Source organism: Gouania willdenowi, chromosome 3, assembly GCF_900634775.1.
Source record: "Gouania willdenowi chromosome 3, fGouWil2.1, whole genome shotgun sequence".
NCBI classification, from domain to species: Eukaryota; Metazoa; Chordata; class Actinopteri; order Blenniiformes; family Gobiesocidae; genus Gouania; species Gouania willdenowi.
The window spans coordinates 12,560,279-12,680,044 of NC_041046.1; the positions used below are offsets into that span (position 1 = coordinate 12,560,279).

General features: G+C 39.1%; 2 protein-coding genes and 1 pseudogene across 10 annotated transcripts; all 3 read left to right on the top strand.

The window, feature by feature from the left end:
- Positions 1–832: 832 nt before the first annotated feature.
- On the top strand, positions 833–36,050 carry lrrc49 (leucine rich repeat containing 49). 3 transcript variants are annotated; one of them, XM_028443243.1, is made up of 10 exons: positions 939–1,068; positions 6,770–6,917; positions 13,114–13,197; positions 18,341–18,516; positions 18,982–19,077; positions 29,326–29,560; positions 31,406–31,591; positions 32,272–32,381; positions 34,561–34,714; positions 35,333–36,050. In XM_028443243.1, exons 2-10 carry the CDS (start codon positions 6,903–6,905, stop codon positions 35,546–35,548), a joined length of 1,272 nt encoding a protein of 423 aa, XP_028299044.1. In that variant the 5' UTR covers positions 939–1,068; positions 6,770–6,902; the 3' UTR covers positions 35,549–36,050. The 3 variants fall into 3 exon arrangements, with proteins under 3 accessions (XP_028299042.1, XP_028299043.1, XP_028299044.1); XM_028443241.1 differs by lacking the exon at positions 6,770–6,917 and having other exon boundaries at positions 833–1,068; XM_028443242.1 differs by lacking the exons at positions 6,770–6,917; positions 18,982–19,077 and having other exon boundaries at positions 833–1,068.
- A 5,373-nt stretch (positions 36,051–41,423) lies between these two features.
- On the top strand, positions 41,424–118,383 carry thsd4 (thrombospondin type 1 domain containing 4). 7 transcript variants are annotated; one of them, XR_003672689.1, is made up of 19 exons: positions 41,424–41,636; positions 41,946–42,023; positions 42,112–42,181; positions 43,228–43,556; positions 50,953–51,352; positions 53,120–53,222; positions 58,645–58,775; positions 104,636–104,840; positions 106,375–106,550; positions 106,644–106,761; positions 106,926–107,120; positions 110,975–111,104; positions 111,430–111,634; positions 111,819–111,992; positions 114,427–114,600; positions 114,694–114,873; positions 116,824–116,968; positions 117,071–117,691; positions 117,807–118,382. XR_003672689.1 is itself a non-coding variant. In XM_028436808.1 (18 exons), exons 2-18 carry the CDS (start codon positions 41,980–41,982, stop codon positions 117,211–117,213), a joined length of 2,922 nt encoding a protein of 973 aa, XP_028292609.1. In that variant the 5' UTR covers positions 41,424–41,636; positions 41,950–41,979; the 3' UTR covers positions 117,214–118,383. The 7 variants fall into 7 exon arrangements, 5 of the variants coding, with proteins under 5 accessions (XP_028292609.1, XP_028292598.1, XP_028292619.1 ...); XR_003672690.1 differs by lacking the exon at positions 117,807–118,382 and having other exon boundaries at positions 114,694–114,728; positions 117,071–117,203; XM_028436808.1 differs by having other exon boundaries at positions 41,950–42,023; positions 117,071–118,383.
- On the top strand, positions 91,663–91,729 carry LOC114461344 (uncharacterized; annotated as a pseudogene).
- Positions 118,384–119,766: the final 1,383 nt, after the last annotated feature.

A 119,766-nucleotide genomic window follows, 5' to 3' on the forward strand; every position in this document is an offset into this window, starting at 1 on the left:
AGTTTGCAAAATAATATTCCTATTCTGTATTATCAATGCATCATGACTTGCATTCTGTAAAAAGAATATCACAGTTGTTGTAAGTCAATGAGTCTCTATTGTGTTGAAAGAAACGTTTCTGTCATCCCTATGTCTGTAGAAAGCTGAGAAAAGAAGTGTCAGCAGGGCTCTGATGTCTTCTGTTTTTTTAATACAGTCAATTCACTCTGACGCTGAGTTGTCAAAAATATGGTGTATGGAATGAAAATCAAATTGAGTTGTAATTCACTGACTTTAGTCATATTTGCACAACAATTGTATAAGAATTCTGCTGTGGTGTTGATTTCCACAGAGATGTCAGTGAAGACTGCATTCAAACCTTATTGAGATTGGCAGCAAAGCTGAGGTGTTGCCTGCTTGGCGTTGGGTGGATGCTGATGTAGCTCATTTACACTGCTGCTGGGAGTGCTCCTTTTTCTTTTAGCATCATATAAACACTGCCCACACACCCTCTGACCAACAGGAGCCCTGTTTAGCATCACTCTCATCCCCCACCCCCTTCAACACCCCTTTAGAAATGTATGCTGATCTTTCAGCTTTCAGTGAATTCACTCTGTTGTGATGTATTGAAACACTGTAGCTATGTGCTGCGAGCTAAAAACACAAGATTCTTATTCAGTGTGTGAAGTCAGCCTCCTGTAAGCATCTCTGCATTAGCGCACTGCACTCAGTGCTCTTTCCCCTTCCTATTTCTTCCTCCTTTGTTCTTCATGCTCTCTCTGTCACACTCTCTCTTTCCTGCCCCTCCCCTTCATGTGCAGACAAGGAAGCATGCTGTAAATGTGAATGTGCATGCGCAGAGTGGATGGGGATGCTGTGTGTTAGAGCCAGGAGCTGCAAGGTGACTGGGAGAATGGAGAGGGAGCTCTGACGGCGGGGAGGATGCAGTGTCCTGTCCCTGAACACCTTCTCCTCTTCACATCCCTCCTTCTCACTGCATCCCCTCTCCCTCTTGTACTTTCAAGGCTGAGGCAGGGCTGCCTCCTTACAGCTCCTCTTCCCCAGCTGCAGCAGCATCATCATCATCAGGTAAGAGCCCATGCCTCTTAACTCTCTCCTTCCCACAGGACAGGGACGGCTGATTGTGGCCTAACGGCTCCTCATCCTTAGCAGCTCTGACAATTGGACACAACATATTTGAACACACACAGCACATGTTCACCTGCTCATAGATGCTGTAGTAAACAGTTTGTGTAACCAAGAAAACAGCAGGAATATGTTCTTTATTTCATTCAGTTAACATCAAAATGGTACAATACTGAAGGCTGTGGATTCTTAAGAAATGTTTGGTAATCTAGAAGCAGAGTGAAAAAAAAAAAGTAATAAAGGTCAACATGACAGGCTCACGCTGACTTGATGGACAGTGCAGAATGAAAGATGTTACCTTTTTCTTTTGTGTTTTCCTAACATACCACCACAACATAGTTAATAAGCTTAAAGAGTGACCTCTTCATCAAATCAGAATTATTTATCAGTGTAGTATAGAGAACCAAATGTGAAACTTCATTAGCCTCCTTAACCTTGCACCATGATAGATATGACCTGACTTTTTATGCCAGCCCTGCTGGTGTGGTGCCTGTGTGATTCAGTGTCTGATACATTGTTACTGAATGAGACAGGACAAAGTAACAGGCATGTCCCAATGTTAGACCTTCCAAAGGGTAAATTACTTTGAAGAACATTTATTTGTAGATTTTTCTTCTTTAGTGTACATTATCACATTTTCTATAGCATTTTGCATACGTATGAAGTAACCCCAATTTATTTAAAATAAATAAATAAATAAATAAAATCAATGCATACCTTTGATAGAGTGTAGGACCATCCTTCTTCTGCCTTCTTGAACTGTCTCTTGAGGGACTTTAGTTCGTCCCTGACATACTGGATTTTCTTTGTTCTGTGGTTTGGAGCGTAGGGTGACATGTGGTCTTGGTGTCCTTTTCCAACGAATCACTCAGCTGCAATGGTAACTATGATGTTGAGCATAGTAAGTAAGTAAGTAATTTTATTTATTTTATTTCTATAGTGCTTTTCACAGATAAAATCACAAAGTGCTGTACAGGCAAAAATGAAAGTAAAACAATAGCAGCAACATCACAAAAGGATAATAAAACACAAGATAATTTAAAACAACAGTAGGAACATCATAAAAGGTTAATAAAAATGAAAAGCAATTCAATCAAAAGCCTTTCTGAGAAGCGCGGTCTTCAGTTGCTTTTTAAAAGAGTCCACACAGACAAGCTCACAGAGGGACTGGTGTAAGCTGTTCCAGAGTCTTGGTGCTACTGCCTGGAACGCCAGGTCACCCTGGGTTTTAAAATGCATTTTTGGGGACATGAGGAGACCCTGGCCTGATGACCGAAGGATGCGCCCTTAAGTGCCCTAAATTGCACAACAAGTCAGTAATGTATTGAGGGGCCTGACCATGCAGCGCACGGCAAGTAAGGACGAGGATTTTAAACTCACTACAAAAATTAACTGGGAGCCAATGAAGATTGGAAAGAATGGGGGTAATGTGGGCTGTTCTGGGAGCACCGGTCAAAAGTCTGGCAGCAGCATTCTGAACAGTCTGAAGTCTCTTTAGAGTCGACTTGTGAAAACAGGAGAAAACCGAATTACTGTAATCAACGTGTGACGAGATTAATGCGTGTATGATTATTTCGAGATCTGGTTTGGACAGCAGATTCCTCACTTTGGAGATATTTCTCAGATGATAAAAACAGTTTTTAGTCAGTTGATGACAGTGACCCTCCAAAGACATTGATTTATCAAAAACAACCCCAAGATTTCTGAGACTGTTTTTCACAGTTGTGCCCAAATCACCAAGGGAGTTCTTGATCAAAGGGATCTTTTTATCTGGAGTGATGATCAGAGTTTCTGTTGTGCCAGACTTAATCTGCAGATAATTCAAAGTCAACCAGTTTTTGATAGCAGATACACATTCCAGGAATTTAGTTAAGAAGTGAAACTCAGAATCATTGAAAGAGCAATACAGCTGAATATCATTTGCATAGAAATGATAGGACATATTTTTAAAACCACGGATCAAGCAACCAAGAGGCATCAGGTACAATAAAAACAAAACAGGCCATAGAACAGAGCCCTGGGCTACTCCACATGACAGGTCAGACACATTAGACATTACATCATTAAAAGCTCTTCCATTTATATAAGAAGTAAACCACTGTAGAACAGCTCCAGGAAACCCCATCTCAGATTTAGGTCGATCAACCTGTATACTGTGATCTACAGTGTCAAAGGCAGCTGTCAGATCAAGTAAAACTTAAACTGTGTAACGACCAGAGTCAGCGGCCATCATCACGTCACTAGAAACTTTCAGAAGAGCAGTTTCAGTGGAGTGAATTGACCTATAGCCAGATTGATATTTATCATAAAAATCATGTTGTACCATGAATGAGGTTAGCTGCTTAGCCACCACTTTCTCCATGATTTTTTAAATGAACTGAAGTTTAGATATGGGCCGGTAGTTTATAGGCTCCCCGGGATCCAGATTAGACTTTTTAAGAATGGGATTTATTACAGAATGTTTAAAAAATTTGGGGACTGAGCCAGATAAAAGTGAGAGATTAATCAGTTTTACCACCCAAGGGCCGACAACATCAAAAACGATTAAGAGCAGTGGAGTGGGAACAGTGTCCACTGGACTCGATGTGGGTTTCATTTTTCCCACTAAATCCTGAACATCCTGTAGGTTGACAGGAGTGAAGGAGGACCATGAGCACACAGGGGCTACTGTAGTGCACAAGCTGACCAAAGGAGGAGTGATACTGGCCCTGATGTTTTGAACTTTGTTTACAAAGAATTTCAAAAAAATTATTGCAGTCATCCTGCGTGTGCACTGACACATGGTGCATGACACAAGGTTTTCAATAGTTTCAAACAACACTTTGGGATTTTTCTTATTTCGTGAAACAAGATCTGAGAAATAGGCAGAGCGGGCGTTTTTTATTTTTTCATTAGGCTCCATTATCATGTCTTTAAGATGGAGTCTATGTACTTCGAAATTTGTGGCTTTCCACAAACGTTCCACTTTCCGGCAGCTTTTCCTGAAGTTAGAAATAGCTTCATTTATCCACGGACATGGTTTTTTTATGAGGGCCCAGAGTGCTTTCAGCTAGAGCTACTGTGTCCAAAACAGTCAAACAATGCTTATTGAAGTTTGACATAAACGAATCAACATCAACACAACTAGAAAAGGTAGTTGGATCAAACGAAGCAGAAAACCCACAGAGTGCAGCTTCATATGCGTTTCTGTTTTTTCACAGTGGTAGTAGTCCATGCCAGTGTAAACGGCAGATTGAATAAAATACAGCAGTGGTCGCTTATTTGTAAATCGTCAATACTTAGTTGGTCAATTTTTAAACCAAAAGAAAAAAACAAATCCAAAGTATGGCCTTTTGTGTCTGTTGAACCCGACACATGTTGTACAAAGTGAAAAGAATCCATAAGAGACACAAACTCGGCTGCCATAGCACAGGAAGAGTTACCAACATAGAGTTACCAATAATTAATACACTCTCCAGCTTAACAATAGATGACATGAACTCACTATATTCATCTAGCAATAAACGAGCAGGACCAGGCGGTCGGTAAACACAGTAAAAAGAGTGTTCGTTTCCAACCTTACACATCTGGAGTTCAAAGGAGGAGCACACGAGCGCCAAACCGCCACCATGACGCGTGACCCGAGGAGTCCCAAACACAAAGCAGTCCGGAGGGCACAGCTCATTCAGATGAACGAACTTGTTCTCCCGCTGCCAGGTCTCCAAGAGGCCCATCAAATCCAGCTTGCGGGACATAAAGAGGTCCTTCAGGAGATGAGCTTTGTTTGCTAGCAATCTAGCGTTCTGAAAGCACAGACGCAGAGTCACTTTGTCATTAACCTGTGGAGAGCTGCTGAGCAGCGGCCAGAGGCATCCGTGGTTCACGCCGCGGTGCCGGGAACAGCGTCTGTGCAACGGCGCTGTCAGCGGTAAATGACGCACGCCAGCATTCAGACTCACGGAAGCCACAGGTTGGATTCACCGTCGACTGCGAACTTCCTTGAGACCATGAGCAATCCCGAGATTGGACCTCCAAACCGCGTTTACCCCGTCTTTTGGCACGCTTCCTCCATGGGATAGGTGTGCGCAGCAGGTAAGCAGGAACTGAGGCCAAGTGAGGAGGAAGTCTAAATGCTTGGTCCTCAAAGTTGTGATAGAAACGTACCTTGTGTGATTGATTTAAGTCCATAAGTGCCTGACGGTCATAAAACAGCAACGCAGTGACATTCTGGTACAAAAATCCAAAGAAAACAGTAATAAGGAACTGCTCCAGCAGAGCTGAAACACACTGGCGCCATCTTGGAAGAGTAGTTTTCAGTCGAAGGTCCATGTCCCTTCCATAATGTGGTCTACGTCCTTTTCAAACTGCTGCCACTGCTGAGGATGGGGCTGTTGGATTATTGGTTGGAAGAGTCCATAGATAGCTGATGCTGATGCTTTTTGGGGGTTTCGCATGTTTGAGTCATCTGATTGTGTCTGTAGATTCTGTGCATCATTGAGCATAGAAGCAGCCAGTAGAGTGCTGGCAGTGGTTGTGTATGTCACTCGGAGGCTCTGGGGGCTGTGGGTTGCCTCCGGGCCTGGCTCCTCCTGTGTCTCACCAAAAGTTGCTGCTTCTGTGCACTGTGCCGCCACCTCAGCTGTCAAGCATTTTTTCTTGGCCAGGTGGATTTTTAAACCCCTTATCTGCTGAGTACCACAGTGCTTAATAACTGTAGACCCAATGCCCTGACCTCTGTGGTGATGAAGTCATTTGAGCACCTCATGATCTCACACATCAAAGACATTACTGACCCCCACCCGGACCCCTGCAGTTTGCCTACAGATCCAACAGGTCAGTAGATGATGCTGTAAACTTTGCCCCCCAGGACCTAAGGCGGGCAGGTAAGATTGCGGACGACCCCTCCCACCTTGGATACGTACTTTTTCAATCAGTTTGGACACAAAAATGCTTTATTCCCGTCTGCCACCGGCCTCATTAACATGGGCCAGGACCCGCATTGACCCTCACATCTCCCTTTCTACCTTGCACATCCATGTATATACTGTATGTACATTACCTTCCCTCCGAAAATGTCATTGTTGTTTTGCTCATGTTTTTCTTAACACTTTTTACATTTTATTATCATTATTTCATTTCCTTGCTCTTGTCTTTTTCCCTTTATTAATTATTGCACAATTCCATCAAAACAAATTTCTCATGTTGTGTAAAAACTACTGGCAATAAGACTGAATCTGATTCTAATATTCAACGAATACTATTTGTGAGCATCATGCTCATTGTAGTTCATGTGTAGTTTCATTGTTTAATCTGAGACAAATTATCCTTCAAGGGATAAACTTGAAATGATATGAGATAGAGTCACTGCCTTTCATAACATGACTCAAGTCTGCCTTTGCCATGAGGCATTTTAAACAGCGTATCAGATATTCCTTTCTTCATTGCCCTCTGAGTAAAGTCGGGCAGCCAACGTCCTTGCTAAATTACCAGTTTATCATTTCTAGTTTTTTTTCTTTAAACAAGGTTGGAAGTGGCTGATAAAAGCTTCCACTGATGACAACATCTTGTCTCTTGATGAGATTTGCCTGTTTTTGTGATAAAAAGATCTCCATAGAATAATCTAAGGACTTGATACAAGATATTGTTTTTCTTCCTTTGGTTCTAGTTTGGATTTGCTAGCCTGCCTTGGTGATTCACGACTCCATTCTAAACTCAAGCTGGATGGGAATCCTGTAGCCCTGGAGACATGGTACAAGCAGGCCATCCTGTGCTGTGTGCTTCATCTGAGACAGCTGGATATGAAGCGCATCGCAGTAAGCTTGACCAGTGAAAAATATAAACAGGCCACTTTCCAATTGTTGCTAAACGTATTTTTGCATGTGCTCCTTTTTTGGAAACATTCAAAACTTTTGCTTCATCTTCACACTGGCTCACACAACATCTGTGAATTAAATGTGAGACTGTTGTAATCTATATTTTCCAAATTAAAATGTTTCGAAATTACACTAATTGGTGCTAAAAGATGAAATCAAATGTTTTGTTTTTTATTGTCTCTACTGTGCATCCCTTTTTAAAATACACAGCCTGACAAAAAAGGTCACACAATGATATTTTCTTGGACTAAATTTAGTTCTATTACAGCATGCATTCGCTGTCGTCATTTCCACAATCTGCAATGTTACGACATTGATTTATGTGCATGAAACTTGACGTGTGCCATCTTTTTAATAGGGTTCAGGTCTGGAATCTATGGTGTTCATCCATGTCTCATGCTCCCTGAACTACTCTTTCACCATTTAAGCCCAGTTGTTTTTTGTTTATTAAAATAGGATCCCAGTAATTCTTCACCACGGTGAAGACTTTTCTTCCTGGGGTCCCCACAAAAGTTACGCGCAATGTGAAACAGTATTATTTACAAGATTAAAATCAAAATGGTGAGAGCATGTTGTACCAACAAAGAACCAGGTTTACCTGAAACAAAATTAGACGACATGCCAGTATTTCCTTTACCATCATCTATGTCCCTTTCATGCATGATCTCAACACTGCTTTGGATAGAAGGGAGTTAGGGATACCGCTCTGCCCTGACTGAGTTGAAGTTTTACAAGTTATTGTTTTGAGCGACAGGACTAATCTGTTGGGCAGTAGTCAAGATGAGACAAGACTAAGAATTTAATTGATTATTTGATAGTTGTTTCATTTAGCAAATAGGTACTTGTTCTAATATTGGAGATGCTACTACCCGTTTTAGACACAATAATTATAATATGAGAAGACCAAGATAATGTTTCATCTATAGTCACTCCCCACAGTTTGGATTTTCTGACCTGTTCTATGGCAACACCGTGCACAGAAAGACATTACATAGGATCAGACCTCAGGGCATGTTTAGAACTAAAAACAAGACACTTCATCTTCAAAACATTAAGCATATTCTCTACGACCCAGTTAGAAAGCAACATTAACTCTTCTTGAAGTAACCTAATAACAGACTCAATACTTTCCACATAGACATGCATTGTGGTATCATCCATGTAGATTGTCATATTTGCATTTTTTAGCACATATGGCATATTATTAACAAAGAGAGGTCCAAGGCAATTTCCTTGTAAAATACCACTTTCAAGCATCACAGTGTTGGAAAGTGTGCCACTTTGTTTTCTTTTTGACAGGTAACTTATCATGTGATCTACAGTTTTTAAACCTGTAAGCCAACAGCTTCCTAAGTAACAAATCATGATCATTGATATCAAAAGCTACACTGAAATCTAACAGTACAACTAATTTTCTGTCAATTTGTTTTGACCAGTCATCAGTGAGATATGTTAATGAGAGTTAATGCTGGTAAAATACTAATTAGTCTACTGTTTGGTCCTGAAAACAATTTTCTTCTGTGTTTAGGTAATGGAGTTATCCTTAATATCTTACATGTCTGACGAAAAACACACTCATATAAACACAGAAACATGAATACATAGAACATTGGATTCACCACAATTGTAGCTGCAACAATCTATTGTCTCTACCACAGGGTTTGTCACATTTAATTGTTAGAATCAAATGTTCAAGCTCACACTACGGATCATTTTGAAATGAAAGCTATATTTCTTGTCTAACATAACATCATTTTCAATGATGGAATCAGAAAGTTTGCTGTACCCAGGCAGCATACGATTTCATATACTATTAACTGTATTAATCATTAAAATAATTTACTATATCGAATTGTTTGGTTATATATGCACAGTCTAGTTCAGTGAATCCAGATCTTTTGTTTGCTTTATTTTTCCCGATAACTTCCTAATGTTCTCCATATTTTTTTTAACAATCATTATTAATTTTTTTTAATTTGTATTGATGATATTGTTTTATCTGTTCATTTTGGTGGTTTTGTTTTCTCAGTGATCAATAAGTTTTCCAATTCTCTACATTACTTGATGCAATAACTAACTTTTTCAACAAATCACTCTGCTTCATTCAGCATCTCAGTTCATTATCTATCAGGGAGCTTTAACTGATTTAACTGACTGCTTTTTAGTAAAAAAATATTTCTATAAAAGTAAATAATGCACCCTCAGCTTGTGAGCAATTCAGAACATTTTGCCAGTTTTAATTTGATTAAGTGATCTACAAATCCCTTCCAGAAAATGTATATTAATTATTTTAAATATAATCCTATAGCCAGATTTGGCAAGTATTGCATTTATTGCTAATGATATAATGTTGTGGTCACTAAATTCAACAGGCATAGATATTGCTTTTAAGGATTTAATCCTGCCATTGTCATCCAATGTGCCTTCCATTATGTGAAAAAAATAAAACCTGGTCCTTAGTAAAGTGATTTGGTCAGTTTTCCTCATTCTGTGGACAGATAACGATGCTGGACCAAAATCTAACCACCTGCAGCAACAGGCTTTTACAGTAGGCACTAATATGCATCACTTTAGCCTCACTTCTTACTCTGTTGGGACCTTCACTTAGAACAGGGTCAATCTGGACTCATCAGACCACATTACCTTCTTCCATTGCTCCAAAGTCAAATCTTTATGCAACTTAACATATTGATGCCACTTTTTCAGAACAGCCACACTGGTAAATGGTTTTCTTAAGGCTACGCAGCTGATTAAAGTCTCAAGCCTTTAGTTTCCTTCACGTTGTGCAAAGATTTATAGCCCTAAGTTCTATTGCTGTTTTTCATGATTTGATTTCGCCAAAAGTTTAAGTGATCATCAATTATGATCATTATTGGAGATTTAGGGTTCAACTGGCGCCACTCAGACCACACAGGAAAAAGGGTTTGCACTCAGTTCTGGTATTTATTTTCTTTGACATGAGTAAGAACTGAGTGCTGATGATGAATGCCGATGATTCTAAAAGATACTGTATAAACAAATTACAATTTTTTTTAAACAAAGTACAATAAAGTGTTTTAATAAAAACATAACTGTAGAGTTGCAATCAAAATGTATGTTATAAGTTAAATCTAGATAATTCAAATACTGCATCTCCCTCACCCATCCACATACCATCTTATTATAGGCCTCCAAACTTTAACAAGATTTAAGGTCTTCCGCTTTGTATGGGCTTGGTGAAATCCAGGTAGTTGACGATATCAGGATACATAATAGACGGAAGACTCTCCGGGTCGTCATTAATCCAAGAAGAAGAAGCCCTTTCTTACGGACCAAATCATTCCCTGTATGCCTTTGCATCTATAATGCATTTTGAGGAGCTTTTCTGTGGTTTATTCATTGCAAAGTTTACCTCTGTGTGCCTCCAGCATGTAGTGTTTAAGCCCACGTACCACCAACATGGCCCCGCATTCCGGGTTACTGCCCAGAACCTGATGACGGCGAAAAACCTTCTATTATCCTCACTTACTGATATATAAACTTTACTTACAATAAAGTAATTCAAAATACATATGGCACACACATCTAAGCAATTCCAGCAGCAGGTCTAGTGCTAGTCCTGCCTCTTCAGGGCTGTATTTATAATAGAATCATGATTGGCTGACCCAAGGAAGAAGGAAAAGCACTGGTTGCTCACTGCAGTCGCTCCACCGTGTGGAGCACAGGGGAAATTAAGTTTGTAGTTTTTAACAATCATTTTACATGTTTTTTTCCAACAGCATTCCTTCCTCAAAGATGATGTTTCCTAGTTGAGTTTAGTAGTTACAGCATTCTCCTTGGTATTTCCTCTGCTTGATACATGCCAATAAACTGCACCTTTTGAACCAGATTCAGGATGTGACTTTTGATATGGTTGTTTAACAAATGAGATGCTACACACTGTTAAATAACTTATTGCCAGCTGAAATACAATATTCACCCAGGTACAGTAGTAATTATGAGAGGCTCCTACATATTTGTTTAGTTAAATCCAGTTGATGACCTTTTTTTGCCAGCCATTACGTATAAGATCCTGCATATTTTTCTCTCTGAACATGTTTCTGCAGGTTATTTCTATGAATTGATGAACCCATGTAATTTGCTATTCATTTTTAAATGGGCATCTCCAGTCCAACATGCGCTGTTCCCGTTCAGTATATTTCTTTTATTTTATTTTTTTACATTTGAACTGTGAAGTATTCGTTCACACTTTATGAGGCAAAATAATTTGAGTGGCTGAATACAGTAATCAGCTATGCATTCAAGGCATTTCTTTTCTTTTTAAGTCTGACAAAATAATAATTACTTTCATGAAACATGAAGTCACTGAATAAATGTGGCGTGCCAACAATGTGCTGCAGCATAGCATCAGCATGCTTTCAGAAGCTGTCAAGCAGAGCGTATATGTGTCTGAGCTTGCACTTTGAAAGAATCTGTAACTATAGCACACCTTGCACTCAAAACTTTATGCTGATACAGTTAAAACTGGCAGCTCTGATTTCATGCTTTTATATGAATGTTTCAGAGGATGTGGTCCTGTTACACGTGTCACTTTGGTAATGTACTGTATAATAAGTCTTGCACAAACTACTGCCTGTAGCTGTTTGTCATAATACTGATGCAGTTTAAAAACATTATACAAATTCACAATTGAGAAACAAAAAGTGTTGACCTGTCAAAAGATGTGTCAGTGTGACCTTCTTTTCAAACTGTTCAAAAACTAAACAACATGCCCCCAATGCTAGGTGTAGTCCAAGTTTACACTTAACTACTGGTACATTGTAAACAACTTGCTTTAGGAGAGAGGGGAGTCAGCTCTTAATAAATGTTTGTCATTTGGTTTTGATAATAACATTATCTTGGTAAACTGTGTTAAGCTATCAGTGTTTGAATTACATCAGATTTTTCAATATGCTTTAGGACAAAACACAATTATTAAAAGTATTGGTAAAGTAAAGTAGATGTCTGAATATTAAAGGTATAAGCAGTATGTATTAGTTTAATAAGGCATTAAATACAAATGAGTCAATTTTCTTTAGTGTCCTTGGTTGACGTTAGCTAAACTAGCTTCATTTAGTGCTGTATCGTTGCAGAAAAAAAAAAAATTTCCTGAAATTCTTATTTTCCAAAAAAACTGCCATTAGTTAATTGTTCATTGCTACCTATGTTATTTCATTGTTAATTATGAACAGGTTGAGTCCACAGTGATTTCCAACTGGAGGTGCATCCACCCTCAGGGTTTAGCAAATGCACAGCTAGAATTTAGCGCATAGAAACATTATATAGAATAGAATATTTTTTTTTTTATTTTTCATTCATAAGCTACATTTTGAATTTGCGTTATGCCAGATCTCCTATAGTTACTCTGTAACCTATATTCACAATGTGTGTACACTGCCTTAGGTCTGACTTGGGCAACAATATGCTGTGGCACTCTGTGATGTCACATAAAGATAAAAAGGGCTGAAATATCAGAGAATCGTGGATAAATGTCTCAGACACATAAAATGGTCAAGAAAACCAACAAACAAAAAACTAATCTCAGAGCAAAAAGAAGGGAAACATCACAGGATCGGGAGGAAAAAACATTGGCAACCACTGATCTACAGGAACAGCTTGTGAAATATAGTCAGGCCAATGATGAAGTGCATGTGTTAACACTCTAGATCTAAACAGTAGCTTTCCACATGGTCTCATTAAGGTTTAAGCTATTTCTTCTTGCTGACATTACTGCTTTAACTGCACTGAGGCTAGCAGTTTAACCGGATCGATAAGACAAGCTGTATCTGTGCTACTTTTGCCACACACGGCTTCATATCCCTGCTTGTTTATTATTTTTTTGTTTTTGTTGGTACACTTTGATTGTGTCAGCTGCAATGCATTCTGGGAGTTCTGGCTTCCCCCAACAGCTGGCTTCAGTTTATCTGAGGGTTAAAAATCAGACAGATAATCCTTGTGATGCAACAGAGAGAGTTTCCCTTAGCCTCATGTACGGCACCGGCCCATGCTGCTCTGACCATTCACATCAAAGTGTCCTTTGTGGTTGTTTCAGCTCTGTTTAATAATTCACCAGCCATGAATGGAGCGGCGCTCTGATTGCACTGGCTATCTTTTTCAGGACGAGGATCGGCGCATGGCAGGTGTACAGACTCGAAAAGAGGAGGAGAAGAAGAAGGAGAGTCACAGACAGACCATTCATAAGGTACTTGTTACTCATGTTGCCTTCAAATGTTTGAATTTATTGTTTGATTATGTAGTAGATTCACAGGATAGCCTAGTGAATGTTTCATAAAGAGCTTATTATAGAGGTGGAGAGGTTTGCAATGAAGACTAAAACTAGTTATAAGGCTTGCCTCTATTACCGATGAACATTAATGGCTTGTGATAAGATTTGGTAATGCTCAAAGTTTGCATACTGTTATTTAGAAAAAAAAACATATATATATATATATATATATATAAATGTGATAATGTGTGAGTGCAGTGCTATCCACATCTGCTCTACACTACAACTCTTTACTGTGGTAAAACAAAGGTAAATGTGACCTTGAATTAGTTCTCAGACTTAAGCAATTTGCTAGGATCCAGTTGTATGTCTTTTACTAAGAGATGTGCACTCCTCACTCTAATTGTGACTCACATATACAGTAGATTAAAAAGTGGGGCATTGATCAACTGAGCTTATTAAAATAATATATTGGCCTATCTAAAAATGCCACCCAGAGCCACTTTAAACCGTTGGGTGTCTCTACAGAAAATGTATGCAACACTTAGAACATGGGTTCTAAATGCCATAAGAATGATCTATTCTTTGAATGTTTCAACTTAAATCTTTAGGTTTGTAGTAGAATTTGTAGTAGAAATTAACTTAAAAAGTAATGTGTTCAATGTAATACCAGTAAAAAATATTTATTTGAGAAATCACTTTTTTTGTACAATTTTATAGCCATTGAGACAGCCATCATATTTAAAGACACGCTGTAACTTTTGGCCACTAGGGGCGCTAGACCTGTAACTTTCACGTCAAGCGCCCCTAGTGGCCACAAGCGCCGCAGCACTGTCACAAAAATCAACAAGTCTGGCCAGCCTCCCTTGTCTTTTGATTGTGTATGCAGACAGTAGTTGACCTGTAACTTCGGGATTAGGATTGGCTCTAAGGACTGGGTCGGTCGGGGTGGGGTGCAAAACGGGGCTTGGCTGACGCCGCGGCTTGAGGAGCAATCGTCACCCTCCTCTCACCTCTGCTGGAGGCCCGGCGCTCGGCCTTCCTTGCCGTGTCGGTGGCGCTCCCCTTCCGTTTCCCTGGCCTTGCTGCCGTCGTCGGCCCCCTTTGCCGGGGTGACCCGCCATGTGTGAGGCGGTGTCCACCGCCAGGCGGGTCGGCGGAGAGGGCCGGGTCTCGACAGTGTCTTTTTAGCCTCCTCAGAAGCAGTTTTAAACTTTTTGCTTGCCTCGGCCATGACCTGGAGTCAAACAGGCGGTAAAATACAAGCAAAAGCCTTAGCCCAATGAGTATATCTGAGCCTGTGGTCATGTGACTGCCGTAAAGTGATACGTTCTCCAGGTATTCTCCAGTTCACATGACCTGGCCAAAGATGGTCCATCTCTCCAAACTTACATGGGCGATATTTCATGCGGGAAGCCCCGCTTGGAGCATTGATACTGTCAAGCGCTGTATATTAGCCTGATGAATCATTTATAATAACTCATATGGGTCAACTCTTTAGGTCAAAAAGTCAGCGATGTGCTTGTAACAGTGATACAGCAGTCAGTATCCATATAGTGTACAAATATGTTTGTTTTATTGGTGCATCGGCCCCCATATGTACACTTTTGTAATGATACAACATTAATTATATTTTTGTTTTGTTTTTAGAAACTATTCCACAGACCCCTGAGCTACTACTTACCAGTTTGAGAACCACTGATTTGGTCAATAAATACGATATAAAGGTTAATGAGCAAAGTGGCTCTGTAAGTCCGTGTACCCTTCGTTCTTTGGTTATTTTGTTTCATTAATTTAAAACCAGAAACAGGAAAACAGAAAAACCAAATACTAAAAGAACGGTGTATTTCTGATTGGTTTTAAAATCAAAATAACAATGGAATCATATTGTCTTTTTTGAAAAGTGTAGTTGATTCTATATCTAAACCGCAAAAAATCTGTGACTGCAGGTGGATACAGTTGCAAACACTGTGACTTCTCCGCAAACTTGTAATAGAGAATAAGAACGCTACATCAACTGCATAAACCTCTTTGTAGTGATTAAGGAGCCATTTACTCCCCCTAAACATGACGCACCAGTGGATGAAGTGAAGACAGACTGGAGAAGAATTACAAACGGTGGAAAATCAGGTAATTTCAGGTCAAAATAATGTGACCAGCTGATTTTCTGAGGGTGCACAGATCCAAGATGTCTAAGTGACTGAGTTTGTAAATGTGTAGACTGAAATAAAATAGAGTTCCAAATAAGTAGTTTAAAATTTGCAACCACTGTTTATTTGTTATAGCAAGGTCACAGAAAATTAATTAAATTCAAATGAACTTTGTTTATACAGGGACAATTACAACAATAGTCATCTGGCAGCACGAGATGACAGGCAAGAAACTGTGTGATCACTTGGTTTCTAGGGTTGACAGGGGCTGAATGGTAAAAAATGTTTGAAGGTGAAAAGGTCTATTATGGACAAGTGTGTGCAAATATACAAACCATTGTAATATACAATTTTGAATAGCAGACGTAATATTTACAGTAATCATTTATTGTGTAACCCTGTGCTTCCTGGAGTGCAAAGGTTACAGATGTGTTCGAATGAGTCAATATTCTTTTATAAAAATATTTTCTAATTCATATTTCATCCCAAGGTGCCTTTTTCAATGCAGGTATGGCAAACAACACTTTAGAATGCTCCCCCATGTGACCAAACTATAACACTGCATTTTCATTTTTTACTTAATGAAATGATGACATGTAGCTGATATTGTAAAGCGCTTTGAGACTACTTCAGTGTGAGGATAAAGCGTGATATAAATCAAGTCCATTTACCATTTACCATGTAGGGTTACCATACGTTTGGTTTTACCCAGACACGTCCTCTTTTCATGTGTTGTCGGGTGATATTTTACAAATTAATGAAATTGTCTGGGTTTCCCAGGGACCTTGAACACATCTCAAGGCACGCGTTAATATAAGGCAGTGGCTATTCGTATGGTTGCTGTATCAATATACCGACATTCTATCTGTATGCAGCGCCCCTATTTGGCCAGTTTAGGTCACGTGACTAAGACTAAACCTAACCCTAACCCTAAGAACTGTTGCGATATAGGTTTATAACCTAACCCTAACCCTAAACCTAAGACGCTACATACGTGTACTTCGGTAAACGTACCAATAGCACCGGGGATTGTCCATACAGCAACCGTATGAATAGACACTTTCTTAATTTAAATGACTAACTCTGCTCATATTTGCTCTATCTGAGAAACCAGTTTCCAAAAGATAAGGAATGGCTCTATAGAGCCAATATAGTGTCATTATGGTAATTTTACTCACACATGACAGAATCAATAAAGGTGCCGCTTTGTTTTGTTGAAATCGTCATACATATTTATTATTATGTATTTTGCCATTACAAAGTTGAGTGCTTTGAGTATGAAGGTGTTGGAATCAACTGCGCTTTTTTAAAAAGACAAACAAACAAAACAATATAATATGTTGCCATCGTTATTTTGATTTTAAAAATAACCAGAAATACACTGGTTTTTTAGTATTTGGTTTTCCCGTTTTCCTGTTACTGGTTTTAAAGGGCAGTATTCTGAAAAATTTGCTTTATAATGGTTTTGCTACAGTGATGTACTGTACATTCCTTTAGCCTCATTCAGAGGACCAAAGTTTCCTCTCTCCCTTGTTATTCCACATTTTGTAAAAAGTCAGCTGCAAATTGGCAAGTTTGATTTTTCTCCCAATAATTTGTCATAAGGTGGAAACTCCTCCTCCTGACAATCTTGGCTCCTCCTACCCTATGAGAATGTGAGCTACTCTCTCTCAAACTACCTCACAGGTTAAACAAACACTGCGGTTTAATATAGAATATACATTATACTTAATTGTCATATGTAAATACACAAAATGTGTTCTCTGCATTTAACCCCTCCCTGAGGAGCAGTGGGCAGCCACAGTGTAGTGCCCAGGGAGTGGTTAAGGTTATTATAAGGGACTGATCAACATCCCACAGTGATGTACCAGGGAGATTAGAACCAGTGAGCCTATGATTACAAGCATGCTCCCTTAACCACAGATAATATATTTACGTTAAATATATAGATAATCCAGTATATAAATTATCTGAAGTGCAGTGTGAGCGCTCACAATCAGTTACACTTTTAGTAGCTGTTATAGAATAGAATAGAATAGAATAGAATAGTCTTTATTGTCATTGTACTTGGTGGTACAGCGAAATTTGAGGGGTGCTCGCATAGAGCTACAGTACACCACAGAGCATAAATTAAGAGACAGGAGCAAAAACAAGGGCATTGAGTATGTACAAAGGTAATAAAAAACAACGCACAACATTTAAAAAGGTAAAAAAGGGGGTATTTTTTCTCTTAAAACAAGACATAAGACAGTTTAAGGTGCTATATTGCCTCGTATCGTCTTTGACGTGATCTGACAAAACAGTGGACTATCATCCTTAATGGACTATTCCTGTGGTTATAATAGGTTAGAATAACAAGAAAGTGACGTAGCTCCTCTGGTGAGTGAGTGAAACAGATGACAGACTCCGCTGCTGCTGTGATAAACACACCCTGAAGCAGCGTTTGTCAGACTCACAATCACAATAGCCGCCTAAATAGCCATGTGTTTTACTGTAATGTGCAGTTTTTAGGCTGAAAACAATAACAAGTGTGCGGATAGCAAAAGAAAATCGCTATGGTGATCAGCTGTGGCGTGGAGTCTGCGTCGAAAGACACGCCTACTCATGCATATGCATGAAGAACAGCCTGTTTTTAGAAGCGTCATGAAAATGACTTTTTAGAGGGCTAAAACTCCAGAAAACAGGCGAGTTTGGGAAAATAAACCTCAAATACTATGTTGTTGGGGTTCTTAAAACAAATGGAGATGGGTGAAAAATAGCATAATACTGGACCTTTAAATTAATGCAACAAAAAAAAACAATGTTTTTTCTATTTTCTTATTTGGTTTTGAACCGAAATAACTAAAAAACAAAGGCATTAGCATTTTGTCCAGTCAATGTATGAAATGTATACTTTTATTACTGTTACTGCTGTATTAAGCTCTGGCTGTGCGCTGACTTGTGAGTGTGTGCTTGTTCCTTTCATCCAGGAGAAGCGGCGACTGGCAATCCGTAATGCAGCTCAGCAGTGGGAGGGTGTCAGGACCAGCTTAGAGCTTCCATCAACCAACGGTGCAAAAGAAGAAGTGAGTCCAGAGAACAGTCCTGCTCACTGCCCTGCTCACACCAATGGCCTAGCACAGGACCCATCTCCAGATGAACCCAGGTAAAGAACACGTGGAATTCCTTACAAGTACCATTTGTTGGTGTGTCCCCAGTCTCGTGTCTGGACTTGTATTCCAGGCCAAAAGGAAATGATGGATGTGTTAGAGTATCTGTTGTGTGCTATGTGTATGTTCCTGCAGGAATATTTACCCACAAATGAGTTGAAACACATTCCCAGACAGGTAGAGAGCCATCTATTTGTTATTACTGGGCCACACATTGTTGTTTTATGAAAATCTTTAGAAATTTGATTGCCTGCCTCACGTAGGCAGGATGTGAGATCATCTTTCTACAATTTTTCTTTGAAATGTGCTTTTTTCCCCAGATTGCTGAATTGGTGTGTGTGTGTGTGTGTGTGAGTGCGCGTGCGTGCGTGTGTGTGTGTGTTTTGGAAAGACGAGGCAAAAGAGGATTTTCTGTGAGAATGTTTTGTCTCTGATCAGTGACCTTGTTTGCACTTTGTCAGGCGAGTGAGCCCTGGTTCTGAGCCAGAGCGACCGCCGGGGGTAACAGAGAGCAGGCTCAGAAACAACAGTCGACCCAACAGCCCACGAGATCCCAAGTGAGACAAAAATCTTCTTCTTTTTGCCTCAGCTGCAAAAACAGGCCAATAGCCCAAAAGGTGGCACTATAGAAATCATGGTCATTTAAAAATTCTGAACAAATCAACAATATGTGCTACAGATTAGCAACTTCCACCAAAATGTAGCCTCAATGTCAAAAAACATTTGTACATTTAAACTTATTGCAAATTATGAAGTCTATCATCACTCAAAATTGTAAAACTTATTAAACATATCGCCTCCCACAATTTTTGCTCAGTTCACACCAAACTTGCTACAGCACATCTTCAAACTGTCCTACATGAACAATCCACAAAGAATTAGAATGGATTCTGCTTTTCCCCGAGTCACTCGTCCAGTCGGCTCATTGAGCTGTGCAGCCTGTTTGCATGATAGCATCATCTGCAACTCCTGAGTGTAGCCAGGTCTCTGTTACAATGATGATGCAGCTCTTCCGCACGGTTTTCTGTGCCTCAATTGTGGCCGATAGTTCATCAAGCTTGTTATTCAGTGTCCTGACATTTGTGAGGAAGATGCTGGGTAACGCTGGTCTGTGCAGGTCCCTCCGTAGCCAGCACTGGACACAGGCTTGGCAGCCTCACTTCTTGCATCATCTTCCCCTTTGTTGGTATGGTGAACCACGGGGTGCCTGCCGGTGGGATGTTATGGTTAAAATTCCAGCTGGAGTCCAACTCACCAGAACACAATCCAGTCTGGATTAATTCTTCTCTACTGTATGTCTTAGTGCTCTTAGAAAAACATAGTCAGACAAGAAAGTAGTAGAAACATGTAAAACCACTGGGAGAGTTGTCTGACTGCTGCACTCCTGCACGCCACCATCTTATAATCATTGCTGCCAAGCCTCACGCTTTGAGTGTGACAGTCACTCAATTTGACGCATTCTCACACCACATGCCACACTTGACATTTCTCATGCTTATATTTCCCCAATTCAGTACTCTTTTTTTTTTTTTTCATGATAATGAACTTTGGTCCTCGCGGCCTGCCGTAGCTCGAGTAACTCTGAGTGACTGACCGAGATAACCAATCCCAGAACAATCCATGTCTCCTTGTGCCTAAATCTAACCGTGGCTCAGGTGGTAGTGGGTCGTCTTCTGATCGAGAGGTTGGGGGTTCGATCCCAGTACCTGACAATGTGTCGAAGTGTCCTTGGGCAAGACACTGAACCCTAAGTTGCTCCCAGTGGTCAACTAGCGCCTTGCATGGCAGTCCTGTCCCACTGGTGTGTGAATGTGAGAGTGACTGGGTGAATGAGCTGATATGTAAAGCTCTTTGAGACTGCTTCAGTGTGCTGATAAAGCGCTATATAAATCAAGTCCATTTACCATCTACCAACCACGGCAGGCATCACACAATAATAAACCAATCAGATGCAACGTAAGGCAGGTCTTGACGAGACATCACACAACAAGCACTGAGTTGTCGACATGCTTTCAGAAAATAAAGTGTTTCTAGAGGACAGACGCCGTCTGAGATGGTATGTAACTACCCAATTTTCTTCACTGTTTATATTGCTGCGTGTGTTATAGTGTTAGTTTACTCGTCTAAAAAACTAACCCTCCCTCCCCCCTAGTGCACGTACACACACAGTCAGCTGTGTTAGCGACTGACAGAGGCTCAGTGCAGATGTCTGTCTGTCTGTAAAACTATCAGTTCTGAGTGTTGAAGCACTGAGGGATGTTTGAGGAAACATTGCAGGTGTTTCTCTTCTCAGCAGAGATCTGGTGCTGTAGCTAACGGGGCTGTTTCCATTCTTAAAGAGAGAGTGTCCTGAAGGTGATTTACTTTAAAAACGACTTTCAACAACTCAGAGCTGCCCTGAAAAAAGCAACACTACATAACTTAATCACATTTCAGCCTTAATGAAGGAAAAAGTCAAAAGTGACACAAAATTTGTTATTGTGCTGCTAGTGATTAATAAAAGGGTCTTTGTGGCATTTTTCTCCACTGACATTGACCCATTATTGTTTTTCTTGTAAAACTATTGTTAAAAAAATAAATGGTTTGTATCGCCTATGGCCATTTTGAGGAAAAATATAGAGATATGAGTATTGGTCCATATCACCCAGGCCTAATGTAACCAAAGCAGTAACGTTTTATTTTATTGCCCATATCGTCCACTCCTAAGTGTGTCTGTGCTAGACATTAACTTAAATTAATTAAAACTCTTATTCAGCTACTGAATTGCACTTGTAGGTTATGTCAGCGTAAATACATAGTAAATGAAACAAATGCCTTGTCTAATCTAATGTTCATTTGAACTGTTATGATTATTTTTGTATGTAATAGTGTATTTCTATGGACCTTGAGTCTGCTGCTAAGACATTCATTCAATCAAACATCACTTGATGTTTTAATGTTTTTTACATGATTTTCTTTTTAATGACGTCCTTTCTGTTGCAGACAAGGAGAGCTGAGGTAAAGGTAGCACTGCCTTGGGCCACAGTGTTTTAAGTGGGAGCCCCCTGCCTCTGTTCAAGGCATCAAAAACTGTGACAAACACCTACAACATGAGACATGTCCCCAGCTAAATGATGGAGAGTTGGTTAAAATGAAATATTGACAAATAAATGTATTTTGTCAAAATTCTTGTTAGTTTTCATTTCTATTTTCTAGCATTAGGAGGCCACAGTGCAGGGAGTGCCGCTGGCATGGAGGTGAGGACATCAGTCTTAAAGTATAAATCAACGTTAAAACAGGCCAAAACCATGTTAAAAAAGGACACTGTTTTTTCGCCGGAACGCATCGGGTCACTAAAGTCTCACTCTTGTCATTTCTGAAACTTGGCAGCCCTGTTATAATAATAATCCTATTGGTTGCTCGGCTAATGCTAATGCTAGGCTAATAGTAATGCTATGTTAATGCTATTGCTATGTTAATGCTAATGTTAATGCTAGGCTTATGCTAAAGCTAGCTAATGCTAGTTCATCCTAATGCTGTTGCTAGCTAATGGTAATGCTAGTTAATGCTAACTCATATTAATGCTAACTCATGCTGATGTTAATGCTAGATAATGCTAAATTATGTTAATGCTAATGTTAGTTAATGCTAACTTATGCTAATGCTAATGCTGTTTGACACCTGTGTACCAAACCACTGGCTATTAAAGAAACTCTATTATCTTAACACCGAACTGCAATGGTTGCTTCAGTCACCCGTGATGAGTCGCTTGAACATTGTTGCACTTTTTGGTTGCTCCATCGCTCCAGTTACTTGAAGACTGGGGAATAGTATGTGAGGGCTGCTGCACTGAGAGGGCTGATCACTTTAATAGACAGCACCGCTTTGTACTTACAGTTTAAATGCTCAACTTACGGAGTTACTAATGGATGAGTTCACTGAAAATATACTTAGAATTGAAAAGACTAATTTAAGGAGTATTCCACTTTCATTTGGCCCCAGTAAGTTGAGGAAGTGCACAGCCCTCTCGCGGCAGCCTTCTCGCTGTAGCAGGAGGGAATGGAGTTGTCGCTTGAAAAGTTAAAATTTTTCAACTTTGAGCGACGAGTCGCTGGAATCAAAAATCGCTTGAAGGGAGGTTGCGTGACCGCGCATCATTTACATTGATTTTGAATGTAATCTAGTCGCCAGAGTCGCCAGTCGCATTAAGTGTGAACGCACCCTTTAAACCGTGTCTACTTTTGGTTTCTGGTTTCTGACAGACCTCACCGTGTGACACCCCCAACCCTTGCATGTTTATTATTGATTATGTCATTAATTGAGTGCTCTATTTATTTAGTCAATGTGTTTTCCCTACATTTACCAAACATTTTGCTTAGTTGTATGAGCAACCCTTTAAATAAATCATCTTACACTATCTCAGAGTCGGCTCCAGGCAGCATTAACTGGGGTGGCATTAAGAAAACTGCGGGGGGCACAAAAACACTCCTTTCCGAGTAGCATCTAACGCCCCCCCCGGAAAAAAAAAAAAAACGGGTTGGTTTAAAAACCAAACAAGCAGCGTTTTTCTGTTTTAAAATTAAATCTGGTTCTGTTTGTGTGATATTTGGATATTTAAGCGAAACTAGGACGACAGCTTGATGTTTTAATCTCACCACACAGAGATGACCCACAGACAAATTTTTACTCTGCTGCATTTGATAAAAAATTATCTTGTATCATGTTGTCCATCTCACACTGATGGCAGAGGTGTAATTTGTGTCGGTGACGTTTCGATAAAGAGTTATTGATGCTGGAAGTCTAAATCTGTGAATATCTGCCAACTTTACAGAACAGTGTTATGGTCCAAATAGTATCCAGATAAACTGGTGACTTTTGCTCCCGGTCTAGACATAAAAAGAAGCACCGCATGAGATACATTAATGGTGAATTGAAACGTTATTAATACATAAATCAAAACCAAATAATGGATGTTACGTAAAACATGCACATATGTGGTGTAATAAATTGGTTTAATAAATCTACTGGTGCGCCTCATTTCTTATGATCAACTTCTGTGTGTGTTGACGGCTGTTGTTAGCGGTATTTATAACTATTTCTGTTTTGGTTTTAAATCAGAAAAACAAAACAACCACACTGTTTATTTGTTATTTTGATTTGGTTTTAAAACAAAATAACCAAAGAATGTAGGGTAAACGGATTCCTAATGCTAAATAAACACAGCCACAAAAACAAAGTTAGCTCGCTAACATACCTTAGGAAGTGGTCGCTACAGCATCAACAGACTCTGCTCCTCCTGACCACAGACGTAGGTTTAAAATCCACTTTTTACGGCTTTGTTCTGTGAGCTTTTTACATTTCTCACCCTTGTGAATGACAATCTTCGGTACTCTATAAAATCTCTTTTCCTTTTCTCGGTTAGAACGACTGGAGCAGCCGTAAACTACACAAAATATGTGCATTTTGATGATTTCAGACGTCAGATTCTCAAGCTTCCTGCTCTCCATCTGGATTTAGCGCTCTAGCTTTGTTGCGATGCAGCAATTTGAGTGACTTCACGTGAATCAACAGAGCAGGCCATGGACATTACAACAGCTCTAGGGTACGTTCAATAGCACAAACGTGAAACAATTACACAACATATATTATATCTATGGTGCATATCGTCCGCTGTCAGTGAATAGACACAGTCAGTTGCTATAGCCAATCAGATATCTTTGATTAATAAAAAGCTCCCTTGTAGTGGCCGGGAAAATTGTGTGTGTGTGTGTGTGGGGGGGGGGGGGGGGGGGGGTGGGGGGGGGGACAGTAGGTCAGCCGGGGGGGCACTGCCTGCGAATGCCCCCCCATGATGCCGACACTGCACTATCTACACATTGTATATCCTCACATGACTCTGAATCATCAAAACAAAATCCTGAAAAATCTTATTCTTGCTTGGACAACTTAAACTATTTATTGAAATTTGATTGCTACAACAAAATATCAATACAAATGCTTCTGAAGGTTTTTTTTGCACGTCATGATTAATTGGCAATGAAGAAACCAATTGTCTTTGTGTAAAAAGCCAAAACATGTCTTCAAGTGTGAGATGAATGTTGCTGCCAGTTTAACAGTGATTGTATCAACCTGTCTGCAGAATTTACGAGACAATTGTTTCACTGCAGCTACTTAAATATGTTGCTGTACTGTGCTCCCAGTGATGTTTTAACCTGGTGCACAATATCAACCAAACAATAAGGAACAACTTGTACAACCCAGTCCAGAATAGCAGTAGTATTAAATCAAAAACAGTTCATAGTTAAAAATAATAATAATATATATTATTGATCACATCACAGTGAAATTATTTCCTCTGCATTTCACCTATTTGTAACAGCACACAACATTGCGGGCGCTCTGGTAAGCAATTTTGGGTGGAGGAGGGAGAGAGGCCTGCTGGATTCCCAGGGAGACGGCCAGGGCAAGACCGCCACGTCCGCTGGTGCAGAGTAGGGTTTCTGTTTCACGCTGCCTGCCGGCGCATCCCTTAAGAGCGCGCCCGTGGCGAGTCTGCCGTGGCCCTCAAAGTCGGCCACTTAGCTAGACTGGGAAGGCTGGCTGCCCGAGGGGATCGGAGCGGCCCCGAAGTGGTATCGGTATCGGCACAACCTTAATTAGTATTGATCTTCAACTTCAACTCGATTAGTGTGATGATAAGGAGAAGCAATTGGAACTGTTCCCGATTCATTATTGTTGTATTTTGACTTCAAACATATACTGTTAGCTCACTAGCCTCTTTGGGAATATTTTCCAGTGCTGTCAGACACCTGCAAAAACTGTAAATACATACAAAAAATTATTTTTTTGAATTATTTTTAACAGATTTAGTAAGATTTGGATTTTTACCCATTAGGCTTCGAAAGAGTTGCATACACCTTGTTTTTGTCTGTCAGAGGTATTTCAAAAGGATAGGATTGTTGACTTGGAGCCTCGGGGTGGGTGGTTGCAGTGGTGGCAGGGTGCGCTGGACCCTCGGTGCGGGGCGGGGGGGGGCTTCTGAACATCGGGCCATGGATGACTACATCAGCTCTTTTCTCAAGGCTGGCATCATCACCTGCCGGAGCAGGCTTCTTCTTTGTTGGAAAGAAGGATGGTTCACTGCATCCCTGCATTTATTTAATGACATCACCATAAAGAGCAGTTATTCAAATTCAATCTTTGATCAGTTACAGGGGGCCCTGATCTTCAGAACGCCTACGATCTGGTAGAGATCCGGGAGGGGGATGAATGGAAGACCGGTTTCAACACACCCACCGGTCACTATGAATATCTGGTAATGCCCTTCGGCCTCACTAACACTCCTGCGGTATTCCAGGCACTCACCACCAAGGCCCTGCGGGTTATGCTTAATCAGTTCATCTTTCTTTATCTTGATGATGTCTAGATTTTCTCTCCGGACTTGGAGACTTATCGCTCGCGTGAGACAGGTCCTTGTGAAGGCAGAGAGGTGTGTTTTTCATGCCACTACTACGTCTTTCCTGGGGCTTATCAATTTAACCAGGAGTAACCAAGATGGATCCTGCACTCCCAAGGTTAGTGCAGTCCAGAATGGGGTCAGATCTGCCACAAGCAAGTTTACAAACTTCTACTGCAGATTAATCCGGAATTACAGTTTTGGCCTCCCCTCTGCACGTACTAACCTCTTCCCTGGTCAATATCCATGGACCCCGGAAACTGAGACCTTCTTTGAGAAATTGAAGATGGCATTCACAACAGCAACCGTCCGAAGTGACAGCTCATTGTGGAGGTGGATGCTTTGGACATTGGTGTCAGGGCTGTTATCTCAGTGTTTGCTTAAGGATAAACTAGGTTTACCCATGCGCCTTCGAGTCTTGGAAGCTCTCTCCGGCAGAGAGGAACTACGACTTAGGAAACAAGGAGCTGTGAAGGTAGCCTCAGAGGAGTGGTGTCACTGGCTGGAGGTTGCTCAACATATGTTCTTTGTGAACTTGGAATATATCAGGATAGCTAAGAGGTTCAGCTCCCGTCTAGCCAGGTGGCCACTTTCCTTTTTTCGCTTCAATTTTAACCTGTCATACCAACCAGGTTCAAGAAATACCAAGCCCGACACCTTATCTCGGATTGGGGGAGCTTCCAGAGATCTCTTTTCAGCCGGCCAGTATCATTCCGTCCTCAATGGTGGTGGGCGCCATGCGATAGCCGATCGAGGCCAGGGTACGCCAGGCTGTCGACCAGGTGACAGTTCCAGTGTGCAACCAGCTCTACATCCTCACATTTCTCTTCTCTGATGTTATCCCATGGGTTCACACTGGAAGATTTGTTTGTCGCCCTGGAATTCGGAATACAGTTTTCATTATCAAGCAGCTCTTCTCGTGGCCCATCATGGAGAGAAAGGTGAGAGAATATGCTTCTGCATGCTCTGTTAGTGTGCAGAATAAGGACTACCGGTATCGCCTTGCTGGTTTACTAGACCCACTTACTGTGCCTCGGCTTCCCTGGTCTCCCTAGATTTGATCATTGGTCTGCCCACTTCTGGAGGTAACGCCAACATTCTTACACACATTTCATTCCCTTAATCATGCTAACCTCTGCCAATGAGTCTGCTGAGGTCCTGTTGTAACCTTCTTGTTTTAAAAGAAATACCAAATCGATATAAAAAAAATGCAGCATAAATTTTAAATCTACAAAAGCTTCCTTCTTTTAATGAAGTAGCGTTACTCTTGCATACAGTTTGATCATCTCCTGAACATTCTTCTTGACAGCTTCTCATTACCTCATATCTAATACTGTTAAAACTTTTATCTCAACACTGATCTAGGATTAGACTTATGGCCACTCTGGCTTTCTGTTGCTAAAATATTTTGTTGATTTGAATTAACAAATGAGCATAATTAGTTATTCTGAAGGGTCTTCTGATGGCCTGCAATGCTGAGATGTGTTCAATGCCCAGATGTATCTGCAGACCCAGAGAATTGAGCCCATTGAAACAAGCACAGACACTGTATTCTTGGGACTAGAACTCCTCCAGTCTCACACCATCAGGGGAAGTGAACATAATCAATATTAAAGCAGAGTAACACTCTGAACCAGAGGTGGTAAACTCATTTCAGTTCAAGGGCCACATATGACCTAGTTTGATCTCAAGTGGGCCGGACCAGAAACATCCATGCTTTTGTGAAGGAAAAAAAGCACAAATTCCAAACTGTATTGCCCTGTTTATGCAGGTTTGTGTGCAAATTGGCAGAATTCTGTGGGATAATTTGCGGAAATGCTCCAGGTTTGAAAAAAATTGTGGTTCAATAATACTGCTAATAATGTAGTAGCTACTGCAAGCACCATCATATTTTGGTTGGAGTTTTACTGAATTTGGGAACTTGAACGGAGTGAGATATTTAGACCTTACTGTATGATGATTGACAAAGAGTTTTTTTTGCTTTCATTAATACTCTGAAAAAAAATGATTGCAGACGTAACAAGATGCGTGTGGAATTTGGCCAGCAGGCCTTGAATTTGACACATGCTCTTGACCTTTTTTGTTATTTCTTCTTTCAATAGAATGCCCAGATATCAAGGGGCGGATTCACTAAAGGTTTAGGGGTTTTAAAACGTGTGCAAACGTCACTCCACGCGCTAATAAGGGGTACTAACTTCAGGGAATCAAGTGTGCGTGGCTGCTGTGTGTCAAAATGCGCCCTCAATCCATTGAGGGCGTTTCCCTCAAATGAATATGTAAAATAGGTGGATCTCACAAGGGGAGCAAAAAAATGAGAGGAGGAAATACAAATAAATTAATGCAGTGGGCGCAATGCAATTAATTAAATCTGGAACTGTTTGCTGTGATTGTTTTAGCACAGGAAAATATTACGACGGACAAGCAGGTGCAAACACATGCAGAGATGAGCTGCAGAAAATGTTTACACAAAACACAACGGATATGGAAAAAAAAACTCCAGTTAAGCTTTCTCGTATAAGAAAAATAAACATTTATAATACATAAGAAATGCAGAGTACAGTGTGCGCGTGCGTGCGCGTGTGAGAGAAAAAGCTGCACGGGCACGCGCAGTGGCGCGTGTGGAGTCCGTTTGCCGTGGTGCAGAGGATGTTGTGCGCGGAAATCCAAAAATGTCGCTCCGGAATCCGGACGCATCGCTTCAATGAGCTTCTGTGACTTTCTCTCCATATTTTGACCGTAAAACTCTTCTGTCGCATTGATGGCAGGAGCGTCAGGTCAGAATCACCTGAGCAGCTTGCGTAATTTAATCAGCGATGGCACAATATTCACAAATGAGTGTGTGTGACTACTCAGGAGCTCAGACCTGCTGGATGATGCTCAACAAATCATCTTCAAATGATGCTGATCGACTGATCGACTGATTGACAGACTCTGTTGCTGTATTAACCCCGATCAATGGCATCAACAGATCAATAGGACAGCTTCTTTCCAAATCCGCCTGTTTTAAAAGCAAAGTTACAGGACCGAGTGAAGCACCCACATTAAATTTGTGGGGAAAAATATAGGTTTTACATTTTATTTATTTATTTTTTTGTAAAAAAACCAAAACAAAACAAATATAATATATATATATATATATACAGTATATATATATATATATATATATATATATTTTTTAGTTTGTTTTGTACATTATTAAATGTTTGTGCAGTAGACAGAGAAGTCCACCAGCCTTCAATTGAACTCCTTCAAATTAGGGACGCACCTGGTTTACCACCCTTTATTTCAGATTTTAGTGAATCCGCCCCCAAATGTATTAAATTTGGCACATCAAACAAAACAATTATATGTTGGTGTCTTTTTAATGCAGGTTGCTAGAAGCTGGGAGTGGCAGTGTTCAGAGCCTGTCCTTATCTGACTGTCACCTGGCAGAGCTTGATGGAGACACTCTGCGGTTATTTGGCCTTGGGGCGCTGGAGGCCCTGGAAAGGGGATGGGGTGTACAGACTGCTGGTGCTGTCACAGTCATCACCTTCCGCTACATCAACTTTGACGCTATTGTACCAACAATGCCGCGGATAAGAGTGAAGTTCCCAAACCTATCGGTGAGACTGCACACACACTCTATCTGCACCAGCAGTTCAACCAATATTTCAGCATACCGCTCCTTTATAACAGCCCTGCTTTGAATACAGATGTGTAAATAACACCAAGCTTCTGTGATAACTTTGATCAGGTGTTTCCATTTCTAATAAATTCCTTATTTTTTTCTGACTTTTTCTATAGCTGTATACATTTATAATTCATATGAGCTATACAATAAGTATGATGTGATGCCATCACATAGTTGTAGAAAAAGTTAGTAATTTACCAGTAACTGCAGTGTTTCTTCAGATACTGTAATTTTGATTTTGATAATGATATACCTTAATTCCATTTAAAGTGTAAGATGATGTTCCCACATATTTAATTTACCAGTTCCTTAGAAAACCATTTATAGTCACATTACAATATTCTTTATGTCAGAATGTGTATTCCTTGCAAACCAATCAATCAGATCATTGATCAATGACAAATCCAATCAATTGCTGTCCAATCAGAATTCTGAATTTTTCAAGATGTAACTGTGAAATGCTCAGGCACACATTTGCTGTTTATAAATTAGCTACAAACTCAATGTCATTCCTTCATGTACTGACTTTATCTTTATGGAAGTGCCCATATTTGGGGCTTTGTTTGATACAGTTTTCATTTGAAAACAAATGGGGAGATGTTGGGTTATTACAAGATAAGATGTAAGATAAGATATAGCTGGTTACAGACCACTGTAGTAATGAAACAAACAGATTTATTATAATGCCTGCATAATCTTAAATCTGCAGTATGTAGAATCCTCTCTCTGCTCTGTTTTGAAACCGAAACCAAAACTTAGCCTCCCTTACCGGTGACTTTTGTGAATGCTCTTAGTGACTTTTTTCTCAATAGAGACTAGTGACAAATGTATGGACTCTTTTTGGAGACTCTGAGATGAATGTACGTATCACGCTAAATTACTGTCATGAGCAGCGACTGCTGTCATCAGCTCATCCCCACACAGCTTACACAGGCTGTGATCCCAGCTCCCGCTCAGGGCAGAGTGACAACCATCACTCCGCATCCAGACTATAAAGTGAATTGTGTCTGTTCTCTCCACTTTTGTTAAGCTTCTCTGAGGTTTACACGCAATGTATCCCATCTGTTCTCACTCTCCCACTGATACCAGTACGTGGGCCAGATGTTGGGCAATCACGAGGGTTCACTAGGACGCAAAGCGGTCCATTCCTACCGAGTATGTTTGTGCGTTTAAATTGTTGCATTTCCACCTTGGTCTGCTTTTTTTCGCTTGATTTGCTGTGTAACTGCGGTGTCTAATACCGCGATGGAGACTTGTGCTGGAATGGCTGTCATCGCACCTTTACTACCGATGGTACCTGAACGTGCCTGACTTCAGTCGAGCAGCCAATAGTAATGCCCAAAACAGCGTCACACCCCTGGATTTATAAATGTACAGGGCCAAGAGAAGGAGAAGAGATTCACTGTCCAGTCAGAACACTTTGGATAACAATCTCCTCAAAGATGATTATTGAATTTTGACCAAATTATGCAAAAAAAAAAAAAACTTACACACTAGCTTTAACCAAAAATAATAATGACAAAGCATGGGTAACTGATGAATTTCAGAATAACAGTAAAAAAAAAAGAAAAGAAAAGAAAGAAAATAAGTATACCACAGCCAAAAAGTCCTTATGTGTCAGCATGAGTTGAATACTTGTCATTATAAGCTAATAAATTATTTTCACTGTATATAAAAAAGAAAAAGAGTCTTCCCTCCACACAGTTGGTACACTTGAACACATCTTTGAGAAACCTTGTTTTAGTCTTACTCAATATCAGCACTGCTTTGTTTGCAGCATCTGATTTTCCTGGAAACCAATATTAGCCGTCTGCCGCAGCTGGCAGCTTTGGCTCAAGTGAAGCGCTTGGAGCAGCTGACCATTCATGCAGAGGGTAACCCAGTGGTTGGTCTGTCTCTGTGGCGATCCTTCGTCATCTACCGTCTCTATCACTTTAATCTGCAAAGGATTAATGGTCAGGAGGTGAGCAACAACTGGAATTGTAATGCCATGCAGTGTGTACATTATGAGTTACGTTTCCTACATTTCACCTGGACTACAAGCGTGAAATTAAATAATTTTCTGAGACTATGTTTAGCTATACATAATCATATTGTGACATATTGCTCCTACACTATCAAGTCAAAATATCCCGCATAGGTATCCTGTTATCATGGAAACCATAGAATGTCACCAAGGTAATTTACAATCCCGCATGAGTTAGTAGCCATTTGTTGGTAAGCTTGGCCATACAAAATTATTTAAATTTCAATGATTTACAGTATATGCTCTAAAAAGGCTCTTTCTTTTTTTTTCTTCTTCTATAGATAAGTATGCTGAAGTTGCTATAGTTTCCTTTTAAAGAGACACATATACTGTAGTTTAATACGCACATTATAAATCAAATTGCAAACAAGCAAAAATATGAGTATGTATCTTGAACGGTTACAAGAGCAGCTTTTAAAAACACAATTACCTAAATAACTTCAAACTTCTTCCTTGCAATGTTAGTGTCACATATTTCATCTCCACAAGACAAACTCTGTTGGAAAGAATCAAATTAAAGTCTGAGGCAATTAATGTGAGATTAACATGACAAATCAATCAATGAGGTGCTTTGGGTTGTGTGTGTCTTGGCTTGCCTGTGTGTGTCTCCATCTCAGGTGACCATGAATGATGTGATTGCTGCAGAGCGAGTGTTTGGGACCCTGGGTCATATAGCAGCCACTGAAACTCCACGATGCCGCCTCCTCCTACTGCTCGAAGAGTCCAGGTGAGAACCTCACGTTACAGAACACAACTTCAACTTCACATAACCACCTACTACATGCCTGCCTATTTGAGTCCTGTACTCGCTTACATGTGAGTTATAGTTTCTGAGTTTGTAGGCTCTTATACGTGTGCGTGCGATGCCGTGCATGCCTGCACGAAGCCTCGTGTGCATAGACTTTTGTGACTGGGCCTGGCATTGAACTTAGACAGTGTGTCTCAGGGTAAGGGTGGGTACTTGGCACTTTGACACAAACATTCCTGTCTCTTCCCACCAAAAAAACAAAACTTCTTGAGGTCTTTCACTGTCTTTGGGTCAATGAAAACAAAATCCTGCTGCTCCCTTTGTCACGCACAGTGATACAATGTAAGGAGTCCAGGACTCATACAGTTAGAAGAGATCTGAATTCTACAAGAATGTTACTTTATCATCATGGATTCTTTTAGAGCATGAGAGTCGATTCACGTTACATAAAATGGAACTAACTGACAACAAATTTTTAAATGTTATTTACAGTTTTTGGTTATTTTTCTTTACTTAAATGGTGAGTAAAAAAACAATAACCCAAAAACTATATTTAGTTTAAATGAAATTGTAATCAGATTTTTTTCCCCCTAAAAGTTTTCAGTAAGTATTTGATTAGAAAGTGGACATCTTGGTTTAAAAAAAACAAATATTTATTTATTTTTTCTTTTTAAATAAACCTGAGGAAAACCATCTGCACTGTATCTCCTTGATACACATATGCCTGAGGGAGAAGATTTATTTCAAGTCAGTATTTAAGTGTTAATCGCTGCTTCCTGCTGGCAGAAACTGCACACCCTAAGTGCAATGCAATGACTAATAATTTTGTGTTACAGCTGTAGAATGTTGCACCAAATACATTCTAATAAACCTAGTGTGTAATAGGTGATAATATACAGTGTGGTTAATTATGCTGTTATTTTATATTCCCATCATTGTGTGATGTAAAGAAGACAAGACACAACTGTCTTGATGGGAAAAGCTATCTGTAACAAAACAGGAAACCAAACTTCATCAAATCAAGCTTATTCCTAAACAGGGGATTTAAGGGTAATCATTTGATACTTCACCTTTATTGAGATCTTCAATTCATCTTTATTTATTTACTCAAAATATAGTTGTGATGAAAAAGACCTGACATTTCCACACGAGCAAGCATTAGCGACGGTGGAGAGGGAAAACTCCCTTTTACAGGAAGAAACCTCCAGCAGAATCAGACACAGTATCACACATGACTTGTACAATACAGGTATTTAGCAATTGTAATTTCTGTGACTTCTGGGCAGGTATATTGCTGGGAACATTCAATTTGGGAATCCCTATTTCAACAAGAACCAAAAAATCAAATCACGAACCAATATTTAATTAATTATTACCCAGACAATTAAAACAATGCAGTCAAATAAGAAAGCTGATCAGCTGTACTCATTTTACTCCTAAATTTCACAATTGACTGGAAGTTTTTGATTTAATTAAAAATATTTTTTTTTTTTAAAGGACACTACCTGTCTACATCTCATTATTAAGGCTCCACCCACAGAGGCACAATGGTAGTTTGATAGTTTTGTATAGAATCTAACTTTGAACTAACAAATGACACAGGCAGCAAGCTCCTTGCTGGTGCCATGCATCATTTAATGCATTTTAAATTATGGCCCCCTCCCTTTAACTTTATACAATTGTGAAATTTGTCTTTTCTCTTTAGAACAAGAATGTTAATTCTGTTTGTTGGTGAGAATTGCAGACTTTTTCACTTTCTAAAGTTAATTGGTTCAAATATTTAACCAAACCAAATTGAATTGTATTTTTCTATTATTCATGAAAGTTTCATGTATGATCTGTGTGTTCATGAAGATAAAAGTAATAGTAGCTCACAAACAAACAATCAAAAATAGTTTTAGTCTAGAACTTTCCATCTGCTCTACATGCTTTATGTCAATATTGAATAAAATGCTTGCAATGTTTAAGTTTTTTCATGAGAATATTAAGTATTGTGAATATGCTTGGCCCAATTACAATGTAGTGTCTTCATCAGGCGTCACATAAGGTTTGCATCGGACCAATCTGGTCATGAGCACTTTGATAACTACTGTTAGATGTCATGAGCTCTTTCTCCTTAACTTTCGTATCCTTTGTTTGTCTCCTCCTCACACGTCAGGAAGCGCCAGCTACAGTTCCTATTGGAGGGCCGTGGCCGGCGTGCAGGCCTCAGTCTTGAGGAGTTGCGGGATAATGGGAAGCTCCTTGGAGAAGGCCTGAGCAGAGCTTTGTTTAACTATCCGAGCAGAGACTCCAGTACAGACAGTCCTGAGGTTAGTTAGTCTTACAGAGTTTAACAACATCACACCTGTTTGAGAGAAGGAGAAAACCAGGGGTGAACAATGTTACTCACAGTTTCATTGAATTAATTAACAGGATACATTAGCAAGTAGCATTAGCAATTTTGTTTTCAGCACACCTTTTATTTTTTATCTGTGTTATTTTAGAAGTTATTTTAATGAAAATTATGGAAACAAACTTAGATAACTTAACTTAGTCAATAAAAAGATGTCCGTGGACAGCTAGGTCCACCTGCAAATCAGGTTGTCAGAAATTGATCAGCAATGAAAAGGACTTAATTACAACAAGAACAGCAGTTGCTGGACACTGATGTATTCCTGGCATTCTAGATAATTTATTTATCAAACCTTTAAAGAGGAAGACTGTTACTATGGAGGAAGACTGTTACTATGGCAGCAACAGAAGTCTGTCTTCATTCTTTAAATTCAGTGTACGGAAAAGATCAATCATATGCTTTTAGATTTTGGCATTATTTTGTTGCCACAAGTAATCAGGACTTCAGTGATGGTTTGAAATGGTTTGGTTCAAGCAGAAATATATGGTCAAATTAAAATCCAAAAATCTTCAAATATGTCTTTTTTCTCTTACAGGAGAATGCTGTTGAGGCATCTGAGCGTGCTCCTATGATTGAGCAATACCTCCAAGAGTTGGTGCAAAGGGCATCGGACACTAATTTAAAGGGCGAGGCTTTGCACAAGCTGTGGCCCTCCATGTTTGCTGAGATGGTGCGGGACTGTGTGTTGGAAATGAGGGACCAAGCAGCCTTCTGCCAAACCAGCCTAGCAAAGCTCTCCCAGACCAAGTGAATAGGACCAAGGGTTTCCAGTCTTAGGCCACATGTAGGCTAGACATTCAACCACAAATTATTACACACACAGTTTTCTAGGGCACTTTCCATGCTTCTTCCCACATAATCACTGAGTGATTTTATCACCTTTTTTAAAAATTGAAACCTGTATTTCTCCAGTCTGTTGGAAGCGATGATCTCAAAATGGATGTAAATGTTTGAAAAAGATGTCTGAAGAAACAGTGATGAAAAAGGCATCTTGAATAATTGTAGACTTTAATGGAAAACTCACAGATTAACTCTTCAAACTTGGACTTTGTTCAAGAAAGTTGTCTACAGAACATATTTAGCACTTTAGTAGCCTTCTGAGAGACCCCTCTATGACATTACTATCATCAGCAGAAATGACCACTATCTTCTTTCTTCAGATCTGAATGATTTTTCTGTCTTAAAACCTGACTTGTAAGTCATTCTCACTCTATAAGTAAGGGCATGTAAAAGATGAATGATCTTTCTTTGTTTACCACTACTTTTCTTTAATTTACTTAGTATTAAAATATTCTGCATTGCAAGTGATTGCACCTCTTGGATCATTCTTAAGGTGAGAACATGTATGAAATTCATGGGACAGCACCAGTGTTAATGTTGACGGCAAATTTTGATTTAGTTTTAGTTATGGTCTTTTGACTAAAATGCAGTTTTAGTCAAAATGTAGTCATTAGGACTATTTCAGTTATACATTCTAGTCTTCCATGAAACAAAATTAGATTTCATTAGATAACTTCCAAAAAAAAAAACTTAGTTCTGATTGAATTTATATTATGACATAGTTTTTTAAGTTTAGTTATTGTACTTGAAAATGTTTAGTCAAAGAAAACTTGTCAACAAATTTAACACTGGACAGCACCAGAGGGACCAGGTCAACCAGGGTGTGCATTGGTGGTCTCTTGACTAGGGACCCAAACCCTTGAGTGCAAGTGGATCCTGACTGTGGATAAAGAGAAAGATAGTGAGGGGATATTGTTGAAAGGAACGGCATCGTCTTTGGTAGACAACCAGTCCACTATGAGGACAAGGAGCCTGGTGATGCAAAGAACTGGCAATGTCTCCCATTGTCTCACTCAGCGACGTTTGTACTGAAATATGCAGCCAGTCAAAGCTTACTGACGCAGGTTCATCCCTAATTACCACTGGATGCGTAACTGCTGCGTAACAGCAACAGAGCTGATATGTTCCCATTCTATTCAATGTGTCAATTTCCACCACATGTGTAAGTGATCGGTCACAGCTCTGTAATGACCTTGTCAGTCCAGTGCTCTCTGCAGCAGATACACAGACCTCTTATTTTTGATGTTGAGCAAGTGGACTTGGAGCAAGTCCCTTAGCCCCAATCTGGGTGCCTGCAATTGGCAGTCCACTGCTACCCCTCGGGGAAAATGGGGGAATTGCAGAGAAGAATTTCACTACGGTGATGAATAAAGTACACATTATTATCATTAAAACTGACTGAGTTGACACAAAATACAAAGACGACTGACAGATTATGATGAACAATGACATTATATCACCCAAGAGAAACAGTAATGATCCTGAAACATTGCTTTGAAAGAGTAGCATTGTTGGCTCATTGGTCTTTCATTAACCGAATCACAGAATGTCAAACAGCTCCATGTAGGCACAGGTCCTGCTGCATCATGCTATCTGCCCGACTGAAGATCCAAGTCTCTGTCAATGGGAGAATGGCTCCCTGTGCCAAGAAATACAATGATACAATGATGTCAGAAGACAAAAGGAAAGCTATTAAGATGTTTGCAGTTGTCACTTAGCAGCATCGCAGACAATGTGGGAGGCCTGCTGATGTAGCATAGCGTTGGTCCAGCTTCTGAATCAACTTTGTGACCAACTGATTTCCTAATACCAACTCCTCTGACATTGTCTCCCAGGCCTATTTACGGACAGACCACCAGTCTATTGCTGAGCAAACATACAGTGACAATCATATACAGATTTACTCTTTTAGCACATTTCAAAACTCCAATAATACCAAAGAAGTAAAGGTAAACCAATGCATGCACAGTGTATATTAGTGGCATCTCAGACCACTTGTTTTAGAGATAGATCACTTGTTTCAGAAGTGATTGAATCTTGGTTCAATTAATTAATCAATGCAAAAGGAAAATTCAGAGGAATATACAGCATAGATGGAGCTTCCTGATACAACCTTTTTATACTTCTGATATCTATATTGTGCCAATATGATATTAGCATTAATTATACTTACTTTTATTATTTATTTTTAGTGTGGAATGCTAGGCAAGGTTTGATTGAGTGATTGCACTCAAACAGAACAAAGGTCAGCAAGAGTAGGCATGAGAAGAACCCATCTATTATTAACCAATGGTTACAGAATGTTAGTCTTAAACACAAGAATATTCTACAATTAAATAAATTAAATATAAACTGAATTAGAAAACTGTGAAAAATAAATAAATAAATGAAAACAATTTATATTATTTGAGAGATTTTAGATACAGGTAGATATAATCCGACACTCAATTTTTGCTCAAATCAGACATATCCCAGATCAAAATTGGATCAGAACACCCTCGATATGGCATGGTTTTGTTGAGTTGAGTTAAAAACCTTATTTATTAATAATAATAATAATAATAATAATAATAATAATAATAATAATAATAATAATAATAATAATTAAAGACTCACAGGCATAAGTTTATGTCATAAAACTAAAGACTTATAGAAAACTTGAAAATGTCTAATTAAAATAATTAGAAAACGTGACATATCAAGATCCAAGTTTGGATCTATGACAGTTTGATATGTTGGCTTTAGTGTAATTGTGCCAAAAAAACGTTCATTTGGTGGAGTCACCTCAATCGCCTATCAAAATAAAAAATTCATAATACGACAGAAAAAACCCAACAAGATCCACATGAACAAGTATATAGCCACCTAACAAAATCAACATTGTAAAACACCATTAAAGAAACATAAACAATTATTTAATATAGCCTCCATACTCTCCCAACAAGATATATCTCGACACGGCAGCGCATTCGTTGTTTGTGTTGGAAACACAGAAACACGGAGAAAATGACAACAACTCGGAACAGCCTTTGAGAAGGGGTGTGGCCTCCTCCTGCCATACAGCGGTTAGGAAATAGCGATGTTTAGTGATTTGGGCTATGAAAAGCACAAAATGCTGACACTTTCAAACTTATAGGTATTGTCGGAAATTTAAAAATAAATAATTTATAATTATATTATAATTAAAACAAATAATCAAAATATCAATTCACCCTTGGGTAGGCACTTCCTACCTTGCCTACCCTGACTGCACTTCACTGGTGAAAGTGCTATTAGCTTTTTTTTTTTTTTTTTGGTAGTCTTTATTTATCTAACAGCAGTCAAAAAATGCTGAGTGTGTCAATAGTGTTACAATATAGACTTTGTATTACTAAAAAAACCAAAAACTAATAAGTCTTTATTCAATACAATGGCTGAATTTTGTTTATACCTTTCTAGAGACTCAAAGTGCATTTTAGAAACCACTATTCATTCATTCATTCATTTCTTTTATTCCTATCATGAAAATGCATAGTTGTACAAGCCACATATGATTCACACTTTAATTGTTTTATACATTTCCATGATCAGAAAGGAACACATAGAAGAATAATATTTCTATTTTTAACTGCCCACTTTTTTTTAAACAAAGATAATATTAGATGGCTTTATCGCTGTTCCCTCCACCATCACCCAAACTCCAACACACTTTATAATATTCATTTAAGCATTTTTACAATAAACACATCCACTCAAAATCAAAAATCAATTAGATATGATGCAAGTTGTTTCTTTTTGTAACACTTTTTAAATTCCAAAATAGTTTTGCAACTTTTTAAATATTTCTTTTGAGAATTCCATGCTTTTACACCAGTAACAGACAAGCACATTTGTTTCAAATCTGTTAGTGCTATTGGATGTTTAAAGTCATACCGCCTTCTATGATTTTCATCTTCAGAAGTTGACACAAATAACGTTTGTAAGTCCTGTGAGCTTTGTTTCTAGCTTTGAACATCACTAATAGAGTTTGCAATTCTACAATGTCTTTTTGTATTAATAGTCCTGATCTAATGAAGAGTGGATTTGTGTGGTCTCTAAATCCTGCTTTAAAATTGATATGAATGGCTCTTTTTTGTAAAATAAATAAAGTTATGTTGCTGTGATATGTATTACCCCATGTTTCTACACAATAATTTAAATAAGGTAGAATAATTGAGCAATACATCATTCTCATTGTATGGTAAACTGTATTCACCCTTACTCAAAATAAATAAGCTTTTAGATACCTCATTTTTTAGATGCAAAATATGAGCTTTCCATGTCAACTTCTCATTTAAGATGACCCCTAGAAACCTTGTTTCAGACACATTGTGTCACATTGTTAATGGATAAACTGACTTCTGCATTTCTTTTATTACTGAATACCATAAACTTAGTCTTGGTCAAACTTAAAGATTCACATAGTCATACTTGTGAAGGTACAGTATGCATCTTCTGAAGCCTTCGCTGCCATTCTGCCCACAGTGTAAAACTCATTTACAAAAACATTTGCACATAATAAGTTATCAGTTGTAATTGGAATAAAGCAGGATTTTAACTGCCAGTTCACCGTGGTGTTGGTGGATAGTATACTGTATATAAGATACAAGAGGGCCCTTGGTTGGACTGTTGTTGAGTCATGATCTAAGACCTGTCAATTTGCATGGAGTTTGCATGTTCTCCTTGTGCTAGCACAGGTTTCCACGTGGTCATAGGTGGTTTTCTGACCAACTTCCTGTCCAAGATATACTCCTCTCGCACCCAAGTGCATTAAGGCAAGGCAAGGCAAATGTATTTGTATAAACTATATATGGATGTGCGCTTATACATAAAAAAGGGAGAAATGTATGCACACCAAATTGCCGTAAAGCACCTTATTATTACCACTTTTTCTTTTACTGAACACTCATATCATAGGCCTGTACGATCATTGGTTTCTGTTTAAAATCCTTGTTCTTCAAAGCTGCTCCAAATTCACACTTGTTTGAAACATTTGAATAACACTGGTGACAAGTATCTAAGTACAAACACTTTGTTACTATACTTAAGTAGTTTTTTTTTCTGGTATCTGCACTTTACTTGAGTGTTTCTTTGTTGGCGACTTTTACTCCTTACTTTAAAATAAATAAATAAACAAACAAATGTACTTTCTACTGAGCTGGTTGCTTTTTAGACCTTCTAAGATGACGTCACGGCATAAAAAGACGCAAACATTTTCAAGTTTTTACAAAATGTTAAACTCAAAGCTGCTCTGGGTTTAATTGAACATTTGCACTTCTTTTTCTTGAAACATTTAATCACAAATTGTATCTATTAAGTATGTATTATAAATTCTCCAGGTGTTCATAAAGGGTAACGGATTTAATTTATTTCCATGTACCAGTATTCTACAAGTTCTTATAACAATAATAGATCTGGAATTTTCTGGTTTAAAAACACTGTTTTTTTTTTTATTGAAAGGGCATTTGTTATACTTTCTACTTAAGTAAATGTATTTATTTATTTTTTTTACTTTTATTTAAGTAAGGGAGCAACTTCAATACTTTTACCAGAGACATTTCTTTTATTCCAGTATCTATATTTTAAGTTGAGTACTGAAGGCTAGTACTTTTGCCATCTCTTCACTGGACCATAAACGGTGCTGAAACAATGCCATGCCTTCATGTTTCCATGCTTCCATACTTCCATGCTGCCAGCAGGGGGTGCTGCTCTCTCTGTTCCCCCCCCCCCCCCCCCCCACCTCAGTTACCTGCTGTCTGTCTGTCTGTCTGTCTGTCTGTTGAGGGGAAAACTCTCCGGAACGACTTTTTTCCTGCACTTTGTAAACCACTTTGCTTGGGCTTGTTTTGCCTCTTTGGATGTTAAAGAATGGTTTGAATGAGTGTATGTAAAGCTTCTGGAGGGAAAACTAAAGCTTTAATTTGAACTGATCGACCATGAGGAAAGAGAGGGCAGTGAGGCGGTAACATCAGCAATCCCCGGTAGGAGAAACACACAATATGTCAAGATATAAGATTTTAGCACTCTTCTAGAATGAATAATATTTCGAAGCTAAAATTAATGTAATTATATAAAAAGTTTGGTTTTGTAAAAAGGCGTTGCTTGTGTGTTAAACTACTTTACAGGGAAAAGCAGAGATATTTTAAGATTAAACACCCTATGGTTTTTAACGTGCACTATTGGGCTCCGCTATTAAGGCCAAAATGACAATCATAATAATTTTTTGATCACTTAATTTTTCTGCTACTGACATGTTTCTCTTATCTTAAAAAAAAAAAAAAAAAAAAAAGATAGTTTCTCTCTACAGTGAAGTGACTCACACATATGAAGCACAGGACTATGCAGAAAGCCTGTTTTTGGATTGTCAGGTAATCCCAAAAAACTGTGACAAAAACTCAAAATCTGTTGTCAAGTACAGGTTATGATTGACTCTGTTTTCCTTTCGGTTGGTCTCAGGGACTTTATGCTGCTCACGGTGCTCTGGTCCAACCATGCAGACAGCCAACAGACTTCACATCACAGAAAGGTGAGCAAGAGACACTGACAGGACACAGGAAGTTCAAAATCTCTGTTTAAACATGTGTGATCAGTTTGGCATCTCTCAATGTTAGACCTCCCTTCTATATTTCCAGGAATTTGACTTCTTAGCTTAGTGATTTATCTGCTAATCAGACATTGTTGGCAGAGTTGAGTGTGGTTGAGAGTTTGCATAATGGTGTCTTGTCAGCACAGACAGTGCTGCTCTAAAGATTAAATGAATGTATTCCCAGAGGGGAAGTTAAGCCTGGTGATAATCCGTGAAGTGGTAGTGTGAGAGTGAAAGCTCCTGTTGAGAGCCGTGGAACACAGAAGGTTGCTGTCAGCTGTCAGCAGATCACCTCTTGAACCCTGCAGCCACGGGTGCGGCAGGCACATCGACGGCCCTGTCAGTAAGTGAGTATGGGCTGTATCTGTGTGTGCTTCCACTGGGGGTCCAGCTGTGTGACCTGGTGCTGACCCTGAGGCGACAGTAGTGTGGAGTTACAAAAGCTTTAGCAGGAGAAGAGGTGGGGGAAGGAGGTCCAAAGTGTCTGTGAATAGCTCCACAGGATGAGTGACAGCAGAGCAGTTTCCTGCCAACCCTCCTCACTGCTTCTGTATTCTTCCTCTATCTGCTGAAAAGTCAAAGGTAGCTAAGCTCTTACTATGGCCATGTGTTTGCCCAGGGAGCTCACTGTGAATGGAGACAAAGTCCTCCTTAAAGAGCAGGATTACCATGGATAAAGCTGGCCTGGCACAGCCCTCCGGCTGGCACCCTAAAAGAGGGGGAAACCATGCAGTTCTGGCTCAGTTGCACAGAGTGTACACATAGAAATGCAGGTAGCCAGTTGGAGATAGGCCATATGCCAACAGCCATTAATCAGCCAAATCAGGGCTTTATTACTCTAAACTGGTGTCTGGTTGATGAGGATCAGAGGTGCAGGGCCATCATCGTGATGCGATGACATCATTGGTTGGCTTCATATCAGCTAATGTCCTGTAGAAATAAAAAGTCTGGTTTGTGTTCACCAGACGTCTGCTCTATCACTACAGGCTCCTCACAGGACAGAACCACTTCAAGAGTTAAGATCAGAGCGCAGAGAGACTCATGGCTCCTGGGGCACCTGGGGGTCCTGGTCAACCTGCTCCCGCACTTGTGGAAAAGGGGTCCAAGAGCAGACTAGGTCCTGTTTGCCCGTGTACACTCCAGCCCAGTACCCCACCAAGGAGGCAGGGTTGGAGCCCCAGCAACCTGTTGGTGTCATTTCAGCCCTACGTCCATCAGTTCCCCTTCTACGTAACACAGAAAGAACCTCCAACAGCAGCAGTCGAGGGGACGTATGGAGGACCAGGACTAAGGAGACCAGGCCTGGAGAAAGAAGGTACATTGAAGCTGGAACAAAGTACCAATATTTAACTTGGTGTGGTCAAAAAAGGGAGAGTTTGGGTTACAAAGAACAAATATAATGGAAAAAATACTTTGTTTTTTTTTTATTACATAAAAACACAAAAACTTATTGTGTTAAATATTACTAGATAGTTACTAGATATCAGGTTCCAGATTAACAGTTTAGACTTAAATAGTTTTAACTCCAGAAAAAATCATTGGCTGCCCTCTCTCTTCATCACAGACACTTCTCACCCAGCTCATCACATACAGTATTCACCCTTCTGCCCTCAGGGAGGCGATACAGTACAATCAGATCACGTACCACCAAACTCATAAAGTTTCTTCCCAAAGCCATCCACTCTAAATCAGTGGTCAGCAACACGGTGGCCCGTGGACACCAGATAGCCCGCAAGGACCATGTGAGGGGCCTTCAGGAGCTCTAGTCAAATTCAAATTCAATTCAAAACAGCTTTATTGGCATGAGAAAACAGGTTTACATTGCCAAAGTAAGTGTGAGAACCATGTACACACGAAAAGATTAAATGTTGTATAATTTGTGTAAAACAATAAGATAAAAATAAAATAATAAAATAGGCTTTCACTATATATATATATATATATATATATATATATATATAAATATGTAGAACACAATTTACAATTAAGTTATAAATGTTGTAGAAGTCGAGGTTCTGTACAGAATTTTACACATATTAATATACACACACATATGTGTCCGGTTATACAAGCACATACATACTGTACATATGTATGTGTATATATATATATATATATATATATATATACGTATACATATATATATATATATATATATATATATATATATATATATATATATATATATATATATATATATATATACACAGTACATGTACACAAACACCTACATATGTATATATTCATACATGTATGGGCAGACTATATATACATAAATGTAATGCAGCTGTAGGGTCTGTTGGGGCTGGAGGTCGTTAGAGTTCCTTTCCTGTCACAGCAGTCTTGCTGCTGTGTTTGCACATTGCTGGACTTCCCCGAGCAGGTAGGAGAGTTTGTGGATGTCAGACAGGTTCTGAAAGTCTTTGTGGGTGTGTGCGATCAGGGGGAAGTAAGTGTCTCTGAGGTCCTGGTAGCTGGGGCAGGAGGTGAGGAAGTGCAGCTCGGTCTCCACCTGGCCTTAGGTGTAGTGGGTGTCGGCCTTTCTCTATGTGCTCGCTGAGTCTGTACCGGGTCATGATTTTCCGGAGCTGCGGGTTGGTCACAGTGTTCAGGTATTCTGCCATTGTCTACTACCTGTTTAGGGCCAAGTATACTTCCAGTTTGTTCTGGGTTTGGGTTGATTCTTTCCAGTGGTTCAGGTAGTTTTGTTTTTGTTTTCTTATGATGTGGTTCATACTCAGTTTGATTATGGAGTCCTAGAACCAGCTGGCTGAGAGGGCATCCGTCTATGGTCTCTGTGTAGGTGAGGGCTTTGTGGTGGAGGGTGCTGGGCTCACTTTCCTTGAGGTGCTCATAAAATTTGATAGCTCTCTTCTAGATTTTAATAATTACAGAGTACTGTCCTAATTCTGTTCTGCATGCATTGTTTGGTGTTTTTTGCTGGACATGGAGGATGGATTTGCAAAATTCTGCATGCAGAGTCTCAATTTGGTGTTTATCCCATTTATTAAAGTCTTGGCACCACAAAGAGAAATGGGTTCTATAACTGAATTTAATATTTTAAGCCAAATTTGAACTGGGATGTCTAATTTGATGTTGTTTTTGATGGCGTAGAACGCTCTTCTGGTCTTGTCCCTCAGGTCCCGTTAAGGCTTTGTTGAAGTTTCCTGTGGAGTTGATGTTCAGGCCCAGGTAGGTGTCGTTTTTGGTGTGTTCTAGGGCCTTATTATTATTTTAGTTTTGGTTCAGGTTTGGGAGGATTTGTGCAGAATGTCCAGGTGTTGTTGTATACCTTCTTTGGTTGGTGACAGCAACACCAGGTCATCAGCAAACAGCAAGCATTTGATTTCTGTGTCTGCCAGCGTGATGCCTGGTGCTGCAGACTGTTCTAATGATTGTGCTAACTCGTTAATGTAAATGTTGATGAGGGTTGGGCTCAGACTGCATCCCTGTCTGACCCCCCGCCTCTGAGGGAAGAACTCTGTATATTTATTGTTGATCTTAATGGCGCACTTATTGTGGGTGTACATTGATTTTATTACGTCATGTTTTTCCTCCTATTCCACTTTCTATTAGTTTGTAAAGCAAGCCCTGGTGCCAAATTGAATCAAATGCTTTTTTGAAGTCAATGTCAACATCTGTTGTGCGGTAATTTGGTAAAAAGCCAATTTGAGTTTTGCTCAGGACATTTTTTCGGTGATGGTAAATGGTAAATGGACTTGATTTATATAGCGCTTTATCACCACACTGAAGCAGTCTCAAAGCGCTTTACATATCAGCTCATTCACCCATTCACTCTCACATTCACACACCAGTGGGACAGGACTGCCATGCAAGGCGCTAGTCGACACTGGGAGCAACTTAGGGTTCAGTGTCTTGCCCAAGGACACTTCGACACATAGTCAGGTACTGGGATCGAACCCCCAACCTCTCGATCAGAAGACGACCCACTACCACCTGAGCCACGGTCGCCACGGTGATATAGTTAAGAAGCCTGTGGTTAAAGATCATGCAGAGGATTTTACCCAGGTTGCTGTTGACACAGATCCCACGGTAATTGTTTGGGTCGAGTTTGTTCCCGCTTTTATGTAGCGGCGTTATCGGTCCTTGGTTCCAAACATCAGGAAAGATGCCGGTGTTGAGGACGATGTTAAAGAGTTTTAATATGGCTAACTGGAATTTGGGGTCCGTATATTTGTCTTACTGTGTTTTTATACTGTTTTAAAGTTTCACTATAGTGCAGACGTATTCTGGTTGTTTGGGTCCCTGTGTTTTTGGTTAGATAAGATTTTTGCATTCAATATCAAACCATTTGTCATGATTTTTGTTGTTTTTAGGTTTTCTGTTTGAGGCTTTGAGGTTTGATAGGGAGGCTGAAAGGTAAAAAAAAAGGTTTAAGTACAGTGTCGTTTTGTTGTGGTTTGATAAGGGAGTTTGTCTGCTGACTGTGAACGCTCTTACTGACATTAGACTCATGTCAGTGATAAAATAATCTACTGTGCTGTCGCCCAAAGGTGAGCTGTAGGTATATTTACCTCACGAGTCCCCTCTTACTTGACCGTTGACTATGTAGAGGCCTAGTGAGCGGCTGAGTTGAATAGGTTGTGTGCCGTGTTTGTTGGTTGATCTGTCGTAGCTGTGTCTTGGGGAGCATGTTGGGAGAAGATGCATTGGCCTCCAGGTAGATGTTTGTTCCCCCGATGCGGATGGTGTCTTGTTCCTGTCCTGTTCTGGCATTTAGGTCTCCACAGACTACAATGTGTCCCTGAGCCTGGAAGTGGTTAATTTCTTCTTCTAGGATGGAGAACATGTTGTCTGAAATACGGGGACTCAGTTGGGGTAATATATGCGGCACATAAGAAGATATTTTTCTCAGTAGAGGTGAAGTCCTTGTTTATTTCAAGCCAGATATAAAAGGTTCCTGTCTTGGTTAGTTTGATGGAGTAGGTCAGCTCAGATTTGAACCATATTAGTATTCCTCCAGAGTCTCTTCCCTGCTTTATTCCTGTTAGCTTGGTGGATGGTACTACAAGCTCTCTGTAGTTTGCAGGGCAGCCAGTTTGAGCGTCTCCTCTTTGCCATGTCTCCTGTAGGACGATTATGTCTGTGTTAGTGATTTCTCTGGTAAAGTCTGGGTTCTTACTCTTAAGGCCAAAGGCATTTGACCTAAGACCTTGTATATTCCAGGATGAAATGGTAAAAAATGTGTTCCATTTTCATAGTGCAGTTTTTTCGAGGGTTTTAGGCCTTGACCATGATTGTGTAGAGCTCACTCAGCATCTGGTGTATGCTCAGATCGCAGAGTGGGGCTCTGCCAGATGAAAGGTTGGGGATGGTGCTGCTGACAGCCTGTGCGTATGTGTGGTGTGTGGTTGGCAGAAGGGGGGTGGGCCGGGCTAGAGGTGTCGGGAGATGTCTTGTGGCTGAAAGGGTTTCTCTGGATGCAGCTGGATGGCCTCTGGGTTGGGAGCGGTCCTCTGTTTGCTGCAGGATAACCTCTTGGTGGAGCAGGTCCTCTTGGTATTGGCCACGGTGGGGGGCTCCTGTGGGATGTGCTCAGTCTGCGGTTGAGGTTACCCTGGATCATGACAGTTCCCTTCTTATAAAGATGTGTAATGATTGGTTCGTCATCTGGGTTTATTCTCAGTGTCCACCCTCTGCTGAAACCACCATTTAGGATGGAGGGGTAGTGCTCTTTAAAGGCAGCATGCCATGCCTGGGGATGGTCAGTGTGAAAAATAAAGTTTGATATGCTTCCACTTTTTGTACAGTCAGCAAAAAGTAAGCATTTAACTGGGAATTTGATTTGGTGGCTTCTGTGTGGGGTAGTTGGATTCCTGAGGCATTTCTAGTCACCAATGAGCTCCATCTAAAATCTGATTTACTTTCCAGGATTCAAACTCACAAAGAAAAATACAGGTGAGAGATGTAGTTAGTACTTAGTAGAGTTAAATATTGCTGCACGTGATAAAGTTTTAGTACTAAATTACCGTCTTTAAGTGTTTATTTTCACTGAAACATTGTGTTGCAGATTTGGTTTATGGGTTGTGGTATGTTATATATATGATGTGATATACAAGATATATTTTTAAAAGGCAAGGTGGATTTATGTACTAGTTGCTAGTAAAATAGTAAGATGATAATTTTTCATAAAATGTAACGAAAATGAAAAAAATGCATAAATTAGGAGAAATAGTGTTTTATGTTGAAACTTACGTATTTCCTACCTTTTTAAGTTACTGCTAGCCTTCCTTATTATCTTCCTTATTACCTTATCTTACCTTCTGATTAAAGTGAAACCTTGCAGTTTTAGTCTAACTGGTAGCCCTTCGAACTATACAGTACATTTTGCATGTTTCCGACATTTTATGGAAACAGGAAGGTTACGCTGAGCTGAACTCACGTGCGATTATGTTGCGTGAGCTGTACCATATCATTCGCCACACTTTTGACCCTGAGTCACCCATTCTATGGAAAAAAATACCATTGAAATGTCTGATATGGTCCCATAACATTATTGGCAGTGGCTATCCGTACTGTTGCCGTATCAATATACCAACATTCTATTTGTACGCAGCGCCCCTATTTGACCAGTTTAGGTCACGTGATAGGTCAGTCATTGGTCAGCTGAGGTCGCGTGACTAAGACTAAACCTAACCCTAACTCTAACCCTAACCCTAAGACGCGACGTACGTGTACTTTGGTAACCGTACCAATAGCACCGAGGGTTGCACTTTCAACATTATTTGTGTAACCTTTAACTACGACAAACCAGCAAATCACCTTCACATTTTTCATTAAATCCTGCGAAGCTTTGTGGTTGGAGGCTGTCAGTTGTGACGGTGTCACCAGATAAACGAATAGACCAACAGCTAAACCTTCCTTTGTACCAGTGCCTATTTTAAATTTTAAATTCACTTTCACTCACAGAGTAACACGATCACTAGTCAAGCCATAACACGTAGCATGAGATTTTGAACTAGGATAATTTGCAAAAGTGGACATATTCATTCCTTTGCTCTCATGCTAGACATTCAGTCACCCATTTTTCAGAGAAAAACAGCTTGTAAATTCATGATATCATCCATAAACGTGTATATGAAGATATTGCTGTGTCATGTTCCGGCAAAAGCTCTGCTCCTTAAGATCTCCAGAACCAAGCTGCACAGCATGGGTGACCGAGCCTTCTGCTCGACTACTCCCAGACTGTGGAATGCTCTCACAGACCATCTGAGAGCTCCGCAGACTGTGGATTCTTTTAAACGCAGCCTAAAGACACACCTTTTTACAAAGGCCTTTCCGTTGCCTTTCTTATGCCTCGTGTTTTAAAGCAGTAGTAACATAACTAGTAAAGCAGTTGTTTTTACTAGTTATGTTCATTATAGGTCCTAGGCTTTTTTGTAGCACTTTGAGATTTCTTTAATGTAAAGTGCAATACAAATAAAATCTATTATTATTATTATTATTATTATTATTATTATTATTATTATTATTATTATTATTATTATTATTATGTTGGGGCCCAAATGTAAAAGAGAGTGAGATAAAAAAATTCAAAATTTGAATTCCACATTTTTTGTGACCAGAGGAGAAAGTAAAAGATTGTAAGTACTCACGTTTCTGTAATTGAGTTGTTTTTATGGGTACTTGTACTCATTTTTTTTTCACCTCATTGTCCTTTTACCACCTGAGACAAATTATCCACATTCATTCTTTGTACATCCTTCTTTTTAAAAAATTTCAGGAATTTGGTCAATTAAAATCTGATCTCACTGCTTTTACGTATTCTGTCCATTTGGACCAAAACTTGTAAAATATGTCTTTTTGCGCCCTGAGGGACTTCTAAATCAGTATTTTTACCTCTACTTAAGTATGTTTTAAAAGAAGTAATTTTGTTTACACCCGTTAATGAGTAGATTATTATTTTATAATTTAATATGATCAACGGACATTGTGAAATTAAATGCAAACGTAATCTAATGCACCAAAACAGCATTGAATGGAGGTTATTTTCTCAGTTTTAGAAATTATAAATGTAGCTATACTTAGAGCCTGAGAAGTATTTTTGAATTCATTGGTGTTATTTTATTTAATAAAGAATTGTATGTTTTGAAAAACCTTTTATTTTATACAGATAACTTTGTGGAAAATAAATTTAGTTCCAATGGTGCAATATTTGGTTTCTTGCTTTTTAAGTTTATACATGAGATGTTTACTGTATGCAAGGGAACCGTGACAACATTTATTACCAACAATAAACATGGGGGGTGAAAGTAACTAGTAACTTTTCATTTGAGTACTATTTAATAGAGCTACTTTTTACTTGTACTTGAGTATTTTATGTATCCAAACGTGTATCCACCTTGAATTTGAAAACAGTTCTTTTATGGTCAAAAGCTCGGCTGCTTTGTGACATCCTTCCTGTTGTGCTCAACTTTTAACTTGTAACATTAACAGCTCAGTAATGGCAGCAGGCGGGAGGTTTGACTTGGAATCAGAAGAGCAAAAATAAAAATGACAAAAGCCTTGAGGAATCTGCTACTTAATTCCACATATGTTACATTTTTTCCAACCAAACCAGCTCAAGTGTCTATAATTCATTACACAAACTCGACTGGGTGGATTTTGGATTTCCCCTGAGGGGAACATAGCTTATATTTAGCACTTATATATCATCATCATATAACATCTCCTCATGTTTGTGTTTTCAGACGGGTCGTTCACACACCAGGGCGATACGGCTATGGTAGAGCACCTTATGTTGCTCCACTGCAGACGGACACCGAGATCCCTCCTCCCTACAGACAGAAACGCTCTGCTGCTGATAATTCCCACCACCCTTCACCGAGAGGCCATGACAGCCACAGGTCAAACAACTTGGACTCCTCCATGAACCACCGTCTCTACAACAGGCCTTACTCACAACAACAAACACAGCAATCCAGAAATAGCCAAGTTTGGGTGCCACTGTACCAGCCTGGTTCAGTCCAGCAGGAGATCCAATCAGGCAGTGCCACCCCTGGCTTTCCACGCCATGACAGACCTTATAACCCAATGCCTTCCTCGTTCTGCACAGGACAGCCCACTCGCCACCGCATCTGCAACAGTAATGTACGACAGTCAACACTTCTTTACTTTAGAGTGTATTCAAAAATGTGTAAAACAACAACAGTGTAAAAAAAATACACTTTTTACAGGATGATGATTTTCTTCTATAATATAGTTGAATATGCATAAAATATTGCAATGCATATAGAGACTTTGCAATGTTGACCATAGACATCAGTTTACATAGTTAACTAATGTTTTTGTAACAACATTGCAATAACTGTACATTACTGTGAAAGTAAGATGATGTTTAAGATCTAAAAGGGGCAGTATGATGAAAAAATCACTTCATAATGTTTTCGTTACAGTGATATACATTCCTTTAGCCTCATTCAGGGGACCAAAGTTGAAAACATTCTGTTTCCTCCCTCTCTTGTTATTCCACATTTTGTAAAAAATTTTCTCGCTACTTACCGTCACCTAGTGGAAACTCCTCCTCCTGACAATCCTGGCTCCTCCTCCCTCTTAAGAATGTGAGCTCCTCCCTCTCAAACTACCTCACAGGTAAAAACAAACATAGCAAAAGCAGTTGATATTACAGTTAATATCACAGTTAATATCTTTACATTCAGTATATAGATAATCTAGTGTATAGATAAACCGAAGAGTGCTCACAATCAGTTCCACTTTTAGTAGCCGTTACATGGGATGATCTGACGTGTTTGTGATCCAATGCGATGCAGCGGTTGGACAAAACAATTGACTATTCCTGTGAGGTGAGGAGGAGAAGGAAGACTGTTAATGATTTACTGCTACTGCTGCTGTGATAAACACACAGTTTGTGTTTACGCCCACTCATATGCATGAAGACCAAAAAACTGCCTGTTTTTCGGAGCACTCTGAAAGGGAGGGGTACATCTCCTGAAAGTGAGATCTTTGGGGCCAATACTGGTGGCTTTAAAAACAACAGATAACCCATCTATTGGGATATATGAAATAGGAACAATGATATACACAGGATATATACTAATACCATAATATGATTCAAGACAAAGAAGCAGAAGGCTACTAAAATAAAATAATGAACTTTAGTTAGGAACACTGTCAACATAAGGACAGTAAAAACATTGGTAAATAAGAAAAGGCAAACAAACTTATTTAAACTGTAATACAATGTAAATAATTGTTCAAAACATGGATACATTTGAAAAAGGCAAAATGTAACGTAATAAATGTGCTCTTCTCCCTTTGTTGTCTGTTTGTAATCAATACTTTACAATTTAAAAGTGGCAGGTTATGCAGAGAACACAGAGTTATAGAATCAACATAATCAGTCGGGCTTTACTTGTTGTGAATTATTTTAAAACCATTTCTAACAGAATATATTACCTGATATCTACAGATGTTTAAAATGTTGAGTTTAGTTGTTTTATTTTGGTAAAGTTCAGCACATACAGAATGAATACATTCACTAACAAAGTGGGATCCAAGGCTGGTGTTCATATGAGTTTTGTTGATCGGATCTGAAGGAATGTATCTATTCCAACAGTGCCTGGCTCTGTACATTGTTACACTTCTGGCCAATGTCATGATATACAGGCACAGTAAAGCAGATCAGAGACTTTTTGAACAAAAGATTTATGGAGAGACTTGAGGAAGGTCAGTGTTCATGAGTCCTGGAATCTTAACTGCTATAGATTGGGGTGGTAAGGAATGGTTGAGTGTGATACTGTGGGTTCTTGATATTGTTACAATAGGTTTACATCCAAACATCTTAGACTTGTATGCATTCTAAATCTTTATGCTTGTGTTTATTACCTTTGTTCTCAGGATTGTCCTTCATCCAGCCAAAGTGTCCGAGCTGTTCTGTGTTCCTCCTACAACCATCAGCCTTTCATGGGTCGACTCTATGAGTGGGAGCCTTTCACTGAAGGTAGGGGGCATGCAATAGAGCAGTAGTTTTCAAACTACCCCCTTTATCTTATTTCTGAATCCAAGTACCCCCTTTGTCCGACGACAACATTTTGCTGAGAAAACTAATTAAAAACAAATATAGAGCACAATGATGGAATGAATGAGTGATAACACACATTTTAAAGAATCTCATTTTGTAAATAAGTGAAAGAAAGTATTTAGTGCAGTGGTTCCCAACCTTTTTTGGATCGTGAACCCATTTTGATATCAATAATGCAACCACAGACAACTCTAGTTAAACTGCATTTTAGTTTAACTAGAGTTATTTTTCACAAAGTGAAAGCATGGAAAAACAGTTGTTTAATATTGTGTGTTATTTTAATAGTAATATATAAAAAAAGAAAGAATAATAATTAAAAAAAAACAAAAATTTGTTTGAATTTCTGAGAATTTTTCGAGAAATTTCAGGCAACACCAAGGTTGAAAACACTGATTTAGTGGCTCCTGAATAGATTTATTGCATAGTTTTATCATTTCTGGTCATCTCACACCTGCAGTGGGACAAACACTGACACTTTATTTGTTAACTTCCTTCTCTCTCTCTCTCTCTCTCTCTCTCCTCTCCTCTCTCTCTCTCTCTCTCTCTCTCTCCTCTCTCTCTCTCTCTCTCTCTCCTCTCTCCTCTCTCTTCTCTCTCCTCTCTCCTCTCCTCTCTCTCCTCTCTCTCTCATAGAGCAATACAGTATATCTATCCATATTATCCCTGTTCAATAATACAGAGTGGGTTGCTGGAGGCTCAATGATACTATTGTTGTGGTGTTGAAGCCTACACTTTGGTCTGGTATGGACTTCAGAGGACATGTTTTGCATTTGATATCCTTTTTCTCTGCTGAACACAGAAAGATCAGCATTTAGTGAAAGTAATACAGCACACAAACAAGGTTTTTATGAGGTTATCAACCACTGCAGGCAAAAGAAAGCTAACACTGCTTGGTACTGTTTGCCAATACCAATTTTTTTAAATTATTTTTATGTATATGCATAATAGTTTTTTAGTCATAATAAATCTGTCACGTGAGGATTTATTATTACTGTAATTATTAGGTAGTTTATCCAGTTAACATAAAATACTAATAAGCATTCAGCTTGCAGTCACTATCTCAGAGTCGAAGGGAACTTTATGAATCATGAGGAGGGACGAGTCTGTTAGTGAAAACTGCTTTCCTTTTTCTTCTGAATATTAATAAGTAAAACTGGCAAGAGATTAAATGAAAAAATGTCGATTAGAATGAACATTGTCATAATTGGCTCAGGTTCATGCAGGTAATTGCCTCAAATAACATTTATTTAACATAACATGACAACTAAATGACGAATAGAACAAATAAAGATTATTATAGGTTATAATATTATTATAGGTCTCAAGTTTAAAGCTACTGAAGATTATAATTATTTTCATCAGATAAAAAACATAGTGCAGGCCTCTTAGATCAATAATTCAAAGATCAATCGCCTCAAAAAAAGTTGTCACTTGAAAGTTTGTTTTGATCTCCACTGTAAACACTCTGGGGCAGATTCACTAAGATCTGAAATAAAGGGTGGTAATCCAGTTGCTTCCCTAAATCCTTTAATGATGCAGTTTCCTCAGATGCTGCGCGGAATTCACTAAAATCACTGAAATCCTGATAACTCACACTTTTAATTTGAAATGCCTTCGTGATAAACAATGTAACAGTTTGTGACAGTGTGTGTGATAGTGTCAGTTTGGATAGATTCTTTCTTGGAGTCTTTTTTGCAATATTATGAGTGCATGTGGCTTAAATTGTAGCTAAGTACAAACTTCTAGTGCAATATAATGTTTGACCTTGTCGGGGTGCTGCACTTATTTCAGGTTAGAAGAGCGTAAGAGGAGAAGAGCTTAAGCAGACGGGAGAATACGTGCAAGGCCAGATTTGAATGGGAACGTCTACATTTCAAGGCTGCTCCACCCTGAGTGCGTAACTGGGATGAAGGCATGTAGCGCCTGACTCAAGTACAAGGGGAGAATAGCACACAGCCAAAAAACAGCGCTGCTGTTGCTTTTCTGACTTATGCGCATTGCAGCAATCATTAGTGCACGAGCAGAACTGGTGCCGACCGCCCCTATTTAAATGAGCATTTTGCTCGTTTAGGGGTCTGTTCTCCCATTTGAACTTAAGCGTTTTTTTGCGCACTGCAGTTACGCACCTCTCTCCTGCTCGTGTTCTCCGGTCCAGGCTGCTGACACGCCCCCGTGCGTAGGGAGACCAAAAGCGCGTAGTCTGGTGAATGGAGGAGGGCTGAAGGAAAGGAGGCAGTGATGTCATTTTTTTGGGGCTGTCTAGAAATCACCGAATACAGAACACACAACTTTTCTCAACCTGTGTAATGTCAGTGAAATCCGTAAGAATGATAATCACCCTTTTAAACGCCTTCGTTGATAACAATGTAACAGGTTGATTTGATCAGATCATTTTTTTTTTCACACACACACACACACACACACACACACACACACACACACACACACACTCCATACTAAAACAATCACCGCAAACAGTTCCAGATTTCATGAATCACTTTTGTGAATCCGCCCCTCTGTTTATTGACATTGTTGGGAAAAGTTTGTGCATTATGGAGCAGATTTACTAAGTCAAATAAAGTAAATCCTTGAGAATTTCAGATCTCTAGCGGAATTGATGTATTCAGGCCACTGATGAACTCTCAAGGCTGCAAACAGCTCACAGTTTTTAGCAGATGGGTGAAATCCTGCTTTAACACCTCAGACTCCTCCTTGGCAAAAATCATTTAATCCAAAATGAATCACAACATTTTAAAATGTGGGTAATCTGCCACAATATACAATTTTTGTCAGCCAGGTCTGATAATGTAGGTAAGCAGATCACTTTCACATTGCTGCTGAACATCTTCTGAGCATCTTTAACAGAAACGTCTCCCACTATCAAATGTATGTGGTTGTCGCTTTTGCTTACCATGTAGGTTTTGTTTTCTGAAGCGCTTTCAGTCCTCGCAGTTTTAGAAAGTTGTGTGTTGCCCTCATTAGCGCAGGATCCTAGGTCATTCAACAGTGAGGCAAATTTATTGTCCAGTTCTACATGAAACTGGGTTTGTGATTTGGTGATACTTCTACCTTACAGATGTCCACTTTTGTGTCTGGGCAGACAAGGGAGTTGAAGTCAAAGCTGCGGTCTGGGAAGGGAGTGCAGGCCAGTGCGTCTCATTACTAATATCAGGGCACTTTGCTCGGCCCATTAGCTTTTGAAGTGGATATGACTTTCTATGACTTTCTCTTTGGCTTATCTTATTAGAGGGAGGAATACTCTTGGAGATAGCATTGTCAGCACAAATGGGTAGCGAGTTAGCTTTATCTCTCCGCTTTTTTTAAACAGTGGCACAGTCGTTTGATTCCCATATCCACAAAGTCCATTAACCTCTATGTTTACTTGTATTCCTTGCACTGTAGCCTCCAGTTCAGTAATCTTTTGGAAAAGGCTGCTGTATTCTGTTGTGGAAAGAGCCATTCTTTTGCTAGTTTGCTACTTGTTGCTCGATCTTGCTACGCTAGTTAACTTGCTACTTGTTGCTAGTTAACTTGCTACTTAGCTTTCCAATTTAGCCAGCAAAGAAAAAAAGGAGTAGATGATTACCTCAGAACCAGAATCAGATGGTAAATGATAGTTTGTTGTGAAATGAAGTCTTGTGTCCTTTCTCAGAAGAAAAAGTTCATGTTTAGTAAATAATTTCCTCTGTGGGCTCAGCTTTGCTCTTGTGCTGCTGCTCAGCTCAGCTGCCAGAGCTATCTAGCCTCCTGCATCTTCACTGTTGAAAGTGCTGTTTCCTAAATTAATGTGGCAACTCCCCATTGCATTGCTTATATCTGCCCATAGATCTATTGATAACATTGATCAGAGTTACAACCAGTGTTGGGAACGCTACTTTAAAAAAGTTATTAGTTACAGTTACTACTTGTTCAAAAAAGTAACTGCGTTAGTAACTAAATTACTCTATAATTAAAGTAACTCATTACCAAGGAAAGTAACTATTTACGTTACTATTAAAAAAATAAAAAAGTTGCTCTATGTCAAATAATTCACATTTTTTAGATGCGTGTGTCGTGAGGTGCTTCATAAATTTTGAGTTGCTTACAACAGATGTCGACAAAGTCTTCTCTCCTGGATATAATGAACACTTCACATACACGTTCTTGCCTTTGACCACAATGAATTTAAAGTAGTGTTTGTATCGTCACCTTAAAAATGACAACTTTTCATCAGACTGCTCCACGCTCACCATTTCTGCTGCTTCATCCAATCTGCTCTGTGTGTGTGTGTCACTGTGTGCTGGCACGTCACCTTAGCCAATCATAATCGCTCACCTTGTTTTTAACCCGCCTCCTCTTACTGGCACGTGTAAAAACACTGGCTCTGATTGGCTACCATGAAACATGACGCCGCCTAAGCCAATCATAATCGCTCAGCTTGTTTTGAACCCACCTCCTCACAACAGCTGAGTCAGAAGCCGGGGATGCTTTCGGATAAAAGTTTATTCAATCAATGCATGTAACGCACCGCATTTAACGTTCAGTAATGATAACGGCGTTGTAACGGCGTAAAAATTAATTAGTTAAATTACCCCGTTACTGAAAAACAAACGCCGTTACAAAACGCCGTTATTTTAAACGCTGTTATTCCAAACACTGGTTACAACAATAGAAAAATCAGTCTGCAGCACTTGAAGATGAGCTACTGGGCATCACCCAGGAGGTCTGAGCTGTCCTGGGTAGCGCTTTGCCATCTACCCTCTAAATAAAGATCCTGTGTGACAGACGTATAATTTCTGATCTTTGTCTCTGTTCTGTTGTTTGGCTGATAGAGGAGGCTTAACTGCAGGTAATGTGAGAGATGAAGTGAAGGTTATTTTCACAATCATTTCAAAGAGCACCCAAACACATGGGTTAAACAAATGTGGGCTTTTATTGGTTTTTAATACATCAAAATTCTAATTAATAAAGCACGTGTAAAGAGCAAGATCAAGGTACTCAGTACTGCTTGTTCTGAACTAGTGATCCTTGTTGGCCCTCTGTGCAGAATATGCATGTTCGCCTTTTTTTGCTGATATTGAACAAAACAGAGGGTAGGGCTAACACTCACAGCCAGACAATGGAGCATACATATGAGATTTGTGGAGTGTGGGAAGAGAAACTTCACTCATGCACAAGTAGAACATGCAAAGCTCACAAGGAAAACCAGAGTCAGGAGTGGAACCCAGGATTTTCTTGCTGTATGGCAAGAAGTGCTTACCGCTAAAACACTATACTGCCCTCCTGTTATAGTCTACAAAGTAAGTTGGTTACCTTGTTTGCCTCAGAATCCTCTCACTGATGAATCTTCTTTCAATTCCAGGCAAGCAGAACTGTGAGCTCAACTGCAGGGCTATTGGCTTCAAGTTCTACGTACAACAGGCTAAACAAGTGATGGATGGGACACCATGTGGACAGAACCATTTGTCACTTTGTGTGGCAGGAAAATGTGTGGTAGGCCACTAAACACTCATTTGGCTTTCAGCAGGAAAATACATCATCCAGGTCATGGCTTATTTGCTGAGGTCTAAAACATAGTGCTTGTTTACAATACTTGTCACTTCAACAATAATGTACGATTTTAGTGGTTTAGGAATTATATTTTAAACTTAGCCTGGAGGAAACATTTTTGCTCTAGCTGTTCCCTTTCCTGAGAATGTCCGGTTTGATGCTTCACTTTTAGTCTATAAATAATGACTCCAGCCATTATCAAAGGTTTATCAGCCTTTAATGGAAGTCTTTAAAACATTATGTACCCCTCATTCTCCACTTACGCCCGCCCTTCCCCATCCTCCCAGCCAATCAACACACAGAACACATGTAAACAAAGACGAACATTGGCAGAGAAAGCTGCACGTAACAACGATGCTTCTTTTTTTAACCAATCACTGTCTCCCTGCTCGTTCTCTATTCCTCGCATGCACGAGCTCACACTGAAAGCGCGTCACCGTTGACAGAGTTAAAACAGAGTTTTTGGTCACGTTTTTAACATATATGATGGTAAAGTTTAGTGTTTACTTACTGCTGAATGAGACATGAGACAATGACGTTTCTACACAATACAAGCGATGAGCTGGGCTCCTCTTCTGCAGCAGCTGTGGGCATGCATGTGAGTGAGACGGAGCACAGAGGGGAGGGGCGAGGGGGGTAAAGGCGGAGCCGTTGGGGAGGCTACATTCAAAATCATGCTAGCTTTTGAAAATTGCGTACCCTACCTTTAAAGAACTGTTAGTAATGACGTTTATGAAGATTTCATTTTTGTTTAACAAAGTTTTTTTGTGGAATACCTGATGTGGCCCAGCCTCACCCAGACTCAGGTGATTTGAGTTTGAGACCCCTGCTTTACACTTTTGACCCACTCTTTTTTTTAATGGTCGTGAGATTCCTCCACAACAGGAAATCTATTAATTTCTTATTAAAGTATAATCATATTTCTATTGGGAACTTAAATAGTGAAGGATGAAGGATTCAGCTTTGTTAAGAAGTAAATGACGATGTAGTTGAAACTGTGATTTATGAATCCAAATCAAGTGACTGAAGCATTTTAAATTGAATTAATTAAACTGTTTTGATCAGGTCATGATCTGTTATACTGAACAAAAATATAAACACAACACTGTTGTTTTTGCTTCCTTTTTTATTGAGCTGAACTCAAAGATCTAAAACATTTTCTATGCTAAACCGCCTGTGATACTGCTGTCCCGCAAAAATGTTCAGTTTTCTCACAGCACAATGCCACAGATGTCGCAAGTTTGAGGGAGATAATTTGGCAGTACATCCAACCGCCCTCACAACCACAGACCACGTGTAACCACACCAGCCCAGGACCTCCACATCCAGCATGTTCACCTCCATGATCATCTTAAACCAGCCACCCAGACAGCTGCTGCAACAATCGGTTTGCATAACCAAAGAATTTCTGCAAAAACTGTCAGGAACCGTCTCAGGGAAGCTCATCTGCATGCTCGTCATCCTCATCTGGGTCTCAACCTGACTACATTTTGTTGTTGTAACCAAATTGAGTGGGCAAATGTTTACATTTGATGCCATTTGACACCTTGGAGAGGTGTTCTCTTCACAGATGAATCCTGGTTTTCACTGTTCAGGGCAGATACAGACTTAAAAACATACCTACAGTTTTTGAAATATTTAGCTGCTGGCAGTTCTCCTGCAGCCAGGATGTGACAAAGGTCATTGCTTTAGAGTTTAGCTGCAGCAATGTCCTTGGAGTGACCATGAACAAATTAAACTGTGTCATCTAAATAAGTGTGGGCCTAATATTGAGCCCTGAGGATACCCGGTGGTTAGCCGAAGAGACTCAGACTTGCTCTTGTTAATTAATACAGATTGTGTATGATCATGCAGGTATGATTCAAACCAGCTCACAGTGTCACTAGAGAAATTAAATTGTGAGAGCTTAGTAAGGAGTAAAGAGTAATTTACTGCATCGAAAGCTTTTCTGAGATCCAAGAATACCATCCCTACTACTCCACCCTTGTCAAGAGAAGATTTTATGTTCTCAATAAAAAGTTAAGTAGCCATTTCAGTGGAATGTTTTGATCTGAAACCAAACTGCATGGCGTGGAAAGAGTGGGAGCTACTGTTTAAGTACTGGACAATCTGTTCAGCTACCCATTTTTCTGCAATTTTGGAAATGGCTGGAAGCATGCTTATTGGTCAGTAGTTTTGGAGGTTGGAACACCAGATTTAAAAACTGGTGTAACAATAGCAGATTTCCAGGCCTTTGGATAATGACCACTAGAAATTGAAAGATTAATGATGGAAGCAATGGGAGTAGCCAGAGCGGATCCTAAATCTTTAAGCAAGTTTGTGTTCATTCCAAATATATCCCTGGCCTTAGATGGTTTGAGGGTTTTAAATATGTTAACGACTTTAGTCTCAGTGATGTTGGTAATGAAAAAAATGTGTTGCTGACAATGAGTATTCTTTTTTGTCTTAGATATTTCTGCTACAGATTCAATAAAGTAGTTGTTAAAGGAATCAGCTATTCTTTTGGGTTCTGTTGAAATGTCTCCATTTAATTCAGTTTGCATTTGTTTTGTCTTATTTTTGTGGGAGCCACCTGTCAGTTGTTTTTAATATAATTCCAGGTTATTTTAGAATTTCCTCAGATTTTATTTCTTTCACTACTCTGTTTTTTAATGAGATAAATTGATGCCTGTTATATCCTGATTTTACAGCCAACTTCAAAAAATTATCTTGTTCTTTCATCAATTTCAGAATACATTCATTTAACTATTTTTTTTTTAGCTGTTAATTTAATTTTCCTAGTAAATTGTGTAATAAATTGCTGTATTTTGTTAGAGAATTGAGAACAATCCTTCTCCAAGTTTAGTAATTCATCCCAATTTACATCATGGATTGGTTTGGTATCCTAAATGATTCTGTGGCTGGCAAAGTTTTAATATGCTTTTTATTTAATTTTCTGGTGACCATTATGAGATTGTGATCAGACAATCCAGTAAGCATATTGTATGATTTCAAAGTCTTGCTTGTAGAGTTTGTAATTCTCGTAGGGCCTTTAATCACTGTGAAGAGATCCTGAGGCCCATTGTTGTGCCATTCATTCGCGACCATCACCTCATGTTGCAGCATGATAATGCACAACTCCATGTTGCATGTTACTGACCCCCAAGACCCCCCAGAAAAGCAAAACTGCACATTTTAGGGTGGCCTTTTATTGTGGCCAGTCTAAGGCACACCTGTGCAATAATCATGCTGTCTAATCAGCATCTTGGTATGCCACACCTGTGAGGTGGGAAGGTTTATCTCGTAAAGTGCTCACTAACACAGATTTAGTCACATTTGTGAACAATATTTGAGCGAAATAGGTAGTTTGTGTATATAGAAAATGTTTTAGATCTTTGAATTCAGCTCATGAAAAATGGGAGCACAAACAAAAGTGCTGTGTTTATATTTTTGTTCATACGTTTTTCTCAGCTGATTTATCCATTTGAGTTTATACTATGAGCCAACATACAGTGTGGGAGCATCTGGATAAATCAATTCAATCAAGATCATCAACATGACTGAAATGAATACGACTGTGGGAATATCTAAATGTTTGCAGCAGGTGTCTTGTAAGTTTGTTTCTGTTCCACAGGAACAGATGCACCACATATAGAATACATATAAGACTTGCAGAGTTTTAATTTACTGCAGCTTTATTAGTTAAAAAAAAAAAGAAACAAAGCAAGGTTAGTCAATGGAACACAGCAAGGCCAACCATCCGTCATTGCTCAGGAAATAAATGGCTCTTGGCAGCTTAGATTTTTTTGGTGTCATCAATATTGGCTCGGCTTGTGGACTTTTTAAATTATAAACTTGTTTGTGAGAAAACTCGGAGATAGATCATTGGTTTCAACCGTGTACATTCAAATAACGTTTTTGCATATAAGCTTTCACAAAATTGTCACACATGAATTAAAGCAGCTGGAGACAAAAATATTTCATCATAGTGTATGCCTCCGAGATCAATAAATCAAAGATCATTTGCTTGAACAAAAGATGTAAAAGGTTGCTGTTCCAAAGTTTGTTTTGATCTCCACCCTAAATTCTTATTGACATTGTGGGAAAAGTTTGCATTGTGGGATGTGGAATCCTGTAGATGAATGCATACAAGTGTTTTTCCTTCATTCCTACCATGATTTGTTGTTTCTTTACCAGACAAGGAGGCATTTGTTCTTGTTTGTCCACCTCTATTTTGTATATCATCTCGCTCTCTGAGACTTTACATTTCAGCCAGATTTTGATCTTTCTGTGTAAACCCCAAAATAAACATCCATTTATTCAACTAGTTTTTGGTGGCAAACAAAAGAAATCAAGATGAAAATCTATGTATCTGTCCACGGGTTTCCACATCCCACATTGCAATGTGCAAAACTTTTTCGACCATGTCAATAAACAGTGTTTACAAAGAAGATCAAAACACACTTTTTGTTCAATCTTTTACTTCTTTTTTTAAGCAAATGAGTGATTAATATGTGGCCCAATTTGATTATAAATTATTTTCTCCTGCACCTCTTTTTTAAAAAAACTGAATTTACCACTTTATTTATTTATTCATTAAATTTGATTGTGAAGAAAATGTATTGCTATAGAATACTGTGTATATAAATTAATCCCTCTTAAATAAACAATATATGTTCTTAAAAACCTTAAAATAGTTTTTTGTGCACTCATTTAATAGGCAAAGTTCAATGAAACCCTTCTGAGGTGTATATGTATTTTCCCTCTTCTCCCCAGTGATGGTAAAACATCTGATTTATTCATGTTGTAGTGGTAGTAGTAGTAGTAGTAGTAGTAGTGTATTTTTACATTTCATGAGCTATATCTTGCAACACTGCTGATGCCTCATATACTACACCAAAGTAGACAGGATTTTTCTCTTTACCCTCCTCACTCTTATCAGGTTTAAAAAAACAAGTATTTGATTAATAAGTTGAAGTGTTAAAGCTGCAGTATGTAGAATCCTCCCTCCGCTCCGTTTTGAAACGAAAACCAAAACTTAGCCTCCCTTACTGGTGTCTTTGTGAATGATCTTAGCAACATTTTCCTCAATAGAGACCAGTGACAAATGTAGGGACTTTATCTTGTGTTATTGTACAGTTTGAATGGACTTATCACTGTAGTTACTGCCCTGAACAACGGCTGCTGCTGTCAGCTCGTCCCCGCCAGAGATCATACAGAGGGGACTGTGATCTCAGCAGCCACTCAGGGCAGAGTGACAACCATCACTCTGCATCCAGACTGTAAAATGAATTCACCTTGAATAAGCTTCTCTTAGGTTTACGCGCAATTTATGTATCCCATCTGTTCTCACTCTTCCTCTGACACCAGTGTGTGTGGCAGACCCTGCACAGTCATGGGATCTAAAGCGGTTCATTCCTCCTCAGTATGTTTGTGCCGTTAAAGTGTTGCTTCTCCCCGTCAGTGTGCCTTTTTCCGCTTGATTTGCCGTGTAACTGTTGTGTCTAGCGCTGTGATGGAGACTTTTGCTGGAACGTCCATCAATGCACTTGGTACGTGAACGCACCTGACTTCAGTCGAGCAGCCATTAGAAACGCCCAAAACAGCTCATGGAGCACACGTGTTTGTAGAAAGATCTCTGATTGACTGTCATCCAGCATCATGCTCCTGGATTTCTAAACTTCATTTACAGGGCCTGGAGAAGTAGACGAGATTCACTGTCCACTCAGAACACTTCGATTACAATATGCTCAAAGAGGATTATGGATTTTTGACCAAATGACTCCAAAAAAAAAAAAAAAAACATACGTACTGCAGCTTTAATATTCCCTCCTTTTGTTCGGATGTTCTCCCTCTTTCTGGATTCCAATACTTCGGGTTCTCCATGACTGGAAAATAATTGAATGAATGTTAGCATTGGGAATGAAACTGCAGGGAAGAAGGACGACACGAACAACGATGGAGAGGAGGAGGAATAAAAAAAGATAACACTGACTACAGATGAGAATAAATCCTACATAAAAAAGGACAAAAAAAATTGTGCTCAGAAGAACCTAAGACTGTTTGACCAGAGAGACAAGCTTTGATGTAAATTTTCTGTGTTCCAAACAGGGGACGGGACCTAGATAGGCAAACTGCTTCTCTCGTCTCCTTTTTCGGCATGTACAAAACAAAAAAAGGAATAACAAAACTTCTGTGAATGCAACCATGTCGGAAATAAACTGAATAAATAAAAAAGTAAAATTTATATCCAAAGACTCTTGTGGCCAAAAAACATGGAAAAAGATCCTGTACATTAGCAGTGGTACAGCATATCCTGTAGTTCTTCATTCATTCATTATCCAACACTCACACTGGGAGAGACAGTCACAGGCTCACACACAACATTGACTGTAACTAACAACTAACATATGTTACATTTTGTATGAACTTGTCGTTACACTCACATTAACATAATGGAGCCCCAAATGAGAAGGATGACATAATAGAGGATAGGTTTAATGACTGTCAGTGGTTAACCAGGGAGCTCCCATTAGATATGATGGCTCTGTTTTGATGTGCTTTGTGGCTTTATGATCTGAACTGGTGTAAGCCAGATTGTTTTACACTATGGAGGAGGAGGGAGTGCCACACCTCAGCTGGCTAGTGGTGTATCTCAGGTCTGAAGTTACAGCTGTGTGTGAGCATGTTCACTGAATTCTTACAGAAATCTGAGCTGCTAGCACTAAGGCAGGTTCACCTTACATGCATTTACCAGATCTTATTTTTCACACAGTTGTCATGACAAAACTGTTAACATAACTTTGACAGAAGGTCTAATTAGTTGGTATGGCAACAAGATCATTTATTATGTTCTCTTATTTCACAGAACAAACTTCAGCAGCATACTTGCATTTTTATTTTTGGGGGTTCAAAACTAGATTTTTTTTGTTTTTACTATTTTCCAATCAAAGGTTATGTGAATGCACTGGCTCACAAATCTGTATTATAATGTAATGTATCACAACATCACATTCAAATGTAAAACACAGTGTCATTAAAATATATACATATGTTACAAATGCATCATCCATCATTTATAGCATAGAACCTACACAGAATATCAGTATGTCACAGGGACACATTCACACTCATTCCCTCCTACAGAAAAACTAAAGATAGAGGTAGGAAGCTTTTCTTAATTATTTTAAATACAAATATTGCTGTCACCTAGACTGCTAGCTGTTTTGTGTATTTTTGCTGCATTGTAAATTTGTTTTTTAGCTGTGTCTTGTAATTATCGTTATACTGTTTTGTTTTTTAGATTTATTTATATTTTAGTTAAATCTATTGTTTAGATTGTCTTGTTTGTTTAATTTTTTATCTTGTTGAAAATATGAACTGTGCTCCTAATATTGTCTGGTCAATCAAGTTAAAAAAAAATTATATAGTACATTTAGAGACTCCTATTGACCTAACAGAGGAAGCTTGAGTACCCATAAATAACTGCACACAGAAAGGTCCCAAGACTTCACTGCCGACCTGTCAGTTTCAAATCCAGTTCTTTGTAAATGAGTCATTTTGTTCTAATTAGAGTTGATAAAGTGCCAGGTAGCAGGTTCATTAAGTACACCTATGGACTGTCTGTCTACATGTTGTATCAGGACTCCACATGAAATACAGCTTGTGGATTAATTCTCAAATCATCTTCCGAGGCTTATTAAAAGTGAAATAGGATTCTCCAACAGCAGCAGCTGCCAAAACATCATTAAAACATGTTGACAGGATTTTGCAGAAAGAGGTCTAAAGTATGGATATAAAAGGTGCATTTACATCTACAGCTACGGCATATGATAGTGGGATGATTATGGTGTGCATGTAGCACTTTGCAAGGGACTTAGTAGCTCACACTGAAATTTTCTAATCGCTTCACATGATTTATTACATAGCATACAATAAGGTCTAGCTACTGTTTAAAGCTGGGGAAACCCAACAGGTCCGTGCCTGTCTGCAAGTAGCACAGAAAAATGGTATATCCTGTATTACTACAGTAGGTCATTCTGCAAGGAAAAACATCTTAGATGCACTACCTGTGTCAGCAGCTGGATTTAGACGCTCTTGACTTGTGTTAGTTTTGTGCTGCTGCTAAGTCAGTGTTTGAGTACATTAATGTAAAACTTTGTTTGTAGTTTCTATGGCCAGGTGGGCCATTTGTGTGCTCTGACACCATAAAAGCAATCCTAATGTTGATTATTATGTACATTAATATTTGAGTTTCTCACACAGTACAGCTTGACAGACAAAAATCAGTGATTGTGCAGAGATTTAGGAAGCCAAGCACTGCTTAGTTCACAATTTACCCAACATTCATTAAACTGGCAAACATAAATGAAGCATGTCACTTCAAGATATAGAAGTAGATTCAAAGAAGATAATTCAGCAGACGATATGTACGGTACCGATATTGTGGCCTCGTGAATTGGCCAATGTTGATCCAATACGATATCAGCATGGATCATAAACACTTTTATTACTTATTTTGATCAAGCGATATTACTCAGAGAACAATAGTCAGCAACAGTAGGTATGATAAACCTGAAAAATAACCTCAATAAAAACAAAAAGTGTATTTTTAAAGTGCAAAATAATCTCTTGTTTAACTTAAACATAAGGAGTACTCAGGGAATACCGAGAACCAGAGCAACCAACCTTATCTTATCAGATTTACAAGTAGACGTGGTGTAACAAATCTCCCCTTTTCTACAGCACGTGTGTTATTAAGATGGATGTTTCAATTTCAGCAATACTGTATATCACTGACCACACATGACTCTATGTTGTCAGTTGGTTTACTCCCTAGACTTAAACAGCTGGGAAGCAGAGAGACCTGCGTTATCAACACAGAGATGTGAAGCTTGTAGAGCTCTGAGGTGGGGGACCAGGGCATTGTTAATGAGGCCAGTGGCAGAAGGAAATAAACTGTTTTTGTGTCTGGAGATTCTGGTCCTGAGGGAGGACCTGTACTTGGCTGTAGCTGCAGCGTAAACCAGATGGTGATGGAGGAGCAGAGGATGGACTGGATGATGGAGCTGTAGAAGTTCATTGTCATCTTTGTTGGCAGACTGAACTTCTTCAGCTGCCGCAGGACGTACAAAAATGCTGAGGGGCGTCATTCCATAAGCATTCATTTTTGAGGAAATGTGTGACTGGAGTGTTCACCAAGTGCTGATTTAATGCATTGTTTAAGTTGTCGGTGGAGAAATGTAATCAGAAAGTGGAATACGGCTCTTGAAAAAATCAAGCAGCACTCTTTCACAGAAGTCCACATGACAAGCATGCTGAGGTGGACCGATAAGAAAAAAAATGCCCCTCAGGCTTTATATGATATATCAGCTGTAAAGGGAGAAGAAGCCAGAGAGTGAGAGTGGCAGAAAATAGAGATACTGACCAGGTAATAGATTTAACAGTTTATCTCAAAGACAGGGACTAGCATTTCAAGGTGACAATGAGAGCAATAACAACCGTGGTAACTTTCTGGAACTTGAATCTTTTTCCCCTATGACAGTTGCTAAGGATGCATACAGAAAATATTGGAAAACGTAAAGTTACCAAGAAAAGGCTCCAGGTGTCACTGTTGTCAAACAGAAGCCAAAATGACCTACTCATAGCACTGGGTACTAACATCAGGAGGAAGATTCAAAGAGAAATTCCATAATCTGAAAGGTACTCTGTTCTCTTGAATGAGACTAACACTATTTCCCAACAAGAGCAGGTGTGATTTGTTGTGCAATACCTACATCAAAAGCAAATAAAGGAGCGATTTATTGAAGTTTGTAACACTGATGCAAAAACAGTCCAGGAACTGGAGAATAATGTAGTTTCCTTTACACAGAAGAATGGTCTATGATTGTGATTGTGTGTTATATGTGATTGTCTTTTCATGTTTTCTTGGACGGGATGTAACTGAATGGCCCCTCGGTGATAAATAAAGTATTCTGAATCTGAATCTGAATCTGGACAAGCGCTCGAAACCCAGAGGCACAGGGACCTACCCATGTTTTTTTGTGACTTATTTGAAGAAATTGAGGACCAGCTGAAGACAGAACTTAGGTGTTCCACACTAGCTTTTCCTCAAAAAACCTGCAAGAATTTTTTGCAGGTTGGAGGAAAACATTGGCCAGCTCATCTATCCATCAAGATGGTGTAAATTTATGCAACACTGCCAGTGACAACAGCTTCAATGGAAATAACATTTTCAAAACTGAAGATCACAAGGAACAGACTCAGAAGTTTCTGTGCAGAAGAAAGACTTTCTGACTTTGTCCTGCTTTCCATTGAGCAAGACATACTGTAGAAAAACAAAGAGAAGCCATACAAAGGAGGACGCTTCTGTGAAGTAGCCAAACTGATGATCTGCTCAGTTTGTCTACTTCACAGCACGTGAATGTCAGTAATGAGCCTCGCCTCCTTTGCAAATAGTTCTACTTTTTCAAGACTATATTGGATGCTTAAAGCTGCAATATGTAAATTTTTTATTTATTTGGCAAAAATCCATCATAATCTTATATTGTATTGCTTATTGTAATCCAAAGTGTTCTGAGTGGACAGTGAATCTCTGCTCCATCTCCTGGCTCTGTAAATGAACTTTAGAACAGGAGCGTGATGCTGGCCTTTAGCTAATCAGAGATCTTTCTACAAACATGGCGATCCCATAAGCTGTTTTAAGTATTACAATTGGCTGCTCAAACTCCTGGTCTAAAGTTGATGCGCGTTCCCGAGCTGAGAGTAGGGACAGTCCCATGGCTTTATATTCCAGCTGAAGTCTCTAATGCGGCCGAGGTGGAGAAGCAACAGAATAAAGGCACAAACGTGTTCAGGAGGAACACTGCCTGAGGAGGTTCCTCTGACTCGGTGTGCGGTGGACTGCGACCGATCCGCTTTCAGTCCGTGTGCTGTCTGACCCGAGTCAGAGAGAGAGAGTGATAGCAGATGGAATAAATAGCTTGTAAAACTATAAGAAACATTATCAAAGGTGGAAACAGAGAACAGATCCATTTCATTTGCACTGCTCTGATCACGTGGAGCGGCTGTGAGCCTCTTACTGTTCTCCCAGCAGAGAGTGATACATGCTTTCAGTTCAATTATTCAATTCATGTGAGTTTTTCAGGAAGGGAGGGGGAAGTCTGAGCAGATATTTTATATGTTTTAAATTAGGATATTTTTGATTGTTTAATGTATGATTTAGTTATTAAAATGCATTGTGGCTTTGTATGTCTGTTTTTGGCTGTTATTCAGTTATTTATTCAATTTGACAGTATATTACACATGTAGAACCAATGCTTTTGTAAAAATGCTGTCTGACTGTATATATTGTTGATTGCTAAACTCATATAAACCTCAGTGCTGTATTAAATAATGTCAGCCTGTTGACCCTGGGTGGCTCCTAGAGCTCCTGCTGTTTCCTATACAGGGTATATTTAGTTCTTCAAGAATTCAGGAAAATCACATGCATTTGAACTTCCACTTCCTGACTGTGTCCTGCTCAGCAAAACAACAGGTGGACGGCCACTTTCAAATGATGGTGTCAGCAGAAGGGGGAGAATGCAGTGATCAAAGCACTTTTCCTCTCACAATATCTTGCCTAGCATGCAAAACACACAAAGGGGTGGATTCACTAAGATCTGAAATAAAGGGTAAATTATTTGGTGGCGCTGTTTCTTCACCTGCTGCGAGGAATTCACTAAGATTGCAGCAGAAGTGGTGGAGACCACCCTATTTAAATGAGCATTTTGCTTGTTCAATGTGGAGACGTGAGTACACAGAAGCTCACAATGACATTTGAGGAAGTTAAATGTCTGCTGCACAAACATTAAATATCGTAAAAAACTTATGTGAACAATGCCATCACTGCATAAATGACGCATCTGATCAGCTGATTCTGGCCTGACATCAAGGCAATACAAGAGTTTGACGGTCAAAACATGGATCTCCCTGTGCTAAAACAATCACCGCAAACAGTTCCAGCTTTGTTGGATTGTGCCCACTGCATTAATTAATTTGCATGTTCTCCTCCCATTTTTTTTGCTCCCCTTGTGAGCTCCGCCTACTATACATATTCATCAGAGGAAAATGCGCTAAATGGATTGAGGGCGCATTGCAACGTGCAGCAGCCGCACACTCCTGATTCCCTGGGGTTTGTAAGGCTTATTAGCGCGTGGAGTGACGTTTGCATACTAAACCTTTAGTGAATCCGCCCCTAAGCTGATACAATTATTAATAATCAAGGTTAATATTGCATGCAGTTTTTTACACTTTGGGATAATTAACATATGTGAGGTTATGCAAGGTCTATAAATATACTACAAATGTTATAACATAAATAAATACAAATAACTAAATGTTTTTCAATAAACAGAGGTTATAAGTTTCTCTTTTAGTTCACCTTTTAAAGGAGCATAGGGCAGGATCAAGAAATAAGACTCCATCTTAGACACCGGTCTGGGTAACTGCAGTCTACAGCCAAGGTTGGGGTGCGCATTAACTCTTTAGCACCACAGTTGACACTGTGACTAAAGGATGGACCGCAGCCCAAAGGGTCGGGTTCGGACAGATGTTTAGAACTGGAGGTTGGAGTTTGGTCATAGAGTGCAGCGTACTTCCATTCCTGTAGCAGCAGCTGTAACAGTGAGCGCAGGATCAGCACTGCAGACAGGAGCTAGGAGCAGAGGAGGACAGCTCTGAACGAATACACCGTTGAATCAATCCCTTTTCTGCACAAGAACATGGATTATCCTTATCTTTGATACATGGATTATAGAAATAGATCCGATGGGTCTCTTGCGTGCACTGCACCCATGTTTGTGTTTGATGTTTGCTTGTTACCCCGTGATGTCTGATGTTGACATTAACAGTTGTTTTTTAATAAAATCGGTGCTTACCACTAAAACAAACATAAATATGTCATTTGTATGAGGAAAAAATGAGGTTTTAACTTTCTGCTCAGACTCGGATAAGAAAATGCGGCCTGATCTGCACTCCAACTGTGACATGGTTATTGATTTACTACAAGACCTGCGCACATACCTCTGTATGCCTCCGTGGAACCAAACAGTAGTTTAGTCCACTGTGCTTGTCTTCTTTCAGTTTCTAAGTCATCTTCTTCTTGCTCTTCATTTCCGGCAGAGTGGCACTCCTCTCCAAGCCTCTGAGAAAGCGCACCAGCGTCATTTGACGTCACGTCTGCAGAACTGTGCCGAAAGTTTGGGACTGGAATCGCGTTACAAAATGTTTCACACAATCTGTTCAAGGCAATAGTGAGAAATGTGTGTGGGATCATTCTCTTGGGTTTTGAGTGCTTCATCAACCATTAGCATCAAAAGACTTCAAATGAATGTTTATTTTTTCACAAATCCTGCCCTATGCTCCTTTAAAGTAGGAATTTTAGGGCATTTGATTTGTACATTTGTTTAGTGATTAATGACGGTTTTCTCAGAATTTTTAATCTTGCATTTTTAGGCCATGGCAGTTCCACAGATCTTTGTGATACAGATGGATGTTGATAGGGATCGGCTGATCGAAAAGACATATTAGAGCACATTTGAGTTCTTATCTGTTTGTTTGGATTGTCAGTGATCAAGTGCTCATGATGTATGTTCAGAACAACTGAGACATCTGGGATTTACGCTCTCGGTTGGAATGATAAGGAATATGGGTTCATCTGAAGTTTTTGTGAGAATTACTGTGGTTTTTATTGTGTTAGTCAATCTTAATGAGTAACTGTTGCATTTGCTGTGATTACATGTGTGCTAGTGTTTCATTGGTTTTTACTGTGTAAGGTGAGACATCATTGTACTTCAGTCTCTTATCTGACAGTGCCAAACAGAGTGCACTGCTCCTACTGGTGTATGACATCATTAAACACAAAAACTACTTAATACAAAGGTTAGAGGCACTGTTTGTTCCTTGTTTAACACTAGTCCTAGTCTATTAAACTTCAAGGAAATTCAGCCTTTGTCCCTGCATGCAGCATGACATGAAAAAAACAACGCTAAAAGAAAACATGCAGCTGTAAGTTAGGAGTGAAAGACACATTTCAGGAACATAGACTTTGGTATGACCGGCAGCAGAGGGGACAGACAGACTTGAGAGCAGAATTCAGTTTAAACTTTTTCTCAGTTTTGCCCACGCGGGGTTCCTCCTGCCAACTTCTTCTTCTTCTTTTGGGTTATGGCAGTTGGCAAACTAAAACGTGCATTACCGCCACCTACTGGCGACCGTGGCTCAGGTGGTAGTGGGTCGTCTTCTGATCGAGAGGTTGGGGGGTCGATCCCAGTACCTGACTATGTGTCGAAGTGTCCTTGGGCAAGACACTGAACCCTAAGTTGCTCCCAGTGGTCGATTAGCGCCTTGCATGGCAGTCCTGTCCCACTGGTGTATGAATGTGAGCGTGATTGGGTGAATGAGCTGATATGTAAAGTGCTTTGAGACTGCTTCAGTGTGGTGATAAAGCGCTATATAAATCAAGTCCATTTTTACCATTTACTGGATTTTAGGTGGACCAGCATTTAAGAGGACCAAAACATGCAAAAAATAAATAATAAAATAAATGAAGTAAATAACCCTCTCCCGCTCCCATTAGACCCCTAGAAATTCACCACAGTCATGTAGTGAATCTCCAGGAGTCCAGCAGGGGCCTACACCTTCCCTCCATCGCTTTACTTTCACTCTCTAACATGTTTTTAACTTCCTCCCATGACAGCTCCTTCATATTTAAGAACTTCTCTGATCCTTTCACAATGATTTTTATTTTTTCCGTCTTCTGTTTAGCCTGGTCAGTGCAGTTAATTACATATGCTATAAATAATACTAGCCTATCCAACGATATGTTCCACTGAGATCCTTTCTCTGTTCGGTCACCACTGTTTGTTCCCTCTCCTCTCTCTGTGCCTGCGCTGTTTGCTTTGCTTCAGTTACCATCTTTTCCATTTTTCCTTCTCTCCCCATTTCTCTCTGTCCTGTTTTACTGACAGATCTTTTTACTTTCTCCACTTCCTCTGCTTTCATCCTCACCTCACATCTCCTGTCCATTACTCGATGTTCACCCCACAGTTACTACATTTCAGCTGCACGTCTTCACTACACTCCTTCAACCTGTGTTCTTCACTACACTTTGGACATTTCTGTCTTCCTCTGAACACAGCGGCCACATGTCCAAACCTCTGGCATTTGTAACACCTGAGTGGAGGGGGTACATACGCCCTCACTGGATAGCTCATGTATCCACCTCATTATTCTCTGTGGTAAAACCACTCCTTCAAACTCAATCATCATCGACTGACTGTCTACCTTCATTCCATTTCTTGTTGGGCATAGCCTTTTAACATCTCCATTCTACCTACGCCCTCCTCAAAACACTCATCAAATCCAATCCCAGATATCACTCCTCGTACTACTCTGGTCTCTCAAATCACAAACCTATTTAACACCTTCGTCCTACACACACTCCAAATTTCCATTGCTTTGTCTCTTTGTTCTTTCGTTTACAAATGATCAGCAAAACCTCCATCCCTCACAAACTGCACCATCTCATCTCTCACACTCTATTCTCAACTCCTCTAGTCAACCTTAAAGGATTACTACTCAACATCTTCTCGTTCTCTTTTGATTCTAGTCTCAACATTACCTTGAATCGAGTTTCTGCCTTCTTTCTCCTTACTATCCTTCCTCTTTCCTCACCACTGCTTCCCTCAAACTCAAAATGGTTTGTCCCAACACCAGCCCACCAAACTCATCAAATTTACATGACTTGGTTTAGTCCCTCTGGTTTCCTGCAAACCTGGAAGTGCTGCTGTCAAAATGGTGGTGAGTTAGCTGCTAACAAACAAACAAACAAACAGACATATGCTTGTAGGTTTTTCCCTGCACAGTGAAAGATGTTTAACCAGTAACATGGTTTTTGAAGAGGGTGCACAAGCGTAATGAAACCAGTAACAGTGATAACAGACAGATTATGGAATGATAATGGCAGGAGCAACAAGTCAACTGATGTTAAGCTGCCGGCAGGTAGCTGTTTGTGCTCACTACCTATAGAGTGAGTGTCATGGCTTACTCCGTGACATAGACGTGTTTATGAAATCTATGTATTGCATTGGAAGCAATAAGAGTTTAGTCACTTTATTGAACTGTAAATGAACATGGAAATCATAGTATTATTATTATTATTGTTATTTTTTAAAACATATCCATCCATCTATCTCCTCCTGTCTTCCCATGTGTTCCCTGGCCAGCCAAGAGACATAGTCTCTCCAGCGTGTCCTGGGTCTTCCTCTGGGTCTCCTTTTTCTTTAAGATATACTTTTAGTTTTTTTCTAAATACTTAAAATTTTAGAGTAGATATCCATATTGATTATGACAGTCAGTAGATGTAGATTTAATTTAAATTTAATAATCAGTGATCCTCTTTAGGTCTTGTTTTTTTTTTTTTTTTTGTAATTTAATCTCTTGCTGTCACTCATTGTTAAAGAGTGTGTTCTACTAAACTAATGTTTTATAATAAATCTTAGACCACATCTGGTTTTTTCAGCAGGAGAGCATGTGTTACAGCTTGATGCTTTGGTTAAATGTTTTAAATGAAAACTTATACACAGGTTGATGTCTCTGCAGGTGTCTTTACTTCAGGCCATAGAGACTTGTAGTGAAATAGTTAAATCTTTGGCTCCATGATTTTTTCTATAGTAGCGAGTTGTTTGCTGATTTTTCTCTTACATTTTATTTGGTGATTTTTTTATTGGATTTTGGATTCATTCAAGATTGGACAGATGTTGAAAAGTATACAGCTGACGTTTTCGAATATAAACACTCACAGTGACATTTAGGATTTCAAATGTGGAACTAAATCCCTCCGCTGACTGTAATTCCATCAATAGATTAATACAAGTTAGTTTCAATCATCAACTACCTTTAAAGGATTGAAGTGATGCACTGAATTTTCCTAAAAGAAAAGAAAAAATCCTCTGAAAACAGTAGAGCAGAGGTTACCAACCTTTCTGAAACTGTGATCTATTCAAAGGTACTGAATAATCCTAAGGGCTACCAGTTTGATACACACTTCTTAAATACTAAATTTTTCATGGTTTCACTTTAATTGAAAGGTAAAATAATAAGGAAAACTAGCAGTAACTTAAAAGAGATCAAAAATGTTACATTACTTTTTTTCTTAATTGTTTCATTTTCATTACATTTCATAGGAAATGTTTATGTTTTTATTAACCAGCCCACTAACTAACACTTTTTGACTAATTTTAAAACATAAATTTGTAAAATGTAAACAATTTTGTAAAATTTTAGAAAAATCCACTTGGCTTTTTTAAAAAACACATCTTATCACAGTGAAAATAAAGATGGTTATTTTAATATAAAAACGTATCAAGTGCAGCATGTACTTCATTAAAGCTATAACTACACTCTGTCACCTGCATTTATCTCTGTGAGTTTGAAGCCTGGCAAGTAATTCAGATTTTAGACAAAGCTCATTGGTTAATAGTGCTCCTGTTAGAAGAGGCCTGAGGGCACAACTTATGATCCATGTAGGCTCCCTGGTGCCTGCGGGCACCGTGATAAAGACCCCTGCAGTAGAGTAATCTTCTTTAATTCTTAGAGCTGTCAAACACTTGATAACAATTGTAACATTCCTTCTGCCAATTAGGCTTTCATTTATAATGCCAGAAGTAGAAGCATTTTCTGTCACACCTGCTTTGTTGATTAACCTCCACCACTCCAAGACATAGCCTAAAGCATAGAAATCATGGGACCTATGTCTGGCCATGCTGACTATTATGTATCCCTGGTGCACTAAAATGAGCTTTTTTAACTTTCCCTTTTTACGTTTTATTTTCTTGAGTTTGTGGTGGACTGATGTGACTGCTGCTCCCTTGCATACTTATTGTGGTCTCCTTCTGGCTTTGACTGTATATAAAATGATATCAGATGTTTTTTTGCTAGAAACATGGCAGCGGCTGGGTTCGTACTTATGTTTCTTAACAAGCAAAAAATATTTTACACCAATAAATGTGACAAGAGACAAAAACAGAAGCACAATGCATCTGTTGTACTTATGTGTGTCTGGGGGGTTCTGACTGTGTTTCTTGCACTATCCTGCTGAGAAAACGGCTGTGGCGTGTGTGGGCTGGAGAAGGCAGGAATCAAGTGCTGCAAGTCATAGTTGTTTAAGGGTTGACATTTTTGAGGAGAGAAACAAAGACCCTGTAGTGTACTTGTTTAAGCACTACAACCACACCCTACCTCCAGGCTGCTGTGCTTCTATTAATGATCCAGATCAGATGTCCATGAGGCCAGGAAAGAAGACATGTTATTTTTTCTTTTTCTTCCTTCATTTCCATGGTATGTTCTAGCACACATATCATTAGTGGGAAAATACTTGGAAGTCTGTTTGGTTCACTTGATGCATACAGGTTCAAACCTTAAAGGCAGGGTAGGTAATATTCGAAAGCTAGCATGATTTTGAATTGAGCATCCTCTGCCCTGGTAAAAAAGAAAACCAAACCGTCTTTTTTCATTGGTCAAGGTTTTTACAGGTTTACAGCTGCTAGAGATGACAGATTTTCTTTGTTCCTTTTTCAGAGCACATAAGATCTTAATTTCTGTCAGGACATAAAGAAAATTTCAACCAAAAACTTAGCAGTGTATCTGGAGAAAATGACCTACCCTACCTTTAAAGGTGAAGCTGCAAACTTTGCATTAGCTGTTTTAAAGTAGTAGTCCTGGTGTCAGAAAAGTTCCTCTTTCTACTGATTTATGATTCTGCAGTTGGTTTTTTTCAATACATTTCACCACAAGGCTAAATTACAAGTGCCAGATACTCTCTAATAATGCTCTCAACATTTAGTTTTGTGTAGACTTTCAGTGTTGCAGATTCATTACCTGTATCAAGTTTCACTGTGTTTTTGACAGTGCAGTACACTGTACCAAACTCCCTGACAGGTAGCATGAGCTGGCAGGCCAAATAGAGTAAACCATGGATAGGTTTCCTGCACAGATTCAAATATATAATGAATATGTTCTATCTTACTTCTGCAGAAAAACTGGTTCTATGACTGTTGGACAACTTACTTTCAAGCAAAACTCTTTATAGTCCAATGGTTCTTAACCTTATTGGAGGTACCTAGCTAGCTTCATCAGTGTATTCACTGAACCCTTCGTAATTGGGAAAATACAATATGATTCTATACTAATTTGGCTTATAAATAATAATAGTCTATTTCTTAGTCAAGTTTTCTTATTTTGTAAGAAATTGAAAGATATAATGTTGAATTATGCAGTTCCTAAGCTACTATGTCTGAGGTCTGTCTAATACTGTTAAAGCTGGATCTATTTGGCTGCAGTATTATTAGGGAATATATTTCAGCTTTGTGTGAGCCTTTAGTAACTTCGGTTTTTAACTGGAAATAGGAACAACCACATACTGTAGCCCATTCCACACTCGTAATAAAGCACTTTGTTGCTAATTAATTAGACAATTTTCTGTCTGTAGTAGATTTTTTTTTCTGCATCCATCACTTTGTCACACTGAAAGGCAAGCATCCATCAAAGTTCATCAGCAGCTCAGTTTACTGCCACACTATGTTCTCAGCCTCTTTTGCTTCTTGTGCCTCATTTTCTATCTCTTCCTCTAAAAACCATTCCTTGTCCCCACCGCCTCCTCAGCTGCGCCTCCTCCAGCTCAGTTTACAAGGGGCACTAATAGAGAGTAGTAAGGTAGTTTGGGCGCTCACTTTGATATTTTTAGCTCTGCAGCAGCCACGTGAAACGGAGTAGAAAGAAAAGAAAAAGAAAAGCGATTGGTTGAATATTTCTATGTGTACGAGAGAATGCTGCCAGGACCAGCTCTGCTGCTGCTCCTCTGCCTCCACGTGCGTGTACATGGGAAGCTGCGCTCACAGGTAGGACTCTCTTCCCTTAAACCTGGTGGAACATGAAACTGTGTGAAAAACTTAAATTGATTACTTATTCTGGTGTGAGAGTTGTGATGTATAATGGTCATTTCAGTGAGAATGGGTTCGGAAGCCCATCATGAGGTTTCAGATGATGCTAAAAAGCCCTTGTTGATGGTTTCGTCATGGAGCTTAGTGATTGATAATGAGCTGGATGTAGCTGACTGTTATCCTGGTACTTTTTTCCCAAGCAGTTTCTGGAGACTAGGAGCAAAACTGTGACTCTGTGCATCAGCTCCTCAGTGTAAGTCTGTACAGGAGGTCTGTTTTTCACCACTTGGTCTCTGGGCTGTTTATTTTTCCACACCACATTCAGTGGCAGCTTGTGGGATTAGATTTCCTTCCTTGTGGAGGACATGAGGAGTCAAGCCTGTCCTGGGACCATAAAGATGTACTTGGAACTCTATTACGGGGTCAGTGTAATCCCGAATTAGCCTTCTGCCACTTGTGGTACAGCTCAGCTGGTTTGGTCACTCGTGTTGGCAGATGATTGATGAGACTGGAGTGAAGGGCCAGAGGTTTGTAATAAAAATGTATAGGAAATGCCAAGGTCATAATAAAGGATGGCTGCTAGTTTCACATGCCTTTGAAGCCCATGCCTGTTAGCTGTTTACATAATTATTATTATTTTATTTTTTACAAGAATTTACTCTAGAGATACAGTCTTTGTGCTGGACTGTAAAGATAAAAGAATGTAAATGATCTTTTTACCTTCTTTACTTTTCATTTATTTATATTTTTAAAAGCAACCAGTTAAAAGGGTACCTGCAGTGAATTTGGGCGACCATGGCTCAGGTGGTAGAGGGGTCATTCTGATCCAGATGTTGTAGGTTTGATCCCAGTGCTGTGCCTGTCGAAGTGTCATTGGGCAAGAGACTGAACCCTAAGATGCTCTCAATGGTTGATTAGCACATTGCATGGCAGCTCTGTCCCATTGGTGTGTGAATGAGTGAATGAGCTGATATTGTGTAGTGCTAATCAATTCCAATTTAAATTGCAAGTTATATTAGAAATATTGCAGTTTAATGCTCACCTTATGGTGTGTTTCCATTGGCGGTATCCTCTCTACACGGCTCCCCACTCCTCGCTTTTGGGGCCCGCTACTGTTTTTCGGAAGCGTTTCCATTGAGCACCAACCTGACGCGTGATACTGCCAGACTCCATAGATTGCACTATTTGGCTGCCATCCTCACAAGATCACCAACAAAAATCAATGGTGGCCAAATGCTTCCTCTCTGTGTGTGAGTTGATGACTACGCTGGAATGATTCTCAGACCCAGTCAGTGTCTGCTTTGAGCTTACAGTACGTCACATTTTCTGACCAGGGCTGCTTTTTTTTGGAACCTCAACAAAGGAAGTACTTAAAAAAGCAGTACCAGGTACCATGGAGGAAGTACTTTTTTCCAGTGGAAACGTGCAATTAGATGCTGGTAGTGACGTCGGGCCATTGCATTACTACTGCTGCTGGCTCCGCAACACACAAGTCTTTTGTGGACACATGCTTGTGTTGTACACAGTAATACATTTTTTATAAAGTATTTAAAAATATGTTCAGAAAAAGCACTGAAAAAACCTAAATAAAGAATAAAATCTAAGAAATCAGGTAAGCACTAATGTAAACACTGCACCACCATCAATTAGCATTACATCTGGCTAAACATGCCTGCTCCCAATGCATTATATTTTAAGGTATATAATTATTGTTTTTAGATTATTGTTACTGCAATCTGTGAGTAAGTTCTTGCTGACTTTCAGAGCAGAGCTGTCATAGTGTTCCCATATTAGTGCTTCTATTTCATATCACTGATGTGTGAGGAAACCCACTGACTTTTAAAAGCAAGAGATACACCACTCTCAGTGCTATTTCTGAGTGTTTTACAAGCTCAAGAGCCTTTAGTGAAGGCTCTGCACCCTTTGCCCTCTGGGCTCTGAGGACAGTCTATGGGACGGATGAGGCCTCTTTTTACTGTTGGGATCAAAGGTCTTGCTGCTCAGGCCTGGTTCTTTCTCAGCTACACAAAGACCTAAATGCTTGTGCTTTAGCTTTTAAGCTTGTATTTTATAATGGTATCTTTTCTCAAACACTTCCTAGTGGTCACTGTGTATAACAGTAAATAATTTGAGGTTATTGTAGTAATTATCGGTATACTGGTGCATACTGAATAACTGTGTTTAGGCTGTGCAAAGGTCACCTATTTATCATCTTTAGATTTTTTTTAATGAAGGTCCTATTATCATTTTATATGAAAGAAATACACAAAAGTTTTTTACTTAAAGGGGCAGTATTATGAAAAAATCACTTTATAATGATTTTGCTGCAGTGATAATCATTCTTTTAAGCTCATTCAAAGTTGAAAATGTTCTGTTTCCTCCCTCCCTTTTTATTCCACATTTTGTATAAAGTCAGCTTTAAACGAGTGAGTTGGATTTTTCTTGTGTTGTGATGTCACAACACAAGAAAAATCCTGTTCTTGACAATCCTGGCTCCTCCTACCCTACATAAGAATGTGAGCTCCTCCCTCTCAAACTACCTCACAGCTAAAACAAACACTGCAGTTTAATATAGAATGTATATTGTATACTTTATTGTCATATATATAATGCTCATTAGGTGCAACGCCCTCCCTCTCTCGTCTTGGCTGCATTAAACACTTCTCTAGCTCTGATGAGATGTTGTTAACACTCTTTGAGCAGCTTCACCTGCTCAGAGTGTGTTAACAACATCTCATCAGAGCTACAGAAGATGCCAGGGTAATGCACTGACTGAAATTTATATTTTTCATTTGCAGTGAAATTTTCCAGTTTTTATAAAATAAGTTCATTATGCATGTTAAGCAGCACTGATATGTGTCCATGTTTACAGAGAAGTTGATAATACTAGCACTGAAATTAGTATTTTCTGCATTCATTTTGTTTTTATTGATTTAAACACAACACAAGGACATTGGACTAGTTGTGGTAAGTGTGTGTTAAGAAGAACCACTGTGCAGTATACACTTAGTTTTACTTGGCAGTCATTCATGTGAATGTATTGTGCAGGAATTTTTCCGTGATATATCGATTATTGCAGCATCACCATATTGTAATAATATTGTTATTGTGGGCAAAAATTATTGTGAGACAGGGCCGGTTGTAGGCAGGCATATGTGAGGGTGCAGTCAGAAATGTTAAGGGGGCATCATATGTACACGCATGCACGAGCACGTTGTTTCCCCTGTGCTTATAGTAACAGTGTTTTCTTCATTGATTTGGGTTGTTATGTGTCCAACCCCAACCTAGAGAAGTAGATTGCACTTAGTCAGGCTTCTACCTTCAGACCTGTCCAACTGGGGTGTCCCACCTGAAGACTAAGCTCCTGCTGGTTTAGCTCTTAAGGTCACTGAGGAATGCAAACCCCCTGACCAAAATAAGGTGGCAATCCCTCAAGGGGGGAAACTGAAAAATAGAAGTAAAGTTATTAAAATGAAATATCCATCATTCAGATTTTATCAACCAACAACACAACATATATCTTAACTGGATGGCCTAATTCTAAAATAGAATTTAACCTAAAGTAAGACTTCACACACTATAATCAATATTTACAAAACTGAATAAAAAATAAATAAATCTTCTCAAAATAATATATAAAACGCAACAGACATAGGACAGAACATTTTATTTATTTTTAGGAACCGAACAGTTCAAAAATCTCTTTTCTAGCCACTCCACAGGAGCACTACACCTTTTAAAAGCTCTGAAAAACAGACGCATTACTGCTGTGATTAAATGAAACAAAGCAGCAGTGGCGGTTCTGAGACACAAATTACTATAACATAACACCGGTTCTGCAAACGCTGACAGTCGAACATATTATCGAAGTAAACAAAACTTATCTAAAGCAGATTCACATAACCCTATACTTCACCAGAAAGAGGTCATAGGAATAATATAAAAAAGCCTAAGGATACATTTTCTAGTTCCAGGAATCAGAATCAGAATCAACTTTATTGACCAAGAGTGTATGAATACACACTGTCCTTCATTCCACTTCTCATCGTTATTGGATCCATTTAACCATTTTCTGTCAACATTTTACACACTGTTGTTTGCTAAAGCAACGTTTAAAGCAGATTTTCAGTGATTTTCTGTGGTATCTGCAGCAGATACCACAGAAACACTTTCACAGATGTGGAGAAACACATTCATGCATGTTTAATCAAGATGGATTAACACAGGTGTTAATTATACTGTACAAGTCTAATAAAAAAGGATATTTTCAGAGTGAAGCATGTATAAGAAATAGAGAATTGAGAGGAAAGCATGAGTGTAAAGAGTCACTATTGGAGTCGACTTCTTCACTTAGAGCAGAGGATCACTGAGAACCATTCAACTCACATGCACGGTGCACTGCGTGCACGTCCTACAGCGAATAACCTTAAATCCGCTCTTTTCTGAAGGGGCTCTGAGCCTCTGGCTGCCTGTGCTTGAGGCTGCAAACAAAGCCTGTTCCAGCCTGTCCGCGCGCTGACGTCTCCAGGTGTTAGGACACCTTTGGGTGACGGAGTGGCAGAGTCGGCGCCAGGCAGCATTAACTGGGTGGCATTAAGAAAACTGAGGGGGGCACAAAAACACTCCGTTCCTAGTAGCATCTATCCCCCCAACCCCCCGGAAAAAAAAAAAAAAAAAATGGCATTCCTCTCTTTTAAAATGTAATCTGGATCTGTTTGTGTGATATTTGGATATGTAAGGGAAACTAGGACGACAGCTTCATGTTTTAATCTCACCACACAGAACGACCAACAGACGGACTTTTATTCTGCTGCGTTTGATAAAAAAGGATCTTGTATCTGTGAATATCTTCCAACTTTACCGAACAGTGTTATGGTCCAAATAGTATCCAGATAATCTGGTGACTTTTGCTCCCGGTCCAGACATAAAAAGCATAAGTCACATTACTGGTGAATTGAAACGTTATTAATACATAAATAAATCAAAACCAAAGAATGGATGTCACGTAACACATGCACATACAGTATGTGGCGTAATGAATCGTAATAAATCTACTCGTGCGCCTCATTTCTTATGATCAACTTTCGTGTGTGTTGACGGCTGTTGTTAGCGGTATTTATAACGTGCAAAATATTTTTTTTACTACCCTAAAAAAAGCTGTCATTTTTTTTTAGCATGGTCCAGAAAACTGCTGAAATAAATCCTAAATAGTCCTATCGTGTGAGGAGACCTGGTCCAGGACCTGGGGAGGGAAACCAGGTGCAGCACACTTCAGTTCTCACTCTAATTTTTCCATAAATATCACACAAACAGAACAAGTAAAAAAAAAAACACTGCTTATCTGGTTTTTCTGTATTTCTGTTTCGGTTTTAAATCAGAAAAACAAAATAACCACACTGTTTATTTGTTGATTTGTTTTATAACAGAATAACCAAAGAACGAAGGGTACACGGATTCCTAATGCTAAATAAACACAGCCACAAAAACAAAGTTAGCTCGCTAACATACCTTATGAATTGGTCGCTACAGCAGACTCTGCTCCTACCGACCACAGACGCAGGTTTAAAATCCACTTTTTACAGAATTTGTCTGTGAGCTTTTTACATTTCTCACCCTTGTGAATGACAATCTTCGGTACTCTATAAAATCTCTTTTCCTTTTCTCGGTTAGAACGAGTGGAGCAGACATAAACTACACAAAATATGGGCATTTTGATGATTTCAGACGTCAGATTCTCAAGCTTCCTGCTCTCCATCTGAATTTAGCGCTCTAGCTTTGTCGTGATGCAGCAATTTGAGTGACTTCACGTGAATCAACAGATCATTCCATAGACATATACACATTACAACAGCTCTCGGGTACGTTCAATAGCACAAACGTTAAACAATGAATGGACAGTCAGTTGATAGCCAATCAGATATCTTTGATTAATTAAAAGCACATAATTTATGCAAAGCAGTTGTGAATGACAAAACGCAGCAGCATCTTCTGTCTTACCGCTCCGTGCCTGCACTGAAACCTCTTTGTCTTGGCTCATTTGCATACTAACAGTGATTGGATGTTTATTGAGGGCTCGGGGGAGGTGTGTCTGTGTGAGCTCACAGCAGAGGGACAGAAAGATGAGAGGAAGCTGATACTATTTAGTCTTTGTCCCCATTTCGGGTGATGTCTTAGCTACTTCCAAAATTTTGATTTGAGGGGGCAAGACATATAATTGAGGGGGCACTGCCTCCTATTGCCCCTGCGTAGAGCCGGCCTTGTTGCAAGGTACCTGCGATACCCAGCCCTAACTTTAAGTATATAGATTATCCATAGATAATCCGAAGCGCAGCCTGATTGCTTACAATCAGTTCCACTTAATAGCTGTTATGTCGCCTCGCATTGCCTTTGACATGATCTGATGTGTTTGTGGCCCAATGCAATGCAGTGGTTGGACAAAACAGTGGACTATCATCTTAAATGGACTATTCCTGTGGTCAGAATATGTGCGGATGACAAGAAAGCGACGTAGCATTTCTGGTGAGTGTTTGAAACATCTGAAACAGCTGATAGACTCCGCTGCTGATGTGATAAACACACACAGTGGAGCAGCATTTGTTTGACTCACAATCACAATAGCCTCTTAATTAGCCATGTGTTTTACTGTAATGTTCAGCTTTTTGGTTAAAAACAATATCAAGAGTGTATGGTATTGGATAACAATGTGAACGTCACAGGTCAGATCTTTGTTTATCAGCCATCTTGGACGGCACTTAGTTTGAACAGCTTGGGCTCATGGCACAGAGATCACTGTATTTTACTAAATAGTGTCAATATAATATCATGGTGTTTCACTGCTGTATTGCTAGACGTACAAACAGGCAAGGGGAAGTCCCTGGCTTGTCCTTTTATTGTTTCCCAGCTGACAGAAAGCAACGCGAACAATGGATTGCAGCTGTCAACCACAAAGTTTTCAACTCAGTTCAGTGAGAGACTTTTGCTGCAGTTTGCTTAAAATCTGATAAAAAACACATACAGTTGAACAAATAAATCTATTTATTTAGCATTTAATATTTATTAGCGCAGGGATGCTTATCGTGTGTGTGTGTGTGTGTGTGTGTGTGTGTGTGTGTGTGTGTGTGTGTGTGTGTGTGTGTGTGTGGGTGGGGGTGTGTGTGTGGGTGTGTGTGTGTGTGTGTGTGTGTGTGTGTGTGTGTGTGTGTGTGTGTGTGTGTGTGTGTGCGTGCTTGTCCGCGTGCGAAGACAAAAATTAGAAGGAGTGGGAGAAAAAAAAATACAAAAAATTAAATAAATAACCAAATTGAAATAAGAAATTAAATTAAAGCCGCACGCGGCGTTGTAGGGTCCGAAGAAATGGCTGGGGTCGCGTGTCCCAATGTTGGGGATCAGGGTTTGGTTTGATCGAATTTGATGCAAATTGGTGTAAAAACAGTAGAGAGATTTCATTTAAATATTTTAGCATTAGCATTAGCCTAGCAATAGCATTAACCTAGCAATAGCAACAGCCTGACATTAGCATTAGCTAGTGAAAGCTTAGCTTTAGCGTAAACCTAGCATTGACATTAATGTAGCATTAGTATTAGCAAGCTTGCCAAGTTTCAGAAAAGGACAAGAGTGAGACTTTAGTGATATGATGCGTTCCGGCAAAAAAAAAAAAGTGTCGTTTTTTAACCTGGCTTTGGCCTGTTTTAACGTTGATTTATGCCTTAAGACTGATGTCCTCACCTCCATACCAGCGGCACTTCCTGCACTGTGGCCTCCTAATGCTAGTTTTAGTTAACCAGAAATTAGAAAGTAAAACTAACAAGAATTTTGACAATATACATTTATTTGTCAATACTGTATTTCATTTCAACCAACTCTCTATCATTTAGCTGGGGACATGTCTCATGTTGTAGGTGTTTGTCACAGAATTTGATGCCTTGATAACAGAGGCAGGGGGCTCCCACTTAAAACAAATCATGTAAAAAAAAAAACATTAAAACATCAAGTGATTTTTGATTGAATGAATGTCTTAGCAGCAGACTCAAGGTCCATAGAAATACACTAATACATACAAAAATAATCATAAGAACAGTTCAAATGAACAAGGCATTTGTTTCATTTACTATGCACTGTATTTATGCTGATATAACCTAGAAGTGCAATTCAGCTACTAACAGTGTTCATAACACTGCTAGTATAGCTGAATAATAGTTTAAATTAATTTCAGTTAATGTCTAGCACAGACGCACACAAGTAGGGGTAGGCGATATGGGGAACGATCACATCATGAGTTTTTTTCATTCAAATAATTTAGACTATTGTAAAGTTATTTACCAATAAAACAAACCAATTCACCTACTTAAGATCATCGCCCTAAATGGGAAAAAAGGAATAAAAGACAATTTAAGACAAGGTATTTTTCAAATGTATATTTTTAATTGTATGTAAGCAATTTATCAAACTGGTTCTAAGTACAATTAACATTAAACAAAAGGGCTGACATGTTATTTTAGTTACACAGTTTTTTTTAACTTTGTTTAACTAAAGTAGTGTAGCATTAGCATTAGAAACACTTACTAAATAACTAGGCACCATATCAGTCTAGTGATTTCTATTTGTTATTGAGGTAACAGTGTTTGAATGCCTCATTTCACACAGTTTGGACAATAATATTCTTTACAAGATAAAACAACGCCTCTCGCCTATTGCCATTTTTCCTCAAAATGGCAAAAGGGGATATAAATCATTTTTTTTTTTTCAATAGTTTTACAAAAAAAACAATAATGGGTCAACGTCAAAGGAGCCACAAAGACTATTTTATTAATCATGAGCAGCACAATAATAACATTTTGTGTCACTTTTGACTTTTTCCTTCATTAAGGCTGAAATGTGATTAAAATATGTAGTGTTGCTTCTTTCAGGGCAGCTCTGAGTTGCTGGAAGAAGTTTTTTTTTAAATAAATCACATTCAGGACACTGTCCCTTTAAGAATGCCTCAGCAGCAACTCTGCTACACCGAGAGTTAATTAGAGAAGAAAGCACGCACGCACGCACACACACACACACACACAGCAATATAAAGTTAACAAAATTGAGTAGTTACATACCATCTCAGGCGGAGTCTGTCCTCTAGATCTTTCTTTCTGAAAGCATGTCGACGGGTTGGTGTGTTGTGTGAGGTCAAGACCTGCCTTATGTTGCTTCTGATTGGTTTATTATTGTGTGATGCCTGCCGCGGTTGGTTAGATTTAGGCACCAAGAGACATGGATTGGTCTGGGATTGGTTATCTCGGTCAGTCAATCAGAGTTACTCGAGCTACGGCAAGCCGTGAGGATCAAAGTTCATTATCACGAAAAAATTAAATAGAGTATTGAATGGGGAAATATCAGCGTGAGAAATGTCAAGTGTGGCATGTGGTGTGAGAATGCGTCAAATTGCGTGACTGTCACACTCAAAGGGTGAGGCTTGGCATCTCTGGCATTAGCCTAACATTAACATTAACCTAGCATCAGGATTAGGCTAACATTAGCATTAGTCTAGCATTAGCAATAACCTGGCATTAGCATTAATATAACATTAACCTAGCAATAACTTTAACCTAGCAATAACTTTAACCTAGCATTAACGTTAACTTAACATTAGCATTAGCCTAGCATTAGCAATAACCTGGCATTAGCCTAGCAATATCATAAACTTAGCATTAGCATTAACCTAGCATTAGCATTAACCTTGCATTAATATTAACCTGGCATTAGCAATAACCTTGCATTAGTAATAGCATTATTATTTCATTAGCTTTAACCTAGCAATATCATTAACATATCATTAACATGAGCTAGTAATAGCTTAGCATTAGCATGAACCTAGCATTAACATTAATGTAGCATTAGCATTAATGTAGCATTAGCATTAACTGAGCAATAACACTAATGTAGCAATAACCTAGCATTAGCCTACCAATAGCAATGATATTGCAGTATAACTTTTAAAACCAGTATCACCAGTAAAACCAATTAGAAGGCCTATTTAAACAGTAGTATTACTTAAAAACCCAGTATAAAGAAGAAAAAAAACAGTTAAAAATCACTCTCAGTGAAGTTGATGCGAATCGATCGAAAAAAAAAAGCCAAGATACAGCATTTAGAATGTGATGGCGAGGAAATGGCGAATAATTTTCCGGTGACATTATAGGCCCCTCCCACTGACGACAGCCTGTTTTTTCTTCATCAGTGACCTGTTCCCATCTGTCTAGGTTTATCTAACAGTATTTTGAGGTCAACGTGACATATCGTCTTTATGCTAGAGCTGTTAGCGTCGGACACCACTAAAAGTGGCACTATCTGAGAACGCAAGGCATGATGGGTATTTTTCACATGGGTATTGTACAGTCATCATGTGTATCAAATATGAAGCAGTTTGAATTTTGCATTTGAGAGTTGTATACATTTTACTATGACTAGTACAGTGCCCGTCAGAGGTATGCATTCATGTGGGAGCATAAGGGGTATATTTGCGGGTGCAATTTTCCTGGTTTAATTCTATGGGACATGTGCATGACTTCATCATCACTTTTATATTTTTTTGTTTGGTGTATTTTTCTGTAACGTATGTTTTTGGAGTCATGTGTATTTGTGTATCTTTCTGTTGTCTTTTTGTGCATAAATGTTTGGTTTTTTTATTATTTAAATTTTTTTTTGTAATGTATGTTTTTTGGAGTCATGTGTATTTTTGTATCTTTCTGTTGTGTTTTTGTGCATTTTTGTATCATTATTGTAATGTTGCCATTGTAGCGTGATTCTGGAGTCATTTTGTGTGTAAATATTTATTTTTATGTATTTTTAGTATAAATATTTAGTTTCGTGTTTTTTGACCCATTTTCATATTTTTTTTTGTATTTTTCTGTCATGAATGTTTTTGGAAGTCATCATTGTGTGTATTTTTTATCTTTTTGTATAATTTTGTTGTTGCTGGCTGTTTGTTTTTTGTTATTGTAGTGTGATTCTGGAGTAATTTTGTGTATTTTAGTTTGTTTTTGGTGTAGTTTTGTGCATTTCTGTTGTCATTTTAGTGCATTTTTTTTTACAAGTATTTAGTTTAGTGTATTTTGAGTCATTTTCATATTTTTGTTTATTGTTTGGTATATTTTTCTGTAATATTTGTTTTTTTTTCTTTCACACACGCGCTGCAGAGAAAGGTGTAGCTTTCAACACAGCAGCAATTGCCATCAATCACTTCTGGGTGAGGTCTGTCCGGTCTAAATAGCGTACGGTCAAACTAACGTTTTGAAACGACATAATCTCCAAATAAGAAAAGGGGTTTATTTTTGGGTGCAAAATAAAACTGCGTGTGCAATTTCCCTGGTTTAATTCTATGAGACATTAACATGATAAATGTGTTTGTTGTTGGTTTTTTTTACTCACTTTTATATGTTTGGTGTATTTTTCTGTAGTGTATGTTTTTTGGAGTCATTATGTGTATTTGTGTATCTTTCTGTTGTGTTTTTGTGCATTTTTTGTATAATTATAGTTATTTGTTGCCATTTTAGTGTGGTTCTGTTGTCATTTTGTGTATTTTTGTATAAATATTTAGTTTTGTGTATTTTAAGTCATTTTCATATTTTTGTTGTATTTTTCTGTAATGTATGTTTTTTGGAGTCATGTGTATTTTTTATTCTTTCAATTGTCTTTTTGTGCATTTTTTGTGTTTTATTTGTGTTTTCATTCAGTATATTTAAATAAATAAATACCGTGTGTGTGTTCCATGAAATGTTTGAGACAAAACTGCGCAAAACAAAACGTAAAGCTCCAAACTACATGAGTGAGTAAGTAAATTAAAGTATTATCTACAATTCGACTGTCTTTTTTTAAAAAACAAAAATAATTTTTTACCTTCGAACCGAGTGGTCAGAGCTTAACTTCCAGTTTTCCAGATGGAGTATTGAACGGGTTGAGGTCAATACACACTTGTGGTATTTGGAACCCGTTGACCAAGTTTCAGGTCGAACTCGCACCGCATTTGGGAGATATTTGCTCCATACACACACACGCACGCGCACAGACGTTCCTTGCTTTTTAGATAGATGGCGTGTTATAGTTGCTACAGTGAACATGACCGTAAATGGCACCAGTCAATAATGCAAGGGATTATGGGAAATGATTCAAGGCAGTCATGATTAGGCTTGGGCAAATGTCATTTGTGTGAAATTTTAAGCTGATCAAAATTTGTGTGTCAGAGTTATAGGGATTTTTTAATTGTGGCATGCTAACAAAAATTAGCATTGCAACTTTGCGGCGGCGCCACGACCAAACCGTTTTAGATACGCAAATTCCTCCGATGATTTTTAATCTTCAGTGGGTCCTAAGTCTTCTGGACAAGTTTGAAGCAAATCGGATGAAGCCCTTCAGACTAGTTCGCGGAAATGCCATTTTTGACCTTTTACCCAAGAACTTCCTGTTTTGTTTTGGGCAGGGTTATAATGTAACTTTTTGCTTATCTTAGGGTCAAGGGTACATGTGGCGAATTTTGTACATATCTGTACATATCCATCGCATTTTTTGCATCTCTAATGGAGGCTGCGCGTGCATTTTTTTTCTACCGATTTTCTTCATTGCAACAAATTATCAAAATTTTCACCAGGCCTGAGGTGCGTGCAAATTTTAGTGAGACTTTGGGCGTTCTCAGGCGGTCATATTGGCAATCAAAAGCAGGCTGTGTATAATTACGATAGAGTATTTTTGTAAATTTAGAAAAATAAAAAATATATATAGTTGACGACAGAAAGAAAAAAAACAGATAAAGATAAATAATTTAGGGTCTACAAGGTCTACACACAAATGTAATGCAATTAAATAATAATACTGGTAGATAAAATATAATAGATAGCCCTGCGTTAGCCTTGGCAACACGTATGAAAAATTGGCATCGATACAGAGAAGATTAGCATGGCCCCTGCGATGGAGACTTCTGCTGGAGCATCCGCCATTACACTAGATGGTACGTGAGCGCGCGTTGACTTCAGTCGAGCAGCCAATAGTAATGCCCAAAACGGCTCACTTTGTTTGTAGACAGATCTGATTGGCTGGAATCTAGCATCTCACTCCTGGATTTCTAAAGTCTAAATCTAAAGCCATGAGAAGGAGAGGAGGTTCAGTGTCCACTCGGAACACTTTGGATTGGACACTAACCGGCATCCTCCCCCGCCATCGGAGCCAACTCACCACCAGGTGGTGATCAGTTGACAGCTCCGCCCCTCTCTTTACCCGAGTGTCCAAGACATGCGGCCTAGGGTGTCCTGGTGCCAAGTGCACATATGGACACCCTTATGCTTGAACATGGTGTTTGTTATGGACAATCTGTGACGAGCACAGAAGTCCAACAACAAAACACCGCTCGGGTTCCGATCAGGGGGGCCGTTCCTCCCAATCACGCCCCTCCAGGTCTCACTGTCGCTGCCAACGTGAGCGTTGAAGTCCCCCAGCAGAACGAGGGAATCCCCAGAAGGAGCACTCTCCAGTACTCCCTCTAAGGAATCCAAGAAGGGTGGATACTCCGAGCTGCTGTTTGGCCCATAGGCACAAACAACAGTCAGGATCCGTCCCCCCACCCGAAGGCGGAGGGAGGCTACCCTCTCGTCTACCGGGGTAAACTCCAACGTACAGGCACTAAGTCGGGGGGCAAGAAGTATAGCCACCCCGGCCCGGCGCCTCTCACCATTGGCGACTCCAGAGTAGAAGAGAGTCCAACCCCTATCGAGAAGGCTGGTTCCAGAGCCCTTGTTATGTGTCGAGGTGAGACCGACTATATCTAGTCCGAACTTCTCCACCTCGCACACAAGTTCAGGCTCCTTCCCCGCCAGAGAGGTGACATTCCACGTCCCTAACGCTAGTTTCTGTAGCCGGGGATCAGATCGCCAAGGCCCCCGCCCTGGACGACTGCCCGATCCACACTGCACCGGCCTCATATGATCCCTCCTGCGGGTGGTGGGCCTACGGGAGGGCGGGCCCACGTCGTCCTTTCGGGCTCTGCCCGGCCAGGGCCCGTGGGCAAAGCCCCGGCCACCAGGCCACCAGGCGCTCGCACTCGAGCCCCAACCCCGGGAAAGAAAAAAACATATTTAAATTTTCTGTCCATTTAAAGGTGTAAATGTGATTATTTTTGACAATTATAACTAGTTATTCAGATTTTTTTATACATCATGTTCTGTACAAGAACACAAAACAATGCATTAACTGCTAGTTTAATGTGTACCTGTGATTAGCTGTCTCTTTGTGAGTGTCCCATGCCTTGATCTCTGAGTAGAATATTCAAATCTCCAGCTCCTAATGTCTCTGATCATGATGAGAATGAATACATGAATGATAGGATACAACCACAACCAAACAGCTGGTCAAACTACTGGTGATTACACAGATTTAAACCAATCTTAAACAAATACATTCTTGCTTTTTATTACTGAGACGATATAAATCAGGAGCAACAATAGTGTTCATGGCTAACAGTGACTTTTACTACAGCATCATGTTGACATCGACCAACTTCACAAGCCAAAGGAAGCCCAATTTACAAGAAGCTCCTTTTGACCTTCTAAGACCTATGATGACACAGCTAGTTTTAGAGCACATCCCGGGTGATGCCTTTGGTCATTTTAAACACTGGCTGACGTATCAAATTAGTGAGAGGCAGTTCTTTGGGTAAATGATCTATTGGTGCCAGAGGAGAAACACCAGATTGTGGCCAGATTCCAGAATAGTGACTAAAGAAAATGTAACCTTACATCAATTTTACAGTACTCTAATTTTGGATGGGAATATTAGTCATTTTTTGTATGAATCCCAAAGCATTTGTAGTAAAATATTTGAGTTATTGAGTTAATACAATAAATGCAATATAAAATCACTTTTGAGGATTGCTAAAGAAAATTGAAAATAATAATTGAATGCTGTACCACCCACACATGCTGATTAGCTATACAGATTAAAGCAGGTGAGAATCACACCAACTAACACACACATTGATTGCATTAATGTATTATGTGAACAGGTACTTTTTCAAACATGCGGAGGATCTCACAAACGTGTCAGTGTGTGCTTTTGTGCATCATCCCTACACATTTTTGGACACATGTACTCATGCACACACTTGCTAATGCAAAAAGGTGTCAAACTCACAGCAACATTTTAAAAGCAAAAAAGAGATGTTGACATCGTTGATCCCAAACTTCAAAAGCGTAAACTAAAAGTACAGCTTTGGGATGTGGTGGGATGAGGCGTTTGTATCATAAACGTGTAGCCAACAAATCAGCAGAAATTTTATAATACCTGGTTTCTAAAGCTTTCTTATTTGATGTTACAAATAATTAATACAAAGGGCAGTCAAATCACAAAAAGCTCTACCTTATAAAGTGAAAAAACTTTCTTTAACATCAACCTCGAGCTGGTTTTCATGAACAAAAACTTTTATTACTGTATTTTTTCAAAATTATAAGGATTTTCATATGATTTAGAGAATAATTACTACGTTAAATTGCCTTCATGAAGAGTGAATATTGTTGAAACATAATATCCACACCAAAGTCCATTCAAAATTCAAGAACTGAGCTGTCTGTGAATGCTGTAAAATGAAGGTGGGGCTCACGGCGGCCTGAAAAGAGAAACAATTCATATTTTTATCTGCAAAAGTCTCCAATAACACTAGTTGATCTGTGTGATAAATATACAAAACACTGTAAGTTGCTCCCTGCAAAATCACCCTCATTGCAACTGAAAAAAAATCCCCTCTCAAACAATGTTGAGTGATGCAACCTTGTGCCACTATAGAGGTTTTGCACTGGCGTCACTGATACCATGTGGGTTTTGTTTATGTTTCCACAGAACTCACTCACACATCCTGTCCCTTACAGGTGAAAAAGCCAAAAGTGGCACATATTGTGCAGCTGTTTGTTAATAAATGAGCCTGTGTGACATTTTGCATCAGCAAATTTAACCCAGAATTGTCTTTCTGGTCAGACTTTGTTTATGTCACCATTTTGAGAAAATATATTGAGATATGAGTTTTGGTCCATATCACCCAGCCCTTGTAGGAATGTTCACAGCATTTCAATGTCAACAAAGTTAGGCCTATCAGATTCTAATCACCTAATTGTAAGGAAAGGAAAGATAAGGCGAGGCAAATTTGTTTATATAGCGCATTTCATACACAAAGAAACTCAATGTTCTTTACATGATCAAAAAGTGCAACAGAAAACATTCAACAGCTTAAAATTCAATAACAACATTAAAATTAGCAGCAAAAACATTTAAAATCGTCTGCAACAACTTTTAAAATCATCAACAAACACATTACATCGACAACAACATGACCAAAAATGTCCCTCTCAATCATTAATTGTATTTAGTAAGGGGTTGACAAATGGCTATTTTAGATTTAAAGGAGCATCGGGCAGAATCTAGAAATCAGACTCCATAGTGACATCACGGTGGTTAGTGTAACTGCAATCATCAGCCAAGCTTCTACAGGAACGTGCATCTAATGTTTGTTTATCAATGGAGCTGATCCTGTTGATAGAGGATGGATACCCGACCGAACCCTGACGGGGCCCAACGGCACCAGACGGGTCGGGTTCGGACAGATATTTAGAACTGGTTGTCGGGTTCGGTCACATAGTGTCGTTTTCATTTAGTCTGAAGTGAGTGCAGTAGCAGCCACAGCTGATGTAGCCCTGGGGTGTATTCCATAAAGGAGGGTTAACAAACTCTGAGTCTATCCATAAACTCTGGGTCAACATACCCCGCGATGGGAAACTCTGGGTGTCTGATACCATTATAGCTGGTATGAAGTGGATCAATCAACCCTGAGTATGTAAACTTTGGGTTACTTACGTGCACACGCGCGATAAAAAGTAAAAAAAATAATCAATGGAGCAAAGATTACACGAACTACCATAGCAACCACCTGGAAGAGAGTGATTTATTCACCCCGATGAGTGAAATCAGCTGATGTTTGTGGAATATGGGCCTTTTATAAAGGTGTTCACAGAGAATGCTACTGAAGCAACTATAGTCTTTTAAATCGTTTATCATAGTTCCACTTGTACTTATGGTTTAAATGCTCAACTAATGGAGTTTGTAAAGGATGAGTTTCACTCAAAATATAATTACAATGTGAAAGGTGTATTCAAGGAGTATTCTACTTTCTTTGGCCACAGTTAGTTGGCAAAGTGCACAGCCCTCCCGCTACAGTGGCTATAAAGACAGCGACGGTCGCTTGGCGTCGCATTTATATTGATTTTTAATGTAATGTAGTCGACAGAGCCATCTCGACGTCCAAAAAAAAGTCAATAAAAATTGACTGAGCTTGGATTCGAATCCCTGACCTAATGCTTTCGCTGCCCCACAGTAGCTTTCAAACAATGATGTCCATACATCGAGCTGTAATATAGTATCAATCAATCAATCAATCTTTATTTGTATAGCGCCAAATCATAACCAATGGTATCTCAAGACACTTTACAGTAGAGCAGTCTTAAGGGCGGACTCTTCATTTTATGGATACACACATATGCATATATACGTATATACACATACATATGTATCCCACACCCAACATGAATTCATCATGGCGGCAAGGAAAACCTTCTGTTAAGCAGCAGGAACCTTGTGTGGATCCCATTCCTATGATGAACAGCCATCCACGTTATGCTGTGTTGGGTGTGTGCAGAGGAAAGGGTGGAGACAGAGCCGCTGAGACTCTGTAACTCCACACTAAGGATCCCACGGACCTGCAAGACAAAAGCCAGAAGGAGTACAGGAGCAAACACACAAGGGAAGAAGCAGACATAGAGGGAGTGTTTGAGAGAGGAATGGGACCCTCTCCGGTCTCTCTCTAACCTAAATGACCTCTCTCTTAACGCCCTCTCCAACCTCTCTCCAACCGAGCATGCCAGACCCCAACCCCCCCCCCCCCCCCCCCCCCCCGGCAGTCTATGCCTATTGCATCTTAATTATGAGCTATGAGCTGGTTCCTAACTAAAAGCTTTACCAAAGAGGAATGTTTTGAGCCAAACCTTAAAGGTAGAGAGGGTGTCTGCCCCCCGAACCGTGGTTGGTAGATGGTTCCAGAAAAGTGGGGCCTGATAACTGAAAGCTCTTCCTCCTATACTACTTTTAGAGATGAATGGAACAACGAGTAGTCCAGCATTTTGAGAGCGTAGTGTTCTGGGGGGATTGTATGGCACTACAAGCTCCTTGAGATAGACTGGTGCCTGTCCATTTAGGGCTTTTTAAGTGAGAAGAAGAATCTTGAATTCTATTCTATATTTTATGGGAAGCCAATGCAGAGAGGCTAATACAGGAGTAATGTGATCTCTTCTCCTAGTTTTAGTCAGTACACGTGCTGCAGCATTTTGAACCAGCTGAAGTGTCTTAAGCGACTTGCTCGGGCAGCCTACTAAAAGAGAATTACAACAGTCGAGAGGTAACAAAAGCATGGACTAGTTTTTCGGCGTCGCCCTGAGACAGGATAGATCTGATTTTAGCAATGTTACAGAGATGAAAGAAGGCAGTTATTGAAGTTTGTTTTATGTGAGAGTTGAAGGATAAATCCTGATCAAATAGAACCCCAAGGTTTCTAACAGTTGTGCTTCGTGCCAGAGTAATGCCATCTAGGGCAGTTAGGCTAGCATAGGTTTTTCTAAGGTGTCGTGGGCCCAGTACAATGACCTCAGTCTTGTCTGAGTTGAGAAGAAGAAAATTTTGGTCCATCCAGGCCCTAATGTCCTTTCGACAGGCCTCAAGTTTAGATAGCTGATTTGTCTCACCTGGCTTCATTGATACATACAGTTGGGTATCATCAGCATAGCAGTGAAAGTTAACAGAGTATTTTCTCATAACATTACCAAGGGGGATCATATAGATACAGAAGAGGATTGGACCTAGCACAGAGCCCTGAGGAACCCCGTAGTATGAAACAACGCAAAGTCAATGTCGAGCCCTAAATGTGTAATCATTTAGGGCTCATTCCCCCTTTACATTTCCCACAGGTTTGTATCCAGGGAACTTTACTACAGACGTCCGTAGGCATTTTAATGCAGATCAACCTCTCAGTGTCTTTTCCTAAAAGATCTGCATCCGCAATGTTATAAAGAAAACTATTTATTGTTAAAAACAAAAAATGGAAAGCAGCACATCATTTGTAATGATGTGAGCACTTCTGTGGTGTGTGATGTTACTAATGTGTTTCAGATAAGAGCGTCAAGGTTAAAGTGTTACTTGAGAAACGGTTTTCAGGTGGGCGGAGCCAGGTAGAATCCCAGGGTTTCTTTGATAAAACCTGCCAGTTAGCAGGTTTAGTTCATGGACAATGTTACCATGGTGACATAGTCAGGGAAGAACATACCTCGCATTCAGTAATGGGATACTCAGAGTTTTCCTCATTTGAGCCCGAACATACTCAGAGTTTGAACCCCTCTGAAGAATGCACAGGGGGAGCAGTGATCCGCGGGGCAAGGAGAATGGAGCAGAGGGCAATTATAAAGGAAAAGTGTACACTGTTGAAACATTCTTTTTACTGCACAATAACATGGCTTATCCATATCTTTGATACATGGATTATGTAAATAGAGCCGATCGGTCTCTTGCATGCACTGTGCCCCTGTTTGTGTTTCACTTTTGAGTGTTACCCGTATGCTGATCTGATGTTGACATTATCAGTTGTTTGTTAAAAAAAATCAGTGCTTCCCACTACAAACATAAAGAGAAAATGCGGCCCGATCCGCGCTCTAACTGTGACACGGTTTTTTATTTACTCGCTGTTCATTGACTGTTTAGTGCAAGACCTGTGCACATGCCTCTGCATTCATCTGTGGAACCAAACTGTAGTTTAGTCCAGTGTGTTTGTTTCCAAGCTGTCTTTTTTCATTCTTTTTTATTTCCGGGCCACCTCTCCAAGCCATCGTGAATGCGCACTAGCGTCATTTGACGTCACCATCAGCAGTCACATACTGCTGTTCGTTCCCATAATAAAAGTACAAAATGTATTACACAATCTTTTCAAGGCTATATGTAGAAATATGTGTGGACTCATTCTCTTTGGTTTAGAGCACTTCATCAGCCATTAGCATAAAAAAAACCCCTAAAACTATTTTTTTTTTTTTCTCAAATCCTGCCCTATGCTGAATAAAAACAAGACATCTTTGATATTTTTTTATTCATTTAAAATGCAAAGACACAGGTGCATTAAAAATTGCTCGGTTTAGTCGACAAGATCATCATCGATGGGTAAGTATTAAAAGACAGTATCAGCAGAATCTATTGAAGTTTAAAATCATTATTGGAGAAATTTCCTTTTTATTCATATAATTTTAGTATTTCAATTGAGCTGTCAAACAGAGCAGGGATTTTATTTAAAAGCTTGTCCAAATAATGCTATTTTGCGAGGTCACACTTACACTTTGTATACAGATAATGTAGCAGAAAACAGTTTTCCCTCGATGCTAATTGTCGTTTATTTGAAACCATTTCATGCATCTGCAGTTTTTTCACAAGTCTCAGCCTCATCTCTTAGGGAATCTCTGCTCATTCTTATTTGTCAGATTCCCAAGTGTTGGTAGTTTTCCAGCACAGACCTCGGCCCTCAGTTTACTCTGTCAGTTATTAATGGAATTCATGGCAGGGTTTTGTGCAAGCTACATTCACAGATGTCAACAGAATCAACACATGTTTTATGTTGTTGTTCTGGAAGACAAAGTGCTATTCTAGAACCGCATTAATGTTTAACACTCCATTTTAGGGGTTTTTCAACTGGAATGTATTTTTCCAAAGCAGTTATCAGCTCTGTTATATAGCTATTGTTTTATTTATATATAAATTTACAGTATATTAGGCATGTAACAATTCTCAGTATATTGAACCGTTCGGTACGGCATCCACGTTTCAATACTGACTTGAAAACTATGTTTTTTACGGTTTGGCGTATAGGCTCCGCCCATTGTATTTATCTCTACCTGTGTGTCTGAGTGTGCCTGTGAGTCAGCGCGCAGGGAGTATCAAACTCTGCCACGTGAGTTAATAAGCTACAACACACTAAAGTTTGGCGTTGCTGACAAAGTTATTTACCTTTAGCATGGTTAGCATGGTTAGCAGGGAGAAGCAGCTACGGCTTGAGGAAGCAGCTGTTTCTAAAGTCTGTGCTATGGGAACATTTCACTTTTATTGTCGAGTCTGACAATGAAATTAATTGATTCATTCATTCATGTATTCTGTGGCTAAGCTGAGTGCTGCAGTCCTGTAAGATAATACAGGCTGTATAAAATACAAATATTGTCCACCTTATGATGTAGGCTGAGCTGTATGAACGCAGCATCAGAGACACAGTCTGTGCCTTAATTAAATTAAACTGATCATTGTCCATTTTCTCAGATGAATATTGTATAATCTCACTAATTTAAGTATTAACACTCATCAATTCCTGCATTCCTGCCTATGCTGCAGCAATAGTGTTGTTTTTGGTCTGAATTATTGATTTTAATACTTCATATTTTTAAAGAATTATTCCTCATGTGACGTAAGTCTGCATGGGTTTTCTGTGTTTGTGATTGGTCTGTCACTGCAATCTCCACCCATTTCACTAGAGCATGCACGTTGCCAGGCTGAAAACACCTGTGTTAAGTGAACGTGCTGATAACCTGCTTTGTAGTACACGGGCTCTCTGATGGAGAATGTTTGGTTAGGTGAAGCCCGCTAATGGAGATATATCCTGGATAGACTTATCGAGCTTCGTAGTACAGGTGCTAAATATCAAACCAACTATAGCTTTCACATGTTCTCCTCTCAGTGGGATTTTAAACTTTAATATTGTATTAAAATAATGAAAAATCATATACTGTATACTCTTATCGCCCAAGTATAGCACACAACATACACTTAGAATGTACATTATTTTAAGATAGCGAGGTTGTAGTTTGTGTTCTGTTGCAGCCGATCTTATCTGATTAGCAACAGATTATCAACAATCACGATTTTATCTCAATTAGAATTTTCAATTGTCCCAGAATATTATCGTAATAATATCAATGGTTACTCTACCTGATTCCATTTTATATACTACGTACCACTGTGGAATTGGATTGACTCTATCAATTGTTATGATGATTGCAGTTCCTTCGAGCCTTGTACTGCTGTGAGAATAGCATCTTTTGAAAATATTATTTTTTTTTGGTCATGGAATTGAGGCTGTTTAGGTTTCAGTTGGGAGAGTTATCAATCCAAATGTTTGTGTTATCCTGGAAATTTTGGTGGACATTTGTTTCCTTTAGGATGATAAATTTGTCATCAGAAATTATTGTCTCTATACTGGAGACAAGTGAAAGCTGTAGCTGACTAAAATCATACCTGTCAAGTATCCCGTTTTGGCCGGGAAACTCACGTGTTTTACCGCTCTTTTCCGCCATCGTCCCATATTATTATTTTCCTGTAAATATCCTGTATTTTAATGTAAGAATAATTAAAAGATGCCTTACTAAACTGAACGCTGTCACTAGCTAGATTAGTCCAGCTAAATTCGTGCCGACAGCCGCAACAAATCCGGAAACAACCAAAAGGAGAGATGATGAATGAAGATGTTCCGGCGAAATAAACAAAGAACTCGTATAAATACCTTGGAAAATGTGACAGAGAGTTTACCTTCCTAAAGAGCAGCAGGATGGGACACAGTTACACATTCTGTAAGATTAGTGTCTGCCACTGAGGAAGGAACGACGTAAGTCAGCATGAAAAATCAGCCAATCACAAGAGCCACAAATATACACTGCTTTAAAAAGTGTTAAAGGATGTAAAGTCTGTAACAAATGTGTCTAATTAGTCCTTAGTGAATACGAGGGAACCACATGAGTGAGCATGAGAAATTAAAAAAAAATGTGTAATGAAAATAAAATGTAAATTTCTAACTTAAAGACAAGCAACGTGAAATTAACAGTAAATATGAGACGTGTTGACCTATATATGAATTCTAAGTATATTAAATAAAAACATGTGCTTCATATACACATTTATGTTTTAATTGAGTTTTGTATTTTGGCGAGATAGAAAACTACAATATTGCATATATATATATATATATATATATATAATAGCTTATTTTGTATCAAAATACCCATTTTAGGAGTCGCTGCTTTTACTTCTCAGAACAACATGTAAAGCACAGTTAGATGGATTATTGAGTGCGTCCTAACCCAGACCTTCCCCGCAACAAGCCACACTACAGAGCTCACTCACACGTGCTGTCCCTTACAGGAAAAAAAAAGTCAAAAGTTGCACATATTGTGAAGCTGTTTGTTAATAAATGCGTCTGTGTAGCATTTTGCGTTAGCAAATTTAACCCAGAATTGTCTTTCTGCTCAGACTTCATTTGAAATAAAATCATCAAGATTTATATCGTATATCACCATTTTGAGAAAATATATGAGATACTTTATAAAATTTGGTCCATATCGTCCAGCCCTAGTAGGAATGTTCACAGCATTTCAAAGCTAATAAAGGTAGGCCTACCAGATTTGCATCACATAATTGTATTTAGTAAGTGGTTGACAAGTGGCTATTTTAGATTTCTTGTACACCTGTCTTAAAATATAAGGGATACTGGAGCTTGGTTGGGCGGGTGGGACGGCTCGTAGTGAGCGTCTTATTTTCAAATCCAAAACTTGACAAGTATGACTAGGATGAATGTCATTTCTGCCAATACTCATTTAAACAATAATCTGAGACTGCTTTTTAAACCTGACAGTTTTAAGGTCAATGCCATAGTTTCTAGCATTCTAACGTCCACTTAACATGCAGGTAAATCCTGTATCAATTGACCAAAGGTGGATAAGTATTCAGTTATTTAAAAGCACACATAAACATGAGCTTTGTCAATGAAGCAATGGGGTGCTTTGCAAGTTGTGTTGCAATAACACATCTTTGTTTTTTTCCTTATGTTAAAGTTAATGAGAAAAACAGTTCGTTCATCCAACATGCATCATTAATAACATATAATGAGAAAAACAGCAATGTAATATAATATCTAATGTTTAAATGATAAAATTGACCCTACATATGTAGTGAGTCTGGATGTTATTATCAACTTTATCGAAGCAATAATTTAAGGGCTTATACTACGAAGCTAGATAATTATATCCTGGATTTCTCTTCACCTAACCAAACATTGTCCGTCAGACGGAAGTTGTCCTATGAATCTAGATTACAACTTTCAGCCTGGCTATGTACAGTGTCAGACCAATAACAATCACAGATAAACTGGAGAGCAATTTACATCACATTTGAGGAATAATTATTAAAAAATATTAAGAAATACAATCCATATTTTAGACCAAAAACAACACTGTTGCTGCAGTAATAGCAGCAAGTAATTAATGCTGGAGTGTTAATGATTAAATTAGTGAGATTATAAACAGAAAATAAACAGACACTGATCAGTTTCACTTTAACTTTCACCTTGTCTATGGCTCTGATGTTGCATTCATCAGCCTACATCATAAGGTGAAATATATTTATATTTTATATTATCTTACAGGACTGACGCTCTCAGCGTCACCACAGAATACATGAATGAATGAAGTCATTTATTGGTCTGAATTTGAAATCACCCGATCTACTCAGGTTTAGGTCTAGGTCAGTCCATCAGATATAAATCTATATATTTCCTATAAGATGTCATCTGTAAATGGAAGGACTGCATCAATGTCTAAATATTCTCTCTCCTATATGCATCACATCAGATCCACACAGAGACGTGTTCACAGTGATCCTCCTTTTATTGACAGGTCATTTTCTAAGAGATCTGATTGGTCAGGAGGTGGGACTTCAGTACTCACTCAGATCCTGTTACCATGGTGATTTAGCTTCGTAAGACGTTAGCCAGCTTCGTAGTATAGCACACACTGAGTCCCTAAGTGTGTTCATTGTGTTATGGTCATTTTTATATTCATCATCATATCGTCAAATGTATGTTCATGTGTACAATTTGTCATGTTTTAATACATGACGACTCCATTACTCATTACACTTTTGAACAGCTGAATCATGATTAAACAGTACAGATCGTATTATTCTCAGTGCAGCACAGTCTCTGCCAAGCCAGAATCTCTGCTCACATGCAGATATACACTGACGCACACACTTATCAAGACAGATAAAGACTGGAGCCGAACCTTCTCATAACATCTTCATCATCCTCCAACATTTCCACTATGGGCATCTGACTTCCTCCCTTTTGTCTCTCACTGTTGGGACCTTTTCTTATCTGTGTAAAACCTTAAGCTGAAACTGTTAGAGGGCGCGGCACTTCCTTCGGACCTCCGGCCGGGACGGTCACTTCTTTTGTTCCATCTTGTACCTTTTTTCTTAGTTTAGAATAAACTTTTTTTATATAAAATCATCAATGCTTCTCCTGGACTCCATCATTCAACCAGAGCAATAAATCATGTCTCCAAATGAGGTCAACCGTAAATTCAGCCGTAACAATTGTAACATTGATCTGTTGGTGTTGTCTTGGACATATTGGTGGATGTTTGTTTTTCTCAGTAAGCATGGATGATAATCACATGTGTAGCGCTACATACATGACATTTGTTCTCTGCATTTAACCCATCCCTGAGGAGCGGTGGGCTGCCACAGTGTAGTGCACGGGGAGCAGTTTGGAGAAGAAACCATGCACAATTTTATACAGGACCATGTAATCAGATCATAACCAGTGCTAGTTATTGCTTTTGAAACATACAAGCTGCTGATTGGTTGATGTTTTTAAAGTCCCTGTTTGCAGTATATGATGTTTGTTAATGTGGCTGGTTTCTCTTCCCCCTCACACAGAGTCCCGGCTGTGATGCATATCTTGGTTCAGGTAAAGTGATGGATAAGTGTGGTGTTTGTGGAGGAGACAACACAACCTGCAGGCTGGTCTCTGGAGTGTTCCAACACAGTCTGAACAAGATTGGCTACCACAAGATAGTGGAGATCCCAGCTGGAGCCACAAAGATTAACGTCACTGAGATGGTGAAGAGCAGGAACTACCTCGGTAAGGATAATTATGAACACAGGTACAAAAAGCATTTTTAAGATTTTTTTAATAGTTCACACTACAAAATGAGAAATGAAATTATGTAGGATTCCTTGATATTGTATCAATATCAGTCACTACTCTAGGCTGCAATATCAGTATTGTATCGGAAGTAAAAAAGTAGTTTCGGGACACCCCTATCACTTACTTACTATGATTAAATTTAAAAACTGCAAACAAATGGAAAATAGTTCATGTCTATACTTATGTCTATACTGTTGTTGTTACATTCACATGTAACAACAACAGTACTACTATGTACTTATGATTTTCAGACCCTTGTTTGTAATTTTTTCTGAAAACCTCTCCAGTTAAATTTAAATGCAAAATGATTTCCAACATGGTAGGGAAGTGTTCCTAATCTAAGGGCCTGTAATAGTGAGGTTTAAGTATAGGGCCTCACAGTGTTGGTAGGAGGAGCTGCCTTCAATGGCAGCGGATGTAATCCAAAAAGAACTTTTCTTTTTCCATGTGGTTTTCCAGTTCCATTAGTTGAGGACAGCTGCAGTGCTCCACTTAAATCCATCTCAAAACATACATGGAAAATAATATTCCATTTGGTGGGATAACTATCCCAGCCCTTATTTCCATGCAGATTACCCTGTTTTTAGCCTAGTCAGTTAGTTAATTCATGTATTCTTTTTTTTACCATTTATATAGTTTCTTTCTTCCATCTATGTCTTGTTCAATCATACATTTGCACAGATTATATAAACATTAGCTCTTACTACATTTATTGGAAAACTTTCTTCACTTTAAATAGACGAGTCCTGACATGGTTTACCTAAAATATCTGTCAAAGCAACTCCTGAGGTGTAAAGAAATATGGAAGAAGAAAATGATTTATAAAAGTCCTAGAAAGTGTTGCTCTGCCATGTCTAAGGATGTAAGAATCTAGAGACGACACAGATTGACCTATGTTCTTAATATTGTTAATAGTGATAATCTCTATAAAATGCCCTGTCCAGAGGAGGTCAAAGCATAAACCACTAAATAAAGTTGTTTTTCTGACTCCCAGGAGGCTGGCCTAAAAACACTTCTCATTCAAGTTATGTCACTTCCACATTTACTGTACAAACTATCAGAGATATATTAACAGAAGGTTTATGTTGAAATGAAACATTGAGGTACAGCAGGCTGCTGTTTGCTCCCCACATCATTACTTTTCACAGTGTAAGTCTCTGTCAGCTCTGCAGATTTACGAGGCCATCTAATGTTTCTTATCTAATGCTTTTCTAATGAACTCTTGTATCTAATCCATGAAATCTGTGGAAAAAGTTTTAGGTTACAGGTTTTGAAGATATAACATCAGATTTGCAAGACAGCTTAAAGAGAGCCACTAAATCTATCTATCTAGATCTATAGGTTATGTTTCTTGATCTCTTTATATTAGACAATCAATAGTTGATTATACAGATAAAGTATTTCTCTTTCTGTCAGAGGTTAGGGCTTCTTGTGGTAATTGTGTGGATGTACTGTCTTTCTTTTGCAGCGCTGCGAAGTCGTTCAGGACGATCTATCATCAATGGAAACTGGGTCATTGACAGACCAGGGAAATATGAGGCAGGTGGAACAATGTTCACATACCGACGTCCCAATGAAATCAGGAGCACGACTGGAGAGTCTTTCCTCGCTGAAGGACCCACCAATGAAATCCTCGATATTTTTGTGAGTATTTATTTGGTTGCGCTGACAGAAGGACTTCTTTAAGAAAAAATATCTTTATCCTTAAAAGCAGATATTCTGAAAACACTATATTAGTTTAAGATTGTTTTCGCTCAGATGATTTTCCAGCAACCAAACCCAGGAGTCCATTATGAGTACCTTCTTCCCTCTCAGAGAGCGACCGATCAACAGCAACCAAACCCCAGACCAGAAGGTAGCTTCCAATGTCTTACATTTAGCATGTTTAGGTATGAGTTTTTTTCTGTTACAGGAACAACTAGTATCTCTAGCAATAATTTCTTTTACAGATTTTTGCACAGCTGATCTCATCAATTGTTATGTTCCTTTGTTGTTTTGAACTTTGGATCTCCATCTTAGGGAATGCTCTGAATAAACAAAGTGGATATGATCAGCACAGCAACACCCAGGACAATATCCACTCAACAGGCGGGAGAATGTATCCCCCTCATTTCTCTGACATCCAGGTACCAGTGGTACAACCACCCAGACGTGACAAAGAGTACATGTGGAAAATGAGTGGTACTACAGAATGCAGCGCATCCTGTGGAAAAGGTTAGAACAAACCATTAGCCATTTTAGGTAGTGCTACATCTTTGACATCGGTGGATCCTAAACTTTTCACAGTCACGTACCCCTCATTTAACCTGAAGCCATGTACACCCTACACCTGCACACTTAAAAACATAATAATTTAATGTCATATACAATGTAGCCCTGGTGCCTACAGTGAATTTCACCTATCCTGTTGAGGAATAATATATAATTATAATAATAACTACAATATTTGCATTTGAGGATGTAAGTGAGGATGCAGTTGCTGGCCTGCATCCTACTAGCTTATCATTGGCATTAGCATTATCTAGCATTGGCATTAGCCTAGCAATACCAAAAACCAAGCAATAGTATTAATCTAGCATCAACATTAACATTAGCATAGCATTAATCTTGCATTAGCATTAGCCCAACATTATTATTGACCTAGTATTAGCTTAAATATAGCATTATCATTAGCCTAGCAATATGATTAGCCTACCAGCCTGTCATTGTCCGATCCCATTAGATCTCTGAAGCTAAGCAGGTCTGGGCCTGGTTAGTAGTTGGATGGAAGACCACTGAGAATACCAGGTGCCACAGTGGGTGGGCCACCCCGGGTGGCAGTCACCCCAATGGTATCTGTCATTGTGTCTTTGGGCAAGACACTTCACCCACATTGCCTAGTATGATAGTAGTGTGTGAGTGAGTGTTGGTGGTGGTCGGAGGGGCCGATGGCACACTTTGGCAGCCTTGCTTCTGTCAGTCTGCCCCAGGGCAGCTTTGCCTATGTTAGTAGTTTATTATTAAAGAAAAATACCATAATTGGTAATGGTAAATGGACTTGATTTATATAGCGCTTTATCACCACACTGAAGCAGTCCCAAAGTGCTTTACATATCAGCTCATTCACCCAATCACTCTCACGTTCACTCACCAGTGGGACAGGACTGCCATGCAAGGCGCTAGTCGACCACTGGGAGCAACTTAGGGTTCAGTGTCTTGCCCAAGGACACTTCGACACATAGTCAGGTACTGGGATCGAACCCCCAACCTCTCGATCAGAAGACAACCCTCTACCACCTGAGCCACGGTCGCCCTATTCTAATTAAATAATATAATTATAATTCTGTAAAGTGACTTTGAGTGTCCAAAAAAAAGTTGGGGACATGTCTCATGTTGTAGGTGTTTGTCTCAGATTGTGATGCAGGGGGCTCCCACTTAAAACACTGTGGCCCAAGGCAGTGCTACCTTTACCTCAGTTCTCCTTGTCTGCAACAGAAAGGATGTCATTAAAAAGCAAATCATGTAAAAAAAAAAAAAAAAAATTAAAATATCGAGTGATTTTTGATTGAATGAATGTCTTAGCAGCAGACTCAAGGTCAATAGAAATACACTATTACATAAAAAAATAATCAAATAAGAACAGTTCAAATGAACATTTGATTAGACAAGGCATTTGTTTCATTTACTATGTATTTATGCTGATATAACCTAGAAGTGCAATTCAGCTACTAACAGTGTTCATAACACTGCTCGTATAGCTGAATAATAGTTTAAATTAATTTAAGTTAATGTCTAGCACAGACACACACATGTTTTTCTTTGTAAAATCACGATCACATCACAATTTTTTCATTCAAATCATTTAGACTATTTTAAAGTTATTTACCAATAAAACAAACCAATTCACCTACTTAAGAAAGGAATAAAAGATCATTTAAGACAAGGTAATTTTCAAATATTTTTTAAAATTGTATGTAAGCTATTCATCAAACTGGTTCCAAGTACAGTTCACATCAAACAAAAGGGCTGATATGTTCTTATAATCACACACAGACTTTTTACTTTGTTTAACTAAAGCCTATATCATTACCATTAACCTAGCATTAGCCTTGCAATAACAATAACCTAGCATTAGCCTAGCATTAGCATTCACCTAGCATTAGCCTAGCATGAGCTTTAACCTTGCATTAACATTAGCCTAGCAATAGCATTAGCATTAACAATCACAATTTCTGTTCTGCGTGGAAAGTGAGTCTCTTCTCCTTCTCTTGACTCTGTAGATGAAGTTCATAAATCCATGAGGGTGAAGCTCCTCTTTCTACAAACACGTGTGCTAGATGGGCTGTTGTAGGCATTACTATTGGCTGCTCGACTGAAGTCAGGCGCGTTCACGTATCATCGGTAGTTACAGTGTAATGACGGACGTTCCAGCAGAAGTCTGCCTAAACGTTAGACTCAACAGTTACACAGCAGATCAAGCAGAAAAAGGCAGACCAAGGTGGAGAAGCAACAGTTTAAAGCTACAAACACTGGGGAGGAACGGACCGCTTTGCCTCCTCATGGGTTCGCCACACACACACACACTGGTGTCAGAGGGAGAGTGATAACAGACGGGATAAATTGCAATAAGAGAAGGTGAATTTATTTTTCAGTTTGGATGCGTAGTGATGGTTGTCAGTCCGCTCTGAGCGTCAGGCCTAGATCACAACCGCCTGTATGAGTTCTCTGACGGGGAGGAGCTGACGGCAGCAGTCGCTGTTCAGGATAGTAACTACGTACATTCATGTCCCTAAAACACCAGAAAAATCTCTAATAACACAAGATAAAGTCCATACATTTGTCACAAGTCTTTATTGAGAAAAAAGTTGCTAAGAGCGTTCACAAAAAATACCGGTAAGGGAGGTTGAGTTTCAGTTTCAAAACGAAGTGGAGAGAGGATTCTAATACTGCAGCTTTAAGTGAGTAAAACAATGTCAATAACATCTTTATACCTCTAATGGGATATTATTAATCAGTTGAAAGTTTTATATATAATTTAACACACTGTTGTTGTTGATTAGCCTACTAGCTAACTAATTCTTCAGGAATCATACATATGAGCAGATAAGATAAGATATTCTCTCTTGATCCCCAAAGGAGTAATTCAGGTGTTACAGCTGCTTAAGGCAAAATAAATACAGGGAATAAATATTACCATGAATAATACTCAATGGAAAAAATAGATAGGAGAGCAAAGGTTCCTGTATGAATCCACAATCTCCTGGAGGGTACTAGGAACAGGCAGACAGTTCTTCCTGTAGTCCACCACCATCTTACTGATATCTTTAGAGCTTTAGTTTGTTATGAGTGCCCCATGCAAAAAATGCTTTCCACCAGCCCTCTGTACTCCTCCTCATCATCGCTGCTGCTGCATCCAACTTGTTTTCCTTTTTTTGGTTTCTGCAAGCATGGGAGGTAAAATAGGTTGAGCAAATAAATACTGTAAATATGTCTCAGTAAACAACTAACTGAACCTTTCAGTTTTTTTCAGGAAACTGTAACTTTGTGTTTTAAGATTTAGGGCTGTAGCGTCAAAGTGGTGGGAGTATTTCAGAGGGAAAAGTCCCTTATACAGCCTGGAAACGAATGCATTAATATTGGGAATTCAGTAACACTTACCATACCAGATAGCTGGCAACTGATCATCAGAAATGTTCCTGCTAGCTTTGGTCGATAATTTATAAATGCAATTTTTTATTTTATTTTTTTTCCTGCATGAAATCATACTACTATGATATGATACTTACATTTGTATTTATTTTTTTATTTACAGATGTGAATAGTTTAGTTCAATCCTGTTAATTATTATTTCTATATTTTAACTAATTCTTTTTCACTTGAAACTAACCGCCTGTATTGAATTTTTGGGAATCAACATGAAACCTGTAATCAACACTGTAAAAGCATGTTTTTATTCCCAATGTGCAGTCTTAAAATTATTCTAAAATGATCTATTATGACTTTTAATAGGGAAAAATCTTGTTCCAGCTTTGACTTGACCACTTTGGGTTTTTCTCAGATGTTCCTAAATTAAAGCTTTTTCTGTTCAGGTTTCAGATATTCCACCTATAACTGTGTGCACCGGGTGAACCAGGTCCAGGTTTCAAACACTCTGTGTGACAGCAGCAGCCGTCCCAGCCCAGAGGAAGAAGCCTGCAACCTGCAGCCCTGCCCTGCTTTGTAGGTGGTCCCTGTACACATTACAGCTGCATTAAAATGATTTAAACTATTTGGAATTAGACCTCTCTAGGAACATCTAAAGTATGTGCAAAAATGACTATCTATTAAAACAATAAAAATATCTTCAGGCAAGTTGCTGGTGCAATGATTATCATGCTACCTGTGTATTCATGAGTTCACAGCATGTCTTAATTTTTAGCTGTGATTGGTTGTTTCCCATGCATTCTCTCTGCACAAACATCATTTTTTCTTTATGACGTTTTTCATATTTCAGTCTTTTCGATTTTTGCATTTAATTTAACCATCGGTTCTCTTTCCAACATAGCTGGGATATCGGGGAGTGGTCTGAGTGCAGCAAGACCTGCGGCCTTGGAATGCAGAATCGGCAGGTCCTGTGTCGCCAAGTTTACGCCAACCACACACTTAACGTTCACTCAAGCCGTTGCCGACACCTTGAAAAACCCGAAACCACCAGCACGTGCCAGCTGAAGATCTGCAGTGAGTGGCAGATCCGCTCTGAGTGGACCGCTGTGAGTGGACAGCAGTCAGTCGCTAAGGCTGTAGTAGTATGCCCAACGACACCTTTGTGAAAAAAGGGCTTTGACAGTTGGATCATCTCCGCGTCCTTTTTTTAAACTCTGGCAATCAATGACATCTACTGTATGTACAACCTACAAAGTGCAGTGTTTACCACTTTGCCTGTGTCTCCTTTAGTGCTCAGTGCCATGTGGGCTAGGTCAAAGGTCACGTAAGGTGCTTTGTGTCAGCAACGTGGGCGACTTTGTTCCTGACGAGGAGTGCAACATGAATCTGAGGCCCAGCGACGTAGAGAACTGTGACATGGGAGCCTGTGCAAAGAGCTGGTTCTACACCGAGTGGGGCAACAGAGTGAGTGTCCCATTCCTTTTCCCTGTTTCTTCTTAAACAGGGATTAATGTTTACTATTACAAACAATGTTTATAATATAAATGCAAAATAATGGGTTTTTAAAACTACTGTATGATTCAACATTTTTAGAGCATTCAAGGATTTTTTAATCGAGCAGAGACTCAACTAAAATACTTGTTTGAGTTTGTTTGTTTATTACCAATCCCTGTTTTTCCGGTAAACATAAAATGAGTGTTTATAATCTACACCAAACTTCCTTTCAAGATGACAGCTACTATAAGTCATGGAGGGGCTTGCTACATTAAATTTTGTTCACTATTAAAGCTGCAGTATGTATACATTTTTGTTGTGTCATTTGGTCAAAAATCTATAATCATCTTTGAGCATATTGTAATCTAAAGTGTTCTGAATGGACAGTGAATCTATTCTCCTTCTCTTGGCTCTGTACAAGACATTTATAAATCCAGGAGTGTGACGCTGGATGTCAGCCAATCATAGATCTTTCTACAGCTCCATGAGCTGGTTTGGGTGTCAATATTGGCTGCTCGACTGAAGTCAAGCGCGTTCACATACCATCGGTAGTTACAGTCTAATGATGTATGTCCAAGCAGAAGTCTCCATCACAGCGTTGGACACAACAGATACATAGCAAAGCAAGAAGGAAAGGACCGAGGTGGAGAAACAACAGTCCATCCATCCATTTTCATACCCGCTTTGTCCTATTTCAGGGTCGCGGTGGTCTGCCGGTGGCCATTTCCGGCTCACGCTGGGTGCTTGGGGGGTACACCCTGAACAGGGAGCCAGTCCATCGTAGGGCAACACACTCGGGCAATTTAGAGACTCCAATCAACCTTATAGTCATGTTTTTGGATTGCAGAGGAAGCCAGAGTACCTGGAGGAAACTCACTCAGCATGGGGATAACATGAAAATTCTGCACAGAAAGGACCCAAGTGTCCACCCCAGGACTTGAACCCAGGACCATCTTGCTGTAAGGTGCCAAGCAACAGTCTAAAGGCACAAAAATTATTTGGAGGAATGTGTCCACGCAGATCCCTGTGACTGTGCAAGATCTGCCCCACGTACTGGTGTCAGAGGGAGAATGAGAACAGACGGGATACGTTGCGTGTAAACCTAAGAGAAACATATCAAAGGTGAAGGGAACAGACACAATTCATTTACAGTGTGGATGCAGAGTGATGGTTTTCACTCTGCCCTGAACAGCATCTGAGATCACAGCTCTGTGAGCTGTGGGGAGGACGAGCTGATGGCAGCAGCCGCTGTTCAGGACACTAACTACAGAGTGATACGTACATTCATGTCAAAGTCTCTAAAACACCAGATAACGCTACAATAACACAAGATAAGGTCTATACATTTGTCACTAGTCTCTATTGAGAAAAAGGTTGCTAAGAACTTAACGGGGAGTTTAAGCTTCAGTTTCAAAACAGGGAGCAGAAGGAATATTCTACATACTGCAGCTTTAAGTAGAGAGAAAAAAGATAGGTTAGCCACTGATGTAGCTGTTAGTCTTTATAGTCAACATTGAGTGAACAGTGAGATATGTCCTTATTGAGGTGTGTTAATTGACCAAGCCAGGGCTCTATAGTTTGACAGTATTTCTGTCAATCATTGCTGCCCCCCAGTAGTGCACTTGTGCAATTGCGTCTCCTCGCTCAAAATGTGGCCCCCCAAAGATGATGAGGCCCTACGCACAGTGCATGTTTTGTCTTTAGGGAGGGGCAGCACTGATTACTGTAATCACGAATGAGGCACTCCCGGCGCATGTGTGTACATGCATCCTTGTTCTCTGTAATGTTGCTTCAGTCAGATCACCGTTATTTTTTTGATTGGCTGATGTGTAATGGATCTTATTGACTGGGCTGTGCCAAGCTCCCAGCCACGATGATGCCCAGGTCGTCCTGCTACAGGTTCCACTGTATTCCATCTGATTGACTGACAGGACGATGATTCAAGCAATGCAGTCTGCCTTTGCCTTATTCATTCATGAATTACTTTTCTCTTTTATATAGAGCCTATGTTACTAATGTGCAGCGAGTTTTCTCACTTCTCAGCGTGAAGTGTCATGTGTGGCGTGTGAGTGTAGGAACGTATTGAATTGCGTGCGTCTCACGCTGAATGTGTGAAAGCCCTGGCAAAGAGGTGCGAACTGTGCAAATGACACTCATGCCACTTTTTTGAGGATCATCAGATATTTAAAATAGTATAAATACTGTATATCTATTGAATAGAGTGAAAAAAGTTTTTACACATGCCTTTTAAGACGTTTGTATTTCCAAACCTTAAAAGTAAAAGTATCACTTGTTGATTTCCCAGTGGTAACTGCAAAGTTCTCCTACATGTAAGATATTTCTTTTTGTATCCAGTGGATCCAAGGGTTGCAGGGGCTGATTAACCTACATTTGAACTGTGCAGTGCTCTGCTGAGTGTGGGATGGGCGTGCGGTCCCGGGGAGTTCTCTGCCTGATCAACCACATCAGCACCCTCCCTCTGGAAGGATGTGACAGCGAGCGGCCTCCTGATTCTCAGGTCTGCAACAATGGTCCCTGTGAAAATCGTATGGAGTGGTTCACGGGGCCCTGGAGCCAGGTATGAGTTACTCTGTGTTTCACTGTCCTCACACTGACGTGTGTGTGTGTGTGTGTGTAACTGATCTCATGTTGGTGTGTTTTCTTGACCCAGTGCTCTGCAGAGTGTGGTCCAGGCAGTCAGCAAAGGTCAGTGGTTTGTTTGGTAAAGTCAGAGGAGGGGTTCACGGTCATGCCACCATACGAGTGCTCATCCTTGGACCGACCACTTAGCCAACAGAGCTGTAACCTGAAGGCCTGCAGGGCCAAGTGGTACCACACTGACTGGAGCGCTGTGAGTACAGAGACACATTTATCTACCAGGGTATTCTGATAATAAGGACATATTGTGGAGGTGGTTCATATAAATGAGCTCTCCTGAGTTAAGTTAGTAGAACAGGTCACAACTGTATGTTACCAACAATGTACTGTAGACATTCTGGGCCGGTATGCTGGATAACTTCGTACCAGGTTAAATCACCATGGTAACTGATGCTGAATGGCTAACCTTGTTGGGACCAGGTTATGTCCTGGCTAATATCACAATCAGAAATACTTTATTTAACGCAGGGAGAAATCACTTATTTCTTATGAGTATTATAGCACCGCCTCCCGACCAATCACTTTTCTTGAAAAATGACCTGCCTAAGAATGGGTGGGTCATTCTCTGCAGATCTAACAGGGATTAGAGAGAAATGATATTTATGGATAGATGTAATCCTTTCATTTGCCCGTAGACATCCTATAGGGAATTCATTGATTTGTATCTGATGGACTGATCGACATTTGTCAGCTGATAGAGCCTCATTCAGTCATTCATATATTTACACTGTTGGTGACGTTGAGAGCCTCAGTTCTGTCAGATAATACAGGTTGTATAAATGACAAATATTGTCCTTTTCATGGTGTAGGCTGAGCAGCACAAACTCAATATCAAAGACACAGACTCCTCCCAAAATGAAGCGGAAATGTGAATAGAAACACATCTGTGCCGTAGTAAAGTTAAATGAATTGATACTGTATTATCTCACAAATTTACGCATTAACAGTCTCACAATTCTAATAATTCTCTGTCAGTGTTCCTTCCTTCCTGATTTTGCAGCAGCATCAGTGTTGTTTTTGTTCTGAATTATGGGTTTTCATTATTTCATGTTTTTTTAAGAATTATTCCTCAATTGTGACGTAAGATGCTGTGCACAGTTTCTCTGTATTTGTGATTGGTCAGATAATGCAATCTCTACTCATTTAATGTGAGTGCTCTGTTAATATACCATCATATAAATGCTTATTAACTATTAATATGTGCTTATTAAGGATTAATTATCCATTATTACAGTATACGTTTATTTTTCATAAATGTTGACAAGCATCTTATAAGCGCTTATTAACTGTGAATTTTTTGCTGTTGGTGCTCATTAACTCTTAATTTTTGCTTATTAAGCATTCATTATTTGTCATTACAGTATGTATTAATAAATGTTAACAAGCATCTTATAAACTTTTACTAACTGTTAATTTGTGCTTATTATGCACTATTTAAACATTATTGCAGTACCGTAATATAAAGTATTACCAAATATACTTTGGTAAAAGCTCAATTTAAAATACAATAGAAAATAAGACACTTATACACTTATTAATAAGAGTATTTGTTTCCATTTGAAGAAAAAAAATAAAATTATTCCTTACATCAAGCAAAAAACCAAAACAAACATGTGACATATGTGGTGTTAACCTAAGATGAGGCATGGTAAAAAAAAAACAAAAAAGAAAAATTTAATACATATAATTAAAAAAATAAACAAGGCTTCGAGACAGGGGGAAATAAATCATATTTTGTGTTCGAGGTATTCAAGGAATTGTTGCAGTCTTAGTTTCTTCCTTTGATATTGATCTGCTGATGTTTTTCTCCTATTTTGTATTTCATTAGTTTTTTAATATATGAGATGAAGATAATATTCAGTTAATGTTACCCTATTGGAATACTGAATTAGGTAGTAGAATGTTCCTATTTTCTTCATTAGTGTCTTTATTTGTCCTGGCTGTAGGTCAGTGCAACCACAAACAGAACTATATCATGACAACAAAGGCAAACAATGGAGCGACTTTGGCTGCAATTACAATTACTTTTCACACAGGCACATTTTTGCAGGCTTTGAAATGCATTGACTTGATGTAGTGTTGGATCTCCATTAAAGGGAACGTTTACTAAGTGAGACTGATAGTTGTCCCTTGCTTTACCCAGTGTTCACAAACATGTGAGGGAGGTTTCCGTGTGCGGGAGGTGCGCTGTCTGTCTGACACCATGATGTCCAGTGAGGAGTGTGATGAGCAAATGAGGCCCAAAGCTAAAGAGAACTGCAACCCCAGGCCCTGCACCCCTCACATTGGTCAGTGATTTGTTTTTTCTCTTCCTGCAAATGACTCCAGCTGCTTAGACTCAGGTCATGTGTTGATACCTTTTTTTTTTTCAATTTTTTATCTTGTTCCAGATGAGAAATGCAAAGACAACTACCTCAACTGCAATGTGGTGGTGCAGGCTCGCCTCTGTGTGTACGATTACTACAAGACCACGTGTTGTGCTTCCTGCTCACGCATGGCCCATAGACAGCCCATCTACTGGGGCCGCAGCTAGCCCCTCCTCTGGTCCCTGCCAGCCAAACGAGAGCCACTCTGGTCCTGGACCTGGCCATGAAGACCATCAGATTGACTAGCAGTGTTATATTTATGTTTGCTGACAAAGGAATACTAGGAGGCAGCTTTTAATAAAAACAAGAAAAGAAAGATTGAGACCAGCTGGGATCTGATCAGAGGTCAGAGAAATCCAAAATAAACCCCAGGCTTCCAGGAGATAGTTTAGGATTGAATCCCACGTAGTATCAAGAGAAGAGTCAGCAGCTTCTTTTGGCCTTCTGTGGAAGTCATGGATTAAAGAGTGGATGTCAGAGTGGATTGTACAGATGTTCTAATGATGAGACATCACCGAAACCTCACCTGGTCGACAACAATGGCAGGTTAACCATTGTGCCCCTACATTAAAGCCAAATAGCTGGTCCTAGTGTATATTTCACATTTCTTCCCTGCTTGCACACCAAGAGGAGCAAACATCCTGTGTAAGCTGTCCTGGATGTACATATGTAAATATTTATGTATGATGGACTGAATTAAAATGCTTGTATTTAAAGTTTTCTGCCACCAGAATAAGTTCCATCTGTATCTCTTGCACAGTACCACTGGTCGCTCCTCTCTGGATGTGGGACTGAAACCTTTGCTGCCATGAACTCAGTGAAGGCATTCCTCTACCTGCTGACGCTCACAACATACTGTATCTTCTGTGAAAATAAATGTACAGATTTAAATGTAACTTTTTAGTGGGATATGACCATTCCACACCTATATAATTCATTTTCATCCAATATTTTCTGTAAATTGAATGTTGTATTTTTTGTGCATCATTTACAGCTCAGGATTTGGTTGTAATTCTCATAATTCTAAGTCAATATAATTTAATTATTTTTGCCTTTCAGTAATGAAGCTAATAAATTATATTTAGCGTGATCTTGAGATCATCTGAATGAACATAAAGAGCAAACCATTAACACATGATTTTAGAGGAAGTGTGCTTCATTCATTCATCGTCTGTGAACGCCTTGGACTGTACGCTGTCAAATTTCTTTTAGTTCACGTCCCACTTAAGGGTTGGTTAGGTCTCAAGTGGGCTGGACTAGAAAAATTGAAGATGCCATATACTGTATGTATGTAGTACCTCTCTTATATATGCACTCACTTTGAATGAAAAAATTATTTCTGTTTACAGTGTCTAAATATCACATGTCGCGACTGTCCGGCCATGACCGCTGTTTTGATATCTTACATTTTTATTACTATATACTGTATGATTTCTTTAGTGTTTTCGTTGTCCTGTAGAAAATGTAGTAAAATATAAAGTATATATTTTTTTTATTTTCATAGTCTTCATGCAAATATTGACAGCAAATTCTGATTTAGTTGTAGTTGTGGTCTTCTGACTAAAATGCTTAGTTTTATTCAGAATTTAGTCATATTTCAGTTATAGTCTAGTTTTAGTAAAGTAACTAAATGACATTAAGATTTTAGTCGACTAAATCTGGTGCAGAAAAGTCGACTAACAGAGCACAAGAATTTATGCATTTAAAGATAGAAGATTCAAGAAAATTACCATTTATCAACCTGATAGTGGATTATTTTAATGTTTGTAAAAACACAGATTTGATGTGATCCTTACATAAGATCACAGGGGTTCTGATTGGATTTCGTCCCATTTATTTCAACAAAAATATATATACATTTTGATATACTTTTTTTTTTTTTTAAATTAGTCACAGTCTAGTTATTGCTACTTAAAAAAATAAAAAAATGTGATTTTAAAATTTTTAGTATTCAAAAATAAAACTGGTTCAATGATGCTTATTTTATTAGCTATCATGCAGTAAAAATGTCTTTATCCTGCAAGCACCTGTATATACATATAAAGTGTTAAGCATACAAGTGAGCAGCTTACCAAATGGCTTATGTGTCGATATTAAGGCCTGCAGTCCAATTTTAACACATTGTAGCATCTAAGTTTGATCATTGGAAAGAGGAAACATCTCGAAAAACAGGAATGATGAAGTAAAGCCTCAGAAGTCTGTTTTATATATCTGTGCGAAAATGCATTTTTAGATTGTTTATATTGGATTGAAAAGGATCCTGTGTGAAAATAAGCTGGATGTTAAGCACACGTTTGCACTGGAGTGGAAGATAATGAGAAACTGAGGGATTGTCAGAGGACCCAGGACTATTGCCAGAGAATCTCACTGATGAACACAGAAAAATTGTTTTTAAAATACTAGCCAGTGAAGATGGTTCTAAATTAATTTGTAGCAAAAGTATGTCCCAAACACAATATTCAGTAAACCAATAAAGTATAGTAGAACAGATTTATTAAAAACAAGCAATGGATATGGGTCATTAAATTATTGTGAGGAAAAAATAACGCTTTTATATTAATGCAATTAGTAGTTTCCAGACAAAGGAAAAGTGTATATACTGTAACTTACAGTGGGCCCAACAAGATGGTTTGTACCCAGGGCCCAAAATGTGGCGCTAAGCCCCTGGCCCCAACCCATAATAGAAATCACTTATAGTTCCTAACCATAATATACGATTA

What these genes read in the sequence shown, in the direction of transcription:
- lrrc49 (XM_028443241.1), top strand. Translation starts at nt 922, where the DNA reads ATGCAGTGTCCTGTCCCTGAACACCTTCTCCTCTTCACATCCCTCCTT. An exon ending in ACAGACAGACCATTCATAAG is followed by an intron (nt 13,198 to 18,340) that starts GTACTTGTTACT and finishes CCTTTCATCCAG; the next exon opens with GAGAAGCGGCGACTGGCAAT. An exon ending in AACAGCCCACGAGATCCCAA is followed by an intron (nt 19,078 to 29,325) that starts GTGAGACAAAAA and finishes TTTTTAATGCAG; the next exon opens with GTTGCTAGAAGCTGGGAGTG.
- thsd4 (XM_028436808.1), top strand. Translation starts at nt 41,980, where the DNA reads ATGAAGCACAGGACTATGCAGAAAGCCTGTTTTTGGATTGTCAG. An exon ending in ATGAAATCCTCGATATTTTT is followed by an intron (nt 106,551 to 106,643) that starts GTGAGTATTTAT and finishes ACACTATATTAG; the next exon opens with TTTAAGATTGTTTTCGCTCA. An exon ending in CAGCGCATCCTGTGGAAAAG is followed by an intron (nt 107,121 to 110,974) that starts GTTAGAACAAAC and finishes TTTTCTGTTCAG; the next exon opens with GTTTCAGATATTCCACCTAT.